Source organism: Diadema antillarum, unplaced genomic scaffold, assembly GCF_040938485.1.
Source record: "Diadema antillarum isolate AM-2024a unplaced genomic scaffold, OU_Dant_1.0 seq00003223_RagTag, whole genome shotgun sequence".
Classification (NCBI taxonomy): domain Eukaryota; kingdom Metazoa; phylum Echinodermata; class Echinoidea; order Diadematoida; family Diadematidae; genus Diadema; species Diadema antillarum.
The window spans coordinates 163,570-302,414 of NW_027273808.1; the positions used below are offsets into that span (position 1 = coordinate 163,570).

Here is a 138,845-nt window from a genome sequence, read left to right on the forward strand (position 1 = left end):
AGGGAAAATCATATTGTAAGTAGAGGTGAATTAACGTAATCATCGTTACGAGACGAATTCTCAAAAGCAATGTCTCTTAAAATGTATTTGAGGCAATTTACATAACGTCAGTATCATAACTACTATCATCCTTACTTCTAGTATTGATTGCAATTTGATCTTTTGGCACAATTTCTGTTCGGATTACTTATACTGATGACAGATTCTCTATCAACATATCAACATCAATATTGCTTACGCGAATTGGGTACCGTAAATGCTATACAACCCCGCCATCCTATCACCAGTAATGTCATTATCATCTACTATCACCACTACTATCACGACTGTCATCATTAAGTCTACGATTATTGCTACCACGAAAGCGGGATACTTGCACCAGCATGGGTTGATATGGTATCGGCGATAATACGTGCATGTATGACTTATCCAAGCCTAATCATTATCTTTATGTCCATTAATGTAATACTTTTTTTTTTCAGTTATTTTGCATTCAGATTGCTGGTGTCCGCATCATTTTTATAGTATTATTTCATCGTTAGAACAATTCATTCGACAATAACTCAAACACCAATAATAGAGCTCACCTGTCTCCTTGGGCTTGGTCAGCTCCTCGAGCGCCACCACGTTCGAAGCCACGCCCCATTCCTTCACCCCTGTCTTCACGTCTCCACTCCCTTCCGCCTTGGTACGCCCCACGTCCACCTCTTCCTCTGCCACCTCTGTGGCGACCTCTGGTGTGGTCCATTATATCAACCTTGGAGATTATGGAAACAAGTTGGATTTAAACACACACGTCTATCTAAAATTATACACAGAACGAGAATATAATTATCATTATTCATTAGAATGAATGTTTCAGATTGTCAAGAAGCTAAAATGTTCAATGATAATACAGGAATGAATAAATCAAATCATATCAAATCAAAATATTCTTACATTCATACAAAAGAAACCAAACGGGAGATGGAGAATCGTTCTTAGTCTAATTCGCATATATTGGTAAATAAATCTGGTTGATCCGATATTAGTAACTCAAAAAGATTAACATTAATTTAAACATTAATTAACATTATTCAAAGTTCATCAATTAAATCAAATGGGAAGATAGTAGATTTATGTTTCCATACAAAATAATCGCAGCCCTTCTAACAAGAAAATACTAAGATTTAGACTTACCTCTGTATAGACTTGATGTCGTCAGTTCCCGCATGTCTTGAACACTATACAAAATGCATTATTGCTTCAGAGCTGCAATAGCTAGGAGCTTTGTCATCACTGAGAGTAGGTGTACGTGTCGGTACAGATAGATCTAATGGGTGAGGGTTGAATACATGTATTACGATCTGTAACTGCGAAGGGCAAATTGCGCAATTTGTTTTTCTCAAACACTGCCAAAAGCCATGAGTGAAGCAATCGGTGGTGTTCGTTGTCACAGTGTGACGCACAAGAGGCAATAACCCATACACCCACACACACAAAAAAAACCAACAACAACAACACAAAAACAAATCACACACACACTCGAAATGTGGCTTGCTTGCTCATGAATGCCGAGATTATAATAGTTTGTCATATAAAGTTATTATCGTTATTACTATTGAGACACATTAGTGTAAGATTTACAAGATTTTACAGTGATATATACTTTTTCCCAGGTCCTTCTCATTATCTCCATATATAGTGTAATTTTTCGTCTGTGATCTTGGTAAATCTGACTGCTGTCTATTATCAATAAAACACATCCAGATTCCTTCAGTCTTTAAGCATTTACGCATCTGTTAGTGGATTCTCCTAATTTTATCATTCATATCAGTCCTATTCCCATTTTTCTTTCCACGAACATATATAAGCATGACACAGACTGAACTCACAAATTGTCAGACATAACTGGTTATGAGTAATACACATTAATACAATTTTAACAACAAATGAGAAGTATAGATAATTATTACCAGATATTAAGAGCAAATACACAACCTGATTAATACATTGTAATTGTAGTTCTGCATAATGTTCAATATGATATCAAAATGCGGGGACAGTAGCATAATCTATAATGTGTCAATGCACATTGACTTTCCGATATAATTACATGCATATTTTTGTTTATATGTATAAACGAATGTTTTTTACTGAATGGCTGAATAAAATTGAAATGAAATGAGTTGAAATTGAATTGAATGCAACTGGCTTTATGTAACGAACCTTAAAGTGGGGAAAACCTTTCGTGCCTGCTGGAAAGTTAAGAAGCTTGTATGAAATATAGGTCAACCGGGACGGTGCCAGGTAAAAATGGCAGAGGTAAAAATGGCAGAGGTAAAAATGGCAGAGGTAAAAATGGCAGGGGTAAAAATGGTCGGGGTAAAAATGGCAGAGGTAAAAATGGCAGAGGTAAAAATGGCAGGGGTAAAAATGGCAGAAGTAAAAATGGCAGGGGTAAAAATGGCAGGGGTAAAAATGGCAGGGGTAAAAATGGTAGGGGTAAAAATGGCAGGGGTAAAAATGGCAGGAGTAGAAATGGCAGAGGTAAAAATGGCAGAGGTAAAAATGGCAGAGGTAAAAATGGCAGAAGTAAAAATGGCAGAAGTAAAATGTCAGAAGTAATGAAAGCGATTTCGTCAGATATAAACGTATGAAGAGGTTTTGAATGATAACCTAGCCAGAGCAAACTGTATTTATCGAATTTTCAAATCCAAATTGCAGATTTGAAGAATATCGATTGAATTATGCTTTAAAAAGATTAGAGCACTCTCATTATTCTGAGTTTGATTCAAGTGCAGTGGCGTAATCTGTCTGTGTGCAGAGAAATAATAAACCAGCTAAGAGCCTAGTAGGCCTATGGGAAATTATTTTTATTGTTCATTATTATTATTATCATTATTGTTATTATTATAAGGGGGTTCCAACAATGCTGCAAAGCCCTTAAACAGTATAATCCTACGTTGTTTCGCCCAATGAAGTTATCACACACACACACACATACACACACACACACACACACAAACCCACTTTTGGTATAAACATATACGCAGATATACATACTCTCACATACACACTCTTACACAAACGAATTCCGCTCACGTCCAGGCTAGTATATTGTCATTATTTTTCATTTTTTGAACTGTTTAGTGTAAAGAAGTGAAGGAGACATAGTCGAAGCAAACCGCTAATTTTTCACCTGTTCAATATTATTTTCTCACATTCAGGTTTCGTAGGAACCTATTTATCTCACAAGGCCTGATCACGACATAATGTAGAAGTAAAAATACAAAACGCAAAAAAAAAAAACTACAGCAGATGTATCGGCAGACATAAGTGAGCTCTTGCAAAATATTTTATTACATTGTTCAAGTATCACATGGCGCAAAAACAAATATCTCGAAGTTTGATGAACACTTTGTGGTCACTTTACAAACTTATGCCTATTAAAACTGAAGACGAACTTTAGCAATAAACTGTTCTAGTGGGAGTAAAAACTGATAGTTTGCCATGGGATTTCTTTCAATCATTGTTGAACGAATCCGCAGGCGAAAAATGTAAATGTTTGATGCCTTTCAAACTTAGCTGTTGCTCCAAAGTCAGATTCCATTATGTTATCAACATGGTGTGTTGCTAAAGATTGGTAGATTCAGCCACCGAAAATGACGTTGTTCCCTCGTTATACAACAACAGTAAGAAAATCCAATCCAATCCCATCCAGGTAGATTGAAATCACCGCCTATGACTACCATAGATCGCGATTCAATTTACACAGGGATCGCTGAAGCTCTGCAAGACTCTCTTTACATATGCCGCGGGGAGAAATGTAACACTGCCCTATTAAATTTCTCCCAGTGGTAACAGAAACAGTAAAAGATCCCAGCCAATTTTTCATACCTGCATGTCTGTTATCAAGCAATTTTATTTTCAGAAGTTTGCATACTTTTTAAAATACTTATTAACATAGCATAGGACCTACTAGATCTAAAGTAAGTTTGATATTTTACTGACAAGATACCTGTAGAGCTGTACAGTGGTTAATATGTCCACTTTCAGGTGTACCGAGGTTCATCTTTTTACTGATATAAATTGGATTGTTGATTGATGTTGATTGAATTTTTCAAGTTACATGAGTGACCTATATTTTTCCCCGTGTCCCATTTCTCCCCGGTCTCCCCCGTGCTTTATTTCAGGAGAAGGCACGAAAAGCGCGTATTGCGAGAAAAGTGTCAGAAACATGAAGAAAAAAAAAAATCTCTGTCACTTTTACCTCGTCCTCTTGCATTTCAACGACTAAATTTTTATCATTGGCATTTTTGTCTCTAGCATTTTGACCACTGACATTTCGACCACTGACAACTTTACCTCTGACATTTTTTTCACTTAATTATTTACGTCTGCCATTTTTACCTCTGCCATTTTTACCTCTGCCATTTTTACCTCTGCCACTTTTTACTTCTGCCGTTTTTACTTCTGCCATTTTTACCTCTGCCATTTTTACCCCTGCCATTTTTACCTCTGCCATTTTTACCTCTGCCATTTTTACCCCGACCATTTTTACCCCTGCCATTTTTACCTCTCCCATTTTTACCACTGCCATTTTTACCTCTGCCATTTTTACCCCTGCCATTTTTACCCCTGCCATTTTTACCTGTGCCATTTCTACCTCTGCCATTTTTACCTCTGCCATTTTTACTTCTGCCATTTTTACCTCTGCCATTTTTACCCCTGCCATTTTTACCTCTGCCATTTTTACCTCTGCCATTTTTACACCGAACCTTCGGGACAGAGCAATAGAGATAGACTGACAAACAGAACGACACGCAAGTGCATGCTTAAGAGTACATGCATGAATAATAAGATGTTCTCATGAGACAGCACAATATAGGTACGTAACAATTCAAACGAACTTTGATTCATACAGAGACTTGAAACAACATAAAAAGTACAACCTGCCCAAATACATGCATTTGCATGAACGTGTAACTCTTTAAAATGAATAAGCTTCTATCATTGACGCTATGTTAAATCATTTCTATCCAATAAGCTTCTATCATTGGTGCTATGTTAACTCACTTCTATCCAATCCCAGATAATGAAAGAGATAGAAGCAAGTGGATTTTAATCGAGTTTACATGATTCAGAAGGTCATGATACTCCAATCTCATCCATAATTGAAGCTTATCTGAGGCTACGCATGGTCCCGCCTATTCGTATCGGTCGTCCACGCCATTAATTTTACCTTGAACCAAGACGTACTCGACACAATTTTGCATTATACAAATGCCTGTAAAGATAAAGTGAAAATTACTATCATTGGACAATGAATATCCGTTATGTCAAAAGAATTGAATTGGAATGCTTGTGACATTCAATAGCCATGGTAGTGACAGGTTGTCAATCAAGCGCTGCTTATGATATCACTTTGTATACGTTAGCAGGGATACGTATTCATTATGTGTCTTTCAATGATGCAACATGGTTACTGACCTGGTACTGCAAAAAATTTCAAATTGTGTGAAAATCAACTCATACTAGGTTAGACACATATCCATACAGACGTACCAAACTCCATTTCCTTTAGAAGTTACCTTGAGTATCATGCACGCGGTGCCTGTCAAAAAGAGCAAAGTACTAAGCAGTAATCACATTGCGAAACAAAACTGTTTTATCTTGATTTGATTTGATTTGATTTGATTTGATTTGATTTGATTTGATTTGATTTGATTTGATTTGATTTGATTTATTCACAAAATGCATATACATACATTATTCACAAATATGCACAAAGTTTGTACATGAAATATAATACACATTTTGTCTGGATCGTCATAAGTTATGAAAAGCTTGACTGGGACGTCCAGTATGGATAACGTACACATATTATGTACATAAACATCATTAAAAAATGTATTATGCGCGTTCAAGTTGTTCATAGATAGGAAGATGAGAGAAGGAGAGAAAAAGAAGGAAAAGTGAGAGGAAGAGATAAGGAGAGGGATACTCTGCATCATGGTAGTTAAAGGTATACAAGATTGACAATTCTGGTGACAACTAAGATAGAAAGACTCGCTGCTATTATGTACGTAGTGTACGTATGACAAAATAAACCTGTGAACCTGGGGCAAGACAGCAGGCAAGAACCATGCAAATGGTATTGTTTAAACATATTTGCAAAGAAGGGTATTCTTTACTAGTCTTCTAAAAGTATGCTTTGATTGGCACCGTCGCACGTCATGAGAAAGAGAATTCCAGATGTCAGGACCGGCATGTCGTATGGATCGATGGGCAAGGGCAGTTTTTGGATTTTCTAGGTGCACGTTTGTCGAGGTTCTGGTTGAATAACTATGAATAGCCGAATTAAAACGAAACATGTTTAACAGGTTGGTGGGGAGTTCTTGGGAATGGAATTTATACATAAAGACAGCACTTTGGAGGTAATGAATGTCGTAAATGGAGAGTGTATGCAATTGAAAAAAAAAAAAAATCTTCATCTTACTAAGCAACCCAAGGTGGAAAATTCTCTTTTAAACAAGAAATGAACGCTCCTTCTGGCTACCTTTGGCACAGGAAACTACTTTGCCAAACCGGGAGAAGAAGGAAAAGAGATATTACATTATATTATATTATAAAGACATAAGAAATGTACCCGTAACATAAAAATGACCGATCGGATTTCCTGCTTTTCCGGCTGCAAGTACTTAAAACGTATTCCCACCCACCCGAACACACACACACATACGCACACACACACACACACATAGATACACACGCGCGCGCATTATGTATTCTCTTCCCACCGAAATTAAAAACATGACCACTATGTATTCATTTAAGAAGGCTGTAAAACTTCACCTCCTCAAGCAGTATTTCCCAGGATAACATTTTGATTTCTTTATTGTATTATAATCAAATGTATATGAACATGTACGTGATACAAATATGTATGTGTGCATACATATATCGATTTATTTATCTATCCATATATATATTATGAATATGGGTATGTATGAGTATGTATGGGTTGGTACATCATGTATGTTATATGAGCATGTATATGTATGTATACGATGTGCCTTACCATTACTGCGTACATAAAATAAGCACGATATATTTTATTTCATGTCAGATAACCTTATGTATAGAATACTTTGTATTCACACTTTACTCTTTTCATAATGCATATTCGGTCATTACTCCGGCAAAGGCAACTGAACGTGTTAACTTTAAAATCATTATCATATTATATTTATTACCATTACTATAGGTTTTCCCGGCCAATTTCGCACTTGTGTCAGTCCAATTCCTAATTGCTGCATTCAATTTAGCCAAATTTAGCGTAGATGACATGTTCGGTAGTTCAATTTCATGATCTCTTCATTCAAATTCATTTTGGAGCATTCAAATTACCTTTAGCGTCATTCTAATTAACACTTTTTCAATTGAAATTCGTAAAACTAGCACCATTTCGTTATTCGTTCATTCAATTTAGAATGATATAGTCACGTGATCACGGACATGCCGCACTCGTTCATTCAAATTCATTTTTGGGCATCCAATTTAACATCTTTTGCAGTCAATTTAGCACGCATGTTTATGCTTTGGTTCTTTCTTTATTTTTTTTTTCAACACAGTTACTGTTTTGCAAGCGTCATTACATTTCATATTTTCGTACTTATTTGAAAGATTTTGGCAACAGGTTTTTTTTTTTCTTCAATGTGCTTAGTGATTCTTCCAGTCCGAAGATTTAGTGCATCATGTGGCCACAACTTATCTGGCCGTTGAGTGCTTTATTCCGAGTGTGTCGGCCAGTTCTAGGAAGTCAAGGTTATGATCATCAAATGTTTCTATAATTCTTTTTCTGTCTTCTTGAGAAATACGTCTGTATCTAATTTGTGCTGTCATGACTGTAAGAAGATGAAGTTAGTATTGGTACATGTAGGCCTAAAATGACATGTATGAAAGAAAAGGGGCGTTACAGAACAACAAACCCGAGTTATGTATGGTAAAAAGTATGATACTTTTACTGCTTAACAGTGCGTGGATGAAACAAAAAGTCACATAGAAATACGCGTTTAAATGTTATCACCTTTTCAAAAGAGAAATAACATGACGTTAATTTGAATGAACATGTTAGGAATTTGACTGCCCATACGCGAAATTGAATGACTGAAATACCCCTTTCGGCCAGTGTTGGCGAATTTGGATGACTGAAGAGCACGTGCCAATTTTTACGAATTCGAATGGCACATGTGCAAATTTCATTGATCGAAATGCTAAATTGAACGACCAACTTGCAATTTTGAATGACAGAATGTGCAGTGACGAGGATTTTCGCTAAATTGAATGAACCTTTTATCAAATGGACTGACAAAAGTGCGAAATTGGCCGGGAAAACCATATTATTGTAAAGTAGTTGGAGTGGTACACATACACTCTGTAATATTCCCTTTTCTCCCTTTTCCCTCCCCCCCCCCCCCCACCCCCCTATATACCCTCCCTATCTCTCTCTCTCTCTCTCTCTCTCTCTCTCTATCCCTATTCTATCCAGAGTAGCTAAGCATAGAGTCTCCATACCGTCAAGCCTCGGCTTATTTTGGAGACCCTTCTGTTTAAGTTCCCTAAGCTGTTTGTATTTGTCTTGTATAATTGTACTAAAAACTATGTGTCGATATACTGTTTGTCATAAATGACGTGTACATAATCATATCTGATGTAACGGAATTAAGCAGAAATAAATCAAATTAAATCAATCAAAATATTACATGCATTTTACATGTACATAAATATAATACAGGTCTCGACATTTACTTCTTGGTATGAAGGCCAGTTCTGAAGTTTTGGTGGCCCGAAAAAAAAAGATATGTAATGGCCCGACATAAAAGGAAAAGTAACAATCCATTTTGAACGTAAGTTTCCCGATGGGGCCACCGAAAGATAAATTAGATGTTCCAACACCAATTTCTAGTTGCAACGGGTAACTATGCCACCGCTAATGTCGAGCCTGTAAATATATATATATATATATATATATATATATATATATATATATAATATATATATATATATATATATATATATATATATAACACGAGGGTAAAGAAGAGGCGGTAGACGTTGCTTTTGAATCCTCACAATTTGATTTTACTTCGAGCTTTCGGGCTCTGCATGCCCTTTGTCAAGACTGAGGATAGGCCATGGGCTAGTGGGGGTCAACGTGCACCCCCTCTGCACCTAACATTCATTGGTGTTTCCATGTAGCCCTTGGTCTGGAGGGTCAGAAAAGTGATGTTAACAAAAAAAAAAGTTGGGTCCCAAGACCCGCCCCATGACGTTTTGTGACGTCACTTCCGGAACGACCTTTTAGCGAATATAGGGGAATAGCATTTGAGTACTATCCTAATAAAGTGGTCCCCATGCCCTTATTTTTCAATAATAACCAATGATTTGGGTATTTATAGATTTCTCAGAAGATGGAAAATACGATGCAAAGCAAAGTTTGGCAATATAAGCCCTCAGATTGTTGTCATTGACAACGAAATGGGCAACGACAAAATTCAACAAATTTTGCAAAATTTGTGCAATTTTTCAAGTTTCAGGCTTAAAGTTTGTATATTTTCGTGAAAATTTTGTTAAATGACTTGAAATTTGGTCTAGACGTTGAATGGATATCCCCTTTTAAGATAACAAAAGATTTTGGCCTAATTATAACGCTATCGTCTTTTGTAGACATTCAAGTGCGCATGCGCGGTGTCTAGAAATAAGCCTCCCAAATGCCTTTTTTGATGTCCAGTATACAAAATGAGTTACAACTCATCTCTTTATCATGTAAATCCACAAATTTAGTTATATTTTGAAATCAGCAATCACCTGATTTAGGTTTAAGATTTAAGTTGCCCTCAAATGATCAAAGTTGACCATGGTTCTTTTTGATGATGACGTTGGTCACGACATCGAAGGTGAAGACGACGTCAATGACTGGAATTACGACATAGCAGGGATTCTTTTACAAATCTCTATTTCCATTGATTGATTTTAGGGATAGATTCACAGTAAAAAGAAATTAAGGTAATGAATTTTCAATTCTATTGTCATTTCATTCCTTTGCAATAAACTCAAATCCTGCTTAAAGGGAAAATCCAGTCTAAAAATAACTTAGTCCGATAAAAAAAAACCACAGTTATATCTTACGAGTTCAACGGTATGAATTTGACTGTAATCTGACGAAAAGTACAGTTATGAAATGTTATTTTGAATTTTCGCTTATTTCTGCAAAACAGTTCTTGTACACTGGATATGAATATGCAAATGAGTGAGCTGACCATGTTATAACCTCATAATTTTCCGTTGATCGTGTCCAAAAATGACGAAAATCAATGTTTCTGTCATCAAAGTTTGAAACAGGATGTTATTCCTGGTTGCATAACTTCGTAATAGTGATCAGTTAGATATATCAGGATTTGAGCCTCAATTGTAATAGCGTTCGAATGAAGAACTTGAAATGTCAAGATTTTATGTACAAACTTTACGGCAAGATGTGAGGGGATGACATGCCCATTTTGTTATTTGCATATTCATATTGACCGTTCAAGAATTGTTTAGTAAAAGATTATCGAAACTTTGAAATGTCGAAACTTCCTTATTTTTCATGGAATTACGATCACTATGTTAACATTGAACTCGTAATATTTTACTTTTTCTTTTCAGACTAAATTATATTTGGACTGGATATCCCCTTTAGATAAAGTCTAATAACTAGCTTCTTTACCAACGTAATCAAAACATTGATCTGAACTACGCTGCATTCACTGGCACAATTCTAAATAGTATACTGTCTCAGGCATGGATTTTGTTGTTGTTGTGGTTGTTGTTGTTGTTGTAATCAGGGAGGTGGTTCCCACCTTGGTTCCCACCTTTCTGTTGTAATCATGTCTTTATTGATACGTAAAAACAAAGGACATGTTGATATACATGTATATACCAGGTCCATGGTCCTATTCTTGACACATGGCATGCAATGACACACTTACAAATACTTGCGCAGTGAATGAATAACAATATAGCTATATTTACAACAGATTTGTGAGGTTGACAACAATAAAATCAATTAACCACCGTATTATCTCCCCACGTAGTACACATACACTGTATTACCACTGACTAACTTCGTTATTTTGTCCAGGACGCTAGATAACACTTTCTAACTGATCAAGTGACATTCGAATAAATCATTATGTCCGCTATAAATGCATTTCTATAGGTATTCGCGTGGATCCAATATTACTAATTGATTGATTTTTTTTTATTAGTGCCAAATGTTATTCCAGTAAATCATTACAATTATCCAATCAATGTAATAATTCCACATAATTACTGCATCATTATTAAGTGCCTTTCATTCTTAAACGTTACTTTCTAAGTGATTAACGTCCCCCAGTTCTGTTCCTTTTCTTGCATATAATAATATGGTGAATAGTGAAACTATTGCATATCTACTAATGCCTGGATAGGTTTCAGTGGACTTTGTTTGGATTTATATGTTTTGTGTAGACCTTTGAGTCGTTATTTGTTTTCAAGTGTTATCTGTCCCCTTGCTCCGATCTCAATGGTAAGAAAGGAAAGCTTATAGCCCTTGCGTTTTAGTTCATTCAACAATACTTTGTATTTCTCTACTTTTCTTTCATGAGCGGCCTCAGTGTTAGGTTCGAATGGTATATACTGTCAATTTGACAATTAGGATTTGCTTTACTCTTTCTATCAAAACTATTATGTCTGGTCATTGATTAGTTGTAACTACGTGGGGTGGAATCGTTCCGCCTGCCACTTTGCACACATCTAGATCAGCGTATATTTTATGACCAGTGGGAAGAGACTCTTTGATCGTACGGTAAATGTATTGCAATAATGTTGTTGTGTCTCCATGCGCACCTTTCCAAAAATGCCGGGCAATTTGACAAAATATGGTGGAGAGTGCCGGTTGTAGTTGTACAAAAGAGACATTTGTTTGTTAACATTTTTCCCCATCTATAAAGATTAATTATTTTGCATACGATGGTAAGGAGTCAATACATGTCTTTGTCGCAAGTTGTACATAATTGATTTCCAGGTGAGATTTTCGTCAGAAAGGGGTATGGAGCTTGACAAATAGACCTTGCACCAACAGCGGCTCGTTACGTTTTTTTTTTTTTTTTTTCAGTACTCGGTAATTATTATTATCTTCAAATGCCCCCTTAATCGTTTACTTCACAGAATTCCACTTACTGTTATGGACTTCAATGGTGTCTTTGGCCTTTTGCAGACTTACATGACAGTGGGTCATCATTGACTGCTTATTTGACCATTGAAATTCTCGCCTGAGAGTACTATTAAGTGCGTGTTTCACTAAGTTGTCACCTTTTATTCTTGACCGGGCGTATGACATTCACGATAGATGTCTGGTATATTCATTCCGTTAGGTATATGTTAGGTATATGTAACAGACCTACATTGGCTCCTCGGGAGGGGATACCCATCCATTTTTTTTAGAAATTTCCTCGATAGAAGGTCAAGATCTTCTAAATGACATTTCTGGATTGAGTGAACCGTTAACAGAAACTGGATGGAGGGTTGGAAGTATCGGGTGTTTATGGCATCTGGTCTTATCTCAGCCTCGTCGATTAATTCTTTCAAGTTTAACTCGATTTCACTTTGGTCATGTTTTAGAACATCTTTTGTTTTTCCGGAAAAATAAATCTTGGCCCCTAGAAACCGATGGGGTTTATCTTTAAGCGATCGGATTTTATGAGATATGACATATTTTGACATGACATATTTAAAAATGACATATTTTGACATGATTTTTTTCCTCTATTTTCTTCAGAAATTGCATCTACATTGTAATTGTCACAGAAATGGCACATAATTATGTTTCCCACCCACCCAAACACACACACACACGCACACACACACACATAGATACACACGCGCGCGCATTATATACATGTATTACATACATTTTACATGTACATAAATATGATACAGGTCTCGACACTTACTTCTTGGTCTGGAGGCCAGTTCTGGAGTTTTGGTGGCCCGAAAAAAAAAATGTAGTGGCCCGACATAAAAGGAAAAGTAACAATCCATTTTGAATGTAAGTTTCCCGATGGGGCCACCGAAAGATAAATTTGATGTTCCAACACCAATTTCTAGTTGCAACGGGTAACTATGCCACCGCTAATGTCGAGCCTGTATATATATATATATATATATATATATATATATATATATATATATATGAGGACCTGAATATAAGAACGACCAAAGTCCAATTTTTGGCCAAATTTAGTTTGACATGGGAAATTGTAGCTTATGCATGGACTCATCTTGTGTATAAATGATAAATCCTAATTACCCCGGAAGTGCCTGAAATAAATGAGTTAAATCTTATATGAATGTAAACATGAAGGACTTGGGTCATTCTTACATTCATATTATAGCGCCCTGTTTCGTCCTTCTCTCATCTCTATAGCAGAATATTTGAATCAAAGAACGACCCAAGTCCATATGAATCAAAGAACGACCCAAGTCCATCACACAAAATGGCCTCTCCACAATTAATGTAAATGTTAATTGTCATAATAATATATGTTCTAAATTGTATATACAATGTTGCTTTCCCATCACAGTTAAATAGAATATTATTGGACAAATAAAAAAAACAATTTTTTTAAGTTTACTTGAAATGGTCATCCATGTACTTGGGTCGTTCTTATATTCATATACTCATATATATATATATATATATATATATATATATATAACGAGGGTAAAGAAGAGGCGGTAGACGTTGCTTTTGAATCCTCACAATTTGATTTTACTTCGAGCTTTCGGGCTCTGCCCTTTGTCAAGACTGAGGACGAATTGGACAAAATACAGAACATGGATATCATATACAAAAAATAATGATGATCGAGACAATAGTGAAAATACCCAATGATAGAGGCAGAGACGGCAGAAAAAAATACACTACTGGGAGTGTATATATGCATCAATCTTACATAATATAACACACATACATACAATCACAAACAAGCATATATAATATTATAAGCACTTACAAATTTGTCCTCAGTCTTGACAAAGGGCCGAGAGCCCGAAAGCTTGAAGTAAAATCAAATTGTGAGGATTCTAAAGCAACGTCTACCGCCTCTTCTTTACCCTCGTTATACACACTACTAAAAGATGCGCCGGCCCAGGGGTTAAGCAGCTGAAGATACACGACTCACACTAACTATATATATATATATATATATATTTACAGGCTATTCGTGTGTATTATACAACCCCTATTTGTTTCTTCACTCACACCATAATTATGGAAAGGAATTAAACGCTTTTGAGAACCTTCAATTTTATCACTTATCATTCAAATTCATTTTTTTTTAATTCTTTTATATTCACATCAATCATGTTGTATCTATCACCTATTGGTTTGACCGTTTCAACCACATGACTTGCATTTTGGGGGGATCATTAATGGTGAAATAAGTTAGAATGATAATTCAGGAAAACTGCTTTCCAAATCAATCACATTTAATCGAACTAAACGAACATAATAATCACAAGCAGTCATTGCAATAGTACTGTAATTTCAAACTTACAATAAACAATTGATAAACATCAAACTTGAAATAAGTACTGTACCACAATATCAGAGGAGAAGCCTGATTTGAGAAAAATCTTCCTCGCGGAGTGCTAAAATACATGCTCAACGATAACGAACTCTGTCCGCGGATTAAAAGTGTAATGAATTTTTTAAGCCTTGTCAGAGCTGTAAATAATAGTTTCGATATTCATGTAAAGAGAAAAAGAAGCAAACTCAAACAGGAAAGGAACTAGAAAACACTGCAAAATGAAAGTTCAGAAGAAAAAAATTCACTTTTCAAATATAATGTATATTATACGTTTTTCTCTGATTCTTTGGGTATAGCGCTAGCTACCACAGAGCGAATGACCCTACCATAATAGGTGACATTTTTCCTTTCTCTTGCTCTGGGCATGATTACTAATTTAATCATGCCTTTATACCGTCAACTGCTTCACCGCGCGAGGCTAAAATTACAAAATTCAAAATAATAGAAACGTACATCAGAATAACAACGAAACTAACATGACTTTCTAAACAAATATACACTGTACCTACATTTATTCTAAGTTTCTTTCCATTGACAGTATCCAATGTGTTTTAAAAAAACGCTGAACGCCGAAACTCACATCTCCATATTTTTCATATCTTACGATATCAAGATATCAATTTCTTGCAGTATTTTTTTTTTTGGCTAAAACTGCAAATTAAAAACAAAGTAGTCTCTATCATAAGTGCCCTGAAAACAGAAGGCATTGAGATAAGTTTGAACCGTAGAAAACACCAAAACTTCAAGAAAAATAAATCATAACATGGAGCGCAGGCGAGCAAAGGGGTTTCAATTTCTTTAGAACGGCAAATGCGAAAGATAGGGAGAGGCGTATGAACTACTACCATGCTTATCTCTTCTCCTATAGCATATTCTTCATAAAGATAGTCATATTTGGCACTCATCATTGCTCTTGTACTACTAATTCGTTGAATCATCAGTGTAAAACCCCTATCACAACTAATGTGTACGGTTGGTTGTACTTCTTAAGTACACTCTAACATTTAGAACGAGTTTATACAACGTAGACATAAGTATGATATAACCACGCACTAAGCTAGATTTCAAACAAACGTGTAAAAATATATTAATTATTTACCCCGGGCACAGTTAGACCATTTCATTTCACATCATGTGGTAATGTATGTCATAATACAGTGTAATCCCATTATAACGAGACCGTTGGTGCCGGCTACATTATTCATCTCTTTATATCTGGACTTTCGTTGTATCCGAACAGATGGAATAAACCTATAAAATGTACACTATAATGAACATAATTATGCTCTGGTATAATTGGGTTCCATGAATTGCATAACGACGAAGTATTGATATATACAGTGTAAAATATTTTGCACACACCTTTCTTTCACCGTTACACGGGACTAAACCTATTTCCAGCCACTCATTTCTTTCATTTAGCCAGGATAGTGGTTGTTTCACCTCGATGACAATCATAATTGCGATACGTACAATAAACTATAGCAAGGCATATTGTGGTGTACAAACATGGTAAGGGATGTGTAAGTTCACTTAGCGATTTTGTCATGGTGACCAGATCCAACAAATCTGTAAATATTTCCATGGTTGTAACACATCTCGCACTTTGACGATGCTGCATCATGAAGGTTATACATGTGAGTCAATGAACAAATAAAAAAACACTAATTATCTTTGTACTGTTGTATACGTTCTAGGAAATTCTGAGGTACTATCATATTTTGCGTCTATAAGTATGACATAATGCATCTATGGATTGTCAGCAAGTAACAAATACAACGCAATACATTATCTATCTGTGCGTCTGTTGTTATACTTATGGCCAGTACTTGTACATACATATTTTCATTCTTTTCACTGGAGTCCTGTGACAAACGCTCAGGTATATACGTCATGCTGTTAGCATGATTTATGCACAGGATATTATACAAGAAACACACATATAAAGACATTATACGCATAAGAGTAAAGGCACCATAATGTAGTTGCATTCTGTGAGATTATTGCACAAAACACCATCAGAGACCCCATGAAGTATGGGGTATAAAATCATAAGTATGCTATTTGCATGATGCAAGATCAAATAAGGCAACTTCAAAACCGACGAATAGCTAACACAATACACGTACCTCATTTCCCTTTAATGTAGAGTGGCCTCTATGATACCAATTTCAAGCATACACGTAGATTTCGCTGTTGTCACGTTCAGTCTTTACGCTATTTGCGCAAGTATTTTCCTACAGTTAGGAACTCTTTTTAACTTCGCAAATTTTTGTTCTGTATATCACGTATTATATAATATGAGAGAACTTAAACGAATTGGTGTTGAACATGCAGTTGTGAAGAGAAACAGTTTCGTCATGAAAGAGTATCAATCGTAAAGCAAGCAAATATACAACATGGAAGTTTAGTTCGGTACAACGGACAGATCATTTTTACAAACTTTCCATCATCATAAAACAGCTGATGAAACCGTACAGGTATAAGCATTCTGCTCTTTATTTTGGGGATTGAAGAAGTACACGAATTGCAAAGGTTTTCGGTATATACTGCAATGGAATTACCAAAAATCACTGGCATTCTCATAGTACCATAACAATGACAGATAAAGTATGGCTGTCTAGACTGAATTGTAAGACACACAGATTACAATTGAATACAGTTAAGATTAAACCCTGCATTGACAGGTACAGAATATCCTCCACAAACGTCATGCGCATCGGAAACAACACCACGATGGCGAAAGTGTCGACCGGTGTAGACAATGACATAAATTTACAGAACCAAATACAGTGGATTGATTGAATCGTACCACTGTGGGAATGCTACGAGTGCAAGGGATCAGTTCTTACTAGCACTTGCGCTATCTTTGATCCTTTTGACAACTACTCCTGTAATATATATTGTACCATTCTTATTGTCTTCTTTTCTCTTAATTTTTCTGTATTTTATATTATTTTGTTCTATACATGTAATAATGTTCTTGCCAATGAGAACCAGTTTAGATCTAATGTTTACGCATTTGTATTTGTCTAGCTTGACGTATGTGTAAGTATATTTTCAACTTTTGTATCCATTCATGTATTCATACTCTTTTACTCATTTACATGTTGTTGTTGTTAATAAACTTCACTTCAAACTATTGTCCGTAACTGGCAACACGCAGACGTACTAACACACATACAGAAAGACCTTGTTCTCTAAACTATACTTCAGCATGCGTATAGCCGACAGATGGAAAAGTAGAACTTTCTCGAGACTACCTTTATACATAAATTTTCACTTCAGATTTTCGTATTGAGTTTTCTTTGGTATCGCACTCATTTGCCTTATGTATGTTCGACTCACGATGTACGTATGGTATCAGCATCGCCACATGATTTCCTGCTTTGATACTGCATGAAAGGATGTAATGGTATTATAAAAGAAAGTGTGAATCTGTAATGACAACATCCAAATAAGCCAATCTTACCTCTAAAATCATTGTACAAGTATAGGCAGTCAAAACAAAAAAGATGGATCAGTGAATACTGACAACTTCTTGTTACATTTTTAGGATACGATAAATGAAGAGAAAAAATCGTATTCGACCATCACAGAACCCCCTTTAGACCTTAAAAGGCAGCAGACTGCTCCTGACCAGTAAAGGAAAGTAGAAATCGTGTTACGTGTCTGGATAATACAGAACACATATAGGGTCTACTTGAAAAATGCATCCGAGCTACAAGAATAGTGGCTTAGAGGACATGTACAATTCTTTTTTTTTTTCTTGTTGTAATTGAATCAAATATTGATTGTTTAACTGGAAGATTTGCAGATGAGTCACCAGTTCGATCTTTGCTTGTTGTGCTCTGTTCTAAATTATATCTCGGTATCTAACACTGATAATGTCTCTTCTACAGCTGCACACTGAAGAGTCGTAATTCTCACAGGACGTCACGCAGGTCAAAATTTGCCATGTTTGCCTGCTCGGACCACGCTGCGTGGCGAGCCCCGTCCATTTCCGATGCAAGCCTGTTGTCCGCTCTCAGTCTGTGATGCGCACCTCCAATTTTGCTTCCACATTCTGGACAAGTGCTTTCAACCGTCGCGCCACCGCAATCCCCAATGGCGTAGACATGGCCCTGTGGACACTTGAACCAATGCCCCTTTGACAACCCTAAGGCAGAGACGATTTCTTTCCGCTCAGCTTCAGTGATGCCAAGTCCATCAGATTTGGTGGCAATGACTTTCAGGAGCTTCTTTGTGTCATCCAGTGCCTTCTCAGTCAGATATGTCCCGGCAAGCAACACGTTTTTCACTTCTTTCACCTCCTCCGCAGCCTTCGTACGTGCCGTAGATTTGGTTGTCACCAAAGTGAGCAAGTGCAAAGCTAAGTGGCCCCTCGTGGCTTCGCTGTTTCCGTCTGTTACTTGTTGTGGCGACATTCTCGTGATCTCCCCTCGGCAGAGCCAAACCTTCATTACAGCCAGATCTGCTCTTAGTGATGCAACAAGTTCCTTTTCTTCCGCTGGCAAGTGAAGCGAACGAAGTTTCTTCTCAATCTCCCTCAGCTCCTTCAAAAAGGCAACTCTATTCTTCACAGAATTGACTTGGTCCCAGCTCAGACTGGAGGTCTCATCCACGGATTTGAGGAAGTGCCGAGCATCCTCTTTCCGGGGAAAGAGTCTCTCTTCTTTTGCAATGGCCAACATGCTCATCATCTCAGTCTCTGATGTAAGATCGCGCTCGAGTTGTTGACGAGTGAACTCAATGTCTTGTTTGTCACCGAAAGTCTTCCGTTTCACAGCTTCGACGTCGTTCAGAGCTTGTTTGATTGCATTACCATAACGCAAATTGCGCCTGACTGGTGTCTTGCATCGTGGACAACCCTTCAGCTGTTAGAACCAACATGACCAAACAAAGAATAGGAAACTTACAATGATGTAGATTGGAATTGTTCTCACTCTCAGATTCGACAGCATTGCTGTCCAAGATGAAATTTGCTAATTTCAATCATTGATGCTGTTATTTACAATTTCTTATTAAGTTACTTGATGAATGTTATTATAGGAAAGAAATAGATTTATAGGAAATAAACATAATATCATGATGTACAATGAATTCACTTGAAAGACTCAGTATTGATTAACATTTAGTGAAGGATATTTTTAGAACATTTTCTTAAAACGTGTATGATTCATTTTACACATTTTAATGTATTGACAGAAATTTAGAGGATATTGTTCGTTGTTGGTTGTAATCATATCTGCCAAAGAAACAAGGAAACAGGCCAAAAGAGTTCCTGACAGGGTGTACGAAGATTCTGTCCTCGAAATAATGTAAATGTCAATCACTATAACTGACTGGTCTGTTAATAAGTGCCCGTTTTCATTGTGCTGGAATATGAAATTTCAATGTCTCCCGATTCTTTATATATTAAATCTCATACGTGATATATTTATCTACGTAAATAAGTAATATATAATCTTAGTCGCTTTTATCTCAATGGTTTGCCAAACCATTAAGATGAAAGCGACTAACATTATAGGTATGGAAGTGATACACTGCCAGAACTGTTTTCGAACAAGACGTTCTATGCGAATACAAGCACATCTTTAAACTCCTCTTTTATGGAAAGGAGTATTATGCTCTCCTATTTATTTTTACCTTGAATGATCGAGTACCATTTAGATATCATGATATCATGACGCATCACCTAACTCTCATGAATTTCTGCAAAAACTGACAATCTCTATTTCATCCTCGATTTTCCTTTCTTGTGAAAGAGTATCTGTGTATACATGACCGTGTAAGGTAATACAGTGCACTCCCGTTACAACGAACACGGTTATAACGAAATTTCGTTAGAACGAAGTAAAACTTCTGGTCCAAAAATTAACACCTTTAAAGTCTATGGTACACAATTCGCTTATAACGAACACGGTTATAACGAAATTTTCGTTATAACGAAGTCTTTTCCGAGCGCCACTGATAAAGAAAAACAAAAGAAATGTGCTCCGTTATAACGAAATGCGAATTGATTTCGAAAATACGTAGCGGAACAAGCATTTATAGCGTCTCTGCACGGGCGAATGCTTCACATCATTGTGTCACGCACAGTTTGTGAGGGGAACTTCGTTTAATATTCTAATACAATAATCCCATCCCATTTCACATAGCTTTCCAGTGTATGATGACTATTCAGCAAACAGATATGCGTGGATTTCTTGTTTTCGTTATATATTGTATTTGTTCAGTTATAACAAAATTTCGTTATAACGAAAGAAAACTGCCGGTCCCGAGCATTTCGTTATAACGGGAGTGCACTGTAGTTCAATTAACAATAACGATATTCATGTGACTGCATGAAACAAGTACGTTAATGGTTCATAATGATATATTGTTATTCATACAATTTCCGTTATGTGCAATCTCCAATTTACCTGAATACTAACAGCATCACCGGCGGTGTCACTGGCCTGCGCCATCCACTTGTCAAGTCCTTTAACTTCGATCACGTGACCACAGTCCTCCAATTCAACGAACCTATACAACGCGTAAGCACATTTCCTTCCTGTTACTTCAAGACCTATATACGAGTATGTACTGGGCGCAAACACCTTTCAGGGTGAGTCTTACAATTGACAGCTATCATTAAAATGACACAATTCTGATGGATTGCAGGTAGAATATAATTATGTCTTCGATTATTTATGACATCTAACAAATACTCAGTGAATGTCATAATTTATCGCAATTGTAGAATTATGTTCATTTTACATGAACAGATGATACAGTATGCCGTAATGCCTAAGAACTTAAGTAGGGCTGCTTTCATATCAAATTGCAATATGTGAAGACTGAAAACCACAGTTTAAACAGATTTCTAGTCGCACCCGACTTTCCTTTTCAGACTAATGAAAATCTTTTCAGTAAAAAAAGAATAACGAAAAAGTCAAAATTTTACTGCTGCTTGACTAAAGATATAGATAAAAAGAAAAAATACAAGAGTGTGCACAAAATGTACCAAACAAACAAACCGCCAATTAAGTCAATTATAACACATGATTGTCACAAAGTGAAGAAACGAAAAATTAAGCTGAATGCACAAAATGTGTATTTTTCTTTATCATGCACAAGCAGATTATTATCATCCGTAGAATATATTTGTTCTCTGACAAGTCACTATAGGGGTAAACTGAAGCGTAATCTCGTGCTGGACCAGTCTATGGCTCTCACTTCCAACACACTTCCCAGGGCCCCTTTTTTAACGCACACAACTCACAGAATCTGTGTTCTTGAAAGTGTGAGAGACCACAATGCAATACTTATCCTCTGACAAGGACAACACCGAGTAAATATCAATTTTTGCTTCGATGACAGCTTTGTGCATTTCATTTGATTACATTTTCCATTTATCAAGCAGTCACTGTATTAGACTATCTACTCAAAACGAAACGAAATACATATAAACCATTTAACCGTGTCACAGGTCTGAAAAGTATAAAATTAGTGTCATTTTGAAACATGTTTTTGGTTAAATATTGTGTCTTGAACTTTATGTGAATATAAACCAACGACTGTTTGTAGGATTTATCTTTCAAAGTATCATCACGTTGAAGGGTTAAAAGAAAATCAAAGCAGTCGATTAATCAACTCACCGAGCATCTGGCTCATCCTCATCTCCGAAGAAGATCTCCGTAACTTCATCTTTGTTGCAGATTCGGCACAATTTAGGACAAGGCTCTCCGCATACGCCTATACAAGGATGATTGCACTTCAGCATTTTGTCACAAGGGTACATACACGGACGTCTGTCACAGGGCTCTCCGCATTTCTTCCGGCATTGGAAATGCTTACACCTCCATGGGCATATCTCTGCACATGGAACACATGGTTCGCCACACTTCTTCCTGCAGCGGCTGTGTATGCATCGATTCTGACATGTGCGACCGCATGGAGGGCAGTTGGTCGCGCATGTTTCTTTGCATGGGTGACCACAGACAAGTGTACGATCACATTTCTCGCGACACATTACGTGCAGTCGACCACGGTAACAGGAGCCGCAAGTCCCACTACATCTGTGGCCACAGTTTAGAAGGGCATTGCATCTTTCCGGGCAGGACTCGGGACCAGCAGAGCATTTGACGCGAACTCTGTGTTTGCAAGGCCACGAAGACCTGATAACAAGCTCTTCACATGCCACAGTACATGCTTTTCCACAGGATGACTTGCACGAATGGCCACATGGTAGCTTAAGAGGACATCTGTGTTCGCATGCGACATCTGCCGAGTGTTGATAGCACATTACGCGTTGCATATGGCCACAGGGAAGTTTTCTGAGGTCTTTTTGGATGCACATCTTGTCACACTTGTTGAAGCAGCGTTGAGAACATCGATGACCAGCCCTACAAATGATCTTTGTGCATGGTTGCATGCATTTGTAGTTCTCATGCTTCCTATCTGTCGGATGACAAGGCATTCTACACATGTGACCACATTTAAGACGAGCTTCACAGGGCAGAGTACAACCGCCTTCAGGCACATTTTCAAAGTCCTTTGAGGATGCCACTTGTGTTCTGGTTTCAGGATGATTTTTGCATTGCAACTGCAAAGTCCTTCCAATGCTGCCTGTCATTTGGAGACACTTGACGATGTCTGTCCACAGACCCTTCCCTTGTTTGCATTGCTCTGCAAGAAGCTTAAAATTTCCGATACAGTACAGACCTTTCCTCGCTCTGGATAGTGCTACACAGATTCTGTTGTCGGTTGTAAGGAAGCCAGCACTACCCTCTGTATTGCTTCGAACAAGGGACAAGAGGATAATGTCATTTTCTTCACCTTGAAAGTTGTCAACGGTAGCTACCCTTACACCTTTGAAATCATTTCGTGAAGTCTGCCGTTTGAAATTAAACAGTTGGCCTGTGTACGTTGTCAGAATGGTGATTTGTTCTGGTAGATATCCTTGTTGAAGGAGATATCGACAGAGCGCCATCATGAACTTTGCCTCGTGAATGTTTGCGTGGCTCCTCGTTTCATCGTTTGAGTCTTCGGCTTCCTCATGATGAATAAAGAATATGTTCTTGGTCACCCCTTCGATATCCTCCAGGTGCTCGACGGATTCATGATCTTCTAGGTTTGGATATAATTTGTCTAGCTTCATCAGACGAGAAATTTCAGGACGCATTCTATGCTGTAAGTTTAGTCTTTGACATGGAAACTCGTTTTTAATCATTCGCTCAAACAGAGAAATGTCAAGATGATACTCTCTGGCTAGTTTGTACACAGTTGGATTGGGCCGCAGCTGTTGGTGATCTCCAATCAAGATGAGATGCTGACAAGACTCCGTGAGGGCTGTTATGATGTGGGCCTCTAGGACTTCTGCTGCTTCTTCCACAATGACGATGCGTGGCTTAATGCGCTGGAGTAGAGCATGACACCTGGCTGCTCCGGTCGTTGTCATGCCTATCACAGTGGCATGACGAAGGATTTCAAAGTCCTCCTGGCTGCGTGCTTCTCTTAGCTCTTGACAAAGGTCGGAGAACTCTCGCTGCCTGTCAATCAACATCCTTTGCGATTCTCGTCGATACCTATGGATCCAGTAGCGATAAAGCCGCCAACGATTTCTACTCTCGCGGATTTCCCTCACATCGGCAATCCTCCTCGCCTCATCGTCAGTCATTTTTTCAGTACCCCGGAGATTTCTTTGTAGCTCTTGCTTTCTCTGTCGTTGAGTACGACGGTCAAATTGCCATCCGTCTGCTTGATGAATGTGATCGAGATCGTTCAAGTGGAAAGCCAGTGAATCGTCCTCGTTGTCAGTATCGCTCAACGTCACGTTCGTTTTGGGGTCGTCTATGTCCAGGATCCTCATTTCTTCGAGGATGTCAGCTTCTTCAAGAATGTTGAATTCACCCTCATCATCCTCATCTGCCATTTCTGCATCGATGGGCTCGGCTTCGTCTCCTAAAGGTTCGTCTCCCCCACCTGGAAGTTGGTCATTGCCAAAATCAAGATTCATATCGAACAAAAGCCAGTCGACAAGCCGAGATGCACCATACCCTTGTGAGGAATTTCCTAACCTGAGGCTTCTGTAGTGACGTTCATCCATGTATGGTGACAGAACTCTCTCATGAAGAAGCCCCTTTTTGGCTGCATTCATTTTGTCTTGTGAACTTTTGATTTCCCTACCAAGACATTCGATCTCCCCTCGCACTTCACCAATTCTTCGCCGAACGTGACGTGGCATTTCTTCCCGCAGCTTGGAGCTTCTCAAAGAATTCAAATTGAATCTTTTCAAAGCTTCACTTGAACTTCTACCGCCCACGCGTACAATGCCCTCGCAGTTGTATTCTGCAACTCCTTCCAAAAATTGATCCAGGGCGTGGTTTGTGTAGCATACCAGAAGAATCGGTCGGTTTGAACGACTCCTTTGGCCATCAAGCAGTTGGTGTTCAATCCAAATGCTCTTGTTTGCAAGTAACGTGTGGACAATTTTAAGTCCTATGTACGTCTTTCCTGTTCCCGGGGGTCCTTGTATTACAGCCATTTCTTGAGAGAGTGCCGCTTTCACTGCCTGAAGCTGTGATTCATCCAAGCCTGTGTTTACCACTCTCTGCCAGTCACGATTATCCAGGATTTTTGATGCTTTCAGTCTTCTCTTGATCGCATCAGCATTTGGGATTGAATCAGACACAAGTGGCGATAGGTCATATTCAGTTGTTCTGTCTTGGCCAATGTAGGCTGGAGGACGAACTGTACTTGAGACGGAAAGGATGTAGTCAGGGAGCGGGAGGGTCACTTCTGTGACACTTTGAAGTCCTTTGAGGACGTGTCTGTACGCCTCAAAGTAAGCGGAAGACTCAGCCATCACGAAAGTTTTATCGGAGAAAATCTCCACGATTTCCTCGTCACGTTCAAGCTTTATATCTACCAACCCTTTTTCCAGATCCTGAGGTGATCTGTTGGCAATTGTCCCAAAGATGAGAGTCTTGAAATCGTCTGGTGTCAAAATTACAAGTGATCCGAAGATCAGTCGCTTCGAAGCCTGCCAACGAATGCCTTTTAGTCTTGACTCATCAAAGTGCATTCGAAACATGACCCCGGTTTGCGTGTACACTGGCTCCTCTAATGTAACACCATGGTATAGGCGAATGTCCTGAAGTCGTTTGCTGCGCTTTCCAGGTCGTGATGTCTCCTTTTTGTATTCCCTGATTCCTTCCCTGAGGGGATAAATGAAATCTTCACGAAGAAGTCGAAACTGCACGTCCAGATAATGATCCGCATCCTTGTATTTACCCTTTTCAATGTTCGCTCGCAAGTACGGACGGACAGATAAATCTGTAAGTTCTTCTGACTTAGGAAGTACGCTGACTTCGCGAAAATCATCCGGTGGAGGTTCAGAAGGCTCGACGGGACCTCTGGCTCTATCTTCCCTCTCCTTATCAATTGTGGCTTGGAATTCTTTCAGGACGTTCACGTCCCTTCGAATCTCGTCATCTACTATGATGCCTTTCTGCTCAGTGTATCCTATGACATCTTCAAGGAGCGTTGATGATACACTTAAGTCGCTCCGGTAAGTTGGGCGGCGTTGATGAATCTCACAAAGCACTTTGGCGATGTCTTGTATACATCTCGGTATCTTCCTTATTCTACTCTTATCTCGCTCTGTTCTCATCGCGATGAGATGTCGCGGTAGGTGCTTGGTCAGAAACGGGGACCTTCCCAACATGTCAATAAGCATATTGATTGTTTGTGTTGCGCCGTGTGCCTGTAAGACGTGATTCAACACTTGGAACAGCAGCGCCATAACGTCGTATCGTATGTCGTCCATGTGCAGCAGTTTCTCAAGTCCTTTCTTTAGAGAACTAAGCTGAACGGCTGCTTCATCAGGGTCCTTTTCCAACAGTGACTCTATTGTCTTGAAACCCAGTGGTTTCACCGTTCTTGTCCAGTTGGCACTAATACAAATGAATAAAGAAAAGCACATACAGCTCATATTACACAGCAGCAGATAGAGCCCGTTTTATTTGTATAACTATTGCTTCCCACTTTCGCGTCCGTTTTAAAAATCATAGAGTTTTCTTTCATTCTTTAAAGATGAGGTATTATGTTTATCACAGGAAAATGATCTAGGAATCTGTCGGCATTTAAAGAATATAAAATGTCTGACAGCTTAAGAAAGTACAATGTAACCACATTATTACGAACCGATAGACACATTTGACGTGAGCTTAGATTATAGGGCAAAGCTATGGCAAAAGGCTTCATGTCATGGGCATGAGGGACAGGTCAGGTAAGGCTCCGCATGGAACGGAAACAATAAGCAAATGCGATATCGTAACTCTTTACTTTTTGACAGAGGGAAAATCATGTTGTAAGAAGAGGTGAATTAACGTAATCATCGTTACGAGACAAATTCTCCAAAGTAATGTCTCTTAAAATGCATTTGAGGCAATTTACATAACCTCAGTATCATAACTACTATCATCCTTACTTCGAGTAATGATCGCAATTTGATATTTTGGTAGCACTCCTACTCGGATTGCTTATACTGATGACAAATTATCTATATATTGATAACGATAATATTTCCGTCTGCACCGTTAATATACCTATTCATTGGCAATGAATCAACATCAATATTGCTTACGCGAATTGGGTGCCGTGAAAGCCATACAACCCCGCCATCCCAACACCAGTAATAGTAACCAGATTATCATTAACATCTACTATCACCACTACCACGACTGTCATCATTAGGTATACCATCATTGCTATTACGAAAGCGGGATACTTGCACCACCATGGGGTGATGGTATCGACGATAATACATGCATGTATGACTTATCTAAGCCTAATCACTATCTTTATGTCCATTAATACAAGACTTGTTTCAGTTATTTTGCATTCAGATTGCTGGTGTCCTCATCATTTCTGGAGTATTATTTCATCATTTGTGCGATTCATGCGAAAATGACTCAAACACCAATTATGGAGCTCACCTGTCTCCTTGGGCTTGGTAAGCTCCTCGAGCGTCACCACGTTCGAAGCCACGCCCCGGTCCTTCACCCCTGTCTTCACGTCTCCTCTCCCTTCCGCCTCGGTACGTCCCACGTCCACCTCTTCCTCTGCCACCTCTGCCACCTCTGCCACCTCTGCCATCTCTGTGGCGATCTCTGGCGTGGTCCATTATATCAACCTTGCAGATTGCATAGACAGGTTGGCATAAAGCATATCATTATTTGTGATATCTAACCCCTATACACAGAACCCGACGTAAATTTGCTTATCTTCAAGGATGCGTGTTTCAGGGTTTGTATGAGATTGATTCTCTATCCTCATACAACTGAACAAACATTTATACATGTAAAGAGATTTTAGTAGTTCATTTTTGGCTTATACCCATAACTTAAGGTGTATTGCATCAGAGTCTTTCCGTCACGTATTTCACAATATTTTGTCTGAGTTCTGAAGGGAATTAATGATACCAGTCTGTCTGGCTTAATTGGATTATCCTCCTCCTCACTGAGGAATGTTTATATACTTCAAAACATATACTTATATTTTCTTCAAATACCATTAAAATCGACTTCAAAATGTGCTCCCTTTAGGTCCACAGTACATCTAGACAAAATGAGACGACGGTTTCACATGATTGGCAAGAAAGTGGAATGGTGAAATTACATGTTTGAAAGTATGATGGCACATAATAAAATTATACATTCCTCGAACCAAGTTTCATTTGACTCTTGACTCTTGGCCTCTGACAACACGGCCCACAACGTTTTCACAATGATCATTATCTGGTAATATTATATGTACATCAATGACTATAGTGTATGAGCCATTTTCAAACTATAGAAAAACAGTAACATTTTAGCAATGTCCCTATAGAATTTGGACGCATGGCTACAATATTTTACCAACAGAATAACAGTCGGGTAGTGCAGGTGCATGAATTGAGGTTTATTACATGTATGCTTTGAATCATTTTTAGTGTATGGGGAAAATAGTTTTAATTTAAGCATAAAATGTATTTCTTGCACTTAAACCTGACTTGACGCCATGACGAAAACTTCTTACGAGATTCGTTGCTAAGTTGAATGACGATAAGTCGAGTCATTTTAAAAATATAGAAAAAAAGTACAATTTAAGCATTTTTCCAGTTAGCAATGACCTATCAACTTTCCTCTCTGTCCGTTGACTCATGTATAAACTAAGTTGCATGAAAATACTTTCAAACATTGTCACAGAAAATAATCTACATTCATATCTTTTTCTAAATAATCAGTCGTATGATTTGATTTCTCCTCATGTTCAGATCTCGAAGCCATTATTGGAAAACTACTCCTTCAACTTGTAAAATCAACCATTAAAGATAATATAAAGTTTTGGTACCTCAAAAGTTTCCCTGAGTTTCCTTGTCTTAGTTTGTGTTTCAGGTTAAATACCTTTCATATAACTAACACTGTGAGACTTAGTCGCCCCAAAGTGCTCTCATGTCTCAGTAATCATGCAATAATGGTTTCGTACAATACGTGTATATTGATTGTCGCGGTACCGCGTCGAGTCAAACTAACGGTTCGTTCGAATTTTTCAGAGGTCGCTCTGCTCTGGTACGAAACCATTATTGCATGACATGAGAGCACTTTGGGGCGAGTAAGTCTCACAGTGTTAGTTATTATGAAAGGTACTTTAACCTGAAAGACAAACTAAGACAAGAAAACTCAGGGAAACTTTTGAGGTACCAAAACCTTATATTATCTTTAATGTCCTACTAGTAAACCACATTTTCTGTATAGTCGCCTGGGGTCAGAAGGCATTTCACATCAGCCCGACAAAAATCCAAGCTCGAGATATCTTTCGCGATCGCACATTAGCGCGCTATTTCATTTCCTATTCACATCAGCCCGAACATTATCAAATAGCGCGCTAGTTCGCATTAATTATCTTGCTATTTCGAAAATTTCCCGAGTTGGACTCGAGAAATTTTCTCGATCAATTAGCGCGCTAATTTGCATTCATATTATCAAATAGCGCGCTATTTCGTGATCGGGTTAATGTCCCAAGTCAGAAAATAGCGCGCTATTTCGAAATATCGGGCTGATGTGAAAACGCCTAGAAAGATCACTTCCTCGTGATCCCGAGAAGAAATTCTTTTCGCAACTCTTTGTATCCCCTAATTAATGTTGGGTCTGTTTGATTGTAATGATTACATATGGACAACTATATGGACAACAACTAGGCCTACGTGCGGAAGACAACCCTAGGTACTTCCATTGGGAGTCAGTTTTGATCAACGCCTGATAAACATGGAAACCACAAAGGCGGCAGAATGTAGTGCTAAGTTATGTTGCCAGAGTCCCAATATTTATTTTGTACCGGATACTATTTTGTTAGATGTTTGAAATGTCACGCAGCTAGCAAACAATAACGACATGTTCAAATTGTACTCAAGTTTGAATGAAGGAATAGATAAAGTATTTTTAAACAACATAAGAAAGAGTCTATAATTTGGAAACCAGTAGAAATAGATAGAATACAATGAAATACTTATAAAGTTAAAGTTAAACATGTTGAAGTTGTTTGTTCAATTTTCATATTTTAACATGATATGATTTTTACCAGTCTTAATGCTAGTGACTGGTCGTAAAGACGTAATAACGACGTCAAACGTTTGGTTTCTTCATCGATCATGAAAATTCCTCAGATTGAATCTAATATGCAAAAACTTGTGGAAATAAGGAAAACATCAATAATTACAATATTTAAATGCTGGGGTTAAACTTAAGGGTGCACGTCACGAGACCGACACCAACGAGTCATACAGCCCACAAGTCATACAGCTCACAAGTCATACATACAGCCCACGAGTCATACAGCTCACAAGTCATACAGCCCATGAGTTCGACACTAAGCCAACAAGGCCCACGAGACCGACACATTACCCGCCGTGTTGTATCTGTCGAACTCGTGGGCTGTTTTTACCTAGTGTCGAACTCATGGGCTTTCTTTGCCTAGTGTCGAACTCATGGGCTGTATGACTAGTGAGCTGTATGGCTCATGGACGGCCTGTTTTCAATGTCGAACTCGTGGGCTATATGACTCGTGGGTGTCGGTCTTGTGGGATGACCCCAAATTTAAATTGTGTCAAAAATAGTACACTTTATTTTTATTTTATTCAAACTATTCCAACTTGTGCTATGAAGACATATTGTTTTCATATTCTAATTGGGCTGATTGCAAAATTGTGACCTAGTTTAGTAACCATGTCATGGAGCATGACAGATTTTTGCCAGTATAAAACGTAATTTAACAGTCCGGTATTGGGATAGGTGGTAGGCATATGTACAGGTACTGGTTTTAGGACTTTAGGATTTGGTTAGGTTAGATTCAAAAGGAGTTGTATAAAATATGCACACAGCTGAAGTTGAAGTTAAAGTTGAAGTTTATTGACTCAACGACCCTCGTGTGGTATGTGAGTACAATACCAACTGCAAATTATTATGTACAAAACAGAATAATTTCAAATTAAATTTTATGAACAGTGCAGGCATTGCCGGATGCAAATAATCATAGAAAGGCTACAAAGAATAGGGCCTATACTAAAACAAACGAAACAATGAACTGTACAGTAACTATACAGTGTTATGATAAAAAGGACATTATTACTTTACAAAACCTCGATGTGTTCGACAAAGTCTTTTTCTTAGTGGAATAAAACAATCGCTTGTATTAAAATATGTTCGGATATTTCATAATGATATTTCTTGAGAAATGTTTTACGTTCCATCTTAAAGGAGGGATATACAAACAAATAATGGAATTCAACACCAATATCCTTTTTCGAACAATGAGTACACATACGCTCAGTTCTTGGAATGTCTTTGTAACGCCCAGACCCTATTGGAAGCCTATGATTGAGGCAAAGAAAATGTGTTAGAGATTTCCTATTACTTTCGTTAAGACGAATCAGGTTTATTTCAAAGCATGATTTCTGCTTAAAAATTCGATAAACAGCGCATTGATTGTTTAACTCAATATCACTGTCCAACTCCTGCATGTTGACTCATATCTTTATTTTTTTTTCCTTTTAATGTAGATAAAGACAGGATACTGGGTTGACTCTCCACGTGTCAGAAAGGCTTACAAAAGCTATCAATAACATTCTTCACTTTGAGAATCCAACCCATCTGATTTTTCCCTTTCGTAAAGGAGAAATATTCAAAGCTATATAAATATGATGCTTTAGCTGATTTCCCAATTTTGTTTGATACGAGACAGAACATTAGCATTCGACAATTTAGTTAGCGACAGTTTTATTTTTTGTGTATATCTCCCAAGTTCACCGTAAATCGTACAATTGGAAGTTCCTTTGTTCAGACCAAGCAATTCTTTACTTCATGTAAAGATTTTTCTTTCTTACTCTCTAAAAAGAATCGAGAGACAATATTTACTCTTGAAAGAATGAATAAAAAAAGAGTGAATTTAAAGTGAAATTGACGTGAATTTTGAGTGAAAATGTTCATTTTCACTCATTTTGGAGTGACCTCAGGGATCACTCGAAGATTTTGGAGTCGTGTAAATTTTTACTTCTTCCATTCTTCGAGCAAAAATACCTTAGTTTATAAGACGTCTAAATGACGTCCATTTTCTTTGTCTATTTACGTCAAAAAGACGACATACATGACGCTTTTCTGACGTCTAAATATGACGTCTTTTTTACGTCTTCCATTTGAGCAAAAGTACGTCTTATTGTCGACCGTTTACGACGTCTTTCTGACGAAAGCGATGACGTAAAATATTGACATCATTCTGACGTGTCATCATACTATATGCTTGCAGGGATGCTCAGGCCTGAATATGATAACCTTTTCGATTTGGACTTTGTTTTTTGTTTTTTGTTTTTTCGTTTCACTTAGGCCTAAAAAATGTTGACTTACCTGCCGTCGTATTGGTTGCATACAATTTCTCTACAGGATTTGACAAAGCCTACATCAGAATATAGGTCTGTGTGCTCTTCATGGCTGGGATGGAAGGGCGCGCCGTCGTATCACAGAGAGCAATGCTATTGTGGTTATATCAATCCCATCTCCACAGGTAAACGCGTGCCCTTTTCATCGAGTATCAAACGCTCAACATGAAGTCAGCTGCTTGTCAAAAGATCAGTCACAATTTCCGAAATTGCACAATTTACGAGAGAATTCTCGCTGTGGATAGCAAGAGATTTCTGAACAACTAGATCATAGAGCCAAAACGTTGCCGAGTGAATTCGACGCTGAGCACTGACATTACAATGGAAGGGAGATCGGTACATGTATACTACGCCGCGTGGATTGCGTAGTGGGTTTTCCCACACACTATAAATAGCCCGACGTGTCGCAATCTGCAAAGTTTGCAGTCACAACACTCGTGACTATTATGACCCGTCAATGTGATTTAGGATATGTGTTGATTAAAATAAAGGATACAGCAAAACAAGTGTTTGTTCATAGTTATGCTTTTATTACAAAGCTGGCATTTTATCACAGGAATAATGTACGTGTGGGGTGAGAGAAGTCATGACAGTCTCAATCACAATGTCATAATTAGGCATTATTTGGAATCGATGATACACGCAATATGGGCCTTCTTCGACAAAAGGCTATAATTATAGTTTCACCTTGGGAGAAAACATTGGCATGAGGGTCTAAAACTTGAATAATGTAACAACCAGCTACAAGTACAATATTTTCAAAAGACTCCATCACAGGAGCCGTAAAAGTCTCTCTACGCCAGCAAAACGGTCCCACACCCCTCGGCATAGCAATGATGACCACGAATAGAGGCTATACGACAATCCGACCGAGGGGATTTTTGATTCACACCGTCGAAGTATGAGGGCGCTATATCAGAAATTCACACAAGCTTACATTGATTATTAGCAGAGGGCTGTCAATCTTACGAATTCAAAGTAATTTTGTGTCCATCTTAGTAGGCCTACTGTGTGACTATCGCTCCTGAGTTATATCAGTATCTGTCAGGGTTTTTATTTTTTCTGCCTCTCTTTCCTTTTCACATTCTGTGTCAGGGGCGGATCTAGCTTTTTTCCAAGGGAGGGGGTTTGAGGGGCTGAGCTGGGTATTGCGAGGGAGCGTAGCGACCAAGCCCGAGCGAGCGAAGCGAGGGAGGGGGGGGGGGGAGGGTGTGGGAGGGGGGTATCCCCCCTCCCACAGTAGGGAGATTTTTCATTTTTAGGGTTGCCAGCTTGCGATTTTAAGCATACTTACATGCTCTATTTTTTTTTCTTTTTTGCCGACCCTGGCTCCGCGGTCCCTGGGTTTGTGATGTCCCAATGGCGATGCAGAGCATCGTCCACAAGGCGATGTCTGTGAGCCGCGTGGAGCCGCGTGGCGTCGCGCCGATTTTTTTTTTTTTTTTTTTAGCTATTTGAACCCCGTAAGTGATGTTTTCCTGGCATCTACTAACGTAATGGAGAACATAAAAAGCAGTCCATGATATTACGTCTTATTAGAATAAGATCAAATAACAGTTTAAAACAGGCGCGCCGGAAGCAGTTTTGGATTGGGGGGGGGGGGGCAAACATTGGAGGGGGCTCAAGATTAGACCATGCATAATATACACATACACACACACACACACGCACACGCACACACATCTATTATATATATATATATATATATGTATATATATATATAGGTAAAGTGGCGTACGGTGGGTCGAAACATGGGGGGAACCAAAGTAAATAAAGTAATTTTGACGGTCTGTATGCTTGTGCGTGTGTGCGTGAGCAATAATGGGACTACAATACATTACGGAATGTGATACATTCAACAACGCAGTCATTGAGGAACATTGTAAGTTTTTCTTACATGGATTATGGAATGACTGTGTGAAACGATCGACAAATTATATACTGTCAGCAACATAAGGTGAATGGCATAACAATAAAATGCGAGCGAGCGAAGCGAGCGAGCTTGAAAATTTTGATATTCTGCAGTTCCAAAACTGGAGTTTTGTAGCTATATATTTCGTTTTGGAAATAAATGGGAGCGCATCGGGCGCAACTGCTGGCAATTATTGGCAGCAACATTAGGAGAATGACATAACGATTCAATGCGAGCGAGCGAAGCGAGCAAGCTTGAAAATTTTGACATTCTACAGTCCCAAAAAGGGGTTTGTAGCTACAGTATATCTTTCACTTTGGAAATTAATGGGGCGGCGCATCGGGCGCAACTGCTGGCAATTACTGGCAGCAACATTAGGAGAATGGCATAACGATTCAATGCGAGCGAGCAAAGCGAGCGAGCTTGAGAATTTTGACATTTTACAGTCCAAAAACTCCCGTTTGTAGCTATATCTTTCGCTTTGGAAATTAAGGGGGGGCATCGGGCGCAACTGCTGGCAATTACTGGCAGTAACGTTAGGAGAGTGGCATAACGATTCAATGCGAGCGAGCGAAGCGAGCGAGCTTGAAAATTTTGACATGTTACAGTCCAAAAACTCCCGTTTGTAGCTATATTTATCTTTCGCTTTGGAAATTAAGGGGTGGGGACATCGGGCGCAACTACTGGCAATTACTGTCAGCAACATTAGGAGAATGGCATAACGATTCAATGCGAGCGAGCTTGAAAATTTTGACATTCTAGAGTCCAACAACTGCCGTCGTAGCTATGTTTTTCGCTTTAGAAATTAAGGGGGAGGCGCACCGGGCTCAACTGCTGGATGCGAGCGAGCGAAGCGAGCTAGCTTGAAATTTTTGACATTTTACAGTCCAAAAGCTGCCGTTTGTACCTATATTTTTTCCCTTTTATTCATATATATACATATTAATTTTATTTTCTTTGTTTATTCATTTATTTTTGGCAGCCCAAAAATCTAAACCCCCCCCCCCCCCCCGTAGATCCGCCACTGTGTAATCTATTCTCAAATATTTATCAAAGATTCAGTTTGTGCTTGTTTTGAAATGTTTTCCAAGACGTGTTTCGACATTGGGTCTACTTTATGCTCTCATCACTGCCTTCTGGTGCGTAAGTCCAGATATTTATAATTATAAAGCCAGATTTGAAAATGTGTGGAATTCTCTTTATACACTACTTTGTTTGTATTGCTCTTTCCCAATGTTCGCATGACACGACATCACTGTTTTATAATAGGTTTCCAGCAGTGACGTAATAATACACTATAAACCAAAACTTATAAGCCAGAAAAAAAAATCATAACTTTTAAACGAGTGATTTGATTTTCCTTAAACAATGCAAATGTGTACAATTGATATTTCTGCATTCATTAAATCTACATTATGTTTTTTGTTTTGTTTTGAAGAGTTTGTTCGCAAAACCGGATAAGTCCATATTTGTCAAATGGAGATATTAAAGGTCAAGAAAAATAAAGAGAATAATAAAAAATTTTTTGCTTCTTTTGACCATAACTTCAAAAATGTATCTTTATATGAGTGACCAACATATCATTCAAAAGGTATCATCTTGTACTTTATTACAGAGACCGTACTTCAAAAACTTCAAAAATGTGCTTATCGGTTTTTGCGAACAAACTCTTCTTTTGTTTTTTGTTTTGTTTGGGGTAAATTCCCTTTTGATATCTTTTCTTGTGGAGATTAACCATGGTGGCAATCAAAAATGAAAATGTTAAAACTCAATGTTGCCAGGATGATACGAGTGTATGTATGCACGAGCGCACGTGCACACACACACACACACACACACACACACACCGAAATACACACAAAATGAGTTATTTTTTTATCTTATATAGTATTATTTCACTGAGTATTTTACTCAGTATTGTAAGGCATGCGCGAAGCTATGGACATTTCTTGTAGTAGGATTTGTCCCCCACATCCCTCGCCATCCCCTCTATATCCAAGATAGATTCAACACGATGTTCAAAATGGCTGTCGAAAACAGAGCAGAATATATCCACAGATATAGATTACCACTGGAAGAATTGATTTTAGAAACGGTGTTCGAGTTGTTGATAAAACATCCTACTGTTAATTGTACCATATGAAAATTTCTCAATTAAGCCTAAAATATAAGGAGATATCAATACTTATGTCGGAAAAAAAAAATCGTAACCGTAGACGGCTTATTTTAGAAACAATTTTATTATAACGAAGATTTTTTAACATTTTGTATATTCAACAAAGATTGATCATACTAATTAACATTTTTACATTAATTTGTTCTTTATATCCCTAACTCACATTTTTTGAACTATTTTGAAGCACTTATGCTGATTTTTTTTTTCATCTGCAAAATAATATTAGATAATGCCTGTATGATTTCATCAAAATTGAAGCCTTGTTAAGAAGTTGTATCTAATATACTTCAGTACGTTATATCAATTACTGTAGTCGCAACCACTATGCCTATGCGTATAAATTGAGGAGCCAGGTGATGTCATCTTACAAGTGGGTGCTGTTCGTTTTTCCGAAGGTTCGTTATTCCGAAGATTCGTTGATCCGGAAATGAAATTCGGAATAACGAACTTTCGGACTAAAGAGCCTTCGGAATACCGACGGTCTTCGGAATAACGAACAGTAACCCTTACAAGTCTCCCATTGATCTGCACATTAATCTCCTTCAAAATGTCTTGCTTTACATGAAATCAAACTGAATAAGTCATGTTATATTTTTCTGGCATTATATGTCGTTATATCCTAAAGCAACAAAGCAGTAGATAGGGGAAATGGCGTCGTATAAAGTTGCTAAGTTTTCTATCGTATTAAACACATGATTTCAAAAACTTTTTTTTTTTTTTTTTTTTACAACCATTGAGAGAAAAATTGAGCGGTGATGGCAACATCGCCTTCAGGCTTCTATTATACGTAGATATTATATGATTGGTTGCAACCAATGTCGGTATTCAATGACAAATTTCAAATTCTACGATGCTAAACATTTTTTTTTAAAGTCTAATTTCGATGAAATTTTTCCCAGTCTCTTCGTTCGATGGAATTCCACTTGAACAATTTTCATGTGTTTCATCTATTATCTACTTACTCAGTTCCATGTTACCCTGCATGTGCTATGAATATCAAGTTTAGCTATAATCCTGTATGATTTGTTGCATGAATAGTCTTATAATGTACTAATACACAAAAAAACATGTCATGGTAGTGTCTGTCTGGACTAGAATGCGTGGATTATTAAAAGTCGAGCAAAAGGGAGACCAGTGAAGTCCTATTGCTCTTTGATTTACTGCTTCAGTTGATTGTGGATGGGCACAGAGCAGTTTGCATTTCTTCGTGGAGCTTGTACTGATTGCATCCCCCCCCCCCCCCCACACACACACACTTTTTTGTTTCTTTTTTTTAACCCTGTAAGTGGTAAAGAAAATTGCTCTTCAGCCATGTTTGCTCATCATCTGACAAAGGAAGTGGGACCAGAAAAACTTTAATATGACGTGCCCCCTCCCCTCCACACTTTTATAAACGCAGCGCTGGCCCTGACAAGTATTATGAAAGGAGGAAGGATCTGCTTCCCACCTCCCTGCTCCTACACTGTAAGACGGATGTTAAATACTGGGCTGGCGTTACATTTATACAGGTGTGGGATGCCAGCTGAGGAAAAACGAGGACAGGACCCGAACGGCAAGTGAAGATAGCACGAGGAGGAATTGGGGGCTCAAACCAACAAACGATTATCATCAACAGAGTATTGCATAAAATAATTTGAGTCGAGATAGCGTTCCATATACGTGTACTCTACTAGCTCTCTGCGCTGCTGCTACGACCACTGATCTCAGTGGCTACGACATGCATGCAGTACGGTATCGTATCGTCAATGATTTACATGTATACAGTGTATGGACTGCGCTATTGCTGGAATACTAGTACAACGACAACCAAGCAAGCTTCATGGTACTTAGTATGATATACGGCATATACTATGCGGTCAGATAGTATACCTTCATTCAGAAGCAGAACCGCCACTTCAGCTGGGAGTATTAATCTATGTGTGATTCTTCTGGTACAAAGTACATGTATATCCATGGCGCATATACTACAGTAAAAGGCTTTATGACCTAGTAAAATTTAGTAGTAAGTATCTCATGCAATGCGTTTGAAGTCATGTCGGCCGTCATGTCGATATTAATCATTGTTTTGTTTTACTAACGTTAATCGTTTTGGAAGAAAAGTATGCTTGTTCGGGCCCGATTATGTGGTATGAGCTTCGTACAGTGCAATGACAAATGGCAATGCCAATAACAATAATGGCAATGATCATGGAGTTCTTATTCAAATGCTGAACATCATTGCCTTCACTCTTCTTTCTTGCACTTGTGTATTGTTAGGGATTGAGTATTGAGCGAAAGATCGGTCTGTATCTGGTCGTCGGGGAATGTTCCGCGGAGACTGCGTCTGGCTTCACGGATCCCCTTACGGAGGAGAGCGATAACGTAAAAATATAGACTCCTCCGGACAGACGCCATACGAGACGGATCTTTCTGTCTATTGTAGGGATGGATAACCATTTAGAGTCTACTACTAGTAGTCTAGTACGGTGTAGGTCTATTTATAGTATTAGTTTTTGAAACATGGCTGGCTGTGACACTGTGTAATCATTAGTGCTTGTTCTGTGTTATTGTTATGATGGTCATTGCAGATGAAGGCTATTGAAGAATGCATGGATATCTTCTCTTAATCATTTCAAGCTTCGGTCAGCTATGACTCATGAGTGTTTGGGAGAGTTTAATATCAGGTAAAATTACAGCACAGAAAATATCATTGTCTAACTCTACATGTATTGTTAAACTTTTCAGTGCTACGTCACGTCAGTAAAACCCCAGCCCGGGCGGGGGATGGGTGCTGCATTGTAAAACTGTTGAACCACTGGCACTGTGGATGTGGGAGCCAAAACGGGAAGCATTCTCGGGCTGGTCGCAGTTACATGTTCATCAGTAGGCCTACCGACTGTACATCAACACATTTACACATTGTAAATTTAGAGGTCTTGTCAGTTGCAGTCGACTGAATTCATTTTCAGCACCAGTGCAATGGAATGTCAGTTTTCTAGTAGATCTATCGTAATTTTTGTAATTTTCATTAATATATTTCAGACTCAAACAGATTAGAGGAGACAATTACGTTATTGTATTGTTTAATAGAGCAACAACTACAGTGATTCTAAATTTCTATATCTGGTTACTTAGTCTAGTTAGGAGTCTACTGAAAAATAAACAGTCAGTCATAGATGTATACGTGTGCTGTTCATGCGATGCTTGTCTGCACTTTGTAGGACAGGGGAGTTTATATGTACATACATGTACCTTGCAAAGCTCAAATGAAACAACAAGTACTAAACTTTAAGTTTGATCAAGTCAAATGACAGAAAAAAAAAGTGCAGTTTATTTGCGTGACAAGAAACTAGCACAAAAATGAAAGTTCACAAATTCATTTTTTTGCTAGTAGTATGCACCTATTATATTTTTATCTCTGTGGTTCAACAGAATTAATGTGAAATTCATATTTACCTGACTGAGCATGCAAACTTGTACACATAAATTTCCATTTTTACAGTATGAATACAAGAGACTAGAGACTTGCATGTCTTGCTCTGACTGTTGTATCATACTGTAAATGTGGAAATTTTCGCGCATTTTGCACAACCAGAAACTAGCGCAAAAAATAAAAGCACACAAATATTTTTACTTGCCATATTTGTTCCTGTGCGTGATGTCTTGATTCCGCTGAATTAAAAACACGCGAAACTCTTCTTACCCGGCCAAGTGCAAAAAATTAGTGGCGCAAAAATATCCACTTTTACAGTACTATTTCCTTTTGGATTCTGAAGACAAAAGTAGGAATTTAGGATGGGGGGTTGGGTGTCTGGACACGTAAGACTCGCATACTGACTTGCTTATTTTACTTTGAGTACGGTATGCATTTACCCACAGCTCCTCACTGACAAACAACTGTTTACGTAGGCGCGTCATTGTCAAACCAGACGCACTTTACAGTACGCGTCCGATCCCACAACCTGTCCGGACACCCAATGACTGGGTATAAAATGCACTATATGTTGGTATTTCTTGAACACATCAACAGCTGCAGGGTTATTGAGATGAAAAGAGTCATGTGATGCACATAGCCATAAGCCTCAATGCCTACTCATTTGTTCTCTTCTCCAGTGGGCAATGTTGGGTTGGACATTGAAGGGCTGCCTAATATGTAGTCTCAGAAGAAGAAAAAAAATCTAAACTTTTAAGAGTTGAAGAAAATCTCAGTGATATGATTTCAACACTTCTACTTACATTGTATGAAATAACAGTGTAATCTGAGCCTGACCTGCTTTGTGTTCGCTCACACATTTTGAATGGGGTGTTTCACAGAAGCTCACTGTTTCAAGAAAAAAAAAAGTGAAACCATAACATCTTGCAGTACAAATGATGTATGTCCAGCACAGAAGTAATATTACTCTCTGTCTGTTTTACTCCATTTAAACAACTTTAAGAAAATGTGTGGCATTGCATCTCAACACATTTTGGGCTTAAACAAGTGCAGAAAAATGTCTTTGTCTGTCGTGTAGATCTGGTTTCCGCACTAGGAAAAAATAAAATAGGAAAACACCAAATAGTATATTGGAAGGCTGTGGGCACTATACACATTGAAATATTGACCATGAAGGGACCTTTAACCCACTGAAGACGAGTCCTGCGTATACACGTGCAAGCGTCTATTGGAAGTACAGTGTGTGTTGTAGCAAAATCAGCCAATCCTCAATGGGTTAAGCTTGCAGCCAATCACTACCTGTATTACATATGATATGGAATGCTAAACACAGGGTAGTGAACCAATTGTTTCTCTTTTTTGGAGAATGCAGAGACAGATGGTAGCTTAGACAGGTTTAACTTTATTTTGCCAATTCATACCTTTTTCCTTCATGTGTTCCTCATAGAAACATCAGCAAGAAGACAAGAATGAGTGATACAGGGTCTACAATGAGCTCAGGTGAGTGTAACTGTAGCTAACTTTCATTTGTTGCCTTGAGTAACAAAGTAAAATTTCTGGTAAAGTTCAAGTATTACTATTCTTTACCCATTGAAGACTAATCCCAACTACAATTAAGGGCGGGTGTCTATAGGAAATATGTAAAATAACAAAATCAGCTCATCCTCAATGGGTTAAAGATGAAATTTGAAAAATTGTTGCTGTTGCTAAATTATATAACCAGAAACTTGTGGTTAGACTTCTATTTAACCTCATTACTTCTTGTCTGATTCTAAAGTATCAGTTCCTTGATTTCAGGCATGTCAGTAACATAACTGATGAGCAATGCTGGATGATACCCACCAGCTGAGAGTAATAAATTCTCATTTCATGGGCACCTGTTCCAAATTTCCGTGGGAAAAAAGAAATGGTTGAATCCTTGTTCCATCTCTTTTTGAAATTTTGACCATCTACAGAAACAGTAGCTCTCAGAATGTAGATAATGGATGTGAATGCCAGAGTACAGGTACAAAGCTCCTCTACTTCATTATTTGCAATCAACTTGATTCAAGGCTAGCCATTCCCTTGGCATCTTCACTAACTACCCCTCCCTCCCCCCCCCCCCCCCCCCCCCCCCCCACGCACACACAGGAACACACACAAATACTCACATCTACAGTGTACATTGTAATACCACCACCACCAAAACCCGGCACAAAACAGGAGGCATTTACTCTCCTGGATATTTCACTATGGTTGTTAGCCAATCCAATTTGGGGTAAACCTTTGTAGGTAAATAAGGGAGTTCTTGCTGTAGAAGATCACAGTTTGATAGTGCTGATTGCCTCTGCTTAAATCACTACACAGATGAGGAGGACGTGTTTGAATGTGGTCGGTGCAAGCAGAAGTTCACAGACATGACTGTCTTTATGCAGCACAAGAAAGACAAGAGCTGCCAGAAGCTGAGGAAACCAAAGGCGGGCGACAGCGACCACCAGTCATCGCAAGCTGTTGGAGACCACGTAGTAGCTTCAGGTGGGGACCCTCTCTCCCAATTGAACTCACATGTTGTTCAGCATTCATGGTATGTTCGTAAAGGACAAGAAAATAAACTTTTCTGTTCCTGTCAAGTACCAGAAGCCACATTTCTGTGGTGTGAGACTATGTTTTCTTTCTTTTTTTAAGATTTCTTTTCACTTTAGTATTTCATTTGATGAAATAACATTTTTCTTGCACTTGAATCTTAATTTGGTCATAAGTCTTTCTTGTTTTGTTTGTTTCCCAGAATTGGGGCATACACTTTGTATGTAATGAATTTGATTACTGGCAGTTCCATTTAATCTTTCTCAAATATATATTCAGTGTAATTCAGAGTTTTGCCAAGTTACTGGGCACAAGGTGATAATTTCTGTGACAAAATTACCCCAGAAATTGATAAGTTAACTGTGAATTGCACAAACTATCTAATTGGCTGTACTGCAAACCCCTTCGCCCCACCCCCCCCCCCCCCCCCCCCCCGCCCCAAAAAAAAAAAAAAATGCAGAGTGTAACATCGTTGAACAACTATCATACTCCCTCAACATGCAAGGCATACAATTTGTGGTGGTGTCTGTAGATGTTGAGCAAGGCCTAGCTGCAAACACATCCCATTTAGTAATATGCCTAAAATTCCAAATATCCTGACAGCAGTCAATGGGCATGCAGAATTCTACTTGTTGCTATGGTAGTGGTTGACATTGCAAGATGCTATCATATCTATCATGTAAAGCCTTGTAGTCTCACTCATACAAGATTCTTAATCTTTTTGCAACATTGTAATAAGAATGGTACAAATTCTTGTTTCAAGCCAGAAAAATCAACATCTGCTTTCAAAAATTAATGACAGAAATTTTCTTGTATTTTTTTTTTTTTTTTTTTTTTTTTGCTCTCTGAATACAAAATGTTGATAACACTTTTAATCTCTCTCTGAGAAAAAAAAATCTCTCAGTACTGGCAGTTTGTTTTCTACAATATCATAACTTTAACCATTAACCAACTCACTCTAGTATATATGCCAGACAAAGTGATACCATTCCCACCCTATGTCATTAAATGCTTTTATTTGCTTTGACCTGTCAAGGCAGAGACTCCAACTCTCCCGTTTTCGACGGGAGATCTCCCGCCGAAAACCCATTTTTACAAAATCTCCCGTTCTCCCGTTTGAGATTTAATTTCTCCCGCCCTGGCTCTATGTCTCCCGTTGGAAAGGATTTCTTACTTATTGCTACTGTATGTTGAAAAAAAAAAGCCTTAGATAGCACCAGAGAGCATCTAGAATCCTAGGAACTTCGTACTTCGCACACATCAACTCGGAGTCTCCCGTTTGCTAGGGGCTTCAGGCGGGAGAATCTCCCGATCAGAAGGTGTTTGGGGTTGGAGTCTCTGTCAAGGTCTCACACAGTATAGCAACATTCTTTTTCAAAACTCAGCAGCACTCTGATTTGTGCACCATATGTTTGTTTTCAGATGTTCTGGATGGGATCTTGATGAGCGATGCAGATTCTCAGGCAATCTCTCAAATGCAAGATGTAGAGGAGGGAAATGGGAACATCTCCAGTGTGTCTCCATCCCTTAGTGAGCTGTTCACCACAAAGGCCAGTGACAAGGAGGGGGTGTCTTCGCAGTTGACGCTAGACATCCTCAATGCCCTCACTGCCACCAACAAGCAAGTCTTGGACCCGGCTGCAGGGCAGTGCGATCTCAGCCAGGAGTGGATGCCAAATCAGGAGGGCTATGAGTCTCATCCAGAGGAGAAGAACAATTCTGCCTCTCAGGCAGACCTCACGTCATTCACCCAAATCACATCATCAGATACACACTCCCAAAAGCGGCATCACACTGCACACGAGCATGAGGAGATGAATGCCGACACAAGCCCCGATTCCAAAGCAGATACGTCTGTCAGGATGTCCTCGAGGAGAAAACGTCCAGACCATTCTTGCAAGCCATGTAACCTGAACTTCTTGAGTCGCTTCAAATTGGAGCAGCACTTGAGCACCAGGAAGCATCGGAATGCCCTGAAGAATCAGAAGGGTGACAAAGACATGCCAGTCACCAGAAAACGAAAGGGGAGGCCAGCCAAGAGGGGACTGTGCAAATCGTGCGGGACAGAGGTCAGTTCAGCAAAAGAATTGCAGCAGCACATGAGAGATGAACACAGGCAAGATTATTACAGGAGTCAGCAAAGCAGTGCAGGGGCTGAGAGGCAGGGAAGGGACACAGATGACAGCACAAATCTTTGTCGCGAGTGTGGGATAATGGTTGCCACTAGATCCCTCCTTCGCCATGAAAGGAGGTGTGCAAACAGGAAACGTTACGAATGCCCACTGTGTAAGCATCAATCCCGTGAAAGGACAGAGTACCAGTCCCATATCGAGAGCCACAAAGTTTGGATTGAGATTGACAGAACACATTTTCAGATTCCTAGTAGCAACAAGGACTTTAGAAAACCCAGGAGAAGTAAAAGACAGAGTAATAGTCATCCGAGCAAAGAAAATGATGAGAGTGCAATCCTCAGTTCATCAAATCAGAATCTAGACAGTGAAAACAAGATGACACTCTCCCCTGTTGATCTTGCTGCTCTAGGTTTGATGCCAAAACGGCAGCTCAACAGCACAGCAGATGACGAATGTCTAGATGCCTTTACTTCCAGTGTGAGTGAGGCTGCCCACAGGGGAGATCATGAAGGTAGCAGTGAACAGCAGAATGACAGTGAGGATGCACAAACCGCTGACAGTGAGGAGGAGGAGCAACACTCAAGCACAGTTAAAGTCAACTCGAGACAGCTGAAGTGCAAAGTGTGCGTGAAGTGGTTCCTCCGTAAGGGCCTCTCAAAACACATGTATGAGCAGCACAACATGGTAAAACAATTTCAGTGCCGTGACCTTAAGTGCCTTGAAACTTTTGTTGATGTAGATACTTTCAGTGCGCACATCACATCGCACTCTGACAAGCTCATGTTCCAGTGTTGCTGCCGCCATTGCATGCGACACACAAGGGATGTAGAGGTAGAGTACAAGGAAGGAATCAGGAAGTGGCGGATGAGGCAGTACTATGCCCAGCTCTCGTTCAAATGCAGTGTTTGCTGGATGAAATTTCCATCACAGGACCGACTGCAAAAGCACCTCGACTCCAATCCCCACAAGCATACGTGCGGGGAATGTGGAAAATTGACAGTCAGCAAGCGCCAGCTGAGACTGCACATGGAGAGCCATCAAGATGCCCGAGGATATCTCTGTGACATATGCGGGGGTGGCTTCAAGACAGATCGTGACCTTAAGAAGCACATGGCGTCACACTCCACCAAGAGGCCTTTCACCTGCGACGAATGTGGCAAGGGCTTTCTATTCAAGAACAAGCTAACTCGGCACTTCAACACTGTGCACTCCAAACAGAAGCCATTTTCCTGTGATCACCCGGGGTGCGGGAAGACCTTTGCAAGGAAGGACAAACTGAGTGATCATCAGAATTCCCACATGGCTGTTCGACCCTTTTCATGTAAGTTCTGCCAGAAGAGCTTCTACCGCAAAGACAGTGCGAGAGATCACGAGATCTTGTACCACACCAAAGATTACCCGTACTCCTGCAAGCTGTGTGACAAAGGTTTCCTTCGTCCAAAGGCGCTTGAGAATCACCAGAACCAAGAGCACACCAAGGATGTGCTCTTGATCGCCGACAGTCTCTTAAATCCACAAACCTCATCAGTGGCACAAACGGTCAAGAGCATCACTTCCAAACCTTCTGCTGTCAGCTACGTCCTTCTGAATGATTCTCAGTCCTTGACATTGCAGTCAATTGATTTTTCACAGTCTTCAACATCAGATGTGCCCTCCAGTGACCTTACCTACACCATGAGCGACATTTCCGGGAATGGAGTGTCAGCCCTAACGTACCAAATGCCAGGCATTACTCTCCCTGACGCATCAAACATTCAGGTCATCACTCAGGTACTGCCTGATGGCCAGTCCCCATGATGCCCATATGTGACCATGCATGGCAAAAGTAACTAAAATTTACCAGATAATATATTCTACCTAGATTACACTCAAAAAGAAGAGTTGTTGTCAACATAAAAATAGTTTATAACTCATTAAAATTGCATACTTCTAACCCACTGGCATATAGGAATGCCACTTTAAAATAAGGGGTAGGTGCTTTAAAGTTATTTCTATTTCCAATGCGCTGAGTCACCCTTCTTTTTGCACACGGCAAAAACAGAATGTAAAGTGTATCAATACCCTGCAAAGTAACTTTGTGACATGGAAGAACATTGTTCAAATATTGTTTTCTTAAAATATGAGAAATGTGAAGCTCATTATGTGTAGATGTAATAATAAGAAGAATATCCAAATTACACCACAATCAGCTGAGTCAACCTGAAATGTTGTTTCTCTTTAGTTTTCACTTTAAATGTTCAAATTTGGTGTGAATTTCATAATATATCTGAAATTGTCAAGTGCTTTGAAAGGCTTTTGTAATATTACAAAAGCCAACAACAATATTGTTGGCACTAGACAAACTTTCTGTATAATGATGATGATTATAAGTACTAGTAGTAGTACTAGTACTATTACTATTACTATTATCATAAAAAAAACATGTTTCTGCCCTCCTGGAAAATGAGCACTTGCAAATTATTGAGGCTGTTGTAATGCATGGCCATGCAATTATGTTTGTGTAATTTACAGTCTATGTACAGACTAGGTGATCTGCCATAAAAAGTGTTAATGATGTGAATGCCAGCCGCATGAATGGTGTGATGCAAGTCACAAACATCAAAACACACAAATGTAGGACTGTATCTTGTGAATCCAGCGCATCTTGTCATTAAGTCCCCTGCAAAGGCTCCATTGTGTGCAGTGGTTTAGTCCCAGAGGTAGTAATTGCAGTGCTGCACCGGCTGCCAGACCAGATCCAGTGGGACTTTACCTCCACTCCTGCGAGATGTCAGTTATCTTTTTCCCTGTTCTCTATTCAATTCACACCCTGTCGACTGCCAGTATAACTAAGCACAAAAAGGGAGCATATGACACAAATTAGAGTGATTTTCTTTTCTTTTTTCTGACTCCATTGTGTATTTGATGGATGTACGTGTATAGACTTTCTGAACTATTGTAGTCTCTTGTGTAGTTTTAAAAACGCTACACTGTAGAATTTATTTCCGTCTTTCACATAATTTTGGGTACATGGGCCATGCATATGTTGAATCTGTCAAAATCAGAATCAAAACACAACTTTCGCCTTTTATAGCCTTTGATTCAGAGTCATAGATTCTACAACTTGTATTTTTCTTTTCTTTTCTTTTATGGTGGAGGAATACCTATCTACTACAGTATTTGAAAGGTTAAGTTTTAGTAAGCTGGGTGTAGTTACCCAAAAACAGTATTGCCATGTACATCAACTATTGTGGGACTGAAGGAATGATGTTCACTTCACATGCTGTATTTGGCCAACCCATTTCATTAGTTGCCTGATAAGAATGTCATTATTGATGCACATTGCAGTGGGGACTTTATGAGGTTAACTGTGTTTTTGCCGAATACAGTAAAAGCAGACTTGTACGTTATTAAAGACAAGGGTGCTTTTTTTTTGGGGGGGGGGGGGAAACCCATGGCAGTAAGTTGCAAGAGAAATGCATATGTTCATTCATCTCTGACAAATGTAGACTAGAATGAATCTCTTAAGTTGGTCAGATATATCAAAATCCTCTCATATCAAGGTGATTTGCAGGCCTCAAATCCTTATATTCATTTGTTTTGTTTTGTTTTTGTTTTTATGCTGATATAGTGAGAAACCTCATGTAACAATGTAATTGTCTCAGTTTTTAGGTCCTTGGTATAACAAGGTTCCCCTGGTTGGTGTATTGGGATAGGCAAAGCACTGGCTTTGAAGTACTGTATACGCTGAATATTTAGTGAGGTTTTTATTTTCACGAATTTTGATAGTCGTGTGCTCTTCGCGAAATTAAAGACACACGAAAATGACTCTGATCCCGATGTGGATGTGACACGTGCATATATGTTTCTCCGTTCAGTACAGTACTCCATGATCGCAAATTTAACCACTTGCAAAATCGTCGGGAAGTCCCGATTTGGGAAAATTTAGACTCACTAAATATATGGCGTATGCAGTACATCTTTTACCCTTTGCTTGCAGGAACTTTGTGGGTACTATAGTTCTGTGGGCTTTAAAAGTTCTCATTGTGAGCAGGTTAAATGGAATTGTTTATGGGAAGGGGAGATCCACGTCTTTTTAGAGGAAGTGCAGTGCTAGAAGAAGTGTGTAACAAAGATAAAAAGTTCCTAACAGTTGAATAGGAATGTAAGACAATTAAATGTATTTTGTGTGCAATAGCTCTTTACAATATTTTCATGTATTAAAGATGCCTTGAGAGTAATGTTGTATCTGCACAAGTTATGTGGCTTTCCTGCGTTGCATCCGGGCTGAGAGTAGCTTCAGAAATAAAAATCTTGAAAGTGCACATATGTTGTTAGCTGTTGTGCAGCTGTTACCTCTTCTTCCTTGACAGTTGAGAAAAATACAGACTCTAGAATGAGTTCCTACATATCAAAATCCCTTGAACTTGTTTTGGAATAGCATTCAGAACCTGCAACTCATGCAGTGTAGCCTGGACACCATCTGTGATGGCAAGATTGTCCGTGTAGCAGTGCAATGTTGTGTCTCCAATACGGGAATGGTATGCATATTGGCACAAGCTGATGAATTTATGATCCTTCCAACAATCCAACATGACCTGATTTTTCTCTTTCTTTTTTTTCTTCTTCTTCATCTTCTTCTCTTCTGAACAGTGCGTACATACAGCACGATTTCTTGGGTAACATCTGCTTGTACTTTCGTGATATTAAAGTGAACTTTCAGATGCAGTGTGCTGCCCTTTGCAATTAATTTCAGCTCGCCAGGAGCATTTGTGTTATACTATGGTAGAAGTGCTTTCTGGTGAGTGCAGTTGATTTCCATTGTGAGGTCATCAGTTGCCTTTTGTTGTTGTTGCTCGTTTGCTGTTCTCCTCCGATAACATTAGAACAGCAAATGCCAAATTTCTCATAAGGCAGGCCTGCCTGCTGGCTTTGTACCAGAGAATTAAATTCTGTACCAGAAATTCACTTTCACTTTCTCAGGTCTGCTTGGAGGAGATAATTCAGCCACTTTCCAACTCCTCCAGCCAAAGCCAAACCCCTTCTCCAACCCCCCACCTTCACCCCCACCCCTCAAATGCCCTTAACCCCTACTTCCAATTTCAAACCCTACCAGCAACAGCAGTATTGCAAAGGCACTGTAGGCCTCAATGCATTTGCAAGCCATCATCACACTACAATGTACTCTAATGAAAGTGGAAAACCTAAAGCTGAGAAAAATGCCACGTAAAATCTGATTTCAGCTCGTAAGGTGTAGAAAGATTTTGGTTTTCAAATAATATGTGTGAAAATCCTGTGATTTATCAGTTACTTGGACTTTATTGTGAAAAGATTGATTTAAAGGAAACATGAAAATGAAATCCATTTATAGTTAATGGAACAAAGAAATTAAAAAAAAATCAGAATGGTGACATATTTCTCCTTTGTAATTTGTGAACTTTTACCTCAGAATTATTATGCGTGCTCTGCTCAGATGAGGTGCCTTGTACATTGTAGTTGGAAGCTGATGACATACAAGGCTTCTATACATGTATGGGGAAAATCTCAAAGTAGGCTACAGTGTGTGCCTCTGTGTGTGTGTGTGTGTGTGTGTGTGTATGTGTGTGTGTGTGTTTGTGTGTGTGTGCATGCCATTTCACATCAGATAAATTTTCAAAATATTAAAGAATTATATGTGTCAGCACACATAGTAATTGTGATAAGCAGGTCTTTCCAAACCCTTTTGCAAGCTGTGTTCTGTCTTTCCCAGCAGGCAGACATCTTGCTCTGTTATGTCAATTTTGTTGATCCTTTCCTCTGTTCTCTCTGTTTCCTCTCTCTTTTCCTCCATCTTCTTCTCATTCTGTCTGTCACTCCTCTTGGCCCTTCCTCACTCAAGGCCAAGACTGAAACAAACCAATGCTCACCACTCACCGCTTGTCTTACGTTCACATGGCAATAATTTTGATGTTTGTGCAAGGTACGGAAAATACACAAGATCCAATGTTTATTGATAGATAAATAATCACAGCATTCAAGAATTTTACCATCACACACCGGTTTTGTTGATAAGATGCAGTCATCTTGTCTTACATTGCTGTCCTGTCTTCAATTAAGTGCAGGCAAAAAAAAACAAAAAAACAAATTACATCACAATATCACATGTACAAAATTAAAAGCGTATTTCCAACTCTATAACATGTACTGTAATAGTGGATGTTTTCGTGGTGTGGAAATTTTTGCTCATTTCACACAACCAGAAACCAGCTTGGAAGTAAAAACACACGCATATTTTTGCACGTCATATGTTCCACTAATAAATGTCTTGATTCTGTGTAATTAAAAACGTGTAATTACATTTTACTCGGCCAAGTGCGAAAGATTACTCGCGCGAAAATAACCACTTTTACAGTAATGTGCACACTGAGCATTCCACTTTCTGTTAAAGTTGATATTGTTCGCATCATTGCTGACAGTTCCTGGACAAACATAATCTTGTTTCTGTCACCCCAAAAGTTGTTGTCTGTTCACATATCATTGACATGCTGCATTTCATTCTGTATTGCCTGCATAAACCTGTTGAGGATGGTTTGATTTTGCTACAACCTGTATTTCTCATGGACGCTTGCCCAAGTCTACTCGGGACTCGCCCTCAACAGGTTAAAGTACGTAGTGTAGATATTCCTGTGCCTTGCATGACTGGTAGGAGACCAATTTTTGACAAAAATTGCTTCGATCTGCATCACAGGTACATTGTGCACTTCAGAGTTACACTGTGTGCTTATGAGCTACAATATGTACAATGACACAAAGTATACTGAGATACACTCTGTGCTTTAGACTTATACACTGTGTGCTATTGAGTTGCATTCTGTGGCCAAGCACACCAAGTACAATGTATGTACCTCTGCACAAACACCACATAATGAAATGAACAGTCACTTCTTCTCTTGATTTCAACTGATCTGGCTTTACCAATGATTGTAATGTTATTCACATTGTAATATGAAACACCTTCCAATCTGAACTGAAGACCAACTTTGTGAATGATGTGTGACACACTGCAGGAGCTGGGCACCTTTGAATGGTTCAGCAGCTAAATGGCGCTATATAAATGCTGTTTCATCATCGTCGTCGTTGTTGTCACCATCATCATCATCATCATCATGTTGAATCTGACCCCTGATCTCATGTCACCGTGATCTAAACACAATGTATGTGTACTCATGACTGGATACAATACCATAAGTGCATTCCAGTGTATAACAAAGTCCTCAAGACCGACAGTTTTCTTTTGTCATATTGAAATTTCATTACAGTTCAGTATTAAGAGTAAAGTACGTAAAAATATATAAATGATAATTTGGGGCCCTAAATTTTTACTTTGTTGTAATGAGATTTTCCTTTAAATATATAACTGTGTTCATTATAATGGGAAGTGCACAACACAAAACATCTACACCGAGTTTCAATGAATTCTGTCATATATTTCAGTTAATGCAAAAAGTAATAAATTTAAATGCTAGATGATAGATTAAAAGTCTCAAAGAAAATTGCCCTTGCCTTGCTATCTTACGAAAAAAAAAAAAGTGTTGTTGGATTTCATCACTGTTTCCCTTAATAATTACTGCATGTAACATGAAACTTTGGTCAATGTTTTTGACCTGTAACCTCAAGACTCCAAGTTGAATAGTTCAACATTGCATAGTCATAATATATACAGCAATATTCAGTAGGAAATTAAGCACGATTTTCAAGATATTGCAGTAGCACGAAATAATGCATGTATCAATGAACGCACTGACCAATTATGCCAAACCACCATTCCAGTATTCACTGCACTTGAGGCATGAAATGCATTTGACAAAATATCACTGTCAATGTGTGCATGGAGAAGTACACTGAATAGCAAAACTTAAAGAACAAGGTAGTCTTTTGTCGAGCCCCCTGGCATAACACTTGTTTTATGTTCCACACCATGCTACTTGCTCACAACAGCTCAATACGGTGGAGAACAGCGAGGCAAGGGATGAGCACAAAAACTAGATGGAGACAGCCACTAGGTCTTTACAGACTTACCTCGCTACACCATTCATATTTAATATGATAATCTACCAGCTGTGCATCAAATGACAAGACAATTGAACAGTTTGTCTCTGAATTTCTAGTGTGGCACTCTCGACACTATGTTCTTGTCAAATACCAACTAGCTAGCCTCGTCAGTGTTGAACTGTTATCCAAGAAGCTACCTGTTTCCATGTGAGTTGGCTCCACATCCAGTGGTCCTAAATCACAAAGGCAATGTTTGAGTCCTCAGCTCAATAACATCCTGCCCTCATGGATTCTACGTTCACTCCGTCCACATCAATATCGCTTTACATTTCCAGCATCCGCTGTTCCAGAGAAAAGGCAAGTCAGGATTGGAGTGCCCAGTTTACATTACGTGTATCTCATGTGCAAAGATCAACACGGTACATGAATTTTATTGTTCTTCTTTCGCTTCCTCGACGTGAATCTCCCGTATTTCTAGCTCACCCGACTGAGAAAAGCCGATAGTTTGGCCTGCCGCCAGGTGGATCTCACTTGTGCTGCCAGCTTGGTTGATTACCTAAATGAAGGGTGAAACAAGACAAAGGCAAAGCAGCTTATTAAAGGGGAAATCCACCCTGAAAATTAATTTGTGTTAATCAAAGCAGAAACTTGCTGGACTTCCCCTTTAACCTCTTCCCAACTAGATTAAAAAAAATGTTTGTAGATTTTTCAAAAGACCCATCCAGTTCCTGCAGGCAATATGTCTGCCGCCCAGCTTTTAAGTGCCCATCAGACACTCACCCATTTGCAAAGCTCCTGTATACACCATAATTCTGTGACCAACAACCATCACTTGGAGTTAGAAAAGCCCCACAGGTGCATCAGAGAGCAGAACAGAGTCACTGAGATCCAATCTACAAGTCTGTCTTCTCCTTCACTATTTGCCATTACCCAGCACGGAGTGGCTGATTAGAATTCAGAGGTAAAAAGGTAAAAACTGATGGGACACTTCCATATGTATTCGTCATAAGGTATGTCTGGGCATTTGTATCATCATAGTTCATCCTCTATCAAGTTCTCTTTGAAGAAATTTCATGAAATAATCTTTATAGTATTATTTAAGACATATTGACAGATATAAAATTGACCTTTAATCCTTAGATCTTTCCAAGAACTCGCCCAAATCTCATCAATTAATTGTTGTATCATTAGAGCTGTGTGTACTAAGACCTGTGCAATACATTGTTACTGAAAGGTACTGAAAAGCCAGAAAAATGAAACTTTAATGATTTGGAGCCAGGGCTTTTTTCGCGGCATGAAACTTTTGCGACTTGCCTACCATGATGGTGTTCAGCATTGTACAGGCATTCACTGCATGTGGACGAAATCTTTTGTGAGCATTTTACTTTTGCAAATCTTGGCTCCTTCATACCTGCCAACCCCGAGACTTAATAAATCTAAACAAACAAAGAAAAATTATTCAAAAATCTGAACTTTCATAAATTTCAAATACTTTACTATTACCGATAATTCCATAAAATCAGAACACACTGAAATTAATGCGTTTTCTTTCAGTTAAAAAATCTGAATATTCAGATTAAAACTGAACAGTTGGCAGGTATGCTCCTTGCGAAATTCGCAAAAGTTTCATGCATGCCCAAATTTCTGGTTTTACAGTAGTTGAGCATCTTTGCACATCAGCAAGAGAGAGCTAGTGCCATCTAATGGCCTGGGAGCAAGACAAAGAAACAGGGAAAAACAAAAAGGGGGAGGGGCGGGGGCAATGGTGGTTGATGCTGGAATCACACAAACCTCTTTGAGTTGGTCTGCCTGCAGCTCTCCACCCTCCTGCAGGATGGTGTGCCCAACGAGGCTGCCGGAGGCGGTCTCCACGGTGCTGGTGCCGTCGGGCTGCTCGCGGATGATGGCGATGCCGGAGAGGCCCTCAGCTGGGATGGATTGCAGCTGACTCACGACCTGCTGCAGGTGCTGCACAGTGCTGGAGTGCGGAAAGTCCTGCTCCAAACCAAGAATGACAATGAAAACGGTTATGAATAGTTTCTGGCTATGATGATGATGTGGATGATAATGAGGAGGAGGATGGTGACGATGCTGATGATGAGGTGGAGGAGGAAATTAGCAATGATGCTGTTTGTAATAATAGTGTATCAAGTATGAGCAGAGTAGTAGTTAAAGTTGGACTAGTAGCAGAAACAATAGATGTAACATTAGCAGCAGTAACTGAAGCAGTAGAAGACATAGAAATAATAGCAGCAGCAGCAGTAGTACAAGTAGTAGTAGTAGTAGTAGTAGTAGTAGTAGTAGTAGTAGTAGTAGTAGTAGTAGTAGTAGTAGTAGTACATGTAGTAGTAGTAGTAGCAGCTGCAACAGAGTGGTAGTGGTTGTTTGTAGCAGAGTGGTAGCAGCAGTAGTAGCAGGAGAAACCAGTACCAGTAACAAATTGGCCTATGATTGGAAGTTTAGTAGTAGCAGAAGCAGTAATTAAAGTAACACTTTAGTACTACAGAGTAATCGTAGCAGAGTAGCAATGAACTGCATCAGCCAGAGTTGCACAAATCAAGACTTCCCGCTGAAGTCTTCATTGGAAATCAAAACAAAACATGGCGATGGTGCAGCTGATACCAGTAGCACCTACAATGTACCTGTACCTGCGTTTTGTAAGTAGTTCCAGCGATGCTGACTGGCACCCGCTTGTTTTTCACGGCGTGCTTGGGATACAGCGCCAACCCCTTCTGCTTCCTCCTGAAGGCAGTGCGACACTTGGAGTCAATGTTCAGGCGAATGCGGTACCAGTCCTCTCCAGTGATAGCAAAGTGTTTCACAAGGTGACCTGACCAAAACACATGTTAATAAATAGATCAAAAGATGGACAAACAGAGATATGGATGAGTAGATATAATAAGGAGATAGATTGATGATTAAATGGGTAACTAGATAATAACTAATTAAAATGCATTAAAACTAAATACCAGAAACAAAATACCAAAATACCAAAAAACACAGAATGAACTAGACATTAAAACATTATGAGCAAATGAATACACAAAAGCAAGACTGACATATAGGTAAGATCTGTACAAGACAAATTGTCCATAAGTACTAGTACAAATGACAAATGTATCTACCGCTTATGATAGTTCACAATATTTTTCTCTGTAAAAGTGTTAAACTCATATGAAGTTTTCATATGGCATAATTCCTACACTCCACAAAAATATTGTAATGAGCTTCAAAAATTAGGAAAGTGCAAGCTTTGTCAAAATACATTGTATGAATTCAACCTAGCTTGTTAGTACAACACAGGACACATTTGGCTGGTATGTATGTCCTCAGTCGACAGTGGATACTAGAAATGAACAAGAGACCCGCGGGTCTAGCGCTCACCTGAGTATCGCAAGTTCACCTTTCACGCAGTCACTAATCTTATTCACAGCTCTACCAAAATTTGACCAGGCATTCTCAAGTAGAAGATGAAAATGTACAATAAGGGCCCAATTTTTTAAAGATTCCTTAATTTGGGGGGATTGGGGCCCCCGGGGCCCTCTGGGTGGGGCATGGTGCCCATTTTGATAAATTGAGATCCTGACCCCCTAGGGATGCTACCTGCCAAGTTTGACAAAAATCCATCATGAGGTTTTCAGGAGGAAGATGAAAATGTACAATTCAGGCCCCCATTTGGACCCTTCCAACCACCCCCCCCCCCCCCCTACCCAAGAGGGGCACCCCTGGATCTCCTATGAACAAACTTGAAACTACAGTCATTAATGCACTCACTCATAGTATTATCTCAGCTCTATAACTTCTGATTCTAGAGAAGATTTATAAGGATTCCTTCATTTGGGGGGTTTGGGACCCCTGGGGGCCCCCTGGGTGGGGCATGGTGCCCATTTTAACAAATTGAGATCCTAACCCCCTAGGGATGCTACCTGCCAAGTTTGGTGAAAATGGGTCATGGGGTTCTCAAGAATAAGATAAAAATGTACAATTTAGGCCCCATAAGGACCCCTCCTCACCCCCTCCCCTGGGTCCCAAGGGGGGCACCCCTGATTCTGCCATGAACAAACTTGAAACTACAGTCATCAATGTACTAACTCATAGTATTAACTTAGCTCTATCACTTCTGGTTCTAGAGAAGAAGATTTTTGCGGATTCATTAATTTTGGGGGGTTTGGGCCCCCTGGGGGCCCCCTGGGTGGGGCATGGTGCCCATTTTAACAAATTGAGTTCCTAACCCCCTAGGGATGCTACCTGCCAAGTTTGGTGAAAATGGGTCATGGGGTTCTCAAGAAGAAGATGAAAATGTACAATTTAGGCCCCATTAGAACCCTTCCCCACCCCCCTCCCCTGGGTCCCAAGGGGGGCACCCCTGATTCTGCCATGAACAAACTTGAAACTATAGTCATCAATGTACTAACTCATAGTATTAACTTAGCTCTATCACTTCTGGTTCTAGAGAAGAAGATTTTTACAGATTCCTTAATTTTGGGGGGTTTGGGCCCCCCTGGGGGCCCCCTGGGTGGGGCATGGTGCCCATTTTAACAAATTGAGTTCCTAACCCCCTAGGGATGCTACCTGCCAAGTTTGATGAAAATCGGTCTTGGGGTTTTCAAGAAGAAGATGAAAATGTAAAAAGTTTACGCACGACGGACGACGGACGACGGACGACGCACGACGCACGACGCACGACGGACGCCGGACGAAGGGCGATCGCAATAGCTCACTTGAGCCTTTGGCTCAGGTGAGCTAAAAAGCCAATAGAGAAATATTTTACTGCAAAGGCCACTGTGATATAAGCAAACAGAGCAGCAGAAGTTCCAAAACAAAATCAAACAGAATAGAGGAAAGTTAGGGAGTTTCAAGGTTACACATTTTCCTGAAACATTGTCAGAGTTTGTGTGCAAATCGGATGAAGCCTGATGACATCCCATCACAAATCTCTAATATTGTTGTTCATATAAACAATTTAAAGCTCAAGTTTTGGGTCAATCAATTAGAAGTTACAACCTCCCCCCCCCCCCCCTATTTTTAAGGTCATCATAGCATAGCTCATCTCAATTCTCGAATAATTTGAGGCAAGGGATAGGATTCCATTTATTTCAGTGAAGAGAAATGAGATGAAGACTTGTGTGCAGGTCAAAAGCAACCTGTAGGTGATGACCTCATTGCATTATCTAATTAACATAATATTATGTGGTTGTGACAAATGTCACTATACAAGTGAAAGCATCACTTTCAATCTTAAATGCAAACAAAGGAAAACTGACCAGAAATGAATATGATTTATCAATGAAAAATTGAGCAAAGAAAATGGAATTTAGTACAGTGTTCGTCCAAGAAATCCCTAATTCTCAATGCTGTGTGTGTGTGTGAGTGTGTGTGTGTGTGATATGTGTGTGTGTCACACACACCCACACATAAACCCAAAAGGATGTAAATCAGCTTGGGTATAAATGCGAGGGATCGCCAAAGTGATGCAGCTTTTTGAATATGTAATTATAACTGACCAGAAATTAATACAATTTATTAATGAAAAATTGAGGAATTTTCACTTCAATAAATTTTTCACTAATAAATTACTTTCAATCTTGTCAGAGTCTGATCTCAGATTCATCTGCTATTCTGTTTGTTTGATTTTAGTCCACCAATTGCAATCTTTTTGAACTTTCAAGTTATTTAAGATATCGAGGCTGCTAATAAGCGTGCTGGCAGATGTGCTGATCAGCCATTGAACAGAGCACATTGGCAAAGGGGATAAGGTAAAGGGGGGGGGGGGGCGGGGAGATGACACTACATAGCAAGATAAAGTCCACTCGGTTACAGCGTGCAAAGGTGGCCATGTGGACGACAGCCTCGGTACCTACAGTGAATGCCGAAGACAAAGAGAGGGTCAAGTTTCTTCTTCTTGTGCTTGCCCGTGCCCGAGAGGTTGGAGGTGGCCTGCGTCTCCTTGTCGAACAGTAGGTCCAGGAGTTTGAGGGCCAGCTTGTCCGCCGACTTGTACATGTTCATGATGTGCAGCATGTCGCTTTGAGTTGAATGGAACAATGAGATAGGGCAATTGGTATTAGGGCAATTGGCATTACACAGGAGGTTTTTGTTCCTGTTGCTATCACATCAATTGTGTGTGAAGGTTTGTGTCTGTCTTAAGTGTCTGTGTCAGTGTAAGTGTGTATGTATCTGTCTGTCCATTTGTATGTCATTTGTCTGTGTGTCTGATCTAAAAATAAATAGCCTTGAGAGGGTGGGGTTGTAGTTTAAACAACATTACAAACAACCAAATTGATCTTAATTCACTTTCATTCCATTCAGACACAACATGAAAGAGACTTATTGTAAGTGCACGGTTGTCATTTCCTTTTCTTATACAGAGGGTACTGTAAAAAATGACATTTTCGCGGTATAAAATTTGAACAAATTGGAGTTGACAGCCTTTCTCACAGCATGAAATTTTGCAAAGTGCCTCTGGCATTCAATGCAAATAGCGTAGACAAGAACTAATGCATGCATGTCGATTTTGCGAATCTTGGCTCTCGCGAAATTCGCAAAATTAAAATGCATGCGAACATTCTTCAGTTTAGAGTATTATTTACTACAAAAACTTGATCAATTTAACTGATGCTGGGACATATTTTATGCATCACTGTAGTTCTTGTGTAATTTCCACACACATGCATTTGATCGAGCCACATGAAAGCAAACAAATTACTTGATTTGTGTGTGTGTGTGTGTGTGTGTGTGTGTGTGTGTGTGTGTGTGTGTGTGTGTGTGTGTGTGTGTGTGTGTGTTGGTGACTGCTATAAATGATTCAGTACATGATAAACATAACTGGTATACAGTGAAATACGTCCTTGCTTTCTTACCTGGGTGGTATGTGACATCGTACTCTCATTTGGGGGTTACTTTCATCACCGAGCCAAGAGCCCCCTGGGTAATCCTCTGGTACCATGGATGAAACAATAGAGGAAAATACATAAGAGAAAAAAATGGATGGGGCTAAATCAAGATCTAACAAAATGAGAGTCCCGGCCTGTCAACAAAGTTTTGTTCTCTTACATTTAACCCTCTTAAACCTACACTTTCAAAGTGTCATTTGATTTGGATCATAAGTGGGCACGTCACCAATGGTTCCTAATGAAGTACTGCAAAAGTGGTTTCTTTCGTGTACAGAAACTTTCGCGGTTTCCATCGGTGCCGACTTTTTCGTGTGTGTTTAAATTCGCGGTCGGTAATGATAGCGTTGTAATAAGCAATGAGTTCGAAACATTTTCGCGTGATGTTAAATTTGCGGTTCAACCTCATAGCGTGAAAAGCGCGAAAATAAAACCACCGCGAAAGAAACCACTTTTACAGTAATGAGATATCGAAGTGCTCAAAGCATATCGTATTGCTTTCTTTCAAAAGTGCATGATATTAAAAAATAATAATGATAATAATAATAAACTCAGAGGGGAGACTAAATGCCTTAAACCCAGAGCAACAAAAGAATCAGATTAAAGAAGATTTGGATGTCCTTGCTCTCTCATCTCTTTCAGAAATTGTTTGAAAATATGATAAGCATGTCTAACCCACCTGAGATACAAGTCGAACACTGACTGCTGCTTAACATCATAGAACTGAAAATACTGAAGAAGAAATCCAAACTAGTGCACGATGCTTCATTGAAAACTGTATGAGACTAGCTAGAGAGGAATTGGAAGTGGGTACATATGCTAATTTTTTTGCTTTATGGGAACCATGTGTATGTGTATGTGTATCTTCAACCTATTCATCGAGAAAGTACTTGATATTGGTGGATTTTATCTTATAACTCTGATTTCTTTCAATGCGGGAAAATGGAGGTGAGGAGACAACTGACCTTCTGTGTTGAGAGTGATAAAGGTGAAATCTCCCGCCAAGTTGTGAGGTGGCTTGGAAGAGTCAGAGTCTTCCTTTTGGTCCACTACGAGAGTTTGCTCAAGGTCTTTGAAATGGATAGAAGCAAACAACAATACATCAGTTATGGACACTCTGCATACACATGTATGATGTTGATGTACTATTTGTCTTACGGCTGCATTATTGTCCAGGTATCTTTCTCACTTGACATAAATATCAAACATCATCTCAGAGTCAATGCAGAGAGTGCATTATACAAATGCTTTACACGCAGTCCTATAAAATCTATACAAGATTTCAATTCACACCGTAGCTGTGCCACACATGAAAATAATAAGGTAATGCTCACACTAAGGCATGATTGTGTTAAAGCAAATATAAAATATTACCAATTGCCATTGAGATGAATTCTCAATGAAAAGGTAGGAGACATAATACACATATGGTTTCCATAAAGCAAAAAAATTAGCAATGTACCCACTTCCAATTCCTCTCTATCTATTCTCATACAGTTTTCAATGAAGCATCATACAGTAGTTTGGATTTGATGTTCACTGGACCGCACACGAATGCAAGACAATTCTATGTGAACGGTTAATCCAGCTTCGCTTATTGCAATCTGGCATGAGCGAGAACTAAACTACCTGCTTAAAGCATATATTCCGCAAAAGGCCCCAATATATCCAGCCACACAGAACAAACAGAAACTGATTGTTTTCATACCAACTTTCATAGTAAGCCAGGGGTTGAGATGTCTCTGAAGTACCACTATTCAGACATTAAACCTGGACAGATCACTTTCTTGTATAATTTCCATAAAGTTTTCATTCAAGACAGTGGCAGATCCAGGACGGGGCACACTGAGCACACACCCCCTTTATTTCTTTATTTATTTTGAATAAAAGAACTAAAACAAAAAAATGAAACGCGCCCCCCTTAATTCTTTTTATTTTGCACCCCCTGTCCGGAATTCCTGGATCCGCCCCTGCAAGATATTATTCAAAGCTTGTGCTGATAATTACTACGAGCTCAGTGTGCACAATATCTTCCAAAGGAACAAGAAATAAAAAGTGGTCAAATATGACAAATCTCCCGTCTACATATACAGCAGATCTTGTTACTGCATAGACGACTTCACTGTAGGACATCACTTTGTGTAGTGAAAAAAAAAGTTGTTGCCACAGTTACCACTTGTTGACTGCTTATTGGACGGTTCTTCCACACCGTCAGTTCTTTCCTCTTTCTTGGTAGTAATAATGTGATGGCTCTCTTCCCCCTGCTCAGGAACGGAGATCACCGTCGTCTTTGGGCGGGACTTCTTTCTCATTGAGCACGGACACATTGTACTGGAGGTGAAATAAAGTTATACAATCATGTGACAATCAAATGTTGCATTTCCTCATCCTCCTGCACATGCAGCAAATTATTTTTTTTTTCAATTTATGTGAGAAGTAGAAAAGGAATAGTAAAAAAATAAAAATAAGAAAATAGTAATAATAATAATAACAATAATGATAATAATGATAATTAATAGTAGTAGTAATAGTAGTACACATGTAATAATGACAATGATATTGATAATAATAACTATAATGATAATAATAATAATAATAATAATAATAATAATAATAATAATAATAATAATAATGATAATAATAATAATGATAATGATAACAATAATGATAATGATAATAATAATAATGATAATAATAATAATAATAATAAAATCTCGGTACATTTGTACAACGCTTTTCAATGTCATGGGTACCTAGGGATTGATACTTGCAGCTTTGAAGCTGACTGCCGAGAACTCCTGCCTTCATTAAGTTGTTATAGTTGTGACAAGCTACTGAAATCCTTGCATCTGATTGGCTGAGAGCAAATTTGTCACAGAAATGTGGCAGTTGTCACTGATAACAAGTTTTATGACACGGGCCCCCAGAACTACCACCGAGTGGACAAATACAAAAGTTTTTCAGGGCATATCAAACATCACATCATTTTCGATTATTACGTACGGTCCCTTGACTTGCTGGTACAGCGTTGTGAAGACCTCCTGAACCAAAGCTTCCAGGTGTTTGTTGTACTTTTGGCACGCTTTAAGCTTGCGGTCAAGAAGCTTCATGTGAGATGTCAGGTCCTTTCTCACCAACCTTACCATCTTCTATGAAACAAAAAAGACCAGTAACATGGAAAAAAAAAGTGGAAATAAAACAGAGAAGAGGGGTAAGAATGAAACTTGGATGTGAGAATGAAGTGGAATGGTCAACAACTGTCTCATAAAAAGCATACCATGCCGTGACTGAATTCATTCATTGTACTTGTTCATTTTGTTTTCACTTTTCTTCTTCTGCCTTGCATGGTGAGGTTACAGACATCATCAATTTTGAAATATATTTTGAATCCAAATGAGAGAACAATTTCTCCTAACACTAACCCTTTCTACAAGAAAAAAAAAAGTCAAATACAGAACCCAGAATTGACACTTAGCCTACAATAAGCAGGCATAATTCAACCTCACATATGAATAATGTTCTACACGTTGAAAAACATTGTGTACACTTTTCATGCAGTTTTGTCCTGAGAATTTCAAGATATTTGCTTGGAAACGAAACAGCATTAACACATCTTTATTTCATTATTTTTCTTTCTTCACCTATTTTCCTAATTATAACACTTACTTTGAAGTTGATTGCACTTCGTTGACTTCTGACTGCCTGATCCAGTTTTCGCTTTGCGGCTACAGCTTTCTTCACAGCATCAATGTATCCAACACGTAGACCAGCTGTTCGTTGGGAGAAAAATGTTTGATGAATGAGGAGCAAAAGTTATTATTTCATCTACTCTCAGGATAGGACAATCCAAAAACAACTTCTAACACAATAACAAATCGGAATGATATCAATACTACTAGCCTGTGAAGCATATTGTAACCTGATGCTTATGTTATCAAAATCTAATATTTCTCCTTACACATATTTTATCTAAATTCATTATCTATCAAAATCATATTGCCCCTCCAATGGGCATCTGACACATGTTTTATGTGATCCTGCTCATTGCAGGTAATCTTTATGATAGTGTTGAAAGTGGATAAAGGTAACTACAAAAAAAGATAAAAAAATCAGTATACACAGGTATACTAGTAATTGTAATCCGCTCCCCCTCGACGCTCGCGCTATAATTCTGTAACGCGAGAAGGCCTCATCGCGAGGTTTCTTGACTTTGTTTGTTCACGTCTCGCGCAACTTTTGAAACCAAATTTTTTGAAAACGTCCGCGCATAATTTCGCGAAGCCACACCCATTTTTGTAACGGAATGTCGCCCCAAAACGGGCACAATTTTGTGATTTTGTGTACATTTACTATGGAAAACAGTGCTCTGTCATGAAAGTCATAAAAACCTGATTATTTTTACAATTAATCACTTTCATTGATTAATTTTGTGTTAATTATTGTAGAAAAGTGGTCAGTGACAATTTCCAATGAAAAAACTAAAAAACAAAAGTTGAAAAACAATGAAATACATAAGAAATTCTGAAAACAATAAAATACATAAGAAATTAAATGAGTTTTGGATGTTTTTGTGATGTACAATTGTTAAATATGCTAAAACAGATTTACAGATCAAAAATTAGACTCTCAATGCTTTTAATTAGGCTAAAATATGACCTTGAGCTTAATTTGCACAATTGATTAATTAAAATTAGAAATTGATTGTTTCAAAAAATTTTATGACACAATCTTGTAGATTATGATGTGGGTGTCACGCATGCAAAATTTCATCACCATCGCACCACCGATGGCCGAGATCTCGGGGGGGGGGGGGGGGGGAGGGGGGCAGAATCCATCCCCCCCCGGTCTGAGCATAGCCAAAAAAGCCCGGCCCTTTTAGGGTTAAGGGCTTGCAAGTAAAACAGCCACATGTTAACAGTAACCTAGACTGTGCAGAATGAAAACACACAGACAAAATGCAAATCTCTACACACAAAGGCTCCAGGATGATCTGGAGCAGATAATAAGAAAAAAAAATAGGTCAAAATTCGCTATGATTGAGCTTTATAGTGCAAAGGATGAAGAATCAAGCTGCATTGCTTTCACTAGATCAGCTAAAATTTTACACATTACTGTCTTGTTCTGTTAACAGTTGTAGTCCATACTCCATTTCTCATTGGCTTAACCCGTTTAAGACGAATCCCAAGTGTACTCATGCAGGTGTCTATGGGAAATAATGTGTGTCGTAGCAAAATCACCATACCCTTGTACATGCATGTGGTCATGCGATACAATATTATGACAAAAACAAAACCAAGAAGAAAAATAAAATTGACACCTGAACATCTTTCCAGCTGCTAATTAACCTGCTTTGCATGCACAGGAATGCTCTATGCATTCAATAATGTACCAATTATGATAGTTTACCTACAAGGTATGTGCCATTGATAATATATCCACCTATAAATCATGTGTAGCAGCCAGCACTGACTTGCAAAAACAAAAAGCTCGCCTTATTAACAGCACTCAACACCATCAGAGAGTACAAAATTTGTTTGAAGAGTTCCATTAGTTAGCAAATTTTGGGTCCATTCATATACTTTCTCTGTCACTAGACACAATGTGTTCTGAGATTTATATGGCGTATTAGAGGTTCTCAACCTGATAAAACAAAAACTAGAAATGTCGCACGGCGACTGGTGTATTCCTCCGCCATAATGCATGGTTCTCCTAATAGGTCTATAGTACAATGTCTTGACAATGTGTGATGACAGTTTCACACAATTGGCAAAATATCAAAATGACAGGTTTGCCACAAATGTGCTGAATGTTCACTTTCCTAGAACTAGGTTCAATTGGATGAATGATTAAAACGTCAGAGTGCAGGTATTTGGGGGAACTGATGATTTTTACTTGACTTTTGACCCTTTTATAAGTTTATGCATTGAGTAATTTTCAAGGTAGTGAGAAAAAGTATAATTTCAGTATCAAATGGTAAAATAGTATTATCTAAACCTGGCCTTTGACCTTTGACCTCACAGTTCCAAAGAGAATCACTGTGAGGTAGAACATGCATGGGAATGTAAGTTTCATGATAATACCTTGAGTTACTTTAGAGATATGGAGGAAGAAGTGCAATCTAGCACTTTCACTTGACCTTTGACCTTTGACCTTTTGGCAAGAAACTTCCCACAGAATATCTATTGGGTTATACATGCATACATTAAGTTAAAAAAAATCCTTCAGGCATTGCATAAATATAAGGAAAGTAGTGATATTTTGAGGAGTTGACCTTGACCTTTGACCCCTGACCTTTGACCCATGACCCCCAACTTCCCTAGATAATCACTGCCCATCGGTACATGCATATATACTAAGTTCCATGAAGATACCTTGAACCCTTTGCGAGATATAGAGAAAAACATGAAATTTCAACCTTTTTTTCACAAAAATAACCTGTGACCTTTGACCTTTGACTCCGTGACCCTAAAATCCAAACAAAGTATCATCCCCCCAGGATATACCCTCATACCAAGTTTGATGCAAAACCACCTCACGGTTTTTGAGATATCGACAAAAACAAAACGGGACGGACGTACGGACGGACAGACGACCCGAAAACATAATACCTCCGGCCACTTCGTTGGCGGAGGCATAAAAAAAATTGCAAAGCCTTATAAAGACTGCAGAAAATTGTTGAAACATGTTGAAGTGACACGCATTCTCCTTGATTAATAACAAAATACTGAGCACAACACTTCTTTTATTTTTATCACCAGGTGCCCTAGCATTTACTGGGGTATTCACAGACATTTACAAGCTGTAGCCTTGAAATATCGAATCAGATCATCCACCAACAAACACAAACACAATCAAAACTCTTGCTATGTGTCTCTATATGGCAATATATACCTGAGACCTTTTCTGATTCCCGAGGTTGACTTTTGTCTTCAGCAGGTTCTTGGCTTTGGTTCTGCCAGAAGCAATGAAGAAAATAGAGATAAAAAGAACAAAAGACAAAGCAAAGCAAAACAAAACAAAATAAAGCATAACATAACTTCTCCGGAATATAAGGTACCGTAATTATCATCTCAAGCTGTGGCAGACCGATAACAGCTTTTCAGTCCTACACTATGGAAGATATTAATCCTAATTAAATCTGTTCAAGGAAATCAAAATGTATCACATTTTGAACACAATTTCTGAATAAAATATCAATCAAAACAGAATTAAAAAGCTGTTTGTGAATTTTAGAGGACATCGAGTGGTAACTACATTGTCATCTTATGGCAAAGAAAATGGACAAATCAAACAAATTGTATTTATTGCACTGTTTTTATGAAGAATGAAAATAATGAATGAAAACACTGTCCCACTCAATTATTAACAAAACAAACTAACAAATAAACAAAACCATGCAAACAAGAGCCCAGAGTAAAACAGCACCACATGCACATTACAGCCATTATTACCTCATTATTGTGCTCAGACATTCCAGGAGCAGGTACTGCTTCTTCAGCTGCATCACATTTTTCCTCCTTTTTCAGGAGCATGTATGTGTATACCTCTCCATCCACTTTTGAAGATTTCTTGCTTGGTTGTTGTTCCTCTGGCACGGATTTGGAGTCCTCCTCCTGCAAAATCTTTCGCTTGAGACCCGAGCTGTTTGATCTTGTGCTCCGTCGAGACATCTTGAGAGACTCTAGTATAGAAGGAGCCAGGAGAGATGAATGTGTTACCGGTATCCTTTTTATGACATCTTTCAGTTACAAGTCTCTCTTCATCCAGTGACTGAGTGAACTGAGGGGACTGTGATGTTAACAAAATGATGAATGGTTTTTGATGGGAATTTGGTGGCACAGGTGTTCACTCAAACTGAATTCTGCAATGCCAGTGTCTGACTTAATTCAGGTATCTGAAATAATATTTGTTACTGTACATTGCCCAAACTTCTTCTTTTTCTTTTTTTTTAGTCAAAAGAGGTATAATACAATGTACTAGGTCTAGGGTTCTAGATCTAACGTTTATTCATCTAGACCCCTCTACCCTTTTTATGAAGCGAAGTTGAAGTTGTAACTGTTATTTGGCTAACTTGCATAATTCGTTTTTACCAGATTTTGTATAGGCTTAAAGCAGATTCCCAGTTACAGAGAGAGACAATAAAAATACATCGATACTGAGATCATTCAATCAAGCCAGTATTCGCGTTTTTACAGCGACTGAGCAGTGTAACGCGTTAGGCTTAGGCATAACGGTAGATTAGTAAATAGTAGGTTTACCAGACCACCTACTACTCGATACGATACATGTAATTACTACTGTTACACCGTACTGCTACTGGTGGTACAAGTGGTAGCCTACTGTTCCCTCACACACGTCACACAGGCATGCAGCGCGTAGCAGCCGCCACGGAAATACAACAAACGAGCTCCAAAGCTTCTTTACGCGTCAAGCATGTATGCATTGAACCCATACATCCAGTTACTCGACAGATCGTCCAATTACGACATTTTCTCAAAGATTTTCAATTCATTCACCACATTACAAGAGATATCTGTAGGATTACGTTTTCACGCCTCTTGCCAAACTTACCAATTTCGCGGAAAAGACGAGATATTCTACGAGAATCTCTGGCTGTGAAGTGGCGAGAACAACGCAGTTTGCGATAAAATGGCGACGCGAGGGTGACGTCATTATGGTTCCAGCTAGTGTTCTGCTTGCAAGGCGTTTCTGTATTTTTTTCAGATACAGGCCCTATTATACACGAGAGGAGAAAAGACATGCTGTTCGTCCCATTGTCCCTCTTTCGTCACCTTTCATCAAGTCTTCATTCAGCTCATTCTCACTTCCAGCTGCTTCGGTGATCACCTTAATTAAATGAGATTTTGGCATCAACACCACTGCGGGCTGGCAAAAAGTGGCAACGGCTAAGCGATGCCCTGTTTACGTTATTATTTTCGTTGAGTTCCACCATCATTTTGTCACATTTTTCGTACCCTTGTCCAGGGCCGGCGCAGTGTTTTCAAAAGTGTGGGGGCCCACTTCCGGGTTTCATGAGCTAACAAGCAAAAACAAAAAACAAAAAAGTCGGCCCATCCGATCTTTTCCCCGTCCACTGACTTCCGGGTTTCTTCAGCTGACAAGCAAAAAAAAAAAAAAAAAAAAAAAGGTCCTCAGCTCATCTCTCCCCTCCCATTTCCGGGTGTTGTGAAAAAAAAAAGTCTTCAGAGAAAACACATAACCTTACCGCCGCCATACTTCAAGATCTCTATCTATTTCTATTTTAGTGCCACTTACGTATATACTTCCGGGTTGAAAAAAGTGTGGGGGCCCAAAGTGATGACACCTTATGTATTCCTTTGTATGGTGCACAAAGAGTGTGGGGGCCCGAGCCCCCACGGCCCCCACGGCTGCGCCGGCCTCGTTGTCTGTGTAGGCCCGTAGGCCTATGGGGAATTTTATTGGGTGCATATTTGGAATATTTTCAGTCAAAAAAAAAAGTAAGACGATACTTTGGTAATATCTTTTAAATTGCAAAGAATAAACAAACACAACTTGACGAAATTCTTAAATTATAATAATTGATGCGTATAATTTTGTATTTCATACTCATAAGCGCAGCAATTCACCGAGCAGGGGGAGAGTGAATTGAAATTCAACCATCTGGTGTGCAATGTAGATGGAATATGTCGAAAACGTTCAATCAAAATAAGCTAGTTGAGACATTGGTTATTTGTCAAATTCCCCCCCCCCAAAAAAAAAAAAAAAAAAATATGGCAAGACCCCAACTAAGTTCTTGAATTTTGTGTGACTTTCTCATTTACTGATCAAATCATTTGAAAATCCAACATCTAAGCGCAGCGACTAAGAAAAGAGAGAGCTTTTGCATTTCCGGAATTGAAATTCAACGATTAGGTACACACTTTGGGCGGAATATTATTTTTGAAAATGTTTAATAAAAAAAAAGGTAAGACAATTATGTTAAGAATAAAGAAACTGTGCGACTTCCTCACAACTCAATTCAAAAAGCTGTATTATCTAAGCGCAGCGACCGAGCATGCAGGAAAAAGGTGTGACAATTTTACTTTAGAAATTTTACAATCTGGTGCACATTTGCGCCATTCATTAATAAGGGCGCAAAAAGAAAACACCAAAGCAAACGTTCCTATTATTATCATTTTTTTTTTAATGGGGGGATGGGTCATTATTGCGTGATTTTAAAAAAAATCAAGCGAATCCTGCTCGGCAGCAGTGGGAGAAGAGGACCCTCCCTGCCTCCCCCTTGTTTATCAAGTTTTGCTTTTTCCAAAATATTTGCTTAGAGCCATCACAGCTGACATTGACTTAGCACAATGTACCATCGACATGTTCTGTTCTATGAAGCTCTTTGTACATGTATTTTCACCCATGATTAATGCTCGACTATCTCTATACCAGCCGGTAGACAAAGAGAACTAGAGAAAAAAGAATATTATATTTTGTATAAGAATTGATATTCATTTCTGACCCCACCCCCATTCTCACATCTTATCGTTTTAAACGACATTTGTATGATTTTAGTAACTGTAGTATAAGACAAAACAATTCCGATACATGAAGACAAGGTTAGTACGTGTACGGTCCGATGCCCATCATGATCAGGTTGTGTCCGATATAAAGCCAGAGACTGTGCGCCATCTAGCGTTGGTGTAGCCTGCATGTGAAGGAGGCAAAGTGATGTCAGTGGGGATCACACGATTGGTAGAAAGCCAGTAGGGCAGCGATAAAAATAAATTAATAAATGAATGAATGAATGAGTAACGAGTAAATGAGTATATGAATGAATGAATGAATGAATGAATGAATGAATGAATGAATGAATGAATGAATGAATGAATGAATGAATGAATAAATGAATGAATGAATATATGTATATAGATATATAATATATATATATATATATATAATATATATATATATATATATATATATACATAGAGTATTTTGCGATGATGATGATGACGACGGTGACGATGATGATGTTGATACTGTTTATAAGATAGTAATGATAATGAATATTCTGATTACTTCAATGAAAATAATTATCATGAACATGGGGAGTGAATGATGCTCGCCACCGCTGCAATGTATACCGTCTCATTACTTCCTCTAAAATCCAATTCCGTTCTGTTACGCAATAATTATTTCTGCTACAGGTATCAGCAGATTTTTTTTTCAATGGGAAACAATACAACAAATGGTATTAACTCTGATGATTGATAATGATAACAATCATCCTTATCATCATTAATTAATGCCCTTCTCTAGCGCTGCCCTCGACATAAATGAATATTCATGTGATATGCAGTTATATATACGAAATAAAGACAGGTGAAGATACACAGCAGAGATAGGAATGTATGAATAGTAATGTATTTCGTAAGTACGACATTGTCTTCTCTTCTTTCACTGCAGGCTGCGTTCTCTTGAGGCATAGATAATTTTCACTGCGTGCTATAGTATTGATACGTGCTCTCGTCTCCACAGTTACAAACTCTTCCGCTGGAAAGCACCTCAACAGTGTATCACTTTCGAAGACGCTTGGCTATATTGTCTCTGTGAGCTTTCGCCCTTGGTGATTGCATCAAAATTATTTAGGCTTTTCATTCTCTCTCCCTCTCTCTCTCTCTCCCTCTTTTCCCTGTTTTTTGTTCCCTCTTTTCACACTTTTGCTTTTTTTTCTCTCTATTCCCGACTTTCCCAGTTTCCCGCACTCTTTGTAGTTGTAAACTTTTCACCCCCTTATTTTCCCCTTTCCCTCAGAGGTACCCACATAATACAAGTCTAGTCTTTTGAGTGGGTACCTCCACTTTTTTTTTTCACAGAGTGTATATAGAATGTATGTATCTTTTTTGTACTGATCATGTAGACATGAACATGTTGTTAATCCTGTCTGGTTATGTATATTTTGTTACTCCCATGTCAAACTCATAATATTGTTTCTTGTACATTCTGTTGGAAAGAAAAAGTGAAAATAAAGTTTGAATTGAATTGAATCAAATAGGAACAAGGACAATGACAGAGACAGAGACAAGGGCAGAGACGTACATATTCCTGAACTTTGGCATTGACGGGGACGTGAACACTGACATCCATAACTCATATCAATAATAAGTCAGACATGGGGCATATACAGACGTACAGAACAGGGGACGGGGACAGAGAACAGTAAAGATGCAGCGATCAGGCAGTAAAACAATGAATACAGCTATGTTTCAATGTCTGATAATGATAATGATAGTGATAAAGATAATGATAATGATAGTGACAAAGATAATGATAATGATAACAGCGCACTACTACTAATAATAATGATCGACATTCTACTATTAACAACGATGTTAACAATAACAATACACGATGATCACTGGGGATAAGTAGGTTCTATGCGATTCTTTCTCCTCTTTCCACTGACAGAAATATCAGTAATGAAACAAATCAAGCCATTCAAGACGAGACACCATAACCTGCGGTAGATATGCTCGATGTCCCTTCTTCAAAATCTGTATATGAATGTAGAGTTGAGTATTAAAAATCTTACTTCATCCCGGAGGTCAGAAACTTGTCATGCTAGATTAATTCTACAACTATAATAATAAGAGCCAATAAACAGTTTGCATAGCTATTCACTTATTGAACGTCATGTGAATCAAGAATGCTTTCCCAAACACTCGCTATCCCAGCACGTGGTAGTATTGATGAACCAAACTTAATCACAACACAATAAGTACTGAAATATCGTCATGATTCATGTGACACAGTTCTTAATTAAGAAAAAGCCTGTACATTTCAAACCAAACGTGTTTTTCTCTTGTGCACTATCTTCAACGAAATGATACCTCCTGCCTGTTTTATGATTATCAGCACATTTTCCGCACATGATCCTATATTTTGGAGACTCCTTGTTTCACGGTGCAAAATCGAGATGTTTTCTTTGTATCTGTAAAGATCCGAACCCATTCAATGAAGTACATAGTCACTCGTATCAAGACGATAATTGCCTAATTGACACTCAGAATGATGACCGACTCAGCTGTACAGTGTGTGTGGTTGTGGACATGACTAATGTGTCTGTGCGTATTAAAATGCGTTTATTTGATGCTTGTCCGGCAGTACTTTGTGATTGCTTTATAAATTTGTGACGTTCTCTCGGAATAAAGGGCACAAGCCAAACTCCAAAATAAGCTGTTTAATCGAGATTGCTGAATGATTAGTAGTCACCTATTGTGTTGGAAGACAAAATTTACAGCGTAGCCACAAGTCTCTCAAAACTTGACATCCGGCGGGTTGGTTTCCCCCACCTCTCCAAACAAGGGCTGATTACGCCTTCAGGAATCTCAATAAGACTTCCACAGAGAATCTTTTTGAAGAACCACCCTCCCTGTGTAAACTCCTTTTACCTTCTCAGAAATATTGATTCAGAATTTAGCAAAAGGACAATGCCCGATGCGCTCCGACTGACGTGTGTGCGTGACAATGTGCGGGGTGTGTGTTTGGTTTGCAATATTCATGAGGGAAGCCCCTTCCATTCGTGATACACGAGCAGACACACACGTCACTCTTCACTTGGTATTCATCCCCGGTAGTCAATGGGCAGGGTTAGTCGCGACCAGGGACTCGCTCAACACTACAGCATAATGAATACTACTGTGTGATTGGCGCTACTCCTCTCCGTGTGTAAAATCTGTAGAAGGTCCATCTCGTCACCGCACACTTTCTCCCACAAAAATTCAGTCGGATAATTACTAGTGGATTAATGTTTGGGCTTCCTTCGATGGAGTGTTGAATTTATGCGTTGCTAAGAAGGCATGTGTTGTCGCTGAAAAGGCTACATACTTCACGCGTCGAAAATTGTTTGGCTGTTCTCTGGACTTGTTATTTACTGCGCTGGTTCCGTCAGCTGGAGGGGCGCGGGGGGAAGCGGGAAGGAAACGTGTTTTTTGACAACGAACATCACTGTTGGGCGAAGTTTGGAAAGGAACTATTCGTTACAACATGAATCGGAGAGGGAAGACGAAAGAAGGATTTTTGCATGTTAAGCAGCCATCACGTTTTGGGAAGGTAAGTTTTGCGAGCTGTCAGACAGTATACAGTTGCCGGGAGAGAATACAGGGCGGTTTCGGGAGGTGTATACCATTTTCCGTAAGATGGGGTGTACTACCGAATTCGTTGCTCGTTTGGCATGGGCGTGTGCCGCAGAGTTCTTCCACGCCCTGGTGGGTGGGAAAACTGTGGGTGGACGTGGTTCGCTGGCGACCTGTAGAATAAACCATCGGGTGGTCCCGCGCGAGTAGCGACTTCTTGTCTGCGAGTGCCCGAGTGTATGAGGAGTATACTACATGTAGTACTAAAGTGGACATAACATTCCTCGCATATCTGCGACGTGGATTACAGTATTGTATATCTAAACATTTGACTGCTGTTAACTGAGCTTTTTCGATTTCTTTCTCTAGGAGTTGGAAGCAAGTTTCCCCGGCTTTGTAGGTGCTTTGTTTTTAACACTGTCATATTCCGAAGTGGAAGACGCAATGTCAATGAATTTCGTTCACGCCATGACATGGCTGGAGTTGTACATTTGACCAGGGTCAGGGAGGTATGAAACCAACCTCCGCCTCCGCCTCCCTCCTGGTTCAAAGAAGGATAGGTGTGTCGATTTGTACAATCTATTGATAAAAGTTCATTAAAACAATCTGAGTCACTTTCTTCTCTTTTTTTTTTTTATTTGTTTTCAAGCAATAACCATGTTGGTAAGTACTAGGCCTGTTCGTAGGCCTACATTTTAACACCTCAACTTAGACGTTAGTACATGTGGCAAAAATTCTACTCTTATGTAGCCTACAGCCTTTCCTTTTAGAATAATATATCTTCATGTTATGTCAACATTTCATGTAATTCATAGATAAAATCTAGTATTAGAGTTAGGAGTGGAGACTTTTCTAGAAGGATTTTGTCAAAATTTAGAGGTTTTTTTTTTCTTTATTGAGGGGGTTCGCAGCCACTCTTGCGTATTCAATATTTCGTGATATTGACGGGTAGATACTGGACGCTTTGCCTAACATTTTGCACCTATTGAAAAGTGTCAGCTGGAAACAAGCACGAAGTTGCAGTCGAGAGGCAAAGCCGAGTAGCTTATTTTTGCAACTTGACTGAGTTGTGGCTCCATAAGCATTCAGTTGTAGTATATTTTACCGGAAGATCGGTCTGTATCCTGCCGGGATTATGTTCCACGGAGACTGCTGCGTCTGGCCTGGCTTCACGGAATCCCCGTCTACGAAGGAGAGCCATAAAAGTTTTGAAAAAAAGTTCTCCCGACGAATATATATTTTTTCTGTCTATTTATGCTTACAGTATGCCTACATCACGAACACTTGTTTATACAAAAACAAGGGAAGATATTTCAAATAAGTTGTCGTCATTTCTGAAAGACTCGGGACTAGATCTACGTTGTCATCGTGATATCGCAAGGATGATGAACTTCCAGGAAGAACCCCTAGCCTTTGTACGTGTATTGGTATACACGCTGCTGTGTGAACCCTCTTTTGAAAGCTATTAGAACATTCATGCATTCCAGTTATTCCAGGAACAAAGCCCTATGAATTGATGGTCAGAAAAAAAAAATCTCACTGAATTAATTGAAAAGACCCCCAAACAACAACAACACAACAAAAAAAGGAAAACATTTTATATAGAAGGCTTTCTGTTACCCATCCGGAATATTTTCTTGAAGTGATAAGCATAAAAAAGAGAGGAAAATGTGCCTTATTATTAAGTAAATACCATTATTACATTCATACATGATGCACTCAATAAACTAAGACCTAGATATTTTCGAAGTTGTCGCATCAGGGGGAGAATGACGTCATGACAACCCGTCTGGGAATCCCCTTTGACATCTGGCGGAGTTTCGAAGCATGCGTGCAAGGTCCAGAGTAAACAGAAGACTCGGAACGCACTGGTCGATTTACTGTAGGCCTATATACAGACTATCTTTGATCACAGCACAAATACTTGAGTACATTCTGTTTCCGTGAGAATGTGGTATGATGATTATTATGATTTCTGGAAGAATGAAGTTAGTTTGGCGGTCCTTCTGTATCTTTCTATCTGTCGAGTGTCTCTCTTAACTTGTATCTATTCTTCGGTCAATTCATAAACGGTTTGACTTCTTTTCATATTTTTATATACCTACATTATGTTTTCATATTTCTTACCCTCCTTTATTTTATTTCAACATACTTGAACTAAGGCCAGTGATGTGACAGTGTGCATGGAGGAGGAATCCCCATACATGACACATTGACAAACGCCACTATGTCTCACTGAAATTGCGATCGTATCCCTCTTTCTGTCGTTTACAGCACCACATTATCAACTGAAAAATTGTCCAATGACAAAACTGACGTGACTTGGGGCTTTTTCTCTCGTTCATGAGAGTTTATCTTTTGTCAGCAATGTTATCATAGACAAATCGCGTCTCTTAATCTTTACAGATTTATTTTTTAATAATCCTGAAAACTAATATTTACTTCAACTTATACAATACATACCATCTCGTCTTAAAGTCCTGTGAAAAGAGGGGAAACCCCGAAACTTAGAGGATACATGTGCAATTGTGGCAGATAACAAGCACTCTGTCGTGATAACAATAGTCATGTGAAACGGGGCGAACTCTACTCTATATACTGTCAGTTTGGATGTATAATAACGAACATTATAATCAGAAATAGCATAATACCAATATGCAAAGTATGATTAATTGCGGGGCAACCCCTCTAACAGAACACTATACTCCTTTCACCATCAGTGAACAGTTTGTAGCGGTTTTCTCAAAAGAACAGTGTAAGGTCATAGGGGATTAGAAGGTATTAGCTCACCGTTACTCACATAACAATGTTCTTTATGACGTAATTGTCATAGTATGACATCCATCGTGAGAAAGGATCAACTCATTGTGCACCTTATGAGGCAGTATACAGCCGAGAATCAGATAAGGCGTTCTATAAGCCTGTCGAACGTCGGCCCAACCCTAGGGCACTGCATGATACGATAGGAACATTCCTCTCTGAATCGGGATTCGATTTGATTTGATTTGATTTGATTTGATCTCATTTCATTTCTGCATTACACGTGTTTTTTTAACCCCCCTCAAAAACAACAACAGCAACAAATCACATAAATGTAAATGCTCTGCGACATAATTATCTGGGGAAAGAACAATATTTAAAGTCCCACTTTGACTATATAGAATGTGTCGGCATACTATGTCAAAAAAAATGTAAAACAAGTTTTATTCATAATCCGGCATTCGCGCAAAGGCACTATACTTTTTATAAGCCAAATGCCCAACCACGTGACTGGCCTAATATATACACTCATCCAAGACGAGTGCATTTGTATATAAGCGCTATGTTCCGGGCAGAATACGGTAACATAGTATACAATAGCTTAAACTCCCCAATGATTAATGGATTAAACAGTGTAATACAGAAATGTCCTAGAATCACTCAATTGTTTTCAGCTCAGGTGATGTATTCCCGCAAAATTACATTATTGATGCAGGAAGAAACTTTCAAAAAGAAACTCATAGCCAAAATGTTTCCATCATAATTAAAATGTAGGCCTATATTAATTTTGTTTTTGTTTAACAGTGCTATGATCAGTTTGCTGGAAAACGCTTTATAAGGAATAGTTTTCTATAAATATTATCATTATATTCTTTGTTATCTCTCCCCTACCCCCTCCCCCCCCCCCCCGCGTATAGGCCTATAATTTTATTTGATTTACACAATCTGATCGCCAGTTTGTAAGAGATATCAGTTTCACGAACACATGAAAACAAATCAAGTCCATATTAACTTTCTTTCAGCGAACTTTAATGAAACGTTTTCTGTTCGCATATTAAATTTGAGTCATACATGCGTGACTTTGCTCCGTTCATATGAGTCTATGCATAGTGTTTCCCATCAAACGCGATAATGTGGAAATGTCTTCTTTTTGTTTGACCCACAGATGTGTAACTCATTGTTCACGATTAAAGGGAGGGAAATTGGTCCTCTCTCACTTTCCGAGAATCTTATAGGGTTATTCTACCAGCAGTATTCAAACGCTCGGGTATAAGCGTGTATAGCATGACATTTCCTGAAGTCCAGATAACTCTCTGCCATATGATACATCCTCAGATTCTTCGGTCTCTAGCTGTTGTTGTTTTTCCTTGACCATTATATTTCTAATGCTCTTGAATGTCGAAAGTGATAGCTCTGCTGATTCGCATTTTGTTTTGAATGCGCTCACCGTTGTATCTTCATTACTTGCGGAAAGGTTGTTTTTCTTGATAAGGGAAATCAGCATCTGTTACTCTCTTATTCTGTTCGAGAACTGGGTCAGTGTGTATCTTGAATGTTAAAAGCTCCCAAAACATACAAGTGGATCTAATACAGATAAATAAGTGCATTGAAAGTTCGAGGAAAGTCGGGTAATTTGTACAAACGCTGTGAATGTTGGAGTGAGGACGTAGCCTGTAATATAATATGTCCACCGTTTATATAATAATTGTGCATCAGGCGATTTATCACATAGTTCCAACAGGTTCAGGCCAAGAGATTGAGATAAATTCATTAAAAAATGTAACTATTCTATAGAGAGCAATAATTGGGCGAACAATCAACCCTATCTTAGTTATTGCTTGGTGCTAGCGGCCACTTATACATTGAGTGGTCACTACAAACTGTCTCGATGATGATTATGGTGTTACCATGGGGATACCGTAGCTCCTTGTTGTAGACCTTGCTTAAAGCGACCACATGTCTATGTACTATAGCTTCGTTTGTTGGCGTATTAGAACTGTGTATCGTTTTTACTATACCCGGCATAGTTTTGTGTCTCAGATTTCAGGTTTTTTTTTTCAGTTTCAGTTTTTTTTTCTCCACTTGTAAAATTGAATGTAGTCATTATGACAAAATCAACAATTATTCTGACATGAAATTATAAACAAGAGTACTGAAGAAAAAGATAAATATCAACGTGTAGCTGTAGGCCTATATTAGACGTACAGATATTTAATGGTATTTGAATGTAGGCCTATACAGGTGAAGGGACCATTATCGATAAGCACTTTGCTTAGGGGCCAGCACCTATAATTGCTGAATATAAAATTATGAGAGATAGCGTATACGCACTCGTATTTATAGTACTATCAGTGACGATTAGTGACATCTTAGAGCTCCTTGCATTTGTGAACAGGAGACACGCGTGTGACGTGTCTTCAACAGTCATTTTGTCACATATTATTACGTGTTATCAATTCATAATGATAATGCCGCCAACCGTTCGATTATATTATATAGTGGCTACCTGTCCGGAAAGGTCATATTTTGAATTTCTGTATAATAGAGTGACTGCTATACACAGGTATTACCACTTTCAGAAAATTGTGCAGCGCTTTGAAATGAACACGTCACTAGTATCTGTCCAGTCAAGTCTAAAGGTGTCATATCACATTTTGCTGAGGTGTCATCTTTTGATGCTCGAGGGGCATGTAGTAATAATGTGTTGCCTTGCCACGCGTGAAATGACAGTGTGATGTTGTTAAATACGATGCGGAAACGGGAATAATTGAACATCCGTTACCTACCCCACGCTGCTAATCGCGAAATGTATAGCTTGCTGATGAGAGTTGCGTTTGACATGGATTAATCATGTAAGGCATGGATTAAGATGTTCTGCTTTCGGTAATCCCCCGACCGAGAGCATTCCGAACAGGTTTCTATTATTTTGGTAATTATTCAGACCTGTCAGCCAGCTATCTGGTGGAATAGCAGTTACGTGTGTTTTTAACCCATCAAGTTCCAGAAATAATTTTGTGTGTGTTTGTGTATTGTTAAATATACAAAATGTGAACAATAATGAAAATGTTTCCAGACTAACCGTCTACAGTTATGGTTGAATGAGAAAAATGGTGATACCTCCTTGTGTTTTAGGCTTTATTGCAAAAATTTTATATGGTAAGATGTTTTGTGATACAACTGACCTACACCGTCATGTAACAAAACTGATATCTTGACCATTTTTAAAATCAGTGCTCCCAAAGGTACAGGACCTTTAAGTTTGTTCGAAAATTGACAACCACAAAGCTTGCCCGACTTAGCAACAACTAGGCGAATTCCTGCCTATTTCTATGGAACATAAGGAGGTAGCAGGTGAATGAAATGCCTCGTTACTAGCAGTTGTTGGAAAAGAAACATGTTTATATGAATTGAAATAAATAAATGGTTAATTGTAATTAGTTACAGGAACGGTCTATTTCGTTAGCGGCTGTTTTGAGATGTCGACATCAGGAGTTCCATTGAAATTGAATATCCCAGTTGGTCCGGTGGTCATGCATGGCTATAGCATAATGATAGAGTTTAGCCTTTTTCCAGTAAAGCTGGAACTAAAACTTTTTGCTTTACGAAGACCGGATGTACCATGCATTTTGTGGAGCATTGTAATCGTAGAGCAATCGCCAGTTCAACTTTCTCGTGCATCGTTTTCTCTTGTTTTGAGGTTTCGCATGGTTGTGTTCTCGGGCTACGCCTTGTAAGCGTGCAAACCGTAAACGTGTAATGGTGTATAGTATCATCATGGACCTACGTGTATAAATCTATGAATATGGTAGTATCAGGTAGGTGACTCATCTGCCTGGAATTATCAAGGATGTATCCCAGGCATCTCTTTGGTATTATCATGGAGCTATAGCACATTTGCGTTGTAGCTTCATGGTACACTGCAAAAAGTCCGGTGTTAAATAGTGAACACCGAGCTGGTGTTAAATTTTCGGTGCTCATTTATGGTGTTAAATTAACACCTCCGGGTGTCATTTCCAAATTTTAAACTGTTTTTTGAAGAGTTTCTTAGTAACTGCACTTCTTGTTGATTTTTGATTTAAACAAGACGATCAAGAATTTTACATTAAAATACTAGATTTTTGAAAAAAATGTGAAAATAAATTTACACCAAAGTAACACCAGCTGGTGTGGTCTCTTATTGAAGCTGGACGGGTGTTAAACCATTGATATTAACACCAACAAATATCAAATCAACACCATGTGGTGTCATTTTTTAATTAACACCAGTACAGTGTCAAAATAAGACCAGGTACAATGTCAAATTAACACCAAGAAGTGTCAGGTGAACACTTTTCAACACCATCACAGTGCATTTTTAACACCTGTGGGTGTGGTCCTTTATTGAAGTTTGATCGGTGTTAGATTTAACACCCGTGGTGTTAAATCTAACACCGATGTTTTTACAGTGTATATCGGGGAGGTGGAAAGAGAACTCCCTGCATGGTATTATACGCTGGTTGCTACACGTGAATGAATCAAGTCCTACATGACATGTGTCCAATGCACTATATAGGAGCTGGGGCGTGTCTCTCACATAGATCTCCCTATTTTTTAGTGTAATAATGAATTCTCGTGGATCGTGTCAGCATGTAGCCTTTCGGGGGAAAAGTGCACAAGTTAACCTTTCGTCTTTCAAGGAGTTAACATGACGATCGTGTCCGCTTTGTTTGTGACCGTGTACGCAATTTCACCAAGCCCTCTCATTGGTCTCATCTCAATTCCCCCAACTCTCTGTAATTGCCGCGGCATAATGAAATTTACTATTATTATTACAGCAAGCACGGCAATGCTTCAGCGAGCGATTGTGCATTATTAATGAACTTTCTACATTATCTGGAGTAATCAAATATCTACGAATTTATATGAGCCGACAATGACGATATGAAGAGTCCTTGGACACGCTTTAGTCTCCTTTCAAGTCTACTTTACTTCATAATCCATATCGTCATCAACTTGTGTGAATGGTTATATAAGTTGATGGCTTCAAAGTTAATGAGAGAGTTCTCCTATAGCATATAGGACCTAGTTGTGAACCTACCATAACAGACCCTCTTGACCCATGCATATAGGGCCTACAGGTGTGAAAATGAGTAGGACCCTATACCTATAGCAATTAGGCAATTATACGTGATAATATGGCCAAACCCTTGGGATGTATATAGTAGAAGTTACACTAAGAGGCTTCCTTTGTTAACTTATAGGATATGACCCGGATCAATAATGATGATAACAATAAGTTATTGTTATCATCATTATTGATATCATTCTAATCAAGAGCATATATGATTTTACTAACATGTTGTGTAATTGTATAATCCACTTTTTGTCACACCACCACCATCGTTGATGATTTTGATGACATGAAACACCGAGACCGTGATTTACGGATATTACTGACGAGATTCCACAAGGAGCGAGTCGATTACATTATAGGCCTATATAGTCAATACGATTACAACAGTATAAATAGCTGCTGTTGTTACATTTTTTGTATTTTAATTTTTTCGTAGCCCAGAATATACCGTTTGTTGAAAACTTTCAGCATGGTAAAGAATGTATAACATATTTTTGGTCGTTCACTATAATCGACACGACCTTAAAGAAAAAAGCAGTAGGCCCGTAAGAAGACATGACTGAACAACAAGAGTGAACAGCAAAAAGAATCCCGTTCTTCCCCCCCCCCCCAAAAAAAAAAAAGTCTGCGAAAAACAAGAAGAAGAAGAAGCAGGGGAAGAATAAGTACAGCATTTGTAATGCGCCTTCGATCTAGTATCCTATTCTGAGGCGCAGAGGGACGTAATTATGAAAAGAATAGCATACATCATAGTCATAATTGTACATAAGAAGGTTGAAAAAGAAGAAAGAGATAGGTAGAGATATACACACCAATGAACAATTCGTTGAAAATTCAATCGAAACAAAATGCGAACATATGTGATTTCAAAAGCTTTTTAAATGTTTCAATGGTCTCTGCTGATCGGATCCTCAGTGGAAGAGCGTTCCAGAGAGATGGGGCTGCAGAAACAAAGGCTTTTTCTCCGAGAGTCGAGATTGTTCTTTTAACTGTTAATTGTTTACTATTACATGAACGGAGATTTCTGCCAGGGACGTATTCTGAAACAAGGTTTTGCAAATATTTTGGAGCTGAAGAATGTACTGCTTTCCATGTATGAATAAGAATTTTAAACTCTATCCTCTTGGATACTGGTAGCCAGTGAAGATTTTTTAGAACTGGGGTAATGCTGGAGAAGCGAGATGTTCCACTGAGGACCCGAGCAGCAGAGTTCTGAGCACGCTGTAGTTTGGCCAGTTGGTAAGATGAAGCCTTGAACAATAATGCATTTCCATAATCAATACGAGACAAAACATACGAATGAATAACAGAGGCTGCAACTTTGTTTGATAAGGATTTTCTGATACTGTGAATATTGCGTAGTTGCAAATATACAGATCGACATGTGTTTGTAATGTGTGTCGCCATTGACATTTCAGGGTCAAAATAAACTCCAAGATTCCTACAATTTGACACAGATTGTACATTGACACATCCAATTCGTAAAGAAGGAAAAGAAGAAGGAGAAGAAAGAGATAATGATGAAGAAATAGAACTGGAAGAAGAAGAGGGATTTGTATAAACCGATTTCAGAATGTCCCTTTTAGTGCAAGTTATATCAGGCCACGGTGAAGAGATTAGCAAGATGCGGTGAAAGAGGATGTGGATTCCGATGTGATGCGTGAGTGATCCCCTGTATTCTCGAGCTTACCTTGCATACCATTACGAACCACATTGCTTCACCCCTTATGCACTGATCTCGCAAAGTCTTCCGGTCCGACGCGTTGTGACCCACTTTAGCGCATTTCCTTCCTGTCATGAAGAAAAAGCGAAAAAGCTAATGTATAAAAAATTACCTTATCAAGATATTAATAAATTGATATTTTATATCACATAATGAATAAATAATATATGTATGTATGTATAGGCATAAATGCATTGATTATTTGGTCTTTCGTTTTGATTAATCTGTGCAATGCTTCCTATACGTAAGTTGTATGCTTTTATGATTCTATGAAAGAGGAGTACGCAAAACAGTAAAAAGCGCATCTCTCTGCTTCCACCCTTTGGATCCGTACAGTGTACTTCCAATGACCAATTTTTCGATTCCGTCAATATGATGATAATGAATGCGGCCGTGAAAGTTTTGATACCGCTGATTGCCCACCAAAGTTCAATAGCATTTGGTATCATCAACTGACAACAGTGACATGATCACGTATAGGACTCGCTTACTTCATGCAGTTGATGTACAGTATATATTTACTGTTTCGCATGGGGTGACAACTTTTGCACGCTTTAGGGCCAAAGTCGATATCAAGCAAAACTGACTTAATTTTGCTCTGTTTTAGATGGTTGAGTTTGCAAACTTGTCAACGAAAATCCAAAGTGATCGGTAGAGAGTTACACCACAGATATGAATACGTGGGACTGATAAGTCACCTCCTCTCTCTCTCTCTCTCTCTCTCCCTTCTCGTGCCTTTGTATAACTGTACTTTTTATGTATAAGATGAAACAAAGCAAAAATGATGTTGTTGCACATACCACATTTTATGCAGCAAAGTTTGATGGTATAGTCAGAACTGTTCGTTTCGGGCAATACGAGCAGAGCTCATACAGAGACTGAGCAGTCTTTTAATAGTAAGGAGGTGGGAAATGCCCCACTTCCCTGGTTTTGCATCCCACGATGATTACTGCTGCCTGAAATGAGTTGGTTTATCCCGCCCTTGGCAGACAACTTGCTTCATGGAATTATAATGATAATCATGTCGGGCTCCATTTTGAAAGACAGCTGATGAGCTATATAGTTGTCTCTTGCTTTGATTCATGAGTGACGTCCAATTTAATGTAATAAATAATGATGTCAATAGAGTTCCAGGGTGAATACGAATGCCTTGCAGGCAACTGACAAGTAACGCGGTCTATTTGAAGATGATTATTGATAGACTTTTCACGGATCACGTTTTAAATTTGTATTAATGTCACGTAAAATACACAGACACAATGCAACACGGTGTGTAGCATGCATTCATTGTTGACTGAACTCGTAAAAATGACTCGTAAACTATATAGGATATGTTCGTTTTTTATCTTTGTTTGTTTGTTGTTTTTTTGTCTTTTCGTTGTCCACCCTCGTTTATGCATGCGCTTAATTGGATATGATAATCATAGAGTTACTGAGTTACCATTCGTCGTGCTATTACAGGCGTGCTCACACATTTTCAAGAGCCACCGTCTTTGAATAAACCGATGAGATATGCACCTGTGATGACCCTGAATATCATGGCTCAAGTTCTGTCAAGGAGCTTCGGTTTGAAGCTCATCATGATTCTGCGAAGAGTGTACATTTTGATCGTCTTGCGCCGTTGCGGTTTCAACATGCAGTGCAGTATATACAGTCACTTGGTACGGGTGAAGACGAAAAATGGCTGAGCAGAGAATGAAAAAAAAATATATAACAGCAGTCCTGCAACATCGATGTGAGTGTAGAACTCTTGCTTGCTTGCTTGTGTGGGTCATGGTTGTCATTATTTTTTGATCGTTAAATTATTATTCTGGTGCGTTGGCTCCAGAGAATCGACATTCCAGCTCGCTATTCAAAAGCAGCTGAGCGTAACACCTGCTGCTTGTGTAGTCTCAGGCAACAGACTGTTTCACCGATTTAGCCAACAAAAGTAATTCATTGCTGTGCAGAAAGTTCACTCTCTCCCGTGAGGCATAGGGCCTACTGATTTATGCTAATTTCAGTTTCTGAGTGGCAATGATTAAAACACGCACTGAACTGATACTTCAACTATATGCTAATTTGGCAATACGTAGTTCCGCTGTTTTCTGTGGTGTGGCTTGAACTCGTGAGACTTTTCAAAATACCATCTAGTGAATATCCAGACTGTTTAAAACCAATTAAAGCCCGATACTAGCATAATCTGTATGGGAACCGCGTCATAGAAACAGCATAATTTCCGTTCATGGTAGTCTCCAAGAAGACACCATCAATTTCTCGTGTGGCGAGAAAGTAGGCCTACAGGATTTATGATAACCTTGCCTGCGAGTACCAGAAACAGCATGACTAGATGATATATATGAAAAGAAGTCATAGGCCTACCTTATGAGTAATGTTTCATATTTGTGATTCGTTGCTAGAGCTGCAGACAATTGATATGCTTCAAGTCTTTGATTCTGTACAGTACCGCTTACTGTCTGCTTTTGGTCGCTAGACGTGACCTCGCCTTTGCAGTACGGGTGCATTTAATAATATGTACTTACAGTCTGCTGCGTTTTCAAAATCAGCTCAGCACAAATCTGTAGACACGTGCCTTCAGGGGGCATTATTATTGACAACCTTGCAACAGATGCTGTCAAGGTTACCAACAAGATAATTGTCTTCAAAAGTTTGTATTTCATGTTTCACGAATGTCACACAAATTAGAGACCGAGAATCGAGCTGGAAATGTAATTGAAAAATACAATGTAGGACCTAGATCCCCCCCCCCCCCCCCCACCGAATCCAGGTTGAGATTCCTTATAGGCCTACTGTCATCGCATAGCAAGTATACTACAAGTCTGATTGACGTATAAAGATAAGTGGAATGATGAATGCAAACCTTCTATAAATGTGAACGAGTTGAGAGAGAGTTGCATGTTCCGTTCCTCAAGTACCGACATCCATTTGTCAAACAGTCACACTGTCTGTCAGCCTTTGAGGAAATCAGCCGGAGATGGTCAGAGAAGTGCCGCCAAATAGCTGCACATCCATCATCATCATCATTCCAGCGAATCAAACTTCTGCAAGGGTCTTATCCACCAAGTCTGTACTTGTTTGTCATGTTTCTACAGTATACTCAAATTTATGGGTATACACAGTGTATTTTCTTTCCGGAGGACCCTGTCTGATTCGGGTGCACGTCACGAGACCAACACCCACGAGTCATACAGCTCACCATACAGCCCATGAGTTAAGCTAACAAGGCCCTCGAGACCGTGTTGTATCTGTCGAACTCGTGGGCTGTTTTTACCTAGTGTCGAACTCATGGGCTTTATTTGCCTATTGTCGACCTCCTGGGCTGTATGACTCGTGAGCTGTATGACTCCAATATGGACCTGTTTTCAATGTCGAACTCGTGGGCTGTATGACTCGTGGGTGTCGGTCTAGTGGGATGGCCCCTCTGATTCGCCTTTTTTCCTGTATCGAATCACATTTCAGAAGCCTTTTAGCTAGCTATAGCGTACATCAGTCACTAGTTGTGTCGAGCAGTATTTCCGGTTACATGCTGTCAGGGACAACCTTTGGGATTCCTCTTTGTGTGTGTGTATTTTTTTTTTCAGAACTACGGATAGGATTTAAATAATTTTGTTTGTAAACAAGACTCGTTTGAATTTTTTCCTCTGTTTTGTTTTACGATGTGTTCACAATGACATTCCAGTAATGCCTATTAATGTCGAATGCGAATGATATTGTATAGGTACACCTGTAGGTACACCTGTAGGTACACCTGTACCTATATACCCACTGTGCAAATTGGGTCTTTCGAATCAGGGAGGTGAGAGAAAAGCAAAACAGAAACAAAAACAAAACAAAAAATGCAAGTGCTTCTCAACCTTACCCTTGAAACTCTGCTTCGTTTTACTCATTGTATGGAGTAATAATCCATGTTTTAGCTGTAAAACATGGTTTCCTTTCTCACACCCATGATGGAAAAGTGTTTCCATTTTCCCAACAAGCGGGAATGATAGTCACATGATAATCTACAAGTTGAGAATCTTGTAACATTTAACTATGACGATGATTAATGTGAAAACATAAAAACAGTTTAGCCACAATTTTTTTAAATTCATGGCAGTTTCACAGTACTGTTGGAGTAGTCAAAAACAAAGCATTTCCAAATGTGAAGTTATTGAAACAAAGTTTTGCTGCATATGAATTCATAGTCTATAGCCATGGATACGCTTAGTAAACAGAGTGCTTGTCTGAAGTTTGTTTATTTGCATAGCATTTGCAGATTGTTTGGGATCTAGGTCATGCAAACTTTCTGTATAATGTGTGTCGCTGAGACGGGCTAAAACGAGGTAAAAAAAGAAAAAAAAAAGAAAAAAGGATGTCTCCAAGGCAGCCTACGCCCGGGTTCGAAGACAAAAGTTTGAACACAAAATTGAACATAATGATGACATGGCCTCAGAGCAGACTCTACTTCCACCACTTAACGTGCGTTCGTGCCATCATATTTCATAAGGCGGAAGCGTTCGAAGGAAAACCTATAATGTCCATGTCATTAAGATAGCTAACGGGTAAGGATCGTCATTTGTACTAGGAGTTGTATAATGCCAAAGGAAGTCCTTACCTCGCCGCGTGGATGCCTGGAAATGTGACATGAAATGAAAATCCATGTCGATAAAATATAGTTAAGCGTGATTTGCCCCCTTACCTTCAATTAGATAGTGAGTGTTCCTGAGTGCGGGTGCTCTCTTCTAATGTTTCCCCGGGGTTCCTTCACTATTTACACGAAGGACGCATGTGATCTCGGAGAAATGACCAGTAGTCCTATTATGATGTGAAATGTCATCTGTCCATAGGGTTTGCGTCAGACAGGGTTTTATGACCCCATCTAAACCAGTTCGTATAGTTCCACCTTGCGCATAAGCAGAAAAAGGTAATTTGAGATATGAACATGTTGGATTTTAATTTCACTGGGATAAGCATCTGCAATATGATAATTAGGCCTATTCATTTAATCACAATAATGGTGCATGCCAGCACACCTGGTATTTAGCATTAATATCAGGACAAAAATGTTAATGCTTTCAATGCAAGACAATGAAGTGGATCCCTACCCAAGTTGTAAATTGCTGAGCGATTCCTGTCACCTGGTCTACGCAGGTTCATTGCTTTGTTTTTATTTGAACGTAAATTCCATAAATTACTACGTCAAGCAAAGGTATGCATTGTCGCTTCGACGAGTGAGGTAGTGACCAGCAGTGAAAGAAAAAAAAGGGGGGGAAGAAAAATGGTTACAGCTCGTTATTCCGAAGGTTCGTTATTCCGAAGGCTCTTTATTCCTAAGATTCGTTATTCCGAAGGTTCATTGTTCCGAATTTCATTTTCGGATTAACCAATCTTCGGAATAACGAACCTTCGGAATAACTCCACAAATTTTCGAATTAACGAACCCTTTTTCATTTTCGGATTAACGAACCTCTAGGTATAGGGAATTTGCGTGTTTCGGATTAACGACCCTTCGGAATAACGAACCTTCGGAATAGCGAACCTTCGGAATAACGAACAGCACCCAGAAAGGTTTGGTCATTTGTACAAATGTGCACATGAGCTAATTACGAGCTGGCTTATTATTCAGCATCAGCTTACTGGGTTCACTCATGTTGCAGACATCACTGTCTTCGTCTTAATCTCAAGATTTAATAAGCCAGTTAGTAATTAGCTCATGTACACATTGGTACAAAATGACCTTTCTTTTTTCTCAGTTGGTTAGGCATTTCACTCGTTTTCAAAGCGGCATAATGCATAAGCTTGCCCGACGTAACAATTTATGGAATTCATATTCAAACAAAAAATGAGCTTGCGTTTAGAGCAGGTGATCAGAATACTCCATCAGTTGACAATTTAGCAGGCATCCATTTTATTGTTTTGTATTGAATGCAATAACAGCCTATGATCCTTTTATATTGCGAAATACCATTCTTGCTGTCAGGTGGATGTGCTTGCAAGCACCATTTAGATGAGGATCACATGATGCTTATCTTAGTGAATTTACAAACTAAAATGCCTGTTGGTACACAAAATGACCTTTTTCTGCTCATGCGCAATGTGGAATTACGAACTGGTCTATTGAACACACGTGCAAAAGGGGAAGGAGATGCAATTAGAGAGAGGTTTACCATGTTTACTACTCGTATGTTGGCTCTTGCGTAGTTAAGATTTTTTGTTTTATGTTGCACAGACGACATTCGATTACTAGAGTTTATGTCAGCGCCTTGTTGGAGGGTTATCAAGAACTAATATTGAAGTGTTGCTCAGTTCATCCATGGAGCTACAAACGAATAGCTCCATGGTTCATTTCCTATAGCACCTACTCAGTGTTTCACGCACTGACTGTGGGATAGGCGCGTCGGGTGGGCCTGCAAGCCTCGGTAAACTTTCTCTTGATCAGGATTAACCAATGCAGCACACAAGACGATGGTGATAAAAAGTTGATAAACTATATGCCTATGTTAGTATGTATAAATAAACGGTGAGCACGCCGGCGGGGTAATAATGCACACGCGTCACGTGGCTATTATGCTGTCAGCGCCTGCTTGTAGTGTAAATCTGAAATGATAAGCCACAATTTGTTGTCTTCCTTGTAAGACTTCCGTCCTGTTAGTTACTGTTAGCGTTATGTCCTCAGCAGCTGGGATTCCCTAACTTCACGGGACGAAATGTAGCAGTAGGCCCTGAATATACGAGCATAATATACACTGAATGTCACAACCGTGCTGATACGATCACCATGATTATTCCACTATTCAGACGACGATTTCAACAGTGGTGCAGATTGTTTGTTTGTTTTTATTTTCGAAACAGTAAAATCGTATTATACTAGGTGTTTCAAAAAACATTTCCCACTTTTGATTCTTAATAATTCATAAACTATATATCAGATACCATTGTCATTGATGTGAGTGATAGCTGAATACTGTACAATTTGGTTGAAGGTGGTTTGAATATGAAAGCATAAATCAGTTTCATGAAATCCATGATTAATTTCACAGTTAGGTTCCAGATTTTGCTCTATTTTCAACCCTCTGTACAAAATTTCACTTTGCACAGTGGTCAATGGGTGTGTATGGGAGTGTGTGGTTAACACCTGACTATGGTCCTGAACAATGGCCAGGGTTTGAATGCTTCATTATTTATTCATGAGAAATTCCACTGTCACAACTAGTCTTTATTCAGGCTCTGGCAGTATCTGTGTAAAGTCAAACACCTGCCGATACTGTCTTTGAGTCGCGACAGTCCTCTCCCTACTTCTGAAAAACGAAATTACAATGAATACCTTCTGTTCTATCGTAAACATGGTGACAGGAAGAAAAGAAAATCAATTAGAGCATACACTCTTGTGTATATGGAGCCTTAAATAAATTTACTGTGAAACAAATCGCCCCAATGAAAAATGCTGCTGAACTCTTTACCAAAAATGATCTCTTTTTATCGAAAAAGCGAAAATTTGTCAGCCTATTTAATTAGTATACATAGACAGTTGTATAAAAATGAGGAACTTTAGATCATTAATGCTTGATTATATCCCAAATTTAGTGATATGTGAAGCAAAATTTGAAAATGATTGCCAGCTGGAATGAAATATGGTGTTTGCAAGCACATGGAAACATGTGCTTACTTTTTCCATGTGCATGCATTTTACCCTTTACCGAGCATGAATTCAGACTAGCAGTGCCCAGGGCAATCAACATGAATTATTGATTAAGCATTCATGTGCCAGGGAGCGCGAGACTGACGCCCCGTCAACAGGTGGTTCAGGCATGTCTATTGTTCAGGGCCATTGTCAGCACACACTCACATACACATCATTGGTTTCTGTGTAAAGTTTATTTTTGTACAGAGGGTTAAAATTTGACCAAAATCTGAAACCTTACTTCAAAATCAATCTTAGATTTAATGAAACTGATTTATGCTTTCACATTCAAATTACCTTCAACAAAATTGTACACTATTCAGCTATTACTCATATCAATGACAGTTTTATCGAATGAACAGTTTCAGAATTATTAATGATCAAAAGTGGGAAATGTTTTTTGAAACACCTAGTACATAGAATAAACAGTGTTAAACTTGACGTAATTGAAACATGATGAATCAAGGTTGAAGTATCAAAATACAATGAAAAAAAGAAATGACATGTGACAATGTGGTGTACGGTGGATAGCCCATTTCAGATTTATCTTCTGATAGATCTGTTCTTGGGGTCCGAGATTGGACCAGTTTGTTGTAGGTCCACCATCAACTGTAACTATGTATGGCCAGTCGTGGCGTGAGTTGCGTAGCGGATCGCACGACAGTTGGAACCCAGCATGAATCTGCATGGTTAATTCTCAAGGCAGTTTTATTGAATAATTGAGTCATTGTTATCAGATAGGCAATGGCAATCTCGTATATAAAACGAACGTGACCTCCACTCGTTCAATTCTATCATACGTTATACACTCAAGGGCTAGTAGGCATATGGTATCACGTACAATCAGGGAGGTGAGACGACCTCCCTGGTACAGTAAAACAATAACGTTTCATGATATTGTTCATCTCAAAAGCCTATATAGGCCTACCAAGGCAATTTGTTCTTGTTTTGTTTTTTTTTTTTACTTGCTGGTTCTTAGAAGCTTAATAGACGAAATCTATGTTTACAGAGGGTTAAAAAAAGAGAAAGATCACAAGAAGGTCAATATTTGTGCATTGCTTTCGATTATTTTACTGACTCTGGACAACGAGATTCTGCACCCACCATATCCCTTTATTAGTCCGGTCAAACCAAACACAGGACCATTAGTGCTTTACACAGACAGGAATGAGATTTTGAGAATGTGGTCCCAAAATGGATAAAGTCTTGAAAGAAATTCTCTCCTCTTTTGCATGTAAAGATTGTCTTCTTTATTAACCCGGTCAAACCCCAAACACATGGTCATTATGTACCATAGCAATCGAATTTTTATGATTGTCATGTGGTCAGTCATGGGATTCTCGTTTCATTTTGATATTTTCTTTCCAACGAGAGGTGTAAAAACTGTAAAGCATATCCATGAATTAACATCGAACACACAATAAAGACTATGAAATATAGACATACGTGAGTGTCACCTGCATGTTGTAAATAGATATTCAGTACATGTATAGCGTCATGCAGAATGACCTGCAAGGAGCGCCTAGTATGTAACTATTGTATATAATGTGAAATAGCATCTCATTCAAAATAGGTATATACGCCAGCATGCAATCAGATCAACAACAATTGAAACAAGCCCCTAAACATACCTGCATGTTCTGCCTACACAAAACCTTCCACGAAACCTCTGTCTTGGGATATAAGCAAGAACATAGAATAGCAACAAGTGTCATGATACAACTCAAGATATACAGCGACTTGCAAAGTAAACATGATTAACACAATCAAATATGAACAATTAGTCAGACCAAACCCTCGGCATACCTGCAAAATATGAAAAACTGCATAGAAAACCGATCTCTTGCGGAGAGGGAGGGGGGAGGGGTGGGAAGAAAAAATATAAAGTCTGACTTTGATCACAATGTACCAGGATGACAGTGTCAAATTAGAACCTGACACAGATCAAGGGACTAATAAGGCGATAAGCCTATGAATATCAGTCCTTGTGGATTCGCATTACGAGCGTGCACGTCTTGACCAGTAACTACACTGCTGACCACGGACTGACCAGTTGTAACTCCAACTGACCGCAACCTTGGCGTCCGAACTGTGAGGAACGCAGAAAAGATGCAAGGAGGATAGAACACGAATACCGCATTTTGAGGATAGAATAATTGTTAAGGTATATCACTAGACCTGGACACTGCAGTCTTTAAATTCAGCTTCCCTGAATGATCAGAAAGTATTCACATGCATGATCTTCAGTAGGTATACATGCCCGCTTATGATTCGGCCATTCTTCAACTTGAAGGGGGAATTCAAAGGCCAATTCTACAAGCACAACAGTGAGAATTTGATAAACATCGGATCAAAAGCATAAGTTATAAAGCTTCAAAGATTCGCTAATGTTTGTACAACACTTCTTGAACAGTTGATGTGAATTGAATAATTATGTAAATGAATGAACTGATGATTTCATCACCTCACAATTTTCCATCGATAATGTACAAAAAAAAATAATTGGCGAAACTTCAGTTTGTCTGGTCTAAAAGTATGGAGCATAATGTTATTCTTGTCATGATAGAATAACTTCAAAATAACAATCAGTCAGATTTTTTATGTCTGGATTTGATTCAGGAGCGTTATTGTGTTTGATGAAAAGAAAAATTGGAAACTTCATAATTTCATGTACACACTGTATGTCAAAGTTATTATAAGGGGATTTTTTTATTTTTATTGAAAGGTTTATTTATTCATATCACATCTCGTAGCCCGAGGGCTAAATTGCGTATAATATCACATAAAATATATACATACAAATTCAAACATTCAGACGGTTACAGAGTAAAGCATTTGCACGTGTGATGGAATTGAGTGGGAAAATATCATAAGTATGCAAATCAATAAGGTGAGCATTATCCGATATAATATATCATGCAAGATAAGAACATATTCCACATTTGTCAAAACAAGCAGAACTATATAAAAATACTGTGACGGCTGGTTTGCCTCTACTCCAATAAAACTACAAAACATCATACACAAAACATCAGGTTTGCATGACTGATGATAACCAAAGATAAGATATTTAAAAATTTAAAAATGTGATTGCACAACCCCAATATAATTACATCAACTGATTTTTTTTTTTGTATATTTCATAACCAAATTTTATTCTAATGACTAGATTATCAAATGAAACATATACCCTAGCACTCTCATCCGACCCCTTAAAAATACCCGTGACCCACATTCTTCTTTAAACATAATCCAAATAACAACATCAAACTCACAGAATAGTTCCTCTAACTGTCCAAAAATATACATAAAAATATACATAAAAATGTCATATTTCTCCATTTAGAATTGCAGATTTATTTAAAAAATAGCTTTATGGGGGTGATTCTCAAAGCAATATACGGAAGAGATGTAGAGTATAGAGATACGAGAGGGATAGAGGGAGAAGGAGAGATAAAGGCAATAAGTATGTGTATACAATACATCATGCACAATACGCACAAATACACAGCCTTTTGCATGTAGTCACATACCATGTGCGAACCTTTGTATAAGGGGGCAGGGTTACAAAAATAACATATTTATATTCTGCGTAGCTTTCTCAGTAAGATACATATCATAAACCACACATATTTGTTAATAGATATTGGGAAAATAGAAAGATACTCGGTGATGAACAGCAACATAGTCAGAAAAGTTGCTCCATCAAAAATGATAACATTATCAGTGAAAGTTTTCGCCTGCCGGGGGAGATGGGAAGGACAAAACAAATTGGATTAAAAAAAAAAGAGGGTCTAGCAAATTTTGGATGTGTATGTAATACATCATACAGGTATACACATACATACATACATACATACACAGACTTATGCATGTGCATACATTACTACGGACGTTTGTATGGGGGTGCAGAATGAGAAAATAAATTTATATCCTATTCAACTTTCACAAGAATGAATACATACATATCGTGGACCGCACATATAAAAATTGTAAAGATAAGGAGATACAGCAACGTGATAGGGAAGGTGGCCCCATCAAAATAAAAACAGAGTCAATGAAAGCTTTCACCTGGTAGAGCAGATTGGAAGAACGTGGTAGAATGGGTAAAAGAGGGGTCTAGTAAAGATAGAGAGGGAGAAGGAGAGACAAAGAAGGACTACGTGAATGTGTGTATGCACACATAGGTATACAAACAAACACAGCCATATGCATGTACAACTTTACTCAGGAATCCAATAGTGACGTAATCAGAAAAGTAATCCATTAAGAAAATAACATAATAAAACTCATTTGTATTATGTCATAGGGTAATGATATAGAGGTGATGACCTTGATAACCTTTTCTGAACAGGAAAGGAGGAGGTTAAAAGGAGAGAAAGAAGTAAAAGGCTGAAGGAGAGAGAGAGGGGAAAAAAAGACTGTAAGGAATGAGTATGAGTATGAGGGGCGTGTCATCATTCATCACACAGAGACTTGTCAGTAGTCTTAACCCGGGATAACAATTCAAAATGATTTACATTGATGTAGAATTCAACAGCCTTGTGAGGTAAGGAATTGCACTATTCTCGAAACGCTTAGTGCATCACTGATTCACTATTGCATATTTATTAATTTATAGTGACTTTTCAAAGAAAACTGTTTCATGAAAACCTGCGAAACTTTACAATATCATAACTTCGGGGAATTAATTTTCTTCCGATTTTGATCACAGTTCACTGACTGTATTGCTTGTAAAGGCCGTGTCACACCTTTCCGGGCAAGCCTTGCGTGCGACTTGCGAAGAACAATTCTTACTACCCGGAGGTCCCCGCAGATGACCCGCACATGACAGTACATAGCACATATCTCACCCGTAGTCGCCCGGAGGTGCGCACGCGAATCTTTTTTTTTACCCGCAACCATGTTTAGGCCCTGTCACTCCTTTCTGGGCAAGCTACGCGGGCTTGTTGCGTGTGGGGATTTTCCAGCATATCCGACAGTTTCTGAGGGCGGACATGGATTTGGGCGAGTTTTGCATGTGTACTTGCTGGTCGCGTTCTACTTAAGTTCTACTTGCGGGTATTCTGTGTGACCTGCGTGCCAGGCTCCTCGGGGCTGACAACTCAGTGAAGAAATTCCTTTGAAGGAATGGCAGAAGTCCCACATAATATCATTGTCTTTGCCGCATACGGCAACTGCGAAGTACCTGCGTGGAAGTTGCCTGCGAGGTGCTGCTGCTAAGGGCCTTCTACTGGACCTCTGCGGGATCCCCGCCTCACCCGGAAAAGTTTTGGTCATGCTCAAACTTAGCTGCGGGTAAATCGGACTTGCGTGCGCACCTCCGGGGAACTTCGTGCGAGATACGCGCTTGGTACTGTCAGGTGCGGACCAACTGCGGAGAGCTCCGGGTAGCAAATTTGTTTCCCCGCAAGTCAACCCGCAAAACTTCCCCAGATACGGTATGAAAAGGCCTTGGGCATGCTCAAAACTTGTTCCGAGTGACTCGCGGGGGTTTGCCCGCAGAGGTACACGCAGAACACCAGTAGGAGACCCATACCGGCAGCACCTCGCAGGCAACTCCAACGCAGGTACTTCGCAATACCCGTAAGTCGCTCGTAACAGAAAACGGATCAGTTTCAAAGCTCTTACGCAGGTCACACGGAATACACGCAAGTAGAAGGTAAGTAGCACGCGTCTAGCAGGTAAGACACACGTGCGAAACTCTCTTGCGTGCTTGAAAATCCCTACTCGCAACAAGCCCGCGCAGCTTGCCCGGAAAGGTGCGACACGGCCTTAAGAGTTTCCCTTTTCTTTTCAGACTAACATTTTATTTGTCCCGGATTTCCACTTTCGACCAATCACCTGCATAATAGAGTCGGTAGGATCTATGTGTTTACTGTATAGGCCTACATCACGGAGGCAATGACTTGATATCGTGGAGATGATTATCTTGCTGCGTTCAATATTTTTGCCTTAGCTTACGGCATAATAATGACGACCATGACGACGTATTGCATAAATTACCAACCACATCTCCCTCGATCATGCCATAATGTAGAGGCTGAACTTGTTGAATGGACTGCATAGGGTTATTCGTTACTTTCCTCATCAAATCATTTTGTCCGTGCACATGAATTCCACGACGATATACCAGGAAGGTGGGATATTATCAGCCATACAGATACCCATAATGAGATTCTATTTGCGTGTTTCCCAGGGTGGGGTATGAAAGGATACGGAATCAAACCGAAAGTGAAATGATCGCATAATCATACTGTTGATATGGAGTGATCGCATTGACATCAATAATCGTGTGCAAAAGCCGAAACTACTTGAGGCAAAGTTCCTATGAGATCGCTTGCAATGGGTGTGTCTGATAGGACATTTCTCAAGATGACATGTACAGGCCTAAATCATTATTCCATGGTAGCTTCCTATACCCAGGAAGGTGGCAATTCTACATCCCTGCTATAGGCTACCAGATGCTTGGATGGTCATGGAATTCTTTATATACAGTAGGTCATACTGCAAAGTGCGGGCATGCCCATGGTTTGGTTTTTGTTGGAGCTTCATTCTTTCGTGAAGTAATGTCCAATCTGACTTCGATGTCCTTCTGTCGTACATAGAGCTAACAGATAAGAGAAAGCCTTCATACACTGTTGCATACTATAAATCCGGGATTCGTGCTGAACCACGCCCATATCGCATTGCGTCCATAGTCACGGTATGCGCAGATCATTTTTTTTTTTCTCCTAAGAGGACGTGCCATGTCAACATGTGAAAGTCCTCTATCACAAAGACACTGTCTATCAATGTGGTGGCTAATCTGAAGAAAATAGTCAATTTCGTAAAGGAACTTGACATCCATATACCCTCCAATAGGTTATGAGAGCTTTGCCGTAAAAACTATACTTATTTTTTTAAATAAAAAAGATAGATACGCAGGAACAAAACCACATTGCTATAACCAGAACCGTGTTCAAACTGATGACGCTGTCTACAAGGAAAAGGGACTATTCAGTATAAATCAGTAGCGATCACCACCAAGCGCAATAGTATATAGGCCTATCAATGTGTCTTTTCATTTTTTCTCTATTTGTTTTTTATTTTTATTTGATTACCTATCAATTCGTTCATTTACGTCTCTCTCCATTTACACGGTCAAATTTAGACGTATTTGAATTTGTGGATGTAATCATTTTCCCCAGGGGCCGTTGATTTGACTAGTTTCATTTGCACGCATTTCATGGACTCCATGCTGTATTAGGAGTAGGTGCTATACTCGACAAGCCTGCGGTATTATATTGAGCGCGGGCATTTTGACTGGCTTCCAAGAAGTACGTACATTACCTGTTACAAACGTATGCACATGATGATAGCTAAATACACATTTTAACTGGAGTGTGTAGTGTAGAGTGTTTCACAGCATTACCTAGGCACTCATACATTATGAAAGTCGTCAACGCAGAGATTTACCGATAAGAGAGGAAAGATTGAAAGGAGGCAGGCAGACAGACCGATTGTTCTTGAACTTCAGTTTGGCACATTCTTACATTTTGTTCAATGTTTTTAGTTTGCCTTCGAGTGAATAATAAGGAAATATTGTGAGAGACCTGAAAAAAGGAGTCTGTCAGCTCCGTGCAGCACATTCATACGTCTCACCGCCAATCGGGTCTTGACCCCAAACTTTGTATCCCAGGGAGCATAGCCTAGCTTTCAGTCTGAAATCAGTTTTTTTTTTTCATCAGCTGATGTGTAATAGTCGCGTTGCTACTGGAATAAAAGAAAGAATTTAGGTCAAGGCAAAGTGATACACAGCGAAAGCAAATAAACCCGCTGTAACAAAATGACAGCAGTTTTTGTCTGGTTCATGAGGCCTGTATGAGAACGCACCACGATAATGCTCAACGTGAGTGTTCAAGCCATTATTTACTATTTGCAGATGAAAAAAACAAACAGCTTTAGTGCTTCAGAATAGTTCTAAAATGTGAGTTTAGGGATACAAACAACCAATGTAAAAATGTTAATCAGTACAGTATAATCAGTGTTAAGCATTGTTAAATATAGGCCTACACAATGTAAACAATAGTTTTATCGAAATCATTTCTAGAAGAAACAGTCTACAGTTATTGTTTACTGAGAAAATTAGTGATAACTCCTTATATTTGAGCCTGAGGCTTCCTTGCAAAATTTTTATATGGTGGGATATTTTGTGATACAACTGAACTATACATAGGCCTATGCATCAAGATACTTGTGATATCATTCCTTTTTTAATCACTGCTCCCAATGGTAAACAGTGGCTTTATGATTTATTACACTAATTACTAGTACCCATCTTGTGTCACAATCTCGTATACCCTATTATTATTATTGTTGTTGTTATTATTATCATTACTATTATTGTTATTATTATTATTATTATTATTATTATTATTATTATTATTATTATTATTATTATCATTATCAGTCTGAAGTGCGACTATATGCGTGCGGAGGTATACTGCCACAGATTGCGAGGATTTTTGACAGCGATAACGAACGCAAGAAAATCACGACAAAGCAACTGTTTGTTGTTGAGTTCATAATAGGGTCACCATAGGATTGTTTACAGCGGGTGGTTGTGGTATAGGAGTGACCCGATCTTCTTGACCTCAAGACGAATAGGCATAAGACACCCTAACTGAAGTTACCAAAGTCTCGAAATATGAACGAACAGTTGTCATGGTAACTGCGTGCGTGCGTGCGTGCCCCCCCCCCCCCCCTCCGCCATTGCCCAGGATGCAGTTGGAATGTAAACCCGCGGTTATGTAGAATATTTCGAAAACAGGATGCCAGGAAAACAAACCCACGTGGTATATCAATGTTCAACTCGGGCAAAGTCCTGTCCGAATCACGCTAACAAGAGAATACAGTAGCACACCAATGCCAATGAGTATATCTAGGCCTAATGCGTAAGTGTGTGTGTGTTTTAATGGTTAAATTGCGATCATTTTGCACTTTTTTTTTCGACATAGTTTCCTCCATTTACTTGAATGCATTTATTCTTTAAAGTTTAAATGAAGACGTCGCATTTCAGGAGGTTAATAAAATTCACGACAGAATCGGATAACCTCAATGATGTTTATTACTGGAGCTTATGAAGGTTTTATCGCTGGCGCAGTCGGAAAGCCGCTAGAGTATCTATACGAATCTACAGAGGTATGTGAATGTATCTTGGCTGTTCAAAGGTTAACATAACCCAGCCATGAGAATCCAGTCTATCTTATAATTGGAGAAGGTCATGGGCCTCCACGCGTTGTAAGCCAAAAGAAAGCAAACGAATCCCAATGACAAAGAAGCTCCGTGTTATCTAATCGTTATTCAGTTATCTTTTGCATACTGCATCGTGTACCAGCAACAACCGATTGGATATCGCATTACTGAGGAGAGGTGTTGGTATCACAGAAGCCTGTACCACCAATTTCTTCCTGGTCTGTGAGTATTGAATGTTCATTCGTCGCTATAAACGCCCAGATTGGCGGATCAGTCAGAGGTGGAGTCCCCTTCCTGGTCAGCGGAAAGAGAAGGAACGAAAGATGAACAAAGTGGGCGGAAGTTATTAACGCGTTTTGATGTCTGTAAAAATAGCGATATTTATGATATGAAAACATCTGCGACACTAGGTTGAAAATGAAATGAAACGAATATCACCGTAGCCTCACTCATACAGCAGCATTACTCATGTCTTTTACATTTCAGAACTTTCCGCATGAGAGCTTGCGAGATTCTCATATATGATATATGATCCTGATGTGAGGGTGGGGGAGGTGTTCTGTTCCTCCCTCCTCTGTCTTTGTGGCACTTATCTTTGTTTGATACCATGTTCTAGATCAAGTTATTAATCCACTGCGGTCGTTTACTAAGCAACTATACGTGCACTAGAACGCACACACACGCACACACACACACCCACGTCGACACCGTGACCACTGGAGAAACCTCCTACGCTTCAGCAATGTTAATTTAAAGCCACTATTTATCATTTGCAGATGAAAAAAAATGCTTTAGTGCTTCTAAATAGTTCTAAAATGTGAGTTAATAGGGTAAGAAACAACCAACATAAAAATGCTAATCAGTATAATCAGTGTTAAGTACTATTAAGATATTTATGCAAGGTGTGGTCATAGATTTATTGAAATTGTTGTCAGAATAAACCGTCTACAGTTAGGTTTATTGAGAAAAGTAATGATATGTGTCCTTTATTTGGGCCTTCATTGCCAAATTTTGTGTGGTAGGATGTTTTGCGATACATCTGAACTATAGGCCCCACATATTATGCATCAAATGTGATAATTCGAACATTTTTAAATCACTGCTCCCAATGGTAAACAGTGGCTTTGATGTAGATGGAAGATTTATCTTCAAAGAGTTATCACTGTGATAACTTGTTGACGAAGAATAGAAGTCGTATCATTACGATTTTACTGAACGTTACTGAAATAGTTTGGAAGCAGTGATACGGTTGCGAAATGTTATATTTTTTACTTACACTTGGTTTGATGCAGTTTGTGTGGACGTGTGTGTGTGCGTGTGTAATGTGTGTTTGCGCGCAGGGGTGGGGAACGGTCGGTCAGGTTCTACTGCACTTTGTGACCTTGAACTTGGAAGTTCATGTGGCTTTGGCGTACACAATTTGCACACCTCTCCTCGTGTGATGTTGGACGCACCTATTTTATATCATAGAGCCAGCTGGCGGGTTCCACCGGTAGTTGTCTTCTCCGTTGGCCAAGCACAAAGCGGGGTTTCAACTCTGTATTTCCTCTGTTTACTCTATTTTTCAGAGACTTCCAATTTTTTACATTTATTGCAGCGATTGCAATTATATTATTCTTCCCACATCCCACGGACAGATTATTTGTTGACATTGCCCAACATCTTGGGCGTCACGTGATTGAACAGAAATAACAGTAGCTATACGTCCATGTCAATTGATGGTAAGACAGCGACAAAACGATGACGTGGGTGCCAGTATGGTACCTTAGATTTCGCAAGCTGTGTATTATTTCTACAGACATTCCTACACAATGTGTTGCCGCAGAAAGATTATTATTTCATTTTCCCTTTCGCATGATCGTATGAAACCCGCAGAGTCGTTTCTTTGATCGGAATCCAAGCGTTGATAAGTCGGTGATGACAGCGAAGTTCTGCCTTTCTGTTTGTTCTGAGAACATCAGAAATAGAAAAAACACACAAAACTAAGCGAAATCCTTGAGGAAACTGTAGTGCAGTTCTTTAATCACCAGCCTTGTATTGCAATGTTCACTGAAATCCACTTTTTCTTTTGCTGCCGTATGCTTTTTTCGTTTAAAACTTGCAGAATTCTTTCTGTATGACACAGTTCAAACAAAATTTGGAGCCGGTAAAGTAAATTAGTGACTACCTTTTTTTTTTTTAACGTGTATTTGTCGTTGGCCCACGGAAATCTCTTGAGTGTCCCCATTCAAATCTTCTTGACCTTTTTTCACTTTTCATCAAACATGTAAATACGTCGACAAGCGGTCTTGATCGTCGCGTGTAGCCAAACACCGAGTATCCAATGCATAATGGACAAGAATCGAGTCGAGTGTCTATTGGTATACCAATCCTGAATATACACATGAGGTGGGTGCGTGCTTGTTGATTTAAAGTTTGCTGCCAATAAAGTTGAAGTGTGCCGGATCGACAAAGTAATGGATGGGCAAATTTGACCCTGCGTGTCACCTCGCAGTTTCCTCCAGTCGATTTTATCTCCCGAGCCAGCTTCTGAACCGACGTGTTTTTAAGAGCATTCTTGGAACATAGGAGACAACTGTTTGGCCATGGGCCTGCATTGATAGCGATTTCATGTATGCCGTGAACCCAACGAAGTACACAAAGAGATTACATGGCGCTGTGTGAATGATGGCTGATCCAGCGTACTAAATTAAAGGGGGATTCCCCGTCATGTAAAATTAATAAAAGAGTATAAAGAGTCTTCCTTTTGCCGTCTCGTCTGAGGAACACGACTTGGGCAGTTTCAACAAAACGGCATGTAAAATAATTTTCTCACCTTTTTTTCTCACTTGCGAGTGAGATGAACTGATGATACAATCGCCTTTATAAAAGTTTCCATTTGGTTTGCACTTGATGATGCTGGGGAAACTCTGTGTTCAATTTTCTTAACTCTCTGAAACTCTTGAACCACTGTTTATTTCTTTGGCCTTCGTTACACATAGCAATGTCGCAAGGAGTATAGAGTTCCCCTCCGTGTTACAAGTCTTTTTGTTGGCTTGATTGTCGTTGAACCGATATCATAATGGCAATGAATGATGACTTCAAGGCAGCAGTTTGATGTTGTTGTAGAAGCACACATGCAGACAGAGGGATACAGTATAGCAATGAAGAGGTTTGTGTATAATACATATTTTCTCAACACTGAAAGAGTGCACGTTATACACTCATTACAGACGTACATTGGTGAAACAGAGCTCCCTGGTTCTACAGGAGGTTCCCCTGACAGTGGCGTATCTCTTCCTGTCGTGACAATAATGGAATATCAAAACCTTGCAAACTTGGGAATAATGTAACATAATTAGGCCTAATATGCTTCACCCTCAGTGCTTTTTTGACCCTCGCTGGTTTTGATGCTTGAATCTTGGCAGCCGTAATGTTATAGCAGTTCCGTCAAGAAATGATGAAATATGCGGATATTTGTCAATCTTAAAAGTGTGCTTAGTCTACGGAAAAGGGCCGAGTTGGGGGGGGGGGGGAGGGTGTGGGAGAAGGTATTAGTAGGCCTAAACCTCCCACGCCGGGGGGGGGGGGGGAGGGGGTAATATTCAGAATTGAAATTCAACAATCTTGTGCACTCTAAGGGTGAAATATTTGAACAGTTTTCTATCAAAAACACATAAAAGTTTTCCACATGTCGGAAATTATTGGGGGGGGGGGGGGGGGTGGGGAGAAATTATATGTTTGTTCCCCTCCCCCCCCCCCCCCCCCTCCCCGATAGACGCCTCTGGCTGCCAACGAATCCAGGCATGTTCCCGGCCAATGTTGCTTGGGACTATGGACTTTGCACCCGTCTGTCTGAACATTATTGACAACGAGCATGTGTTCGAGATGTACATGTAATGTACGTCTTTACATCTCGGTGACCATGGCAACTATTTATGGAGCGACTTCACGTATAGTCAGAGTTCGAGGTAGACATTCTGGATTCATGGAATTAGCCCTTGCTTGAAAAAGGGAGTCACGTAGTAGACTTGGGATTACAGAGAACTAGAAACGATCCATAAGAATATTTATATTTCGTTCGTTTGACGTGGTGTCAAGTGCGATGTTCTCATGGAGTATACTTCATGCCTCGACATGCGATGGTTAGAAAGAATTAAAAAATGCATAGAATTATACCAATTAATTAACACAAACCATGCGTGTAATATTATCATTTCTTCATTCAAAACGTCTCAGATGCGAACGCCAAAGGACAGATGCAAAATACTAAACAGATGACGCTATGGGCAATATGTTTAGGGGACAAAACATAATATCGTATTGTGTGGTCAATGATTGATAAGTAGAGAAATAGATATCGCATAGTATGTACACACACACACACACACACACACACACACACACACACACACACACATATATATATATATATATATATATATATATATATGTATATTATATATAATCATATATATATATGTATATTATATATATATATATATATATATATATATATATATATATATATAGTAGATTGATACAGATTTGAAAGATAAAAGGCAGAGTGTTGCTTTGTTTTTCGTGATTACTAAATATTGTAACAAGGAGGATATCATGATGGACGTAACATGAGTCCCTTCCTCGATGACAATGTACAAACATTCCGGGTGTAGACTTCTGCAGCACGTTGTAGATGAAACTGCTCTCTAATAAACAGCAAGCAGCCTGTGCTTCTCTTTCCATGAATCTGGCTTCAAGGCCTTTTTTTTTTCAAATTTTAAATAACACTTTCTGCAGTCTTTTGTTTAACCAATCACTTGGCTGACATACTCCATCTCTGAGATAGTATTGGAATCACTGAGTGAGAGCCAAATGACCGTATAAACAGTCGTAGGATCTCTCTCGCACTCTTATTTATCGCGCAATGATACAACGGGGTAGCAAAACGTCTTGACAGAGACTATAAGTCATGTTCATGTCTTTGAACTTAATCGCGACATTGCTTCTCATCGAAACTGATAGGTAATCAATGTCATATGACAACGTAGCACCACTGTATTATTTCAACCTTTCAAGGAAATCATTGATAGTTGACAAGTCATTATCAACTCTATTTTTGTTGCTGGTTATTATCGCACGTCCGGACATGGTCAATACATTAAAGCCACTGTTTACCACTGGGAGCAGTACTAAAACAAAAATAATGTGCGAGTTATCACATCTGATGCATGTTTATTACAGTTCACTGGTATCACAAATCAATCTTCCATTTTGAATTTTACAATAAAGGCGATATCACTAATTTTCTCACAGTAAACCATAACTGTAGACGGTTTATTCTAACGATTCCCAACAAAACTATTGTTCACATTTTGTATTAACAGTACTAAACATTGATTATACATTGATTAACATTTTTCCATTGGTTGTTTCTATCCCTAACTCATATTTTGAAAATATTTTGATGGACTAAAGCTGGTTTTGTTTTTCATCTGCAAATGGTAAATACACGTTGGCTTTGATATTGAATTCCGTAGTGCATGGTGTCCATTTTTTTCCCACCCACATCTTCTTGAGTAATAGAGGGAGCTTCCCTTTGAAGAGCTCACGGTTATAGCTCGATACTGAGGAAGCCGTAGGCCTATACCTTTCCTTCCTATCGTCAGATTTTCTAAAATGTTTCATTTGCTGTGACACTATTATAGTGGATGTTAAATTGGATGTTCCATGTTAGTATTGTATCTGTTTTCCATACTCGGGAGAAAGCAAGGAGGATGAAGGTCGCCACTAATGATATCTGACATGCATTCATCCGGCCGGGTGGTAATCATGATAATAGCGTGTGAAAAATCAGTGTTGGTATAAAGCGTTCCTACCTTCCGCCACTTCAATGCGGTTAGACGAAGTGATGTATATACCCCAATAATGATAATGATAATTCGAGGAGATAATACGATATAAGAGATCTCTGGCGGAAATTCCCACGTGAAACCTTGGCATTGCTCGAGTGTTATCGTTCGTTCTCAACATACATTTACATAAATTAATGGAGTAGGTAAAATTTCACTCTTCAAAACAACATAAACGACAACCATCCATTTTGGAGTGATGTATCGGGTGTGATACCATGAACGATAATGCTAGGGTTTTCTTTCACTTTTCAACCATGTAGCAAGAGAGATGTCTCTTTTGCCACCCCTTCAAATTAAAAGTCATCCTGGGATTGATCCACATTAGTTTACTTAGGATGGATATAATTTCTTCTATTTCAGTTTTTAAAAAGGAGAAAATTTTGTGAAGAATTACGTGTGTATAGTGTGTATATAGATGGGACAGATGTTAAGTGATACGATCATTTCTTCATCATCTAACTTGAATGTGTGATTGAATGATAATATGAATGTTTGCATAATTTTTAAGATATTTACAATTCATGTATATTTATGTATACTTTTCAAATATATATATATAGCCGATGGTGAGGACTCCAACTTCAATGGAGAAGGGTTTTGCTTGTATTTTCAATGTGTCTTCTTCCAGGTGGCTGGGATTGTTGGAATATAAGAATTGTGCAATACATTGTTATTATTATATCAGGGGGTTGTCGACGAACTTGCTCTGATCTCTTGCACCTCTTATACCCACTGCCTATAATCCCTCCCACATTACTGATAACGTCTCCTTGTATCTTTTCCCCTTCCATGCAGGCGTGGAAGCGGAAATGGGTCGTGATCCGCACCAACACTACCAAGGACTCGTCGCAGTCCTCCGTGCTCCTGGAGCTGTACATGGAGAAGGGGGCCTACAACAAGCAGGTAACCAGTCTCCTGCTGGAGGGCATCACCCACATCCGGAGGGTCATCTCCAAGAGCCAGAGTAGGGCCTTTGAGTTCCTCAAGGGCGGAGGCACGGTGGCGCTGACCCTGTCCGGAGACAGCGAGACCGACACCCAGGAGTGGATGGATGTGTTCCGGAAGCTGCTCCTGCCCGCATCAGAGCAGAAAGAGGTTACATCGGTGCTGGGCTTCGGCTCAGGTGCGTCAGTCTTGTGTCCCCTCCCCCTTTAGTTCCATCTGTGTTCTGTTGCCCTAAGCTTCCAACTCTACATAATGTTTTCCCTATCGTTTTCTTTCTGCATATGTAAAAATCAGGCTTTGAATTCGTCAATGTTCAGATTTAATAATTTTTCCTCTGTTTATTCTGTCGATGTGGGAGAGCCCCCTTTCCACTGACCAGTGCTTCAATAATTATTGTCACCAGACTTTTTTTTTCTGAATATTTAGATCGATATTGAAATCAACAAAATCTTGGTGGAACTAATTGATGGGAGATCGAGCGATTAGAAGTGATCGTACGTTTGTGAAGTTCACGTTCACGTTTCTTTGTGAAAACGAGAAAGAAATTGTCACGGCTTGAAAAGATTCAACGTCGTCAAGTATATGTCATAACAAAGATGTACCTGTTTTGAAGCACACGAGTTTTCATCGTCAGTTTATCGCTCTGTTTTGTTTTTAACTTTTTTATGAACCACTCCTCCCAACCGTTTCCCAGTCTGTTCGATCTCTGCTCCTGCCTCCGAAGATAAATATCCGTGTTTTAATGTATGTTCGCTCTACCTTCCTACATTTTGGTCTACAGTTGAAGTGCTGACTTTTGAATTCCATTCTTTCCAAGCGTATTGTTTGTAATCCGAAACCCCTCCATGACCTGCTAACGTATGTTTTTCATTCCCGATTTGTTTGGGCTTTCTTTTTCTTTTTTCGTCTCTTTCACATGTTCGATAACATGGTGGAACCGCACCTTTTGAGAAAGTTGTAACATTATACACGTATATTTGTATTTATAGACACAACTTAGGATGGGAAGTTAAGTCTGAGGTATGCAGCTCTTGCTCCCTATTGTTCTTGAGTGCTGGCTGATCGGCAAAGAATGTCTGATAAATGTAGATCGGATGACGGGGGTAAATGTGGGCGGATGGGATGAGAAAGGACTGGCTCGTAAACTACACTGAGAAGACAGAAAGAGAAAGAGAAAGTGAAAGAGGGGGGGGGGGGGGAGCAGCACATTGCACCTTAGTTGAAAAGTAGAGGTGTCTGCGTGGTATCCAAAAATGACGTGCTCTATACAGCAAGCTTTTGTCATCTCATCCACCTTATGTAACTACTACCGTCCCACAATCCCCCGCCAAGTCACTTCTGGGTATGTTAACTGTCAAAGGAAGATCGTCTGCTTTGAAATATCGCGAAGTCAGCATGACAAGCCTCTTTTAGTTTTCGTTTTAAAGCTCTACAATCGATGATTACCGTGACTGTGAGAACCTCCGAGACTTTCATTTTCGCAATAAGTGAGCTATATTTTAGGTACTAAATTGCCATGACAGTTGTTCAACAGTCCTCGTACAAAAACCCGGGCATTTCTGTGAAAAGTCTCATGGCCGTGTGCAAAGAGCTCTGTAATGAATTGAATTTTGAAATTCGACTGAAAGAGCGCATGTTCCGTAGAACACAAGAATTGAATATCATTGATTTCCCCGGTGACCTATATAAAATGTTGATGACGTCACTATTCTCTCTTCAGAAAATCTGCGACGTTGAAATGCTACTCTCCCCCTCCCAACACACACACGTTTTATTTTTAATTCCCCGTTCGAGTTTCGTTCTGTAATACAATAGTCATATTCACACACACACACACACACACACACACACGCACACACAACCAAAACACAAAAATGGCAGTTAGTATTCCACTACTTACGCAGTATGATCACATAAATTCGTACACACAAAGAAAGAATTTATGCACTTATTCAAAGACCTGCAGCTAATCAATGTTGGCCTATCCGTAAAAGTTTTACAAGAAAATCACTAATAGTTCATCATGATGAATTCAATCGCTCTCATTAATGCTGTTTACTCGCATAAAATGAGATACAGTATATTTTCCACAGGGCAGTGTCGTACTACCAAACTATTTGAGGTTTTGCTATTGTGGGTTTGTACATTAGTCGAGGCATGCTGCATATGACACCAGAGTTTTTGTTGGGATTAGAGCTGACTTTACTGTTGACGACATTAAAAAAAGACAAGAAATTTCATCATTTATCTCTTGTTGGAATCTGTGGACCCATTTACGTCAGCCGAAACAGTGTGAAGAGGATGCCATGGACCTTTAGACATGGATGTCTTTTGTCATGACCACGGCGGCCATGCCGGGCACATCCAAGATTGACCTTCATTCATTTTCACATTGGTATCCTTACCATTGCTGGTGGAAATTTGTTGTGATAGTAACGGCATTGCCGAGTAAGTTAGTAACGATGATAATGATATTTGTAAGAATGATAAAAGAAATTATAGAAATGAAGACAGTATTCATTATAATAAAGTGGATGATGATGATGATACCAATGACAGTAATGTTATTGTCATCCTTCTTAACCTACCGCAGAATTCATCCGTGTCAGCGTCATCCCCAACAAGGACTCGGAGAGGCTGAAGCTGTCTGGAGTCTACCTAGCGGGCGTATCTCGACTCACCGTCGCCCTGCACCACCCGCTGACGGGCGAGAAGGCCCTGGAGTGGGACTTGAGGCACCTCAAGAGGTTTATGCTGCCCAGCAAGGGCCCCCAGCAGGACCTGGAGAAGATCGCGTGCCTTCAGATCAGCAAGTGAGTGGTCCTCGCATCAATGCCGCCACTGGCGCGTTAACCCTCCAATACCCGCTGCCAGTCACACACCAAAGCACGATCAGTGGTGTTTAAGAGAAATTGTCCAACGTATTGTATTAGCTGCATGAGGATAACTGATGTATATGTTGTCTGTACTCGTGTCCGATGCAGATTCCGCCATTTCCGAAGATTTTCTGTCTATTAACAACTGAATGGCATGCAATGAAAAACGCACATAGCGACTAAGTCATGTAAGTGGCGCAGGAATACAGAGAATTAATTCATCTTATTTTAGACTAAGAGTTTGCTGGCTTATCAATGGACCCTTCCTGACTATCATTGTGACCAATACAATACAGAAATGTGTGCAACGATTACCCATTAATTGTTCATGACTATCTTATTTTTCCTGTATTACAGTCGAAGTCCCCAGGGCGAAGGGGAGTACCTTTTCTACAGCCCAAGTGCCAAGCCCTTCGTGGAAACCATCTACGAGCGCTTGAGCGCGGCCATCACGGTGAAGGAGCGACGATCCCGCACCTCCTCCATGCTCTTCGAGATCCCGCCCAAGGAACTGGAGCAGCTCGCCAAGGCGATCCAGGAAGGCGGCGATCCCGGGTTCGTCATGGTGGGATCCGACGGGAGCATGGAGGATACTGTGTTTCACGAGGAGGACGAGGAGGACGTTCAGGTCAAGTCCAACGGCGATGCCAGCAACGACAAGACTGCCAAAGAGAACCATGTAAACGAAGTAGCGCCAGACAAGACTAACGGGGGAAATGGGGACGCAGTAGAGATAAAACCGAGTGGGGATGTTGCAGCGGAAGAAAATCACGTGACAGCAAATATGGAGAAAGCAGGCGAGCAGAAGGAAGAACCGTCGAGTAACGGAGGAGACCCCTCGCCGACCAAAAACGCGGAAGAGCAGTCGACGGGTCCTGAAGAGGGAAAGACAGATAACAGTGATCAGAGCTCAACACCAGCAAGTGCTGAGCCGCAAAATTCCGAGACAAATGGAAAAGCCGATGAACATGAAGTGGTAGAAGCCAATGAACAAAGTGCTACTACCGAACAGGTGGCGACCGAGGCTGAGACCAATGGTTCTTGCGAGAAACAGGACGCAGCCACTGGAGCTATTGACCGCGAGGAGGAGGAGGAAGCGGCAGCTGGTGACGTCACACCGCACGTGTCACAAGAAGCGGCAGAGATACACCTTGAAAACGACGCAAGTAAATGTGATGAGGAGAGCGGCAGTAAAGATAGGACTGAAATAACGGACATCACCGAAGCAAAAACTGCTAGCCCGGATAATGATTCGGACACTCAAGATAAGGTAACGTCCGACGACAAAGCAGAGCTTTCGCCAGAGGGGGATACGATTTCGGCAGAAAAAAATGACGCCGCTGAACAAAATGACAGTCCAGGTGAAAGTCAAATTGCAACTGATGGCGACCAATCGCAGGTGGAGGAGGCACCTTCTTCCAGTGAAACGGTGGGAGGAGCGGGGAATCCAGAAGCTGTTCAAGAACAGCAACTCGGTGGTGTCACCGCGACGGCTGGGGAAACTGCGAGTGAAGAGCAACCAGCGACTGGTGACGCTCAGGTCGAGACCTCTTTCGATCAGGAACCGTCTGCTCAGTCCGCGGCTCATGTTTCCGGCGAATCGCCGGAGGTACTCCAGGAACAGCCGGCCGCTACGAACGAGCCCGAACCCAATACTGCCTCGCCAGTGACAGCACCACCTGAATCTTCAGCAGCGGAAGAGGTTCCAGCTTCTCCTCCAGCGGAAGAAAGCGCCGCCAGTGACGTGAAGACAGATGAGTTTCCGGCGGAGTCCAGGAACGAGACGGAGGAAGACACTGCCCTCTGAGGAGTGAAATGCAGCCCTCGTGAAGGCCAGACCGCTTCAAAGACCACGCTGATTTCAGTGAATAAATATTGTCTGCCTGGCACACTTGCAGATGGCGCGAATGAGCTCGCGTATGAATAGAGAGAATGCAGCGAGGGAATATTGAGCCGTGAGCAAGCCACACCTAACAATGGCTATCTCACTTTTTACGATGTCTTCGAATCTTCCTTTGGGACGCCCTCACATCGGAATTTATAGAAATTGGTGATCACATCAACCAAAAAACCCTAATACATTGTATTTACTACATTGTACTTATGCCGAACGAGAAGCGTAATACGTTATTCTGTCGTAGGGCTACTGTCTTGCATTTTTACAGCGTAAGGTGTTTATGGAAATCATTCCAGTTTTGCAGTCAGAAGGAAGTTGAGTTTGCGCAGGCAATCAGATTGTGGGAAAAAACAAACCCTGTAACTGACTAATGTTTGGATTCAGAATTCCTCTTAAAACAGAAACAGTAGCGACGACAACAGCTGCAACGATAACCAAAATTCATCACCGTTATTCTCCACTAATGACTTGCAACCTGTTATCGTCTACTCACAATCACGAGCAACTCGGTATTGCTATCAGATGAAATGTGTTGTCTCTTGAAGACACAGAGTCCTTACCCGATAAAAGCCTTCTCTCCCTCACGTACGACACGATAGACGCGGGTAGAGTTTTTTTTTCTGATTTTTTTTTCCAGGGCATTGGGAATATGATGTAGATTCGTACTGGCTAGGAAAATTCTTCTGACGTCTTTGTCACTAATCGGATACGCGACGAACCTTATTTTTTTTTTTCATGACAGCATCATCTAGGCTTCTTTTAATACGAATGTCTTGTTCCAGATTTTTTTTTTGGAAAATTGCCACACAATGACACTAGCATCGGAAATTGATTTAAGAGGGCACTTGAACGATTACAGTGGTGACTTTCGACGGAAACGTCGGGTTGGCTCAAATGGTGAAAATGATAGTGGAGACAGACTTTTTTTTTTGTGGAGACAGACTTGATGAGTCATATTATTTGTCTTAGTGGCAAACTCATCGCAAGTAAAAACCACCACTCTGTTTTGCAACACACACACCACACCCAAGTGTTTTCGGGTTTTCTTTTTCTTTCGTTTTGTTCTACTTTTGTGTTATTTTTTTATTGTTGTTTCGCAGTATTTTTGGCACCTGAAGTCATGGATATATCCTTTCACTTATGACATCATTGGAAAAATGTTTTGATGAATGAATTATATTAATGGCAGAGGACAAGCCAATTCGTACAGTTCACCATCATAGATCTGAACTGAAAAACAAAACAAAATAAAACACGAGAATGCTGAAAATGGATGATACAGAATTCTTGGCGATTGAAATCCACTAGATTGTAATTTGCTTGCTAAATCTTGATGAATGCATGCCCCGGTTGAGTTTCACACCTTTTGATTAAGACAATTTTAGAATGACTGTTTGAGGTATAGCAAATTAGTTCTTTTGCACAAATAGGCTGAGAGGAATATGAGATTCGACTGAGTACGAATCGTGGTATTTTACTATTCTAAAGTGAACGTTGCATATTGCTCAAACAGGCTAGTTAGGAATCCTGATATTATCGGGTATTACATAATTCAAACTGTGGCGAGGGTGTCGGGATCCATTGTGTATGCATTATTATTATAGCTGATCAGTAACTTGTTTTTGTTATTCGACATTGTCTTCAATTAGTCTATTATACATATTGTGTATTATTCTTTTCGCATTATGCTAGTTATCTTGCCCAGTTGCTACTGTATAATCACATGAATACCAACTCAAGTCTTTTTGCTGAGGATAGTTCGCTTGTAGCAATCGTGCATGTCATACAATTTTTATAGGCATTATGAATCTGTAAGACACTTCTAAAATTCATTTATACGTTTTATATTTTTTCTAGCGCCGACAGTGTGCTGTTTTATATGATAATTTATGGTAATAAACCCTTGTTTGCCTTAATGCTATGGCCTTGTTTGGTTTTTTTTTTCTTCAATATTACTTTTTTTGTAGGTTGTATTTATGTGTGCTGTTGCCATTCTTTGCATTTTAGCAGCTTGATGGCATGTCCAGTGTTACTTCAGGTTTACTAATGGGCTAACAGTGGTATAAGAATATAGGAGGGGTCAAAAAGTTACATGCAAATGATCATAATTATGAACTATTGTCTCTATACAAACTACTTTCACTGCCACTATAGCTGCAGGTATGCCTACTACGCTCTGCCGTGAAATTCACCGCTTGTTTGCCCTGGCACGCACCATCTTTTGTTTTTTGTTTTGTTTTTTTCTCGTGTTTGCAACCATTTGTATCCTCTAAAACTTTTATGCAATAGCACTGAATGCAGTGTTTCGCACGTTGGTTTTTAAGCACGGCCGCAATAAGGGCCTTATACAGCAGCGAACTCTGCTCCGGAGCCGTGAGCGCGCGAATTTAGGAAGTGAGTGATGGTCCGTGTATGAAGCGCGAGTGTCACGAGTTGACACTACAGTGATGCCAGACGGTGGCAGTTCAGTTAATGTGCATGGTTATACGCAGCAACGATTGATTATGCAGTGTGTAATATATTATGAAATGTTACTATTAGAATGGTTACCATCTCCGACAATGAAGGGGATTAACTCGTGCCACGATATTTTAGTGCATTTATTAGGTACCCTATGTGTTTATACTTAATAGGCAGGACTTTATAGTGGACGTTGTCTGTATCCAATGACAACCTTTATGATTTCTTTAACTCTAAGCGACTGTTCGAAAAGAAAGAGGGAAAAAACGACCTCGTTGCAGAGCTTATTGAAAATTAAACAAGGCCAGTGTAATTAGTGCTTGATGGATAAGAAACTCTTGACTAAATGGAGACCGTCGTAAATTAGACATGGAATAGATTTATGTCGTTCATTTAGTCTGCAGAGTTACGTAACTCCCTAGTTACGCCATTGCGAGTGCACTAGTACTTGATGCTAACAGGGAGGTGAGAGTTTTGTCTCACCTCCCTGATGCTAACAAAGTCCTGAGTACAATGTACAACTGAAGTAACGAAATTGTCATAGGTATAATGTTTTTCTGAGAGCGTCATCTTAGGTAAGGGATAAATGGAACAATGAACGGTGGAAAAAGTTGTTATACATGTTGTTTTGGAGATCCCAATCCCAAGCATCTCTCAAACGGGAGATTCTTCCGCCTGGAACGCCAAGCAATTTGAAAGACATTTCGAGCGAACATTATAATTTATTATCATTGGCTGTACATGCGCACAATAAATAAGTATGCACATCACGAGCGCCAAGTGCGACATTTTTGTTTTTAACATAATTTTCAAAACTTAAGTTAAAGCGGGAAACACACAGAGACACACAGCTAGAGCAGGAGATTTTGAGAAAAACATAGCCTCATAAAGCGGGAGAATCGCCGTCACAATTGTATTGCAATAGGCCAGTTTACGAGCGCACTCCAATTCATGGATATTTTTTTTTTCTCCTCCTAGCGATTCCACTCACCTCATCCACCTATGCGTAGTGGGTGCAGTTTGCGTGTAGGTCTATTAGTGGTTGCTTAAGTTTGACCAGGGAGGTGTTAGAGAAGGAATGGAATTTCTGCGTAATTTGTGCAAATTTATGCAGTTTCTATAGCATGACAATTGAATGCTTATATAGCATTCCACTGACTTTGATGTTCCATACCCCAACCGCTCTCCCAGAGAGTTTTGATTAGGAGACCAAAATATAAGGTTCTTAATTTTAACCATTTTAAGCTGTATTGCAAAGGAAATTGTGAAATCCTGAGTGAAATTTTTTGGCTATATTTCACGCAACAAATCCTTCCAGTTTTTCTTCAAAGCTTCTTCAGGATTGAAAAAAAAAAAGAACATTAGCATCGCACGAAAAGTTGGCATTGAACCATCTTGTGATAGAGCAAATAACTTCTGGGAGAGATATGTACACCTACTTGTTTCTTCTCTTTCCCTAGTGCACCTTTCTGGTATGACACAGGCCTCAGACAATCCTCAAGCAAGCTTTAGGCAAGCTTTCTGGTTTTCAGGTAAAAAAAACTTTGAATTAAAGGCACGCATACGAGTTCATGAATAGTAAACTGGTCTATTGTGACTTTGTGATGTCTTTTCTCCGCAGTGTTTTCTCGTGTAAAATAAACGTTTTCCACTCCAGTCGTAGGTGTCTTATAAAGTGTCCAGGGGGGTGTTTCATAAAGCTGTTCGTAAAGTTATGAACAACTTACGAGCGACTGGTGATCAGTTCTGATGTGCTATACTTATCAGAATTTCCATAATTCAGCACAAGAACTGATCACCAGTCGCTCGTAAGTCGTTCGTAACTTTACGAACAGCTTTGTGAAACACCCCCAGGAGGATGCAAAAATGTGTCGGCGTGTGAATGTTACATCGCCATTGTACTGTTCATCAATTTACCTGGCACGACGTCCCTAGCTGATACGCAAGTGTTGGCTAACTCTCAGTTCCATACTACCAAAGTGGGGGGAAAATGTAGCTTAGAGATTGCTTGTACTAGTGGTGTATTCCGTGAAATCTGATTTTTTTGTTTCGTGTTTGAAACTTACCACTGTCCTGCCTGTACTGTTTTCTTTTTCTTTTTCTTTTAAATTGTCGGATAATCACTGACACGTTTGACCTAATTCATCTCGCATAAGTGTGGGAACTGTATTGAATCCATCAACCTTTAAATCTTGTTTAAACTTTAATACGTGTATGTTTAAACCGATCTCAGTTTCCTAATGAAGTCGCGTCGTAGCTGAAATCTATGGTTTATGCTTTGTCTGCGCTTGGAATATATTTTAGTAGGCCTACAATGACTTACAATTATGTAGAATATACCAGTATGGTAATCAATAATTAGCTAATTCACTCACGCGTGTTAGGTATGTACACAATTGTACAGTGTATTTCATGAGTGAACTTGAGTGTTAAAATTCACACTAACTTTGAACTTACTGTTTCAGCTGTAAACTAGAATCTGATGATATATACCGTGAGTGCGTTTTTTCCTCGAAAAATATAAGAAAAAAGAATTATGTCATTTGATCTTTTCAGACCTTCGGCCTTGTTCTACTGAAAAAAGTAATTTTGTCATTTGCAAGAAAAGGAAAAGAAAGAATACATGAAGATATTGAATATCTTACGATGTACCGAATAAAAGAAAATCGTTCACATTTTCTTGTACAAAATCCTCCTGTTCTTAATTCCTTTTGTGGTCTTGTGTAATGAGAAGATGATACATGTATTAACTGCATGATATTTGTATATACACTATTTTATGATACATATATTATGCTATATCAATGTGGTATTCACTCAATGTGTACGTATTTGATATGATTGTGTCTGAGTTTAAAGGGATAGTACAGTATTGGTGGAGACGAGAATTGGGCTTTCAACTTTTTATGAGATACCAAGAAAACATTTACGAAAGAGTACAGAGCATACCATTTTAAGAGGAATTCAAAGTTTATTTGATGAAAATCGGGTTTGGAATGACTGAAACATCCAAAAACAAAGTAAAATAAAGCGATTGTAATAAAGTGTGGGTCCCACACTTATTAGAATCACTCTGTTTTGGCTATCTCAGCCATTTCAAAACCAATTTTCATCAAATGTTGAATTCCTCATGGAATTACATGCTCTTTCATATTTCATTAACAGGTTTCTCATTATCTCACCAAAAATGTTGGAAACCTGAAATTAGGTCTCAACCAAAACTATATACGATCCCTTTAATGCTTACACATGAAACAATGATAACAGCGAATAGGGCAAATACGCATGACACAAATGAGACAATGTCATAATGGATCTTAGTTTGCACTGGATGATCAAAACAAATCTTCATTTATTCATTTTTCCCCTCTTTACTTGCTTGTTCTTCTAAAAAAAAATCCCAGTAACAGAGTCAAAGTACACGTACAGATAAAAACACATTGGTAACAATATCTCAAAATGCGATCAAGAAATGCAACTTTGCATAGTAAATCAATGAGAACACACAGTAATTGACTGCTAGACGCATAGAAGCTATGGGGTTTGTGAAAAAAAAAAAAGTTTTGTGGGATGAACGGTTAAGCAGGAAAAATGAGTTTTTGTTACCATACGCAATTACATCATGAACAAAATCAATGTACAATGTGTCATCATCTATTAAATATACTTCCTGGTACTACATGCTTTCTGAACTTTGTATGAATACAGACATTAATTTCTTAAGAAAAAAAAATGTCTTTAATATCTTTAAACAAAGCAGTATATTTAGCTAGTCATTTATTTTCTCATTACTATCTATACACAATATCTCAATCTTAAAGAAAGCAGTTTTGGAAGAACTCTACATGAATTTTTTTCTTACTTATTTTAATTTCATCTGTACATCTTTAATTCCTCATTAAATTAAGACATGACATATCATAAAAATATTGACCTCATGCAATCTTTTCCTTCTCATTTTCTCACATATCTAGAGTGAAATATCTTCTGTAACACTACAACTGATATAAATTAGAGCACAATGTACAAGAAACGTTCAAATAATACATCCCAATACTTACATATATCTACAACAAAACCTGCTGTACTTGGGTGGTTTTTTTTTTCCTCTTTCTCACCAAGGAGTCTCAGTTTGATCTACAGCAGAAATGAAAAGCATTTAAGAAATGGCCTTTCAACCATTTCAAACAAATGGACATCAACACAAATACTCGATGATTAGCACGCTGAACTTCTTTGCTCTTGTCATTTTTTGTGTGTTCGTCTGAAACCAAGAGTACAGAGTGTCCCATAAATTTGTCCATAAGAATAACTTTGTCTCGGTACCGACTATTGCTACATACATGAACTAAAAGGCCTTGTCAGATCTGTGAAGTGACAACACAAACTTTCACACGAACATACACACACACATGCACACAAACAAACACACAAAAACAAACTGATCTTCTCTCTCTCTTTCGATGAGGCTTGGTTACCAAATCTGTCGGACTCCTTCTCAGTCTCAACCGGTTTTCAAAGATAAATAATGACCTCACAGAACAAGACAGTCTCCAACAACAAGAAGAAAACCCCACACAGCAAATGCAGAGAGCGACAGAAAGAGAGAGCGAGATAGAGAGAAGTGAGTTCCTAGCAAAGTGCACTCTCGTTACAACGAACACGGTTATAACGAAATTTTGTTACAACAAAGTAAAGCTTCTGGTCCCAAAATTAACACCATTATAAGTCTATGATACAAAATTTGCTTATAACGAACACGGTTAGAGCGAAATTTTCGTTATAACGAAGTCTTTTCCGAGCGCCACTGACAAAGAGAAACAAAAGAAATGTGCTCCATTATAACGAAATGCCAATTGCTTTCGAAAACACGTGCCGGAACAAGCATTTATAGCCTCTCTGCATGGACGAACGCTTCACATCACTGTCTGTTTGCTCCTTGTGTCACGCAAAGTTTCTGAGGAGAACTTGCGTTTAATATTGTAATACAATAATGCCATCCCATTTCACATAGCATTCCAGTGTATGATGAGTATTCAGCAAACAGAATATGATATATATCTGTAGTTTCCTTATTTTCGTTATAATTATATTGTATTTGTTCCGTTATAACGAAATTTCGTTATAACAAAAGAAAACTGCCGATCCCGAGCATTTCGTTATAACGGGAGTGCACTGTATTGTTTTCTTGATCAAAACATTTGTGGGGTCACAAGTGCCACTTTGTACAACCACATGTGCAGACCACTCTCCTCGTAATTCCTCACTGCTCCAATCAACACAAAATTCTAATTCTCAATGCAGTATTAGCGGGCAAAGTTTGAAAGGTGCTGGCTTACAGGAAAGCCGGCGTAAGAACTAGCTGCCTTGAGTGACACGACACATACGGACAGAGACACAAGTTTAGTAAGTAAAGGTTACGCTTTTTTCCTTGTTAATCGTCTATTAGGAAATTATGGCAAATGAGGGGTAGTATACCTATGTGAAAATACAGGTTTGATTTTAATCTGATATGCTAGATTTTAGAGGACATCTTCAGGGTTTTTTTTAAATATTTGCAGATGAATGAATCATGCCAACTCAGAGAAGGGTTGTCTGAGATATATGTACTGGGCTTACAAAATACCTACCCACCCAAACTATTACTATAATTCAGCTGTGTTACTGATATATACCCACAAAATGGGAAGAAATAGAAAACTACATAGGTTTTCTGAGGGAGGGGGGAGAATAATAATCACCACTACATTGAGAGATCTGAGAGAATCCATTTCCTGCCATACAAACTTGACAGAGAGGGACATAGTATTGTCAAATGCCCATTTGAATAAAAATGTGTGACACAACAGTAAGACTGTAGATACAGGAAGCAAAAATTGGATATGCGATATATCCCATCGGGTGCACAATATCACTCTTCAGTTACAAACCACTGACGTCACAGCTTGATTATTGGTTTATGGCTCAAACAGCTCTATTTTAACTCATAGATTAAAATCTTTTTTAATTCTACATGAAAGTAACATCGCCATTGCAGTCAGATGCATTTTGATATTGCAAATACTTGTATCTTCGGCAATGACTTCTAAAAGAAAAAACATGCGTCTTTACAGGTTTTGTTTCTTTGTACTGGCGGCCTGCCTTCCAAATATCAAACAAGAGAACTCTTTGCAGCTACATCATGAAGACGAAGAGAAACTTCACCGACTGACAGTTAGAAAGTTGGTCACAAATTTCCGGCTTCCACAATGCGGCTGCACAGGATAATTTAGTGCCGCCACTCACTTTGAGCTGAAGTAATATGTCCCAGTTACATCAAAGCCACCTGTTGCAAGACTCTTGGCAATATTACATACCTCTGCCATCATGCAGATCCTGCTTCTAACCTCCCTTCTCTTTCACCACACATAGAATCATAACAAATAACAGTCCCCATACCCTTCCTTTCTTATCAACAATTTCCATGATTCGCCTCTGCCAATAAACAAATGATGTTTATCCAATTGACCTTTGCATCTCAAAAGAAAACACACCTCAAGAGATATTTACATCTGTCATAACCATTCTCGTGAAACACTTCCTCTAAAATCTGAACAATGCGCTCCACAATGCAGTCTTGGATTGCACTAAGTCATAAGCTGTGCAGTTTGAAAGCCACAAGCCAATGTCTCTCCTCTACAGCAGTTTGTTAATCTATGTGTATTTCCATACCCACACACATACACACAAACAGACACAAATGCATTATCAAAAATTCTTAATACCTTCCTCGTCAGATCCAACTTGCACTCGATATAATTCAACTTTAAGAAAGTGATAACATTCTCTTAAAGATTAAACCTCGACTAATACAAATCGTTTCTTCTACAGTTTTACTTTTCATAGAGAGAGAAAGAGAGATATGAGAGCATATATTAAAAATCTAAACAAGAATGAATGAATATTGCATTGTTTGTATCTTGAAAATCTTACCTCACAAACTTCCCATACAAATGTTGTAATATGACTGTAATATGATTAGTGACAGCAATGGTGGTATGGAAATCCATATGTTGCAAGCAATTCTAATTACATCATTTTGCTTTATGTCATTTTTTTTTTCCATACTGTAAAGAGTTCCCTGTGTAGAAAATCTATTATCTACTCAAAACTCTTTGGCGTTTTTTTTTCCCCTTGGATGGCTTGCTAAGCTTAAATTGTACTTGACATTTCAAATCATCAACAATATGAAGCAGTGCAATGCTGTCACTTTTTTGAACACCATAAAAACAGAACTTATGCTAAAGACTATACTAAACACCAACCTAGAACAGATTACTATGTCCATACCATTCAGAATCTTTTCAAGAAATTGCACTAGAGGACCACAAAAGTATCTGTGTGTGTGTGTGGGTGGTTTTTTTTTCTGTAATCATCTGCAGAAAAAAATGTTGCCTACTCACACTAATATTTCAGGCAACCAACAGGCTCCTGTCTTTAGGCACATACTCATAAACTGTCTTGTCGAATGCATGAGATGCTATACCAGGATGTTGCGTATTCACAGCCTTTTTTTTTTTTTTTCAATCTATTTGATTCCTGGAGCTCAGAAACATGTGGCGACAGTTATCACAGATTGACCAATTTCCCTATGACTAAATACAACAACAAAAAAGTAAACCCCCACGGAAAGCACCATTTATCTATACATGTTGAGCAAACACTTCATATTCTTTGATGTACTTCTCAGGATCATTACGACACCCAGCAAATTCGCTGCAAAGTCCTATTTCAATGTCAATATTTGCAAAAAAAAAACTAGAAAACACAAAGACTTGACATCTGTATACAACACTGTCAAGTTCCCTCTTGTACGTTACTGTAAGGTGTCACACTGGTATGGAGAGAATGGTACATGTATACGGCCTAACTACAGAAATAATTCAAGTTAATTTAACAGTCAGCCATGAATATTAAAAATGCATGAAAACAAACTAGAATTTCATCAACCGGCACTCCAGGTCAAGGATGCAATCTCACATTTTTGAAAATGGGACTTTTTTTTTCTTCTTCTTCTTCTTCTTTTGTTTTGGCTGCGCAGCAGGGCACCTGTGATGTCATTGCATCAACCTGTGAAAGAAGAGTTTGTTAAGGTGCACCACCAACAGTACAAACATCAATACACTCCAGAAATTGTAAGACTTATGGAAAGAAATCAAAATCTCTGGGAAAGGCTTGCTTGCTGCAGCTTCTGAATGAAGTTCTCCCTCTCTCTGAAAAGTCAATGAGATAACTTACAGCACCACAGTTTATGGGAGATATGCAGCTGTTTAAGGAGTGTATATATATATATATATATATATATATATATATATATATATATATATATATATATATATATATATATATATATATATATATATGTATGTATACATATACACCCACCTTGGTCAAGAGCCTGAATGGCAAAAAAAAAAATATACAAAAAGTATTTCAGATGGGGAGAACAAAAAAATAACAAAGAACCAAACATACTGAGATGCACCAAATCCTGGAACCAAGCACAATCATTCTACTGAATGAAGACACTTTGTACTGTACAGAGACCTGCTTAGGCGGAGATGCTTGTGCAAACTGATATAGGATGTAATGCACCATACGAATTCCCTGATTTACTGGTTTGAAACGAGTTGGATACCTAGGATATATAACAACAAAAATAAGGAAGAAAGAAATGGAGCAGTTTTAAGACTTGCGGGAGCTGAAATACAAAATAAAAATGTACTCTTGGCAGCTTACAACATAGCTGCAGAGCAGGTGGTAGGTTTGTTGGTTTACAGGAATAACATTAAATTTGCCGAGTAGTGTGAGGATATGACAATTACAGGGCAGAGGAGGACATATGTATGCACTTTTCACTTCTTTGAACAATGTTACATTACAATTCCTCCACCCATACATTAAAGGGTAAATAGACAGTTATTTCACACACAGATGTACAAGCGCGTACAATAATTCCTGTGGGTTAAGATGTATGCAGTAGTAGCAGTAGTACATATACTTCTCCTGTAGAGTTTGAGGACCCTCTACAATTGGACATGGTGAAGACATACAGATAGCTTAATAGGCAGATTCTGCACATGAGCTCAAATCATGTGGTATTTCTCCTTTTCTCATTCCTTGCCTCTGTTCAAATGCAAGCATTATCTCATGTGGGAATTCTTGGTCAATGACAAATGCATTGATTGAAACACATGCAAAATATTTTCTGCTAGTGTCTGGTCTTGGGGCTGTAACCGCTTACAAAGTCATGAATTACTACCATGAGCTCCTCAAATGTCACAAATCGTAACTCTTGATGCAATCTGTCAACAAAAATGGTTGGACCTGCACTTGCAAAAGCCACGGGTTGCTCTGCTGGCACGGACAATGTCCAGCACTAAGAAAAGGTATCAGCCTGGACACCAAAATTGGATTACGGTCATAAGGTTCTTCTCCATCTCGCCATCCTCAAGGGGAGGTGAGCCTCGGAGCTGACCGATCGCTGGTCTGCAGAGTTTTTCGGAGCTTAACTCCGCGACGGATCTCCGCCATAACTCCGATGCCCGTCTCCTCTTCTTCGGACTCGCTGTCCGAAGCAGGCTGGGCTGCCACAGGAGCAGCAGCAGCAGGAGGAGGAGTCTGGCTGCTTAGCAAGGAGGCTGGGGGTAGGGGCAGGGGGCTTCCCTGGGCAGGGGGAGTGGGAGGGTTGTGTGCAGGGGGTTGTGGTATACATGCCATGCCATCTGGTGTCGGGTACATGTATCCCATCTGGTTGCTAGCTTGTTGATGCTGCTGCTGCTGCTGTGGTACTTGTGGTGGAAGTTGCTGATAGTGGTTCTGTTGTTGCTGCTGGTATTGAGGCTGTGAAGCTGGCTGATGCTGGTGCTGCTGCTGTTGATGGTATTGCTGGTACTGTTGCTGGTACTGCAAGTAATGTTGTGATGGTACCTGTTGCATTTGTTGTACTTGCTGCTGCTGCTGCTGTGAGTATTGTGACTGTTGTGGGTATTGCATTTGCTGTGGCTTAGGCTGTGTTGGGGGAGGTTGCTGTTGATACTGTTGTTGCTGTTGCTGCTGTCCATGATACTGGGGAGTTGCTTGACTTTGAAGCAGTTGCTGTGATGGATACATCTGTTGTTGATATGATGTTGGAGGATGTGCTATGCTATGCCTGGAACCTGGCGACATCGTGTTGTACATGGGTTGCCCATCAACCATGTCAGGATTTGTAGTACCGTTGGTGTAATTGGGCGGTTTGCTCATGGCATCAGCTGGTGGTGTTCGTGGAGAGTTGCGGCGTTCGGCCAATTTGGCATCCAGCTCCCTGATGGCGACCCTGTTCATGGCCTGCACCATGCCATCATCACTGGACATCCTCAGACTCTGGCTCCGACTCACCTTCTGAGGGTTCTCTTGGCCGGCAGACACAGGTACCTTTGGCACGGTTGGTGGCAGCTTAAATTTACCAGAGGCATCGTAGGTTGGTGTGCCACCAGACTCGGTCAGGCTGTATGCTAGGGAGCTGCCAGAAGGTGTCCTCCGTATTGGTGGTGGCGGTTTCTTGCGCCGCATGGTGCCTTGCATGGATGTCTCGTTGTAAGGCGTTATGATAGCACCTATGGAGGAGTGCCGACGGTGCATCTGGGTCTGAGAGGTGGAGGATGAGGAAGATGTGGAGGAGGAGGAAGGCGTTGGTGATGGGGTCGATGACGTTGCCGTGGAGACAGCCTGGAAGAGGGATGCAGGGTTGAAGTGGCGGGGCAGTGTTGCAGACTTGTTGATGTCAGGATAGTTGACGTTTGTATCACAAAGGGAGTATGGGTCATATTCTGCAGAGATACAATGAGATGGGAAACATTCAACCTTATGTCATTTACTACAAAAAAAAATCAAATAAACAGCAAGTACAATATTATCAGATAGCATGTATCTAAGAACTATTGAGAAATGAGAACCATTTCACTGATGGCCAACATGAAAATCGCTGATAAACCTCAGTCATGCACACTTCAGGTTTTCTCTCCCACTCAGCAGTAATCAAATAGAGCAACCCTACATCAACATGGAGGTAGAAGAGCAAGTATCTACCTGATGAATTGACGGTGTCACTTGAAGTATTCGGTGAGCTGGTCTGCGTGCCATATCCGCTGGACCCTGCTGACCTCTGGCTCATCGGGGTCATGTTGGGGGCTACTTCCAGCTTCGAGGGCTTGGCTCGGGACGGGCCTGGAGTGGCGTAGATTGGTTCCTGGTCCGGCTTCTCACCCCGGGAGAGAGCTGTCTCCAGGGCCAGAGGGGCGGATCCCTACAAAAGGATCATACAATACGTTGGAAAGAGAACAACATAGGACAAGGTGATGAAAAGAATCTCCTCCATCATCATCAAGCTCTTCAAAAACTTCCAAGACCTACCGTCACGGCCAAAGCTACCTTCATCCTATTTGTCTATGAAATTGTCTTTGTATAATCACTGTATTCATTGGGGGCACCTCTTCCTTCTCTGTAGTATCATTATCATCACTGTCCTCCTCAGTCAAATATTCATCATTATTATTAAAGCAGGAAGCTTTCATACATTCACTACCCCCAAATCACAGCAAGATCAATGACAGAAAATTTTTCGGTAAATAAGGACATGGTACAGGCGAACGTTCATTGAGCAAATTATCAGAAAATTCTGAAAGCAGACCAGCTGAAGAGGACGTGACATGTTCACGCAAAACTAATACATGCGCATGTAGCTACCATTGGGTAGGCAGCTGTGTGTATTAAACAGTAAGTCTCCTATATCCAGCCAAATCCCTTATCCAGATGAGCACCGGTCCCGACATGTCCGGATAGGAGAGGTCAGACTGTACATGTGTGAGGGGAAGAAATAATGGCACGACTCACCTGTGAGGCTCTCCTGGAAGGGAGCGTAGCGCACCGCTGCTTCAGGGACTGAGGGTCAGAGCCATTGGAGGACACCACCGGCTGAGGCACAACTGTATGGTGAAGGGAAAACGTGACAGAATTGGAATTGGAATTGTTGATAATATAATAAGCACAAGAAAAAAAAATGTAAATGCTTTGCCTTCTCAAGAGAGTCACAGCAATACATCCTCATATGTCATTTTCCTATGCTTGCCCTCCCTCATTTGTGAGATGTTTAAAAAAAGCAAACACCAAAGATATTGTTACATTTTGCAATGTCAACATACTAAAATGTCCTGCTGTATACAATTCCTTGATATGACTGCTGTCTTATGCAATCATCATCACTGGGCCTCATATGGAAACAAAATATATAAAAATAGTTGGAGACACCCTTATCTTGCCACTTTGAGGGAAGTGGGGAAAGGGGAGGCCAAAAGACAGGCTACTGTTCTTGTTTTCTTCCTGCAATTTCCAGTGCCCTTCTACAGACCACAACCAAACATCATTCTCATGGAGGCATGCTGAAGTTGGCCTGGTCAATGCCTGAACCACCAACTTACTATTGGTCATCTTCTACTATTATATTGTCCATCACAGCATACGCAGTCAAATATGAGCTGCTATACTGTAATCATATTTTTCCCCAGTCAAGTAATCTTTGATTTTGTTACTTTGTGTTGATGGTCCTATCAACAATCTGGAAAGTTCGTGCTTGGTATTCATCACGATGTATTGCAGCAAGCTTACACTAAGAAAGAAGAAAGACCACAGTATCAAATTATCTCTATCAACAAAGCGCCAATAAAACATTTTCGTCTCAAAGTTTAAATCATGTTATAATCAAGGTCACGGGCATTGACCTCGGTAGAGTGTGAAGTACAGAATAAAGAGAGGGCCAGGGTGATTACTAACGCCTAAATATCCTTCAGGTATTTAGCAATACAATATCAAAGTGTGATGTCATAGCGATTTATCGCCATGGATACAGGTTCTAAATAACCTTACCTGGCCGAGTGTCTATAACCCCATGTTCACATTAGTCCCCGCGATGCGGGGAAAGCCCCACGCCGCGGGACTTTCTCCTCAAAAACCATAATGTGAACGCTCACTAGGACTTGTCCCCTCGTCCCCGCGAAGCAAGTCGGGTACGGGGGACAAGATTTGGAGGGGAGAGTGACCTTGGGGCTTAATTGATAGCGTCCAGCTGTGGTCATCAAATGTGCGCATGCACTATGCCTGGATTCAAGTGGCAGAGCTCGCTCCAAGCCCCAAAATGCCCCCACAACTCAGGGACAGATGAGATACCAATGTGAACGGTCAGTCGTAAAAAAGATAAGATCTCTTGTGGCTGTCCCCGCGTCGCGGGGACCAATGTGAACGCGGGGTAAGTATGCGTACACCGGGTTCCAACCCAAGCTAGAACAAAAGACTGTGCCATCGTCACTTCGGCACTCAGTAGTGTGGGGAAATACCATACTTTCTAAAGTCATTTCCTCACTGCTCCTTTTATAGAGATTTTGTGCTGTATGTAAGTGGGCAGAGCCCTGGTGGATGATACTCACTCTGGTTAGGCTGGGGCTGGTTGAAGTCTGGCATGACCTGCCTGCCCTTTCCTCCTGTCTTGGCCGGCAGCGGCCGTCCCTCCCCACCTGGCCCAGCTTTGCTGAAGGACACCATGGGCGTGGGCACGGCCTTGGGCTTGCGGGGAGCGGCAAAGGTGCTGGGAGTGGGCGTGGTGGAGGTGTTATCCAACCAGGGCGGAGTGGGCGCCATCTGGGCTGATGGAGGGGCGGGGTAGGCTGGTGAGGGGGAAGAGGACGGGGTGCTGCACTCACTGGATGACTGATCGCTGGAAGACCGTCTGCCATGCTGCACGACGATCAGGGGGGAAAACGGGAGTGTCATAGCTCGTTAACCCTTTACATGCCTACATGCAGTCCTGTGACTTGTAACTGGATCTCGCATGCACTCAGTTAATTTCTTCTATAGCTTGACCCTCTAATTACTCGGCCAATCCTCTCAAGTGTAACAACGTCACAATGCTATAAAGAGGGCAACTGACAGTGGGCAAATAGAGCATACCGAAGATTGACAAAGAGACATTTTCATCAAGGTGAATATCAAATACGTGCATTTCTTATCCAGAGCCTCTGTCACAAATCAATGAGTACTACGTCAAACATTTAAACAAGGAACAATGGAGTTTATCTCCTCTTTCATTCATCTCCTGCTTACAGTATCTCTTTTGTCACCATCTCTGGTAACAAGAGTTGCAGCTTCATATTTACTGCTGCATCTGTCAACATTTCTCTTTTTGTATGCAGTAAAATTTCCTCAAAGACTCTGATTACCTGTGAATATAGATATGGATTTTTTTTTTTTTTCATTAAGGATGTGGTGTTTGCAAGACAGGTTTTAAGTCCACATTACTCCAATCTGTACTAACTGAAGTTTAACTTCATAACTATTAATCATGTAATCATTATTCGAGAGGAGAATCCTAGATCACTACTACTTATCACCGACTAATCCAGAATCCTGGAGTATGTGATTTCACCAACGTGCCCCCCCCCCAAAAAAAAATAAAAAAACTTGTTGACTTATTGATATACTGCCTAAGAATATGCCAAAGACACGGGACTACTGGCTTCAAATGAATGTACATCGCGATGTGGTTGCAAACAGATGAGTGAATCCCAATTTACCTGATGTGCATACTCATTTGCCATCTGCAGCATGAGGCTGTAGGCCAACGTCTCGTCCTCCTCGCCGTCTTCCTCATCATCGCCCTGTCCCTGCTGCTGCTGCTGCTGCTGAGGGACGGCCGTGGTCGATGTCGACGTTGATGTCGAACTCGACGTGGTCGTGCCCGTGGGAGGCGAGCCCGACCGGGTGAAGAGGGTGTCCTGGGAGGTGAAGCCAGAGTCCTGGGAGGAGACGCTGGAGAGGCGGCAGGCCGGGTTGCCGGGCTGCGACAGGCTGCGGTGCCGGTGGTAGTTGTGGTGGAGGGCCGACCCGCCTGGCCCGCCCACGCTGGGGTGGGAGTGGTTGGAGTGGGCAGAGGCCATGGAACCGCTGGAGCGCGAGTCAGAGCTGTTGATGCTGCTCAAGCTGCACATGCTGGACTTGCGGGACTCGTTGGAGGGCGTCGGGGAACTTGGGGGTGTCTACCAAGTGGGGAAAGATGAGGGATGAATTCATTAAGGCACTTGCTTAAAATCATCTCATTCTTTCATTGCAGCATTTGATATGGACAGTAATTGAGTAAGACTACACATTACATAATAACATACAATTTGGGCAAGTTTGGTAATCAATCTCCATACTCCCTTTTTAAATATGGCAAATATCATGACCAAACTCACTAATGATATGATCATAATGACAAACCATGAATAAGATTCCTAAACTGACATATCGATTTAAACTAGAACTATCACTCATTGTGATTAATATACCCCCACCCACAACTGAGGGAATTAGCTCAACCAGGACTAATTTCTTTTTAATTTTTTAATAGCAAAAAATGTTACCATGGCAATGCACTGTTCAAAAGTGAATAAATGTATTGCTCACTGTTAGTCATATTTATGTCCCACATCTCAAGTCAAGTGCTCAAAAACTGAGTGAGCAAGATAAATAAACTGACAATTTGTATGGTTTTCATTAAAAATTGTGTGTTATCATGGCAACACAATGTTGGACATTAAGAAAAAATGAAGTTTGCACAATAGCCATTACATGTGCAATTTCAAGCCAAATGATAAAAGGCTGAGGGGCTTAGTTGAATTCACAATACCAGTGTATCATTTTCATTCAAAATATATTGTTACCATGGCAACACATTTTCAACACTGACAAAAGATTTTTTGCACATCTACGTAATGTAGAGGTAACATATGCCAAATTTGAAGCCAAAATGCTATAACACAGAGAGTTAGGAGAATCAAAATGTTTGCATGATTTTCATTCAAAATGCACTGTTACCATGGCAACACATTGTTCCACAATGATGAAATACGAAGTTTGCATATCTCTGTACTATAGTGGTTGCATGTGCCAAATTTCAAGCCAAATGCTCAAAGACTGAGGGAGTTACCTGAATCCACAATATTTTTGTATGATTTTCATTCAAAATATGCTGTTACCATGGAAACGCATTGATCAACATTAACAAATGGTTAAGTTTGAACATCTACGTACTATAGTGGTCACATGTGTCAAATTTCAAGCTAAATGCTCAAAGACTGAGGTAATTACCTGAATCCACAATATTTTTGTACGTATTTTAGTGAAAAGATGCTGTTACCATGGCAACACATTGTTCACCACTGACGAAAGATTAAGTTTGCACATCTATATGCTATAGTGGTCACATGTGCCAAATTTCAAGCCAAATGCTCAAAGACTGAGGGAGTTACCTGAATCCACAATATTTTTGTATGATTTTCATTCAAAATATGCTGTTACCATGGAAACGCATTGATCAACATTAACAAATGGTTAAGTTTGAACATCTACGTACTATAGTGGTCACATGTGCCAAATTTCAAGCTAAATGCTCAAAGACTGAGGTAGTTACCTGAATCCACAATATTTTTGTATGCATTTTTAGTGAAAAGATGCTGTTACCATGGCAACACATTGTTCACCATTGACGAAAGATCAAGTTTACACATCTATACACTACAGTGGTCACATGTGCCAAATTTCAAGTCAAACGATTCAAGACTGAGGGAGTTAACTGAATCCACAATATTTTTGTATGATTTTCATTCAAAATATGCCGTTACCATGGCAACACACTGATCACCACTGACGAAAGATTAAGTTTACACATCTACGTACCACAGTGGTTATGTGTGCCAAATTTCAAGCTAAATGCTCACAGACTACGGGAGTTAGCCGAATCTACAATATTTCTGTAAGCTTTTCGGTTAAAAAACTCGTTACCATGGCAACGCATTGTTCATCACTGACGAATGATTAAGTTTACACATCCATATACTATAGTGGTCACATGTGCCAAATTTCAAGCCAAATGCTCAAAGATTGAGGGAGTTATCTGAATCCACAATATTTTCATTTGATTTTCATTCAAACTATGCCGTTACCATGGCAACACATTGATCACCAATGACGAAAGAGTAAGTACGCACATCTACGTACCACAGTGGTCACATGTGCCAATTTTCGAGCCATATACTTAAAAATGAAGGAGTGAGATTTATCTACACATTTTAGTATGATTGGTTTAAAAAAAAAACTGCCGTTGCCATGGTAACAGATTTTTTAACACACACACCAAAGATGTTTTGGCACAACTATATAGTACATTGATCACATATCCCAAATTCAAACTGAATTGTCACAAAACTGAGAGAGTAGTTCGATCCACAACATTTTGTAAGATTTTTATGAAAATCTGCCGTTGCCATGGCAACGCAGTATGAAATACTAATGAAAAAGGTGTCTTGCACATCGGCCTGTGGTAGCAGTCACACATGCCAAATTTGAAATTAATTGCTCAAAAAATGAGAAAGTTGTTCGATCCACAAGATTTTAGGAAAATTTGCCGTTGCCATGGCAATGCATTATGCGATATTAACGAAAAAGGTGTCTTGCACATCTACCTTTGATAGCGGTCACACATGCCAAATTTGAGGTCAATTGCTCAAAAAATGACAGAGGAGTTCGATCCACAAAATTTTGCAAGATTTCTTTAAAATTTGCCGTTGCCATGGCAACCCATTGTGCAATACTAACGAAAAAGGTGTCTTGCACATCTTCCTTAGATAGCGGTCACACATGCTAAATTTGGGGTAAATTGGTTAAAAAATGAGAGAGAAGTTCGATCCACAAGTTTTTATGAAAATATGCCGTTGCCATGGCAACGCATTACACGATACTAACGAAAAAGGTGTCTTGCACATCTGCCTTTGATAGTGGTCACACATGCCAAATTTGGGGTCAATTGCTCAAAAAATGAGAGAGGAGTTCGATCCACAAGATTTTGCAACGGACCGACCGCCCGACCGCCCGACCGCCCGCCCGCCCGACCGACCGACCGACCGACCGACCGACCGACCGGCCACCCGACCTCAGAGTGATTCCTATATACCCCCCCTACACACTATGTGTGGGTGGGGGTATAAAAAGTCACAGAAAGAATGCAGTAACAACATTTTTTTTTTTCAAAATATATTTTCAATCTCTCCCCCATGTCAGTGCTTAAACTGCCATGCTTGCAACATAGATGAGCAAATACCGCTATGTCTGCTTCTATGTGCATTCAATTCTTGACAGACATACACACAATTCTTGACATACATACACACAAACAAGAAACACTAGTGCAGCACAATGAACACACAACTAGCAAGTAAACATACATCTACAGGTCTGCCAACATTCCCACATCCATATCAGGGAGACTCCACACATCAATCAGGGAGATATCTGCGTGTCACATGCATTTCAATGGGCAAAACTAATTTCCAAATCAGGGAGATTTTAATATTCTCTTATTCACACATGAACAGATTTTGACATTTCCAGGGAGAATCCTGCAGAATCAAGGAGACTTGGCAGCTCTGCATCTATTCACAAACAACGTCACATTGCCAGGCATGAGTTCACACGACTGACTAACACATGACCAACTTACATATGACCACGGCACATCCTGCCCCTTGATGTTTGAAATGACCTGCTCGCTGGCTGGAGGGAGGGTGTGGGGGTCCTGGCTTTGGACATTCAAGTCCTCCAGCACTGTCTGCAGGTGGGTCACCTCGGTCAACATGGAGATTTCATCCTCCTGAAAAACAAGGAAATAATATAAAATTAAAAAGGGGGTAACATTAATTACAAATGCCCAAATGAACATAGAGGGGGTAAGGGTGGACAGAAAGGAGAGGAATTTGAAAAACAAACAAACAAACAAACAATGCAGGAAGCAAAAAAACACACACCTAAGAAACAGGCATGTTCACATACATACACACACACACACACATTGGTTTGTAAATATCGATTTTTGCAATGCCATTCACAAACTGATTAATCTTGTGTGTGGTCACTAAACAATCGTTATGGTAATCCCAACTGCCATCTTGATTTTACTTATCTACTTTTTTTTTTAACCCTTGCGATAACTGGCCTCTCGCAATGTTTGTTGCGCCGACACATGCAATAAAATTGATTTTGGTTATCCCATTTTACACCATGATGAAACTCCTCACCCAAGGCCTGGGGTGTGAGTGCCTATGTGCCTATATGTGAGTCAAGTATTCGATGCTGGTGTTGAAACGGGAAATGCTGTGCGTTCATTTTCATGAGCAAGGTCAAGTAGTCACATACGTGTGTACATGTTTCTGGAAGTTACAACTTGGAGGTTGAACAGAGTCATCGCAGTTCAAACCCTTTTCCAAGACTACTCAGCAGAGGCTACTAACTGTCTTTATGAGCAGACAAATACATTAAAGCATGCTAATAATAAAAGCAAACAGCCAATGCAGATTAGGAAGAGCATTCTAACATTTTGTAACGCTCTGTACGTCTGATGTTATCAAGTCTGCCTGAACATACAGTAAAAACTCGCCTAAGTTGACCCCACACGAGTCGAAAAATTGTTCAAATCAAAGAAAAAATGTTTCTGGATTGCTATAAACATGTATTAATCATATTGTGGAAGTCAAATTTCACTGAAGTCAGAGGATTTTCTTAAGTTCCTTTGTATTCGACTTGGGCAAGGTTGACTGTGCTTGGACAGTATTCAGTTATCAGCAAATATCTAGCATCTTGTACTGACAGGTGCAGAAAGAACAAATGATAATAGAAAGTTAGGAAACGATAAAGATAATAACAAGCTGTCATCATTGTAAGATAATTCCTTTACACATGAGGAAAGCTGAACGAAAAAAAAAAAAAATCTTCAAGAGTTGTGGATTTGTTTTCTCAGCCAATCTTGTGACATTTCTGACATGCAGTGAATGTATAACATCTGCATAATCTAGCCAACAATTTCAAACATGTGCACCGCTCGTTACATTTATAACAGAATAAGAGTTACGTGAGGATTTCAAGGTCTTGGGTGACTGCACTGTACATTCTCCGATTTTTTGCTCCAAGGTTGTAGCTGAAAAGCCAGAACCATAGGCACGCTGTTTCAAGACAGAACCTTTCAAGAGAAGCCAGGAGGGTTTTATCATGTCACGGGTCATCAAAAATGTGCTATGTTACACCACTGTCCATTCTTTACAGGCAGCACTGTCTGTCATATATCCATATATCACAATTACTTTAAATTCTCTTCATAAAGTTGGCATAATAGAACTGTCTCTGCTTGTGTCTGTACTGGCAAGCTCTAATGGCCCCTCAATTCTGACACCTTGGTAGATCTGATGCTATACTGGCAGGACAGGCCAAGAAATTACATCATCTGGGTTGCATATTCAATTGCCCTAATTTCCATTTTTAGCAAACTTGTTTATTAAAATGGGGCTTTAAATGCCGCACACACCTGATTGTCTATCCCCACACTAACAATCACACAGCTCCTTTGGCAGGTTGTTTACTGTCTGTCTCATCCTAAGCCTCTTAGCATGCCAACTGGTCTTTCCACTAAATTGAATTGATGGCCGATTTCATGCATCTTCTCTCCTAGACGCTCCCCTCCCCCCCCCCCCCCCCCACCCCCTTTCAGGGACTGGCCTCGAGTCTGCCAAGGGGAGCCCATCCACCCATTTCTAACCTACCCCAACAATCTCATCCCCCCCCCTCCCCCTTTGGCAGAGTGCCTGGCCTACTTAGCTCTCATCCATCCAGTTTTTCTACATGTCACGTGAAAGTGTAACTAGCTTTCAAGCTTTCAGATCAAAGTCTAACGCTGATATAACAATCAAAGGATTCGCAGTCCGACCTACGACCTTGACACTTGTCACACCTTCCAGTAACACCAAGATCCCCCCTTTAAATTTTGTTTACAAACACAGTACTGTCACATAAACTTACATACTATAGCTTGTACAGACAAACCAAACAGAATCAAACAAAAAGCTTGTACTCCCAAGAACATTACACTTATTAACAAGTATTGCAATGAGTTGGTAAAGGAGTGATGAAAATAAAAGAATGTGTGAAATCAACACATCTGTACAATATAGAAACACTTTACCAATTCCTGATAGAACACAAATAAGGTGATCAAAAGGAAGATTTTAAGAAATGCCAAATTGCCAGAGAAAGCTTGGCTTGGGTTCGACAAAAAGATCTGTGTTATATCTTGTTGTCAGGGATATGTTCTGCAGAGACTACATTGTACGTCTGGGGTGTATGGAATCCCCTCCTTTGTCTCCGGAGGAGGGTCCTAAAAGTAAAAAAATGTTATAAAACTCCTCTGGACAAACAGATTATTCTGTCTAGGCTTGAGTGCAATTCAGTATCCTTGCAGTGGACTCATAGTAAGGCCAGAAATAGTTGTTACAGCTAGGGCCTACAATACATCACTTGTCCTTAACTAACAACAACATGTACTTTTCATGATAGACTAACTCATGTGTAAACCACAATATGAGAAACAGCGTTGACTTTATCAAAGTTAAATTTTTTTAAATGGAATGCACCAGTGTTTGTAAATTTCACTTCCTGTGCAAACCCTGATTTCATAAAGCATGTGAACCACAACTAAACTGCAGCAAATCACTACTGTTTCTATCAGGTGAGAGGCAATTGGATTAAAAACTTATCAGGCTAGTGATTAGGAATGTCATTAATTCCCATCCAGGGGTGCAACTGACTATAATCCCTATAGACATCACAATATAGGCCTACTGCTCAGTGTTCTAAAAATAACAATTTCAATGAATATCTAGGAAACATCCTACAGTTCCACGTTCTTCCTACATCATTTGGCAGTCTGAGAGTTTCAACTATTGAATACTGGCAGAGATTTGGGAAAAAATGGACCTTCAAGCCTTCGAACAACACAAAAAACAGACCATTATGCTTTCTACAGTCTAACCTCAGTAAGAGCAATGCCAATGGAAATGACACAATGACCACTCCAAATACCACTAACCCACTTTTATTTGACCCTATCTGAAAAATTATTCAAAATATTTCCACCACAAATTAGGCAGAACAGTCCAAGGACGGTATTCCTGTGGTTGTAACTACACATATGAGCTCACTTTGCACTGAAAAGCGACAAAAGCAACCCTACGTAGGCCTATGTGCACGTTTATACATATCCTCAGCATCAGTTGATTTATATTTGTACAAAGTTCTTGTCATCATTTGTTGTTTTCTGGAGAAAAAAAAAGCTTTTCAATATTTGTTTCATAAAATTATTTGACATTATTGTGTACATAGTAGAGTCGGGGCATGCAGTCATGAGATTCTGATTACTTTGGCGGTGGGTAAATGAGATCATATCATCATTATCATCATTACTATCAACCTTGTAATTTACCAGAAACCACTATCATAACCAACATTATTTCATTTCATTATTATTATTATCATCATCATCATTATCATTATCATTATCATAATTATAACCATCATCATTATCACCATAATTATTATCATCATTACCATCATAATCATCTTCATCATTATTATTATTGTAATTATAATCATCATCATTATCACCATAATTATTATCATCATCTTCATCATCATCAAAATAATAATCATCATCATCATCATCACGATCATCATCATCATCGTCATCATCGTCGTTGTCGTCATCGTCATCAGCAACATCATCATTACTTCCCAACACTCTTTTAACCATCATCATTATCATCATAATTATTATCATTATTACCATCATCATCATCATCATCATCATCATCATCATCAACATCATCATCATCATCATCATCATCACCATCATCACCATCACCATCATCACCATCATCACCATCACCACCATCACCATCATCACCATCATCACCATCATCATCATCATCACCATTGTTACTTTCCAACACTCTCACCTCACAGCGTTGCTATGGCTACTGATACTCACAACAACGGGTTTGAGGAAGCCCACCAGGGTGCAGAATCTGCTCCTCTCCTCGATGAGGGCGGTGCGGCAGGCATTACGCTCTGCCTCTTCCAGCAGTACAAACATGTCGTTGACGTCCTGCATGGCACTGTCTAGCTGGTATTGCACATGGGGTTTGCCTGCATAGTGGAAGGTGTGAAGGGGGAGGGATGGTAGAGAGATTCAAAATGGTACCAAATTAAATATCTCATGAAGGTTTGGGTTGATGTACAAGTAACATACATATCTAGGTCAGAGTGGTTCTACAAGAGTCACGCTATAAAGAATGTTTCTAGACTCCCCTCTCCCTCCCCCTGTTGAATTCAAGTTTATTTTCTTTCAACAAAATGGTACAAAATAATACAAAGCATACATTTCCCAACTCCTTCCATTTTAACAATTTGCAAGAAATATGTTAAGCACAAGGTGAATCATAAAGTATCTTGCAAAGTGTACATAGAAATGAATGATTACGACATTTTGCAACCAAGTTACAGTACATGGTCGCATAACTGCATGCATGTACATTTTGCACAATTGTTTTAAATTGCTGAACATGTCAAGGATAAATTTATTTAACTTATTTGGCCCCATGTGCATCTATAAACACTCTCCCCTTTACACATTACCATTCACACAAATTTTGGTGGAAAACTTGGAATGCAGTATTGTAATAACTCATGGGGTGTGGAATACCGCTTCAGCATAAATCATGGAGAAAATGTCTTCAAGTTATTGTCATTTATGCTCAATTCAGAACTAGATTATATATCAAGCATTACAGGAATAGATGTTAGAGTGTGATAATTTAGCCATGGAATACCAATGGCTCTGTACACTGTGTAATTCTTCACGATGTGACACTTTATCCCCCAGGCTGATACAGTACTGTTTGTAATCTACGTCTCTTTGCTGCCGAGGGTGAAGTGGGCCGGGGTCAGCCATTCCCAGCATGTATGTGTGTGTTTGTGTGTCAGTGTGTGTGTGTGTGTGTTTGTGCATGTGTGTCTGTTTGTATCATTCCTTGCATGTGACAGTTATGCCTTTTATGTACATACGTACCATGTTCATACATATCTAATATAGGCCTATGTGCAATACTTGGTGGTCAAATGTTTTATGGGATAAAAAGTATACACATGAAAATTATGTAACATATCTTTCCAAGTTTGAAACAATGCAAAAATAGGTCTGAAAGAAATTATGACTTGTTTTTTAATGCTTACTTTATATATCACTGGGACATATTCCCGATAATTTATTATTAAAGCAGATTTTTTATCAATTTTTTTATTGTTTCATATTCATATACATGCAGAAGAATATAATCAATCAATTTATGTTTTGCTGACTCTCTTTCTCTTTCTCAGTTTACCAAACGGTTTGATAATGTTCATTTCGTTTATCATATCACACTAATGAAATAGATCATCTGTAAAAAAAAAAAAAAAAAAAAAAAAACTTCATTTGCAAGTGAGTCA

General features: G+C 39.5%; 5 protein-coding genes across 5 annotated transcripts; 2 read left to right on the top strand and 3 right to left on the bottom strand.

The window, feature by feature from the left end:
* Nucleotides 1–18,580: 18,580 nt before the first annotated feature.
* Nucleotides 18,581–32,910, bottom strand: LOC139715273 (NFX1-type zinc finger-containing protein 1-like). Its single transcript, XM_071626851.1, has 5 exons — nt 32,582–32,910; nt 27,641–27,837; nt 22,298–26,596; nt 21,080–21,182; nt 18,581–19,531 (listed from the first exon to the last, which is right to left on the bottom strand). The coding sequence occupies exons 1-5, from the start codon at nt 32,600–32,602 to the stop codon at nt 18,581–18,583; spliced, it is 5,571 nt and encodes a 1,856-aa protein (XP_071482952.1). The 5' UTR covers nt 32,603–32,910.
* Nucleotides 32,911–39,274: 6,364 nt separating this feature from the next.
* LOC139715282 (uncharacterized) lies at nt 39,275–46,607 on the top strand. Its single transcript, XM_071626859.1, has 4 exons — nt 39,275–39,364; nt 41,561–41,613; nt 42,460–42,627; nt 44,098–46,607. The coding sequence occupies exons 1-4, from the start codon at nt 39,330–39,332 to the stop codon at nt 46,602–46,604; spliced, it is 2,763 nt and encodes a 920-aa protein (XP_071482960.1). The 5' UTR covers nt 39,275–39,329; the 3' UTR covers nt 46,605–46,607.
* Nucleotides 46,608–53,247: 6,640 nt separating this feature from the next.
* Nucleotides 53,248–67,377, bottom strand: LOC139715283 (uncharacterized). The gene is made up of 11 exons (XM_071626860.1): nt 67,159–67,377; nt 66,599–66,659; nt 63,374–63,477; nt 62,711–62,856; nt 61,881–62,038; nt 60,673–60,777; nt 59,678–59,753; nt 58,679–58,842; nt 55,466–55,647; nt 54,609–54,812; nt 53,248–53,373 (listed from the first exon to the last, which is right to left on the bottom strand). Exons 1-11 carry the CDS (start codon nt 67,375–67,377, stop codon nt 53,248–53,250), a joined length of 1,545 nt encoding a protein of 514 aa, XP_071482961.1.
* Nucleotides 67,378–73,630: 6,253 nt separating this feature from the next.
* LOC139715271 (uncharacterized) lies at nt 73,631–113,517 on the top strand. The gene is made up of 4 exons (XM_071626850.1): nt 73,631–73,786; nt 106,992–107,319; nt 109,735–109,954; nt 110,375–113,517. Exons 1-4 carry the CDS (start codon nt 73,721–73,723, stop codon nt 111,822–111,824), a joined length of 2,064 nt encoding a protein of 687 aa, XP_071482951.1. The 5' UTR covers nt 73,631–73,720; the 3' UTR covers nt 111,825–113,517.
* A 9,864-nt stretch (nt 113,518–123,381) lies between these two features.
* LOC139715285 (uncharacterized) lies at nt 123,382–137,544 on the bottom strand (the record flags this gene model as incomplete). Its single annotated transcript, XM_071626861.1, has 7 exons — nt 123,382–125,224; nt 125,484–125,700; nt 126,288–126,379; nt 127,874–128,180; nt 129,017–129,478; nt 132,979–133,128; nt 137,347–137,544. Coding segments are annotated over 7 exons (2,787 nt in total), but the record flags the coding sequence as incomplete, so codon positions are not given.
* Nucleotides 137,545–138,845: the final 1,301 nt, after the last annotated feature.

Bases quoted from the DNA above. Each gene is read 5' to 3' on its own strand.
- LOC139715273 (XM_071626851.1), bottom strand. From the start codon at position 32,602: ATGCAACCAATACGACGGCAG. The intron at 21,183-22,297 runs GTGAGTTGATTA...CGCGTTGTATAG, and splicing joins GAGGATGAGCCAGATGCTCG to GTTCGTTGAATTGGAGGACT. The intron at 19,532-21,079 runs GTAAATTGGAGA...TGGTTCTAACAG, and splicing joins GTGATGCTGTTAGTATTCAG to CTGAAGGGTTGTCCACGATG.
- LOC139715282 (XM_071626859.1), top strand. From the start codon at position 39,330: ATGACTCATGAGTGTTTGGGAGAGTTTAATATCAG. The intron at 39,365-41,560 runs GTAAAATTACAG...TGTTCCTCATAG, and splicing joins TTGGGAGAGTTTAATATCAG to AAACATCAGCAAGAAGACAA. The intron at 42,628-44,097 runs GTGGGGACCCTC...GTTTGTTTTCAG, and splicing joins AGACCACGTAGTAGCTTCAG to ATGTTCTGGATGGGATCTTG.
- LOC139715283 (XM_071626860.1), bottom strand. From the start codon at position 67,377: ATGTCTCGACGGAGCACAAGATCAAACAGCTCGGGTCTCAAGCGAAAG. The intron at 59,754-60,672 runs GTCAGTTGTCTC...CCATGGTACCAG, and splicing joins TATCACTCTCAACACAGAAG to AGGATTACCCAGGGGGCTCT. The intron at 54,813-55,465 runs GTACAGGTACAT...GGTTTGGAGCAG, and splicing joins GAACTACTTACAAAACGCAG to GACTTTCCGCACTCCAGCAC.
- LOC139715271 (XM_071626850.1), top strand. From the start codon at position 73,721: ATGAATCGGAGAGGGAAGACGAAAGAAGGATTTTTGCATGTTAAGCAG. The intron at 73,787-106,991 runs GTAAGTTTTGCG...CCTTCCATGCAG, and splicing joins AGCCATCACGTTTTGGGAAG to GCGTGGAAGCGGAAATGGGT. The intron at 109,955-110,374 runs GTGAGTGGTCCT...CCTGTATTACAG, and splicing joins GCGTGCCTTCAGATCAGCAA to TCGAAGTCCCCAGGGCGAAG.